Genomic DNA, 104340 nt, shown 5'->3' on the forward strand with positions numbered 1-104340 from the left:
CTCCCCTTAAAAGAATTCATGGGGCTGCCATGAATTAAAGTCTCAAGATGGAGGGGTTAGAGGTATTTTCACTTTCCCAAGTACTTTTGTCTTTTTTGAGACATGGTCTTGTGTAGCCCAAGCTGGCCTAAAGCAGTCTGTGTAACAAGTTCAGGGATGAATATGCTACTAGATATGGATTATGTAGTGCTGGGAACCATACACACCAGGCAAGTACTCCTCCAACTAAGGTACATCTGAAGTCCCATGTGCTTTAAAAAGGTCCCCAGTTCTCTGTGTCTGTCACTTTTCCAGCTGCTCTTCAACCCTATCGGTCTGATCTACAGTAGATGTTCAATATTCACAGCGTTAGGAGTGTGGTTGCAAGTAACAGAAAACTCAACGGATTGTGGTAGAAATAAGGTCCACCACCCTCTTTAAAGCAGGAAAGGAGTGGGGGGTTTATGCAGTTTCCTTAGTGTGCCATAAAGAGGCAGGTTTCTCTGTCTTGTTTTACATTTATAGTAAAGTCTTCCTCAAGGTCTCAGAATGACTGCCATATCTCCTGGCATTGTATCTTACCATAGTTCAATCAAGAAGTAGGGGAAAGTGGAAGGACACAAAAGTTTCCAGGACTTCCTTCATGTCCTAGGTCTCCCTTGGAACTTTGGCTTATACTTTATGGACTAGAACTCTGCTTCACTGGTACGCTGTCAAGCACTTTGCTTTTTAACCTCTGTAGTGTAGAAGTGGGAAGGAGAGGTGCTTGGAATAGTGACTGAATTTGCTAAAGCATTTATCAAAAACTTTGTTTAATTGAACTCTATTGTCTCATCCACACACTGTCCTGATACACTGTTACCCACCCTTTCCCCTCTTCCTTTAGCTACTTTCCTGGGGTAGGTGAGGTTGTGGTCTTGAAGAAATTCTTGTTTTATCTCTTATAAGAGGGCACCAGTTTCTTCTTCATTCCTGCTTGGTTCATGATCTCTTCTGAGTGTGACGGTCACTGTTTTTCTGCTTTCCACATGAACGTGTTCTTTGCACAACCTAACACCCTAATCCCTCCATCTCTAAATTCCAAGGTCAGTCACAAGGCCAGGCCCTCTACGAAGCCGTCTCCAGCCCTCTTTCCTCTCAGCCTGATACGTGGGGAGTATGACTCAAATGTTGTTACTTTCTTCGTGGAAGTTGAAACTAAATTATTGACAGTGGTACTATTTCCAAAACGACTGGTGCATTGCAGGTGCTCGAACTTGTAGTTCTCGCTAGTAATAGCTTATCTCCTAGATCGGATTCAATTCGTTGATGACAGGTTCTGAATCATCTTTTGAAAGCATACCAGGCCTGGCGAGGGCATTGCCCATATTAATGCTGCGCTCATGTAATACGGGGCTGGGCAAAGGAAGAGCTACAATGCTGTGATGTGAGACATTCCTTTAGCCTGAATGGTACCAACATTTCAGAGAAGCCCCTTACTCTTCTGCACTAAGAACAAACAGAAGCTAGATGGCTTCTACAGCCTGCAGCGGGATGAGGTAACTGCTCACTTTAGTCCTTCTTCTCCACTGGAGCCCGAAAGGGGGCGATGTGGGTAATCGCGCTTCGCGCGGCCCTCTGGGACGGCTGCGCACGCGCAGCTTCCGGCTCCAGGCTTCGAGATTTATTTGACGCTGTCCACTCGGTTCCATCAGAAGTCTCGGGTCAGACGCGCCGCGCAGGCGCAGTGGTCCCTTCGGCTGGGGAATTATTTGACGCCACCGCCCCTGGCAGTCGGAAGTTGCTTGAACGGAGCTCAGCCGGCCGGCCAAGCGACCGGTTTTCGTCGTCCCCTGGGCGCCCTGTGAGAGTCACTGACGGGTGGAAGGACTGACCGCCAGTGGAGGGCCGGCCGGGGCAGTGGCAGCGCGGGCCGGATGGCGCGGGTCGCGTGAGGCGGCAGGCCGAGTGCGGCCCGCGGTGCGCCCGCCCAGCGATGCGGGCCCCGCCCGTCGCCTCAGGTACGCGGCGGCCGGCGCGGTGCGGCCGGACCCTCCCCTCTCGCCGTGTTGTTTTTTTTTTTTTTTTTTTCCCTCAGCAGCCACTGAGGCGGGGGCTCTCTCCACCTCCAGTGCTCCGGGGGCCGGGCGTTGGCAGGCGCATTCCTGGGCTCTGAAGTGGACGCACCGGGCGCGGGAGCACAGTCCTGGCCCGCGGCTTCTGCCGGGTGTGAGCGAACCCAGGAGGGTCGGACTGGCGGAGCGCTCCCCTTGGCTGCCTGGGGACAGGGGCGGGTCTGGAGTGGTGACCGCAAATCCGGGGAGAATGCGGTCCACTGAAGGGGCTGGTGGAGTTGCTGCCGTCCGGTGAGGATGCTCTTGCCCGGGGCACGGTGACGCTTGGAGAGTAAACAGCCACCCTCCTTAAGCGCTTGCAGTCCGCCAGGCCCAGGCCAGATGGGGAACTTCAACACCCTGCACGGCAGGACTGTTACCCCATTCTACGGACCAGGCAACCGAGGCCCGGAGCGCTCGGGCGCCTTTGGTGCCCAAGGTCATATAGCTGGGTAATTTGAACTCAGGCAGCCTTGACAGTCCAGTCCAGGTTCTTAACAATTAGGTCATTGGATCTCCAACTTTGATGCAAAGTGAGGTAAAATCACTTGGAGTTTTGAAAAGATTCCTGGTTCCATAGCACCCCAAACTAGTTAAGCCACCATGCCTAGAGGGTAGGGGGAGACAAATCCCGGTATCTTTCTAGTATTTGCCTTTCCGGAACTCCCCTAGTGGTTCTGGGGTATAGTAAGGTTTGGCAGTTGTGAGAGCGTGTAATCTCAGAGGTCCGAGTGTGTCTCTCCAGCTATGTGTGCAGGAGGATGCTTGTTAAAAGTGCGGATACCACTGGCAGAGATTCATATTGTCACTCCCTTCCCCCCAGCGCGCTCTTGTTCTATTGCTGGAACTCTCCATTTTTCTGCCTCAGCCTCCTGAGTGCTGGGATGGTATCTGTTGTCAGGAGAGAGCTTTTCCTTAGGTCCACTGACTACCACCCCTTTGATAGGTAGGCCTCCTTGAGGGTGAGATGTAATTAGGGATACTTAGTCAGCTGAGCTTTTAAAAAATGTATACATTCCTTGCAAAAACTGTTGGTTTGCAGTTTTCCTTAATATACAGCACTCGTGGTTTCTCTAGCCTCTGGACTTTTGCATGTACTATTCTTTCTTCAAGACTGTCCTCCGTGTTTTCTCAGCACCCTACCCAAATACATACACTTTCTCATACGCATCATTTCTGTCTGCTGCCTAGCTCTCAACCTTCCCTTCAAGAACCTTTGCCACCCGTGAACCCTGCCCACCTTTGCGTTATCGTAGAGTAGCTCACATATTTTATTTTTCTGTCTTGTAGTTCTAGCTCTTCTATAATGTTTAGATGTCAGGGACCATGTTTTATTGGAGTACTTTGACACAGAGGCTGACAAACCTTTTTTTTTTTTTTTTTTTTTCTTTTTTTTGGAGCTGGGGACTGAACCCAGGGCCTTGCGCTTGCTAGGCAAGCACTCTACCGCTGAGCTAAATCCCCAACCCCTGACAAACCTTTTTTAAACACAGTGTTTAGTCCCTTTATGTCACAGACCTCATGCTGCAGAGACATCTGTTTTCTATTTTTGTAAAAGGTATTTGATGTTCTTAGCCTAAGGGTTTTTTTCCTTAGGAATACTCTGGGTAGATTTATTCATTTATTCAGCAGATGAATAAAATGTTGAATTCTTACCCGTGACAAGGTGCTGTGTGCAAGACTATGTTCTAGCAACATTGATTGGTTTAGCTGGGTGAGGTGGCACATACCTTTAATCCCTGCACTCAGGAGGTAGAAGCAGGTGGATTTCTGTGAGTTCAAAACCAGCCTGCCCTGCACAGTGAGTTAGTACCAGGATAGCCAGGGTTTCATACAGAGGCCTGTCAAAAAAACAAAACAAAACAAAAAAAAAAAAACAAACCAAAAACCCCTCCACCCAACCAGTCAACACACACAAAACAAAACAAAAACATTGATAAATTTTCATGTTAACTTCCATATCAGACAATCAGTTCTATAGTGAGAGACTTTTTACTGCCATTGGGGTTTTGCATGTAGTCTTTCCTCATTGTGTAAAAGGAGTATTGATTGTCTAAATGTTATTGCCTTGTGAGTATGTATCAACACAAGCAGATGGGATAGCTCTCATTTACAGTTCATCCCATTTGACGGGAGACAGTAAAACTTTATATCAGAGCAACTGACAAACTAGATATAGTTTATTACATAATGTCTGAGCTGCCATTGCTGCCCATGCTTACCAATTTTTTTTTTTTCTTTTTTCTTTTTTTTTTTTTTGGAGCTGGGGACCGAACCCAGGGCCTTGTGCTTGCTAGGCAAGCGCTCTACCACTGAGCTAAATCCCCAACCCCATGCTTACCAGTTTTAAAGGAAGTCAATGCAATAATTCAGACTGCTTTTGTTTTTAGTACCTCCCCTTTTTTTGTTAATTTATTTTTATGTGTATGGGCATTCTGATTGCGTGCATCTATGTGCACTCTTTGGGTGTCTGGTGCTTGCAGAGGCCAGAAGAAGGTACCACATCCTTTGGAACTGAAGTTACAGAGGGTTGTGAGCTTACATGCAGTCGCTGGAACTTAACATGGGTACTCTGCCAGAGCTGTCAATAAGTGCCCTTAACCACTGAGTCAGTTCTCTAGTTCTTTATTCTTGGTTATTCTTTTTTTTTTTTGGTTCTTTTTTTTCGGAGCTGGGGACCAAACCCAGGGCCTTGCGCTTCTTAGGTAAGCGCTCTACCACTGAGCTAAATCCCCAGCCCCTATTCTTGGTTATTCTTAAAGCCATAGTAGACTAATGAGATTAAATATTATAAGGTCATTATGAAGAAGTTTGTCGACAATGAAGATTCCCCCATTCCTGTCTTTTTATATTGGTACTGGGGGTTCAGTACAGAACCTTCTATACAAGTGTTGTACCACTGTGTCTTCATTCCCATTTTATTTGTGTGTGTGTGTGTGTGTGTGTGTGTGTGTGTGTGTGTGTGTGTGTGTTTCTTTTTTTTTTTTTCTGAATAGGGTTTCACTTTGTAGCCCTTGCTACATAACCTAGAAATGGTTATGTATCTCATGATGTCCTTGAACTCAGAAAGGTTTATATGTCTCTACCTCCTGAGGGATTAAAGGCATGTGTTACCATACATGGCTATATTTTTTATTTTGAAACAAAGTCATAAAAAGCTACCTGGGTTGACCTTGAACTTAGATTATAGCTTAAGCAGGCTTTCAACTTACGGTTCTCCTGGCTCAGCTTCCTAAGTAGATGGGATTGTAGGCCAGTACTAGCATGCCTAGATGAGTTATTTCTCCCTAGTTGAATGTCAAATATGTAGATTGAATAAGTACACATTTCATAAAGTAATTGTTACAGTATAATATTGTTAGAGGAAGATTCTCCTGTCTTATTCTTATATACGGTTTGCTTAGTTTTTAGACTAAGGCTAATAGAGAAGGTGATGGGATGAAAGGTGTTAAATTCAGCCTCTCGAGAAACTTGCCCTTGTTCTCTAATCAGATACGAACAGAGTATCCAGTTCTGGTCTTAGCATATGGAAGAAACTCAGTTTTTTTTAAGCTTGAAGGTTAAAGTTAAAGTCTTTAGTTGGCTTTAACGTCTCTAGTGTATGTGTGAAAATGTTCACATGTTCAGTTAGTGACCAAAGTCACAGTAACCTATGACTTTGGCAAGAATTCTGCCTGAATGGAGGGACCCGTCAGTATTGTTCTAGACATGTACAAAGGTCTTTTAGACAGATTGAGCGATTCTTGTGATATAAGATAAAGTTTTAAGCTGGCTGTTGTGCTCACACCTATAATCTCCGATAAGGCAGGCAGATTGGGACAAGTTTGAGGCCACCCTGAGGTGTATAGTGAGAGCCTGTCTTACCTCCTTTTCTAAAGATGTTTTAGAAGTAGTGTCTACACAGTTTAGTTTTAACTTTTTATAGATAACTCGTGCCTAAAGCTTCTAGTATACTCAGGACTGGAAAAACAGACCTTTTTCCTCTAGACTGTGTCCCTCATGTGACATTCTTTTGTTGGGAGACAATTGGGAAAGCTGAACTGTATAATCTGTATCTAAGTATGTAAGATTAGAACTGTAAGATTAGAACATTTGGTATGTGACGTCCATTTTGTTACAGAACTGGAGGTATTGAGTGTAGGATACAGCTTCTGAACTTAAGGAGTTCTGTAGCTAGGATTGTGATAAAAAGTATATAGTATCTTAAGCATCCCTGTGAAATAGAATTTTCTGTCATGTCCGATGAGTCCAGTACACTGTGTACTAGTTTTGTGTGCCTACTAAGCACTTTAAATGCAGTAAAGGAACTGAGTTCTAAATGTATAGTTAATGTATAGTTACCCATGCCAGTAGATATGACAGATACTAGGAATATCAGTTCCGAACAGTTGTGATAGTTCTGGCTGGGGGCTAGGAGTATATTTACATTTCTTTCATAGACTAGCAAAAACCATCTTTTTCTTTTCTTTTTTTTTAAATCTCTGGGAAGAAATGCAGGCAGAACTTGTCTCTCTCCTGTAATTCAAGAGCTTGATAGGACCCTTAGCAGTTACAGTCTAGTGCATAGGAGACACCATTTCCTCTCCTTTTTTTTTTTTTTTAAAGTGCCAGCTTGATGGATGTTTGCCTTGTGGAGTCATTAAGACCACAACAGAATTAAGAAATGTGGTCCTTTGGTCATAACATTATATGGATGAGTTCAGATGCACTTGTACTTTAAGATCTAATGACACTTTATTTATGTGGCACACTGCTACCCTTTACTGTTTTAACATATACCTTTGTATTTCCTGAAGTATGTTGTTAGACTGTTTATTTGAGCCTTCTCCTTCTCGAGTCACTCGAGATAAGCACTGAGGTGCTCACCTGGTTTTAGAAACAGGGAGACTGTGAAAGTAAACGTAGAGTGACTTGTCCAAGGTCATATGTGAGACACAGAGTCAGAAGCATTGGACCTTGAGGCGAGAGGTAGAGTTTCTTGTCCCAATGTTGCATTTACCTAATGTGACCCTGAACGAGTTGTAGTCTTATTTGTGTCCTTTCCTTTTTTTTTTTTTTCGAAGCTGGGGACCGAACCCAGGGCCTTGCGCTTGCTAGGCAAGTGCTCTACCACTGAGCCAAATCCCCAACCCCTTTGTGTCCTTTCTTAATGGCTAGTATGTCTTTCTAACTTAAACAGCCTAAGGTAGTTGTTGGAATAAAATGAAGTAACCTGTGAAAGTTCTTGGAAATTGGTCAGTAACAGTTACACAAAGGCACATTATTATCAAGTCAAGATCTCTGGTAGTTCTAATCTGCTGCCTTGTAGCTGATCACATCATTGATCATATTAAATGTTATTTTGTTATGATGTCTCATTGGTTTCTATCTTAATCATTATAAAACTTTCTCTTGGTCATTGTGTTCTGTTTATATCTGCATACCTAAATCCTAGGACAAACTGATAATACAGGTGTTTAATGATATTTGCTTAGTGATATAACCGATATCTAGATTTATTTCAGGAAGTTTGCAAACAATTGTTCTTATAGTGTGACTTGAAGCTCCTTGGGAATAGTTTGTTACTGTGGTACTCACTGTGTTTGCTGTATACAGTACATATGATGACTATTGTTTGAGTCAGTTGATGTGACTAATATTAGGTTGTGGCCTTTGTGGGCCACCACTGTATTGATTGTTTTGGTTATTGTTATTTAGACTGAACTTACATATGGAGTGCTTATGAGCTGTAAGCTGGTAAGCCTCACAAGGTCAAACAATGACAACCTTTAGAGAAGGTACTTGGAAAAGGGTCCATGTGGAGTAGAGAAGGAAACTAGGGATCAACTGGTGCACTTTATCTTGTTCCTCTAGTATTTACTTCTGGCACAACTCCCACAGCTGCACACTCTAATATCAGATCATGTATAGAGGTGCGGTGACAGTCTTGAACCCACATGAACCCCCGCATTATCTCTCCATTGGTATTTAGGAAGTGGATTTACTGACTTCTTCCCAGATGATTATTCAGGCCCTGTATTACACCCACTAGTTCTGACAGATAAGGTGTGTAGAATCTTCTGGAACATTGTACAGGGATGCTGGTGGTGTGATTGCATAAGGGGAGATGCATAGTACCTCTAAGTATATCTTCCTGGGAGGGTAGCTTCTGGTTTAATTTTCTGTATCCCATATCTGGGACTTTTTTTGTTGCAAAGTTTTAGTTCATGTGGACACAGTCTATTCCTAGTTTTCTGCTTTTATTTTTTAATTGTGTGAGTGTATGCTATTGTGCATGTTTGGTTAGAGGACAACTTGTAGGAGTCAGTTCTCTCCTTTCACCACGTGGATCCTGTGGGTTGAATTTAGGTCCTTAGCCTTGCTGAGTCATCTCACAGGCCTTGCCTCCAGTTTTTACTGAATTAATTATAATCCTGCCTTTCAAAGTCTTTCAAAATTGGGCATTGCTTATGTTTTAAAAATTATTTAAATTAATGGAAAAAAGTATTTTTTTCTTGAGTCAGGGTCTCACTTCAAGCCTGGAATTCACTATGTAGACCAGGCTGGCCTGAACTCACACAGATGGGCCTGCTTCCACTTTCTCAGATTAAAAGCATATACCACCATGTCTGGCCTTTTTTCAAATAAAATTCTATTACTGTCTACAATATAATCTTTTCCCCGTTCTACTCTGAGCATCTTGTTCCAGATGTGGATTTGTTTTAAAACATTAGAAAAAGTGTGTGTGCGTGCGTGCGTGCGTGCGTGCGTGCGTGTGTGTCCGTCCATCCATCCGTCTGTCTGTCTGTCTGTTTGTCAGTGGTTGTATATGCTGTAGGCTGCAGGTACCCAGGGAGGCTAGAAGAGAGTATCAATGTCAGATTCCTAGAGATTGATACAGGCAGTTGTGACCTGCTTAATATGGGTGCTTGGGTTTGAACTCAGGTCCCTTCGAAGAGTGGTAAGTGTTTTTACCCGCTGAGCCATTTCTCTAGTCCTGTTTATTTTTTTCTTATTTTTTAATTTTTTTTTTTAAATAGAAGGATCTTACTGTGTAGCCTATGGTAGCTTTGAACTCGCAGTCTTTGCCTTGGTTTTTGAAGTGTTAGAATTACAGGTGTGGGCCATTATACTCTGTTCCCTGTTCTTACTGTCTTTTTTTTTTTTTTTTTTTTTTTTTTTGGAGCTGGGGACCGAACCCAGGGCCTTGCGCTTGCTAGGCAAGCGCTCTACCGCTGAGCTAAATCCCCAACCCCTCTTACTGTCTTTTATGGTTGACTTTCATTCCTATCTACCCCCTTTTCTTGTAATCAGTATCCAATTTGTATGCTCCATATCCTTCTTGTACCCTGAACCTACCAGGCTTTCAGTTCACTCTCTTTGTATCAAAAGTAGTCTTTTCCCTGAATTTTTATGGTTGCTTATAATTTTCACATCTTGTGCCTTAATGTCCCAGTTTGCATCATAGTTATTATGTGTTAAACTACAACCTAATTGAAAACAGGATGTGGATCTCTTAGTCATCTCCTTGGTGTTAACACTGTCTATTGTATGTAATAGATGGTTAATAACTATTGAATGAGTCAGCTTGGTGATCTCTTTCTTTTGTTTGTTTGTTTTTCTCTATAGGATTTCACTGGGTAGTCCTGGCTGTCTTGGAATTCACTCTGTAGACCTGGCTTGCCTCTCAAACTCACAGGGCTCTGGCTCTGAAGGGCTGGGATTCAAGATGTGCATAATCACAACCTGACTCAATTTGGTGGTTTCTATGAGTGACTGAATTGTCACAAGTAATCAGGATGCTGACATTTTTATTAATTCTCTGTCATGGAGATTAGCATAAATTTATTGCGTTAATTATAGTAATAGTACTACTTTCTTTCATCTTTCATAGTACCTCTTACCTTTCATCTTTATAATCTGAAGTCATACATGTTCGCCTAGTTGTTATTATGATATATATTTTGCTCCAGTTAATAGCAATCATTTATTGGTTCCTTACTATTAACTAGGACAAGCCCCAAATATACTTCTTAATTCTTTAATTCTCCCAACACCAGTGAAACAGGCTATTCTCCCTCGAGGTTTTGTTTTTGTTTTTGTTTTTACAGTTTTGGGTGCTCAGACACAGGGGACAAGTAACTTTTTAGGGACAGAGATAGCTTAGGTTAAGAGCACTTGGAGCTTTTATAGAGGAACCATATTTGGTTCTTAGCACCACAGAGCTGCCAACAACCATTTGTAATTCCAGTTTCAGAGGACTTGACACCCCTTTCTATCCTCTTTGGGCATTGCATGTACAAGCTGTATAGACAGACATACATGCAGGCAAAACAAACAAGCATATAAAACAAAAATAAATCTTTAAAAAAAAATGACCTCATGTTCTAGCTTAAACCTACTGAATCAGAATTTCTAAAGTTGAGGCACAGGAAATTGCATTTTCCAGCCAAAATGTTATAGATAATTTTTATGTGTATATGAGATTTGATAGCTATTATAACTTTTTGAAATTAAAAAAATTGCCTTCTTAAAACTTTCATTCCAGCCAGGCATGGGAGTGCACACCTTTAGTCCCAGCACTCAGGAGGCAGAGGCAGGCAAATCTCTGTGAGTTCCAGACCAGCTTGGTCTACAAAGTGAGCCCAGGACAGCCAGGGCTTTTACACAGAGAAACCCAATCTAGATAAACAAAAATAACACCCCTCCCCCCAAAAAACACCTTTTGTTCCTTGTAATGATAATTTGTAATATCAATTTTAACTATTTTCTTTTAATATTTGGAGATGTAGTTTTATAATAACTTAGCTTGAAGTATATATAAAATTTGAAATATATATAATAGTATAACATTTTGGACATTCTTTAGTAAAACAGATGGGATATTTACTAAACTCTTTTTCCCTGCTGGTGCAGCAAACCTTGACATTCTCAAATATCTAATATGCAGTGTATGTAAGGAGTTGAGGTTCCCACTGAAGACTGAAATTACCTGTGGAGAACCTATGCATAACTATTGAGTAGTTGAATCTCTATAAGCAGATCAATAGAGTCTCAGAACAGGGAGGAGCTGCTTTTGGAGTCAAAATTTTAGCAAAAGGAAATATCTGGGCTGAACTCTGAAGGGTGAAACTTCATCAGATAGGTTAAAGTTACCAGTAGGAGTGGCAAAAACAGTTGTAGAGAGTTGGTGGAATTGGTAGACGAGCAGTTATCACTCGTCCTTTGAAGCTGTAACTTGGAGGCAGGGAGTCACAATGCTGTAAGCAAGTTTCAAGGCCTGGCATTGTGGCTCAGTGGTAGAGGAGTTGCCTAACATGTACAGAGCCCTGGGTTTGATCCCTAGCATAGTATGTAGACAATTTCAGTTAGATTTCTAGCAAGTTTTATTTATACATTTTTTTGAATTAGAGAAAACCCATACATTCTATATAAAAGGACAATGCCTAGAATAGCCAATAAATACTTTAAAATGAATGATGGGGAGATGTTCTTTGCAATTATAAAAGATTCTGTAAAGCTACTGGAATTGAATCATGTTATTGGCATAGTACATGACAAAATGTTACTTCAATTTAATGAGATAAGGATTTTTTAGATTGAAAATTCATACAATGTATTCTGATTATGGTTCCCCTCCCTCATCTTCCAGATCCTCCCTACCTCCTGATCCATCTAACTCCATGCCTTTATTTTCTTTCTTTCTTTCTTTTTTTTTTTTCTTTTCTATTTTTCGGAGCTGGGGACCGAACCCAGGGCCTTGCGCTTGCTAGGCAAGCGCTCTACCACTGAGCTAAATCCCCAACCCCTTTATTTTCTTTCTTTAGAAAACAAACAGACAAATAAAAAAGGGAAACACACCAGAATATAAAAGGCCAAAACAAAATGAGAAACCATAAGAAACACAGACACAAATAAAACCTATAAAACACAAAATCTTGCTTGTAATATACAAGCAGAAGACTAGTAGCATAAAAATGCCCAGTCATAGCAATGAGACAAAAACAATTCCACACAAACATCATTGGGTTGGATTTTGTTTTGGACATGGGGCCTACTGTTGAGTGTGGTTAATACACCTTGTGAGACTCCATTGGAGAACACTGGTTTTTCCATTACAAGCTGTTGATAGTTGGAGAGAGACACCCACTTCTGGTCAGTGTGCAGAGAGTGAGAATCTTTGGGGACACTCAGTTCTAAATGGGATGTCTTCATTAAATCCTCTCCTCATCATTTATAGAAGTAAATTCCAGATGAGCAAAAAGCTTGAGTGTGAAGAATGTTGAAGGAAAACCTCAGAGACTGTAGCACACATAAAGTTGCACTTAGCATCTTAGACACTCCATCTCACATTCACTTTGTCTTTGAAGGGGAAATGTCCTTATGTTGTGGGAGAGTCTGGCTCTGATTTTTCCTCTGTGTGTGTGTGTGTGTGTGTGTTGCGTGTATATTTGTGTGTGTGAGCTTTCTTTCCAGTACTGCTGTTTTAAATCTAGGGCCTTGAGCATGCTAGGCAAGTATTCTATCACTGATATATAGTCTCGGACTCTCCCTGTATTTAAAAAAATTTTTCTGAGACAGGTCTTGCTAAACTGTGTAGGCCAACCTTGAATTTACCCAGAAGCAGGGGAGCTCTGTAGTGAAGGTGCTCATACAACTACCTCTCAGGAGCTATCTTGTCACTTGATCTCACCATGAAGCCTTTAGGTAGCTCAGAACACTTAGAAATGTTTTAAAAATTACTTTTTAATTATACACTTTTGTGTGGGGTATGTATATAGGAATGCCAGTGTTGTGGAGGCCACCAGAGGGTTTACTTAGATTCCCTTGAAATGGAGTTATAAGAAGTGAGCCACCTGCTGAAAGTGTTGGTCCTCTGGAAGAGCAGCAAGCACTCCTAACCTTTGAGTCCTTCTAGTTACATCTTTTTTTTCTGAAACATGTTTTCTAGAATCAGTGTGTTGCCACCCATTTTATTATGCTGCCTAGTGTAAATCTTTTTTATTAGCAATAAACATAATTTAACATGTGTAACTGTTTTGTCTTTTCAGATGCCATTTGGATAGTACTTTAGTGGCACAATGTACTCTGAGTGGCGGTCACTACATTTGGTGATTCAGAATGATCAAGGCCATACCAGTGTGCTACACAGCTATCCAGAAAGTGTTGGACGAGAGGTGGCGAATGCAGTGGTCCGTCCTCTTGGGCAGGCATTAGGTACCTCTTCAGTGGCTGGTAGTGAGAGTTTGTTAAAAACTGACAAAGAAGTAAGTGTTTCTTCATTTCATTCTATTGTTTGAAAATATGCATTGATTACTAAAAAAACTTATTTAATGTGTACTTTTTAAAAAGTAATAAAAGTAGTTTTATTACGCTTAAGTCTGTATCTGTATATAGTTTGTGTGAGCATGTATGTATACATGGGTGCTTGTGAAAACCAGGGTTGTTGGATTCCTGTGCAGCTGGTGTTAGCAGCAGTTGTGACCCATCTGGCATGGTTGATAGGATTCAGACTTGGGTCCTCTGCGGAACACTGTGCATTGTTACAGTGTTGACTTTCTAATGATTGCTGCCCGATGTAGTAGTGAAAGTTCTGTTTTTATCTCATTTGCATTCTGTGCTGGGACTCGGGCCTATGGGAGATAAAAAGAAAGGGTTGTGCCGTTTTTGCTGCTACGGCTTCTCATTGGCCCCTTCCATGTGAGCTGACTGGTTGAGACAGAGAATCAAGTGTCAGACCCGTAAGTGCTAGGCTCAGTTTTCAGATTTCCTTTTCTGTTTCTGTTTGGAAGTCCCTGTCTTAGTTAGGTGATAAAACACCATAACCAAAAGCAGCTTGGGGAGGAAAGAGATTATTTAACTTGCATATCCAGAATCACAGTCCAAGGGAAGAACTCAAGCAGTGCAGGAACCTGGAGGCAGGAGCTGACGCAGAGGCCATAGAGGGGTGCTGCTTACTAGTATGCTCCTCATGACTTGCTCAGCCTGCTTTCTTAGACTACCAGCCTAGGGTAGCACCACCTACAATGAGTTGGGCCCTCCCCATCAGTAATTAAGAAAAAAATTTCAACTAAGGTTACCTCCTTGAAGATGACTATACCTTGTGTCAAGCTGACATAAAACTAGCTAGCATAGCCCCCTTCCCTGCTTATAGGTAGACACTGACTGAAAGCCTCACTTATGTCAGATTTTCCAAACTACACATATGTGCTGAGCTTGAGCTCTCCTGTGTCCCTTACTCTGCCTGTTATCTAGCCTAGCTTCCACGTTTAAGGGGGATACAGAACAACGATGCCCTTCTGGTTGTAAGCCAGGGTAGTTGGAATTGGGTTTGGAATTGCTGTTCCTAAATTTGCTGTTCAAAGGGTTTCTAGAATAACTTGTTTTGGAACTGGTGTTCTGTTCCTGGGGTCAGGGCAGTTAGCTGACATAAAACCTCAGTGGGAAGTTGTAAAGGAATCCTGAGAATGGCAGGATTCTGTGTAGGGTTAGAACTCTGTTTAAGAAAGGTCATGCTTTTTTTTTTTTTTTTTTTTTTTTTGTAGCAGGGTTTCACTGTATCCCTGGCAGGCCTAGAATTCACTTTGCAGGCCATATTGGGCTTGAATTTACAGAGATCCTCTTGCCTCTGCCTCCCAAGTGCTGGGATTATAGGTGTGCCTTACCCTACTATTATTGTTATTATTATCATTGTTATTACTATTAAAGATAAGGTCTTATTCTATAGATCAGATTGACCTAGAGCTCACTCTGTAACCAGAATAGTGTCAAATTTGCAGTCATTCTCCTGTCTCAGCTTCTCAAGTGTTGGGATTACAGGGGTAAGCTGCTGTGTCTCGCTCTTCTTATTTTGATCATTCATGAAGCTTCAGATGTGACTGAAACTAAAGCCTACAGCCGCAGAGGCAGTTTGTTCATCCTCCCTTGCCCAAGGATCGCTAAAGGTTGAAGTCCCTCAGTCTTGGTAGTTTTCTCATTAAAGGACTACATAAGCCCTGACACCTTCTCTGGCTTTAGTTCTGATCTTTTGCTGCCTTTTCTCTAGATGAGATGGCATATACAGAGATAGAAAGTGACCTAGTAACGCCCTTGGTTATTGTCCTTATTGCCCTCAGAAGATTATGGGAAGGTACTTTGTTTTCAAGTTTTATTTATTATTGTTTATGTTGGGGGTGGGGGACAGGGATGCATGTGTGCCATGGTGCACATTCAGAGATTAGAGGACAAATTTTGGAAATCAGGTCTTTTCTTCTACTTCTGGTCCTTAGAATCAAACTCAGGCTATCAGATACATATCAGCAATGGTTTTACCCTTTGAGTCATCAAGGGTATTTTTCCTTTAGTACAATTATAATTTAGAACAATTTAGAACAATTTAACTGCTATGACATTATCCCAAAGATAACTTGTCTTTTTTCTTTCATCTAATAATGAGGGACCTATAGCTCCTTTAAGATTTCTTTTTTGGGCCTGGGGAGATGACTGTATAACTCGGGTTGCTTTGAACTTGAGGTCTTAGTTGGTAAAGTGTTGTGCAGTCCAGCTGTAATCCACCGTGGTCTACATAGAAAGTTCTAGGCCAGACAGAGCCACATAGCGGAATGCATGCAAAAACAGAAGCAAAAAAAAAAAAAAAAAAAACAAATCAAAACAAACCAACCAACAAATAAACAAAATCCGTCAAAACAACCTAAAACAGTATAGTGGCATGTACTTCAGTCACTGTTATGCCAGCACTGGGCATAAAGAGACAGGAGGATTTCTGGGTCTCACAGCTAGCATAGCCCAATCACAAGACCCAGGTCAGTGACACACATGTCTCAACAAGCAAGGTGGTCAGTACCTGAGCAGTGAAACCTAAGGTTGACCTCTGGCATCTACACACAGGCACAGGCACACATGCATGTACCCACGTGTACATGAACACATCCACACTCTCTTTTCTTGTGTGGCTTAACATGCAACATTTCCTGCTCTGAGTATGTCACAACCTCAGTGTGGTGACAGTTACTTGTTGCAACTAACCATTCATTTTCTACCTTTAGTTTTTTGTAGGTGTTTTTGAGCTAAAGTTTTTAAGCTTTGGCAGACGTAGGCAAGAGAATCCTGAGTGTCAGGACAGCTAGGACTATCTAACAAGACACTGTCTCAATTCCACATATCTTCTACCTCCAAAATTCAATATATGTATATATTTCATCAGATTCGTATCTAGCAAACCTTTAAAGTATTTTTGAATCCTAAATTCTTTTTTTATTAGATTTTTTTAAATTTACATTTCAAATGTTCCCTTTCCCAGTTTTTCCTGTCCATCCCATTGCCTCTCCCCCTTCTTCTTCTTCTTCTTTTTCTTTTTTTTTTTTTTTTTTTCTCGGAGCTGGTGACCGAACCCAGGGCCTTGCACTTGCTAGGTAAGCGCTCTACCACTGAGCTAAATCCCCAACCCCTCTCCCCCTTCTTCTATGACGGTGTTCCCCAATAACCCCTCCCTTCCCACCTCCCTACCCTAACATTCCCCATTCCCCTAAGGCGGGGTGCAGCCTTTGCAGGACCAAGGGCTTCTCCTCCTATTGGTGTCCAACCAGGCCATCCTCTGCTACATATGCAGGTGGAGCCATGGGTCAGTCCATGTGTACTTTTTGGGTAGTGATTTAGTCCCTGGGAGCTCTGGTTGGTTTGTAAGTCCTAAATTCTGTCCAACAAACTGACTATACTTTTTGTCTTTATGTTGTTTACAGATAATTGCCCGTTGTTGTTGTTGTTGTTGTTGTTGTTGTTGTTGTTGTTATTGAGATAGGATCTTTGTGTTAGTTCAGGCCGTCTTAGGCTCATTGTGTAGCTCAGACTTTCTTGAACTTGAGATCTCCCCGCCTTAGCACTTGGGAGTGCTGGCAACATCAACCACGCCTGGCCTAAATAAAAGCTTTGGCAAGGTTGGCTGGTATATCTCAGTAGTTGAGTGCTTCCTTGTTGTGTTTAGCACTCTGGGTTTAATCCCTAGTACCACCAAATAGCAGCAGCAACAACATGAACTTGGTATGGCCTTTGGTAAGCCAGTACCCTTTCCCCAAATAATTTCAGAACCTTCATTCTGTTATTGTCTTGTGTGGTATTTGGGCCACTTATAAATCTGGCCATTCTATATCCTACAGACTGTTATGTCTTCATCTTTGTCCATTAGAATTTCTTGCCAAATTTCCTGTTAAAGATAAGATACCCTGATTCCAAAAACACCTGTTAGTGGTTTAGTGAGACATTTCAAAATTTGTGGTTGGAAAACTGGGTTCATGTTTCTCATTGAAAGACAAGGTTCATTTTCAGCTTCACTATGTATGAACCAATAGTGGACTGAATTACTGAAATATGCTAAGTTTTATTTTTCGGATGTACCCTCTCATTAGGGCTATGGTGATAGTGGCTTTTATGAAGGTACTTTTTAACCTGCAGTGACTGTACAATTGTCAGCTCTTATCATAATGAGCCTGCTAGAAAAGCTTATCTGGCTTGACTTAGTCTGTTTGAGCAGCCTGGTTCTCAGTGCTCACACAGCCCCTTTTATTATTAAATGTTTACTGATAATCTGCTTAGTATTTGCCCCAGAATTATATCTAGAATTCACATAAACATCTAGGCTTTGGTGTCTAGGCTATAGCTTCACTTTTCTTTTCCAAATTGGGAGTTTTTTTTTCCCCTTTCTCTTAGTATCTTATTTCTTGTAGCACTTCAGTAAGTGGTCAGATGAAGTGTGACTAGATGCCTGGTTAAGACCTTTTCCATTCGGTCCCTCACCTCTGTGAGTTCTCACCTGTCCATTGTAGTGTAGTGGTTTTTTGTTTTGTTTTGTTTGTTTTTTGGCAGAGAAAACAAGTTATATAATAAGTTGAATGATTCATTTTCCTGTCATTTGTTCCTGTTTCATAATCTGAGAATGGAATATAATTGAAATGATTTCTTAAATGATACACATTTATATATGTAAATTGAGTAGAATAAAAATCCTGTATTTTCTTTTTTAAAGATGTATTTATTATATAGTTTTTATGTATATGGGTCTTTTATCTGTATGCACATTTATAAACCAGAAGAGAACATTGGATTCCATAGGACCATAGTTACAGATGGTTGTGAGCCACCATGTGGATGCTGGGAATTGAATTCAGGACTTCAGGAAGAGTAACCAGTGTTCTTAACTGCTGAGCCATTCCTCCAGCTCCTGCATTTCCTATTTTTCTATTTCCAATGTCTACAAGAAATTGAAAGGATCATTTTACAGAGTGAATGGTAATGATATCAAAGAGGTAAAACATACATAGGCATAATATTTAAAAATAATAAATTTAATTTCTTCTGAAATTTGCTTGTCAAAGGCAACATTGATATGTCTACAACATAGTAAGTATGTCTATATTAAATTTGATGTATATGTTGAGATGATCGTATCTTCAATTCTGGGCACTAAAAGATGTTGAATTTTAAATTAATCTAGTGAGATACAGATAAAGATCTATAGTCTTTTCGAATGTTTTCTTTTGCTTAGGTAAAATGGACCATGGAAGTAATTTGCTATGGACTGACCCTTCCATTGGATGGAGAGACTGTAAAATATTGTGTTGATGTATATACAGATTGGATTATGGCTTTGGTGTTGCCAAAAGATTCTATTCCATTACCAGTTATTAAAGAACCTAATTTATATATTCAAAGTATATTAAAACATCTACAAAATCTTTTCGTACCAAGGTAAGTTGGAACTAACTATCTGGTCATCATCAAGATCATAAAAAATAATATTTATAGTTACTTTATTAAGTATAAAAGCCGATTTTATTGTTAGTCCTTTGAACTTTATTCATTCACTTATGGGTTCTATAAAAATGAATAAAAGAGGTAGGCTTACGAGATCATGTAACGTTTACCAAGAGGTTTTTCTTCGTTTGTTTTTGAGTTTGATGGCATCTCACTGCATAGCCCAGACTGGTTATGAACTTGCCGTGTAGCCCATGTTGATCTAGACTCATTATCTTCCTGTTTTAGTTTTTTGAGTTCTGAAATTACAGTTGTGTAATCTTGGATTTAGCACAAGTTTTAAATAGATGTGTCTTTATTTTAAATACTTTTTGGCCTTGTTTCTGAGATGTTGGATATTAAAATTTGGTGATGGTGACATATTTCTTTTCCTGTTTAAACATTTTTTGGGGGTGGGGCTGGCCAGATGGCTCAGTGGGTAAAGGTGCTTGCCACCAAACCTGGTGTATTGCTGAATGAAGTCATGGCATTTGAGGAAATCGCGCTTTGGTTTTTACTTTTCTCTCTTGAAAAGTATGATTGTAAGTTGTTTTGCTGTTTGATAGTTTTTTCCTCGGGGTGTGGGGGGAGAAAGGGAGAGTGTGTGTGTATGTGTGTGTGTGTGTGTGTGCGCGCGTGTGTGTACACAGGTCAGTGAAGTCTGAAAGGCACTAATTCAAGTATTAGAGTTCTCTCGACCAGTGATAATATATGAAGACTAGGTGAATGTTTTCAATGCTTTATATTGGAACTTCTGATTTAATCTTCTGTTACTAGAAGTTTCAGTTTACAATTTTTAGATAGTCATCAAATTGTCATTAGCGCTTTCTTAATTAGTTGTGTTTACATAAACTGATTCTCAAAGTGGAGGAAACTGCTTTTATCTTTTGTTAGAGATTGAGTTAATATGATTTTCTCTTTTGCCCATTAGTTTATTTTTTTATAATTGAATGAAAAATGTATTATCTGTTGAAACTGATTGGAGTTTTAATTGCTTAGATATATTACATTATAAGAAATGCAGTATCTATCTTTTCTGGTCCCTGTGTACATGTCTCCTAAAGCAGTGCTCTGCTTTTTTTTTGTAAAAAGCTAGCTAATAAATGTTTCTCCTTAGATCTGTGTTAGAGCAGGAAAGCAGACATTACATTCCTACTACTAAATTAAGAAATAAGAACTTTACTTACAAAGGCAGCTGGGGAGATGACTCAGCAGTTAAGAGCACTGGCTGATTTTCCCACAGGACCTGGGTTTGATTACCAGCACTTCATATGGTGGCTCACAACTATCTATATAACTCTAGTCCAAAGTATATCATGTGTTTTTCTGGAATCCATGGGCAAGGCACACACTTGGAACATAGACATACCTGCAGGCAGGATGCCAACATAAAAATTAAACAAACAAATAAACGAACAAATAGAGTGTTACTAAGGCAGGTGCTAGTCAAGTTCTCACAGGTTTACTAGTGCCCATTCTGAGGTTTTTCTGAAAACCACAGTCACTTTTGAGATGGAAGAAAATCTCATTTATTTTTTATATAAAGACTACCCTATTTCTTCTAGTTTTAGGAACTTGAATTCCGTTCTTGAATTTAGGCTTTTTGAGTGAGGCTAAGGAACCAGAGGATACCTGGAAAGAGTTGCCACTGTGGGGAGCATGCACTGTAATAGCCACCTCAAAAGAATGTCAGCTCCAGAGCTGATTTCATATATATACAGTTCTTTTTTCTTTGCTCTTCCTCGAGTAAGGCAGAACAGGCACATGCTTGAGCTGTGTGGCATTTTATGGATGGGCTTCAGCTCTAGATGGATGCAGGATGGACACCCCCCCTCCCTGTGTATGTCGTCCTGATCCATGCACACATGTAAATGTGCCCACATGCAGAGGTCAGAGGAGGAAATTGGGTGTCTTCCTCTATTGCTTTCTGCTTCACTCCCTTGAGACAGGGCTTTTTGTTGAACCAGAAGCTTGCCATTTCAGCTAAGCTGCCTGGGAGTTGAGCTTTTAGAACCCACCCAGCTCTACCCTACGATGCTGGGCTACAGGTACACACAGCCATGCCCAGCTTTTCTTTTCTTTCTTTCTTTTTTTTTTTTTTTGGTTCTTTTTTTTTTTTCGGAGTTGGGGACGAACCCAGGGCCTTGCGCTTCCTAGGCAAGCGCTCTACCACTGAGCTAAATCCCCAACCCCATGCCCAGCTTTTCATGTGAGTGCTAGGGATTTGAACTTAGGCCTTACATGTTTGTACAGCGAATGATCTAATCTATTAAGCCATTTCTCTGGCCCAGTTCTGACTTCTTGCGGGAACATTTAGTTGGTTGTGTGATTTGTCTGTAACTTTAGGGTAAGGTCCAGCTTTCTGGGTCATGACCCAGGTTTGAGGAGTGGAAATTCTAGGAGTAGATGATTTGCTGATATTACTTAAAATTCTCCAGCTTTTCATGTCAAGTCACAATTTATAGAAATTTGTCTTTATATTTTCTATCAGTATTGTGTTCGGTTTCTCATGGGAAATCTGGAGCCCATCTGACTAGTCGTTAAAACTGTCCTTTAAATTCTCAGGTTGTGCATCTTGGAAAGAGAGACAAGGGCTAGGTCCTGGATCTCTGGCTTTTTCTTCTACCCCTATTTTATTGAGTAGTCTTCTCTTAAGGAGCAAACATGTCTAAAGAGAATTTTGCAACTGTTGTTTGAGGAGTCCTTGGAGCCCTTTGGAATGCCTGTGTTTTTATTAGAGCAGTAGTAGCAGGTACTCCTCTCTGAGGAGATGTTCACATGCTCTTCCAAGTTTGGATTCACCATTGGGCCTCTAAACAGAGGATACCTTTGGGGTGACTGTGAATACTGTAAACACTTAATTCTTGTGAATGTATGTTTCAGAAAATTGAAAAAGAATATAAGGGCCTTTTCTGCTCCAGGGTGAAGAGCAGACGTGACTAGGCATGTACTCATGTATCGAGAACTGGTTGAATATCTGCTATTATATGTGGGACACATTTCAGAAAGGAAATCCAGAAGTGAAGTCTGCATTCTAGCTCTTCTGTTTCCTCACAGAAGATAATTTTTCACAGAAGAGGTGGATGGATATCTCAGGGTGCTGAACTAAGTAGTGGGGGAAATTAGCTGTAAAGTGGGTTTTGCTGTCCACTGGTGCTTAGGCAGTGTCACTGGACCACTGTTCTGCTTCAGTAAGTTTCCTGTTCTTTGGCTGTTGCTGTCTCTCTTCCAGGCCTGTCAGTGATATCTGTCTGTCTTCTTCAGACAGGAACAGGGCTCCAGTCAGATCCGACTGTGCTTACAAGTTCTGAGAGCCATTCAGAAACTGGCCCGTGAGTCATCCATCATGGCTCGAGAAACCTGGGAAGTCTTACTGTTGTTCCTTCTACAAATTAATGACATACTTCTGGCCCCACCAACTGTTCAAGGTTTGTTGATGAATTTTACCCATATATTTCTGATCTCCAAATACAGTTTACATTTAAATTTAGTGAATGATAGACTCTGGAAATTTAAAGTTCAGTAAGAATGTTGAGGGGTTGGGGATTTAGCTCAGTGGTAGAGCGCTTGCCTAGGAAGCGCAAGGCCCTGGGTTCGGTCCCCAGCTCCAAAAAAAAGAACCAAAAAAAAAAGAATGTTGAACAAACCAAAGTTAGCAAGTTTTAGGCTGGAAAGATACAATATGGGTTGGGGGCAGTGGCGCTGCCCTTTAATACCAGAGCTCAGGAGGTTCAAGACCTGCCTGTCTACAGAGTGAGTTCCAGGCCAGCTAGGGTGACATAGTAAGACTGCCTTAAAAAGAGGTTGGGGGTTGTGTATGTGTGTATGTTCGTGTGTCTTAAGTTATTTTACCTTTGGTGATTATTTTTGCTAACGTAGAAAAGTTAACTGTGAGCTTTTCCACCCATGCCCCACTTCCCAAGTAAGGACTTGGAGGCTTATTTATTTATGACTTAATCTTTAGGCCATAAGCTTTGGCTTGTTCCCCACCTAGCTTATAACCTATTAAACCATTTATATTAGTCTCTATCTGTTACAAGACTCGTTACCTCCCCCCAGTTTCATGCTCAGAGTCTGGGTGATAAATCTCCCTCGCCTGACTATCTCAGAGTTTCTCCCCCCCCCCCCCCATCTATCTATCTCTGGTTGTCTCACCTTCTAATCCTCCGCTCATTAGATTTTTATTGATAGGTGATGCTTCTGCACAGTACATAAGAGATTGTCCCTACAGAGAAGAAACTTGTAATTAAGCATGTTGGAGAAGGATAGGAACAATAGTTTGTTTTGTGCAGTAGTATAGAACCTGTCTAGGAAGCATCAAATGCTAAATTAGACTCTATGGATAGTGTTCTGAATGGCAAAGTTGTTGTCAAAGTAGAGTCTCTAAAAACTGGATAGTGATGATATCTTGCTCTTGGACGTTAAAGCAGAGTATACATGAAGTATAAGTTGATAGTTGAGTCCCGGGGTTTGTTCTTATTTTCTATGTATTCTAGCATGCTTGTGTTGTCAGATAGATGCAATGCCCAAGGAAATGCCTGGAAGGAATCATGGAATTGTAATGTGGGAAAGGACCTGTGATAGGAATACAGCCTGGTGCTGACAATAGCTTGCACAGTCAAAGCACTTGACACATTGGTTCTCTGTTATTGGTTCCCCATGCTCGTGACTGATCTCAGCAGTCTGAATCTGGCAACCTCCCCCCCACCCCCACACCCCCAGGCTCTTTATTATTGGACCTTTGATTTTGCTTATTTGATGTGCACATTTCAATTACTTTCCCTTCTAGTCCCAACTCTTATTTTCTTGAGCTGTGCATGTTCACTGCCCCTTCTGGTTTTGATTACACCAGACCAGACCAGACCAGACCAGACCAGACCAGACCAGTACTTTGACTAGAAGGATAACTTTGCCTTCTGTTTAAGGTTTGGGGCCTTACCTGGTACTAGTTCTTAGCTTTCTCTAAGTCCTTCTCCACTGAAGGGCAGCTTTAAGCACCTGAAGCATTTTGTGGCAGACTTTGGAGTCAGGAAGACCTGGGTATTTGTTCTGAGTTCTTTTTTATTAGCTAAGTAGAGTGGAAACATACTGACATTGGAAGTTCAGGGTTACCCTTTACAACTTAACTTCCAGGTTAACTTGAGTTACATGGCAGGACAGTGTCTTTAAACAAAAACCTAATAGGTATTTATGAATATCTGTTCTGCAGAAATAAATGAGGATTATGTGGCACAGAAGTTGATTTATAGTGGTCACTCATTGTTGGCCTCCATCTTTTTCTTTCTTCCTGGTTGTCCCTAGCTAGAACCTGTACTAAATCTGTACTAAAACTGAGCAGGGCAGTTTGAAAATTTTCCAAAAGTGATTCTTGATGTTCTCTATGGTTCAATAAGTGTGCCAAAGTTAATTCTTTTCATTGCCTAGGTGGCATTGCTGAGAATCTAGCGGAGAAGCTGATTGGTGTTCTCTTTGAAGTTTGGTTACTAGCTTGTACCCGGTGCTTCCCAACACCTCCTTATTGGAAGACAGCCAAGGAGATGGTGGCTAACTGGAGGCACCACCCTGCAGTGGTGGAGCAGTGGAGCAAGGTCATCTGTGCACTGACCTCCAGGTAAGTCATTGACTTCCTCATCCATCTGACAGTGGGGCACCTCTAGTCTGGTTCTGTTTTTATGGGCTTCATGGAATATATTTGAAAAGTCTGGATCCATCGTTATTGTTCTTTATGGGCTGTGCCAGTTTAAAAGAAGCAAAGTCAGGGAGATGGTTCATGGTAGAGGTACAAGTTTGGGATAGTATTATTTACCTGTGTTTTTCGTTTGATGTTCAATTCATGTATTAATTTGTAAATAATTCTTGAGGTTGCATCTTAGTAACTTTATAGTCTTAAATTATTTAATAATTTTTATTTTGATAAAATATACTTTAGAAAAAATTTTGAAGGAATACTTTCTACAGTTTTATATATATTATGATTGTTTTATTAAAATAAGATCCCTAGATACAAAGTAATTGAGTCAAATGGCTTTGAAAAGTCTCAATACATATAGAATATTACTGTTAGGTAAATAAGTTGTTGAATTCAGTTAGCTGTTATGGTACATCATAAAAATGCACTGTATTCTAAATATACATACTAAATTCTGAACTTCATGTAAAGTTGTTATAAATAAATTATACCTTAGTTTTATTGAAGGATTTACAGTGGTGCCACTTTTTTAAAAAAAATAATAGGAAGTTGGGTGTAGTGGTACACACCTTTAATTCCAGAGTTCAGGAGGAGGGAGTAGGCAGAACTCTGAGTTTGAGGCCAGCCTGGTGTATGTAGTGAGATTATTGCCAGCCTGGTTTCATACTGAGTTCCATGCCAGCCAGCCAGAGCTACATGTTAAGACTGCCTCAAAATGGGTTGGGGATTTGGCTCAGTGGTAGAGCGCCTGCCTAGCAAGCTCAAGGCCCTGGGTTCGGTCCCCAGCTCCGAAAAAAAAAAAGACTGCCTCAAAACAAACACAAAAATTAAAACCATCCAACCAAACAAAACAACAGAAAAGAAACAATGTATATGTAACAAAATACATAACTTATTACTTGCAAGATATATAAATAAGCTAACATAATTAGTTTGAATATTTTTACAAAACTTTTTTAAAAAATCTGGAAATCCCTTGCAGTTTATTGTTTTTGCAAATCAGAGTTTTCATATAGCTTCTTTTTTACTTAGGTAAGGTGTTGCAGGATGTTTGATCACACTGTGAACTCTGAGACTGTGTTGTTTACTGGAAAAACCTGTTACTAGGGCTGGAGAGATGGCTCAGTGGTTAAGAGCACTGCCTGCTCTTCCAGAGGTCCTGAGTTCAAATCCCAGCAACCACATGGTGGCTCACAACCATCTGTAATGAGATCCGATCCCCTCTTCTGGTGTGTCTGAAGACAGCAACATTATACTCATATACATTAAAAATAAATAAGAAATAAATCTTTTAAAAAAAAACAAAAAAAAAAAAAACAAAAATAAAAACCTGTTACTAGTTGTGGTGAGGCTCAGCTTTAGCACACACCTTTAATTCCTCTGACTGGAATACAGACATGTCCTTAGTATGCGCCTTTAATCCAAATAGTGAAAGTAGTTAGTGTGTAGAAAGAAGCACCCGTGTTTGCAAGTGATGTTTAATTGTGTGGCAGACAAAGTGATGAATCAGAGAAAGATTTGACAGACTAGGATATGTCCAGTTCTCATGAGAATAGAGAAAAAAGAGAGGCTACTTAAGAGAGAGCAGCGTGGAGAGAGGAGACAGTTTTACAGGGACAGTTGTTTAGAGGCAGGTAGCAGAGAGAGAGAGAGAACAAGCTAGTCACAGGTGAAGACAGAACAAGCCAGAGAGTGAGAATGAGCCAGATTAGAATATATTGCCAAGGATAGGATGATGACAAGTAGAATGATTCAGTGAGAAACAGAGAAGCCAGATTGAGCTATGTAATAGTAAATAATTAAAAAATGGTATAGGGCACCATCTCATGCTAGCGCTGGCACCAGCGGGCCACATGGCCCCAGCAGTCTCATTCAGCCAGCCAGACTCAGCAGACCCTCTGGCCCAGAGCTCTCAAATCATCTCCATCAGACTTGCTAAGTTCCCTTGGGAGGTTGCTTCCACACCAGCCCCATAGTCATAATTCCCAGTATGTTGGTAAAAACAAAACTCTAGAAGCTTGTAATTTATCAATCATATTTATATCAGTAAATTCTCACTCCACAAAATGTCCACACAATAAGCTCAGAGCCAATTGATATTGATATAAACTGCCTACTCAGAAAAGACAAATTATCCTATAATAATCCTTCCCTTATAAGCTATTTATACCTCTTATAGGATTAGGGTGGGGTCATCCTCCTCCACCTTCTCTTCCCCTCTTCCTCTTCCTCCTCTTCTTCCTCCTCTTCTCTTCTTCCTCCTCCTTCTTCCTCTCTCTCTCTCTCTCTCTCTCTCTCTCTCTCTCTCTCTCTCTCCCTCTCTTTTCCTCCCTCTCGCTTCCCCTCTCTGTCTTCCCCTCTCTCACTCTCTTCCCCTCTCTCCCCTCTCCAAAACTCTGTGCCTGCCTTACTTTGTCACTGCCCAATCACAGGCCTTGCCTTATCTTGCGCCTGCCCTCATCTGCATATAGACATCAATCCACAGAACCAGTCCAGACTGCAGGTGACTTTTAAGCCAAAACAACTGAGTTGACCATCCAGAATTCAAGAAGGAGTGACCTTATTCAGTAGTAAGTCTTGGAGGCCGAAAACATTCTAGACCTAGATAAGATTGTTCAGAAGCTGCAAGCTTCTAGGACTAGGCTTCAGTAAAAAGACTGAGTGGTATGCCTTAGAGATGATAATTAGAGCAGGAGAACGAAAGTTACTTTTCCGTTAAAGCATGTGTAATCTATTTTCTTAAATAACGCTTGAATGTATGTTTAGTTTGTTAATAATGGACTTGGTAGGTAGACCTGGTGGTAAAGACTAATCTTTATTAGTCAGGAGAAACAGAAGTTCATAGCCACCCTCTGCAACTTAGATCTTTTTTCAGAATAAAAAGTTAAAATGGACTGGGATATATCTCACTGTCTTGAATGTGTGAGGCCTAGGTGCAGCCCTCAATACCATCAAAAGAGAAGACAACCTGAAAGAAAGAAGTGAACTTAGTGGTGTGTGGTGTTTGCTTTCCAGATTGCTCCGCTTTACATACGGTCCTTCATTTCCTCCATTTAAAGTTCCCGATGAAGATGCCAACCTGATCCCTCCAGAAATGGACAATGAGTGTATTGCACAAACATGGTTTCGATTTTTACACATGCTAAGGTATTGTCATTTTATTCATGGCAAGCACCATACTCTGTTTCTGCTGGAATGCAGCATGTGTGCTAAGCACAGTCCACTGGAAGGTGCTGAATTTGAACAGCATGCGCGTCTGCATCGTGCACCTCCTGTTCTCTCCATTCCAGGATGCTCCAGTTGTCCTCAGCTGGTTTGGCCATCCTTTCTAAGAACTTGTTTTCTTGCTTGTTACTGTATCTTTGATGATGTGATCTCTCCCAGGACTTTGTCATATTCTTTGGGGATTTGAGCTCCTTTCTCTGTCATCAGTCTACTAGCCATTTCATTGGCTCAATAAAATGAAATTTTTAGAAAAGGAACCCCTACAAAATATAAGAAATGGTTCTCAGGATCTACTTTTAAAATTAAAAAGAATTATTTTTATGTATGTGTATGTGTATCTCTGGGTGTGAGTGGATGCTGTGCATTTGGGTGCCCTTAAGTGGCAAAAGAGAGCATCATATCCACGAGATTGGAATTAAAGGAGGTTGTGAATCACTGGATGTGGATGTTGGGATTCTGTATTCTGGAAGAGCAGGGTGCACTCTTAACCACTTAGTTATCTCTCCAGCTCCATTTAGACATTTTTTTTTTTTAAAGATTTATTTATTTATTATATATAAGTACACTGTAGCTGTCTTCAGATACACCAGAAGAGGGCATCGGATCTCTTTACAGATGGTTGTGAGCCACCATGTGGTTGCTGGGAATTGAACTCATGACCTCTGGAAGAGCAGTCGGGTGCTCTTAACCGCTGAGCCATCTCTCCAGCCCCATTTAGACATTTTTATTTGGTGCTAGAAAGTGCATTTGAATTTAAGCATGTAGTTTACCACTTAGACATACTCTCCTCCTTTAATGGTTTATTATTTGAGACAAAGCTTTGCCATGTAGCTCAGACTAGCCTTGAACCTACTGTCTTAGTTTCCTTAGTACTGGAATTGAGCCATTGTGCTCAGTTACCCCAAAGTCCCTCTTTTAAGAGTCTTACATAGCTGACAAATGTTTTTTTTCCACAAAATTTGCATATTTTTTATATCATTATTTGTAAGTATTGCTAAGATAGTGGGAATCTTTGTTATTCCTATATTCTTATATGAGGCGGGAAGATCACAAGTTTAAGCCCAGTATGGGCTGTGTAATAAGTTTCATGCTAGTCTATAACCTCAGTGTAAGACTTTTGTTTACAAAATTTTTTTTAAATTAAAATATTGTTGCCTAATGTTTTCATTTTTTCATTCCTAATTAATCTCTTAGGCTTTAATCTTTGTTCTTGGGATAATAATGGTGTTAGTCAGAGTTTGTTAAATTATAAATACTAGAAACCTGACTAAGCAAATGTGTGCTCTATGTGTGTGCTCTGTGTGTGTGTGTGTGTGCTCTGTGTGTGTGCTCTGTGTATGTGTGTGTGCTCTGTGTGTGTGTGTGTGCGCGCATACCAAGACCCACACACACACACCCCTGCCTCCCACCTCCCCCCACACACACTATTGCCACCAGTGTGAGGGAGGTTACAGTGAATCCATGGAGAACCCTCATTAAACTTTAAGAAGCAGTTGGGGAAAGATCAAGCCTTGAATTGTTGTTGAACCAAGAACACTTGATCTTCCCTAGCTCAGCTCCTTCCTTCTCTTGTACATACATACTATCTCTCTGGTAGACTGTTTCCTGTTTCTTATTTCCTTTCAGGACTTTCAGGACTGTGTGATTTAGTGGCATGAACAGCTGTGAACAACATTGGCTCTTTTAAGTTACTGGGGCTTTCCCTCAAAAGAGATATATTAGGCCAAATAATTTTTGTTAATTAGGCTAAAATGGTTATGGATTTTCTCACAGAAATTTGTATGGATTCTTTTTGGATAAATTTTATGTTTTTATTTAAGTGAGCTGTGGGTGGGTCAGAAGCAGGACTATGAGGATTACTCAGAAGGGGCAACTCTGTCCATTGGCAAATTTCCTGGGAAGAGAGCTGAATGTGATGTGTAATATAAACAGAATCTGGTCTAGTATGGTAGCTTCATCTTTTTTCCTGGAAAACAACAAGGCTCCCATTGATTTTTTTTTTTTTTTTTTGACTAATGGTAGTCTCAAATGTTGTCCTTGTACTTGTTGGTAAGTCTGTACATAGATAAATGTTTATATTAAAATTTTCTTCATGAAACTCTTGTTAACTTTATTTTTCTATTTTTTGGTTCCAAACATTAAAAAAATTTTTTTATTCTTTTCCTCCTCCTCCTTTTATTGGGGGTGGGGTGGGACTGGGTTTCTCTGTGTAACAGCTTTGTAAACCAGGTTGGCCTGAACTCATTGAGATTTGCCTGTCTCTTCCTCCTGAGAACTGGGATTTAAAGGCATAAGCCATGATGCTGGGTGAAAATATTCTTTAAAAATCAAACTTTTAGTCTAGCTTGATTCTCATTCTATGAGGAAAGTAGGTTTTTTTGTCTTTGTTTTTGTTTTTTTGTTTTTTGTTTTCTTTGTTTTGTTTTTCAAAGAAGAGAAGAAGAGCAGTCTGGGTATGATGGCTCCCACCTTTAACCCAGCACTTGGGAAGAGGAGGCAGGGGAGGCAGAGTCTAGGAGGCAGGCAGAATTGGATATCTATGAGTTCTAGGCCAGCATGGTCTGCATAGCCAGTTCCAGACTAGCCTGGGCTACGTAATGAGACCCTGTCTCAACAAACACAAACAAAAAAAAACATAGTATTAAATTCTCAAAAGAATTAATCAAACCATTATTAAAAAGGCAAATGAACAAATAAACATGCAGGCCTATAGAGAAACATCCATGTTTGAGTCCCTAGTTTATCAAATAAAGTCATTCTCCTCCACATTAAAGACACAGGCACAAGCAGTCCTATTCTTTTTCGTTGTTGCTTTGTTTGTTTGTTTGTTTGTTTTTGAGACAGTGTCTCTCTAGATACTCTCAGTTGTCTGGAATTAACTCACTGTGGAGACCAGACTGGCCTGAAAGTCAGAGGGATCTGCCTGCCTCTGCCCATTGAAAGATGGGACTGAAGGAAGGTGTGTGCTACCATCAGGGATAGTCCTAATTCTTAAATTGCATTTCATGAATTTTTGTATTGCTATAGACATCTCTAAGTGTATAATCAATTCTTTTTCCTTTTCAATAGTAATCCTGTGGATTTGAGTAACCCAGCCGTTATAAGCTCAACCCCCAAGTTTCAGGAACAGTTCTTGAATGTGAGCGGGATGCCACAGGAGCTCAGCCAGTATCCCTGCCTTAAACATCTGCCTCAGATATTCTTCCGTGCCATGCGTGGAATCAGCTGTTTGGTGGATGCATTCTTAGGTGAATTTTGTGTATGTTTCTTAGATGTTTGAAGAGCTGTGGGTAGATAGTCTATAGTTTAATGCTGGAGCCTCATAGGGAAGCCCAGAGAAAGGAACAAACTTGGTAGCCTATGGAAAATTATTTTCAGCAAATAGTGATAGCTAGAATGTTACTGTCTTTCTGTAAATCAAACAAAAATACCAGGAAAAAGGCAGTAACCTAGTAGATAGATGGAGACATTTTACACATAATTTGTGAAACAGATTGCAAATTGTAAAACTCATTCCAAAAGTTACCCATGAAATTAGTTTAAATTGCTCTAGCAACTGTTTTCATGGATATCATTGGTAAACTGTACCTTTTTAGTTTTTCATATGTAATATACATGAAAAGTCAAAATATTTTTAATCTCTTAAAGAAGAGTGATATTTAATAGCTGTTATTTTCTAAAATAATTGTTATGTATATGTGTTAAATGTATCACACAATTGTATGTTTTTCCTCTGTCACAAATTTGTTTTTTGGATGGTGGATAAGTACATAAAAATATATTTGATAGTGAAAATGAAAAATAGAGTGAGAGGCTGAATGGTCATTGAAATGTACAGACTTTAGTTTCTGGGTAATTCTTAGGTTTTGCTTGTTTTGTTTTGTTTTTGTTGTTTAAGTTTCTCTATGTAGCCCTGGCTGTCCTGGAACTCACTCTGTAGACCAGGCTGACCTTTAACTCACAGAGATCTGCCTGCCTCTGCCTCCTGAGTGCTAGGATTAAAAGCATGGGCCACCACCACCCCATGGTGTGTGTTGTCATAGTGTGTTTATTTGCCAGTTTTTAAATGATAAAGTTTATTAAAACGTTTAAAAAATAGGAAAACAAGTTAATAGAGTTGTTCTGATTAGATTGCTGCCACACAACTGTCTTGAGTTCTTCATGGTTAATCATTTGTTTTCACAGGCCAGACAGTTGGCTACTCCATTAATTTCCTGTCAGAGATCAAGACCCTTCTATGGCTGTCCATTTTGTTTTGCACTGCCTTATACATATATAGGGTTCTAGCAGCTTTGTCCAGGAGTCAGGAAGGACTGGGAAGCCCGCTTGTCTTTTGTAAGGTTTCTTGGGAGGTGTATCCAGTCGTAGTCTGCTTCTCTAAGCTTAGAACATGGCCACACCTTGTTACAAGGGAAGCTTGAAAACAGACATTTCTTCTGGCTTCCTATCCAACTGAAATAGGTTCTGTTACTTAGGAAGAAAGGCTAAGTGGATCATGGGGCAGCTTTGTTTTTCTTAAACAAAACTTTTGTTTTTTAAAAGGCATTTCTCGACCTCGATCAGACAGTGCTCCCCCAACACCCGTGAATAGATTAAGTATGCCCCAGAGTGCTGCTGTGAACACCACACCACCACATAACCGGAGGCACCGGGCTGTTACTGTGAACAAGGCCACAATGAAGACAAGTACAGTAAGAGCACTCAGCATTGTTGTTTTGCTTTATGGGGGTTAACTTTTAAAATCTTACAACTTTAACTTTCTCTAACTTTTCATGTCTGTGGACACTTGTATTTTTCTGGTAGGTTACTACTGCTCACACCTCTAAAGTCCAACACCAGGCATCTTCCACTTCTCCTCTGTCAAGTCCAAATCAGACTAGTTCAGAACCCAGGCCTCTGCCTGCCCCTCGAAGACCAAAGGTTAACAGCATCTTGAATCTCTTTGGATCGTGGTTATTTGACGCAGCATTTGTTCATTGTAAACTCCATAATGGAATAAACAGAGACAGCAGCATGACTGGTAAATATGCCCAGGAACATGTACTCATTACCCCTTTTCTGTTTCTTTCTTTTTAATCTTTCCTACCTGCAAGATTAATACAGATCTTGAAAAGCACCCTGTTTCTAACCAAGCAATATGTTGTGCTTAACCCCTTCCAGCTGAACTAGTAGAATTGTGTTAAGATTTCTTATCTATCCTTTCAATGTGTATTTTATGAAGCTTGGCCCTTTGTCTGGTGGTATTAGGGACACTTCAGGTTAGCCACTTTCTGTTGAATCAAATTCTGTTTTGTAGGTGACCTGGAAATTCTCTTTATGTCAGCCAGGATGATAATAGATATATGAATAATTAATGATTTTGAGTGAAAATTTACTCATTGAAATGTTTTCTTAGGTTTTTCGCAGCCATTTAATCATCGGTACATGTGAATATCAGGAATATTCTGCTTGCTTCATGGTAGACTTTAACATTTCAGGTTTTAGTTTAGAGAAAATATGATCTGCCTTGTAGCTCCGTAAGACTTGTAAAACATTAACAAGCCAACCCCAGTATCTTTATTAGAGTTTACTATAGAATGAAACTGTCTAAATGAAATTGAATTTGTCATCTTACCAGTATGCTTGTGCCAGATGGATGGTGAGGTAGTGCAGGATGTTTTGATTGGTTATCATCTGTCCTGCGCAGTTGAATGATAATAATGGCTGGCATTTATTGAGTTACTGTTAGTATGTGCCAGGTATCATGTTTTTGTATTAATGAGTGTATTAGTTGTTTTCTGAAAAGTACTATTCTACAGGCACTGGAGACAGACTGAGGTAAAAAGATGTCTGATAGTATTACTTTCTGATAGTTTTATTTTCCAGGAAGAGTGTTGAATCCAGAGATAAAGTCAACAATGTTCATAAGGAATTCTTTTTTTTCTCAGAAGCTCATTTACACCTGGGTGTATGCCTATGAATAGTTTATAAGTGTAATTATTTTGGATGTTCTTATGAATCTTTTAAATGACTTAGAAAAGATTTTTAAGTATGAAGATGTTATGGGATATGAGGCTGCATGAGTGAGTTAGAAATTCTTTTGCTTGCTTTAGTTTGTTCAAATTCAGTCACTTTATATTTTACCATTTCCTCATTATAGTTTTATACATGAGCTTGAGTAAGTGAAGATTTTAAAAACCATTCATGGGTATATTTTCACTATGTTATGTGCCATGTATTTGAGTTTTTTGAACCATGTTTATTAATTTATATGCTTTTGTCCAGAGTCAGTCAGCCATTTATTTATTTATTTTGATAAGGTATAATTCTTGCAACATAAACTAACTGTTGAGAGGCTGTTGGCCTTGACATCTTTGAATCTAGCATGGCTTAGTCTGCTGCTTTGTGGAAGGCTTGTATAATGAGAATCTAGAGCTTTCTCTCTGGAGAGTTTGTAACAGCTTGGCTCACTGCACTAGAAAACAACCAGAGTTCCAGTGACAAATGAGCAGCACAGCACTTCCTTCATTCTTACCCTTCTGCTTGCTTCCGAGATGAGAGATGTTCCTCCTGGCTGTGTCCAGAGGTGCTAAAGGCTGTTACATTACCCAGGAGATTCGAGGTGTCCGCATAGTCAAAGTGGACTTAGAGTGCTCTCGGGTGCCTCCAGAAGTCTTGGATGGGAGGTGCAGGCTGGGGTGTCACGTTTTCTAAGTACTGGCTGCCATCAAGGGATTCTGCCATGCGGTTCACCTTTAACTCAACTATTTGCTTCTTTGAATTGTTAGCTTTCAGTTTACCTCATGCACTGTGCTTTGTAAAAGTGACATTGAGCTGGGAAGGGTTAATAAACTAAAAACCTTAATGCACGTTATGGCCAGTTCAAAACCTCAATTCTTTGTAGCTGTGTAATTTTCTTTGTTCATTGTTTTGCATGATACAAAAATCATAATTTCGGACCTGAATGCACAATTTCCTATGTTTTTGAATTAGCTTGTGGTATCGTAAAGCTTTAAATCTAACTTTGAAAAAGCTAAAAAGCTTCTTAATTTATTGTAAATTTCACCATCTTTAAAGTATTTTTATAATTACTGCTGTCCTTTGATTTGTTTCCATTTATTTCTATTATCTTGCAGCATCTTTTATCCAAATTCTTCTTTCTTATAAATCTTGTAAGTAGGAACCAGAAGCTTCTCCTTAATTGCAGTCATGTTTTTATTTTTTTCCATAATTCCATTAAAATTTTTGATTGTCATTGTCTATTGTAGTTTTTGCACTTGGGAAGAAAACTATTTTTTCTGTGTTTTGAATGGGGAAGATTGTTGGCAAAAGCAAATTAATCTGCCTGAATCAATCCCATTATTTCTGTATACTAGTCTGGTCATGTCATGAATTCCAGGACTTTGCACTAACTGTGTTTTGGCTTTTTTTTTTTTTTTAATTTTTTTTTTTTAGCTTTAAGCTTATTTTTATACAGATTTAGTGTTTGATTTGTATGCATTCTGCATGGAGTGTTTTCCAAATGTATTACTGCTGGATAGCTTATTCAGGACTAAAATGGCTCATGGGAAGTTGCATAAAGATTTATGCTTGACTCTGCATCTATTAAGCCTTCTATCATTACAATACGATTTAAATATTTTATGTAGAGTAATAAAAGATTTCAGAGTAATCTGTGTGCTATGAAATCTTTTGTTAAAAGCAACTTTCGAAGGGCTTCTGTTTTGTTGACAGCGAATGACCATGATAATCCTCCTTATCAACCCAATTTTCTGATTTATCAACCTCAAGTTTGCTGCTGTCTGTGGTTGTTAAAATTCATTCTCATTTGCTTGGTCGGGCAGCTCTTTGGTGTGTGTTTTGGAGCTGGGTGGGGTGTGGGAGTGCCCTCTTTGCCTTCCTTACTCAGTTCTTATCCTACCCTGTCATGTCATAAAGTACTCAGACTGGCATGCACTTGTCCCCTTAATTACTTTGTCCATTTGGATTAATTGTATAAATTTTGATTGCTACTTTTCTTCATGGGTAAGCATCATTCTCTAGAAGGAGGAAAAAAAAACCAGAAAATAAATAATAGAAAAGGCAAATTCTGTATATATCTGTATGCAGATGTATACAATTATAGTCCTCTGACCAGAGATTCAATGAAAAAAATAATTTTTGTAGAATCTGTTGACGATGTTATTGTAAATTAATTGCTATCTATTTCAAAGAAGATATCAGAGAGCCCTTTAAAAATAAATTACGATATAGTTGCTAAACAAAAGCATTATTGGATTCTATTGAAGTAGTTATGTAATGAAACCAGTATTTGATCTTTGTGTCCAGGGTCCCATGAGCCTATTTGGCACTTTGATAAAAGTAATAAAATGCTCCTTTTTTCTCCCCAGCCATTGCAACACAAGCTAGCATGGAGTTTCGACGGAAGGGTTCCCAAATGTCAACAGACACCATGGTTTCCAATCCTGTGTTTGATGCAAGTGAATTTCCTGATAACTATGAAGCAGGAAGAGCTGAGGCTTGTGGGACATTATGTAGAATTTTTTGTAGCAAGAAGACTGGAGAAGAGATTCTGCCAGCTTATTTATCCAGGTTTTAGAATTTTGTTGTTAATTTTTGCATTTATATCAGTTGATGGTGAAATACTATTGTGGCATGGCTTGGTAAGCTAAATCAATAAGCCACTGTTGGTCTGAAATGCTTGCCAGTGTCTTTATGTGATTGAAATCTGCTTGAATTCTTTTACCTGCTTCATCAGATCTGGTAAAGACTTAAGGTTCTATTCTAGAGCTATTGTTATTCTATCATTTGTAAGTTCTGGAGAGATTTGGAAGTACCACAATAATTCGTTAATAGATTTTTGAGACAATGTTAGGTTCTGTGTGCAGTCCAGAAATAAATCAGCTGTGAATTTTACTCCCAAGGAGTTTAATGACTGTGGTGATTAGATTGACCAATATCACAGTGGTTCAATAGGAAGCGAAAGTTGGCAGGAGAGAGACATGATGGTTTTGAATGTTTGAAGGGAACAGCAGCCCGTACTTAGCCTACAGGGTTCGGGAAAGAGTTGTGGTATATTATTAGATGTGTATACTGGATTTAGAAAGATGGGTAGGTAGTGTTCAGACTGTTGGAAGGTTGGATAGGAGTATCTTTTCCAAACCTCGGGCTTCCACCATCTGTAATTGCCTCTGCCATCCATCCAGCTGCTCAGACCACAACCTAGGCATTGTTTGCCTCTCCTCTTTCATCATGGGTTGATTATTCAACTCCTGCCTTGTAGCACTTAGCTCTCCTATTTGTCTCTTCACTCTGCTCTTACCATGACATTTCAGATGTGTTATGCTTTGGAAATTTATAATTCTTGGTTCTGCTTTGCTCCTCTTCACTGCTTGCTTGCGTGGTTGCTGAGGTGGGGTTACAATCGAGTAGAACACTGAGATACCTATATTGCTAGGTGTTTTGGAAAGAGGGAGCCAAGTCTGAGACACAAGTCATAGGAAAACATGGTATATACAAGTCAGAACAGTTCTAACCATAGGCTCTTATCTTTAAATCTGGTTTAAGTCAAAGTGAATAAATGATGAGTTGCTAGTGATACTTAATAAAGTTTAAGGTCAAGCAATACAGTAAGGCATAAAAAGTAGGAATCAGGAACTGGAAAGTGTTCACGGACCAGAACAACTCTCCTGCTTCCTGGGCCTCTGTCTCCAAGAACTGCTTCATTCTTCTCTGCAGATCATTTTCCTTCTACTGCAGTGCTTCTAAGCTCCTAATTGTCATAGCCTTTGTCTAGAAGTCCAGTGGGGTAAGTTAGCATCTCTGAAATGTGAGAGTCTTGGGAAAGAAGATCTGATTAACTAGGTGTCTGCCTCCCCTCTAGCTACACATAGCTGTGAAAGAAGGTCTCTGAGGGAGACCTCGGGCTGGCGAGTTATTTCAAATTGTATCAGCAGTTGGAAGGGAAAAGGTTATGGACGTGAGCTTTCTATCTAGTTCAGAAGACTGGGGGAGGGGTCATGTGACAAGCTCACAGCTTTGTGAGAGGACAAATGATGTATTTAAGTTTCAGTCTTGCATTTCAAGGACGTGTGGGCTATTTATTGAGAACTGCGTATTACATGCCCATTTAATTAAGTTCTGGATACGGAAGATGATTGAAATGAGTTGACTAGGCACTAGTGAGTGAGGAGATTTGCAAAGAAGGAAGAAGTGTCCTGTGCTGAGAAGAGTGGAGCAGTGTGCTTGCTCTTGAGTAGCCAGGCTGCGGGATGCTTAGTGACGTGGTTATAGTTGGAGGGTGTAGGAAAGGAAGACATGTTCAGGCAGATTCCTCAAGGGAATCTTAGTGTGATCTTCATACTATGACGAGCAGAGTTGCCTGGGGCTCCTTTCTCTCTAACCACTCAGAAGCAGTGAAGGAAGGGAAAAGATACAGACTCACTCCTGTTTCTTAGGATTGTGAATGCTACAACAATTTACTACTTTAGAATTTGACTCCACCAGTTAATTCCACTAGATAAATACCCAGACTTTGTTTTGGTGTGGGTATCTCATTTGTAGGCGCCTGTAATTTGATGTACAGAGTTAAAACTTTTTTAGAGGGTATAGTGGTCATGGGTTGTATGATTTGAGTTGCTAACTCCTAGTAGTTCCTTAGAGTCTGGAAACTAGAATGCAGAGGGGACAGGGGCTTTTCAGATAACTGTGTAGCAAATGATAATAATTTGGAAACATTTGATCAGCAGTTTGTTTAAATTTTTTTTTCTTGCTTTCCTAGATTTTACATGCTTTTAATTCAAGGTTTGCAGATAAATGATTATGTATGCCATCCTGTCTTGGCCAGCGTTATTCTAAACTCCCCTCCTTTGTTCTGCTGTGACTTGAAAGGGATTGATGTTGTGGTTCCTTACTTTATTTCAGCTCTTGAAACCATTTTGCCTGACAGGTAAGTTGTCATTCTCTACTACTGTGTCAGTTGTCTAGCCCTTCCTCCAGTTTGCTAGTTTATCCTCTCTAGCTGTTTTCACAGCCCAGTGGGACCTAGGCTGCATTAAATTGAGTACAGAGCATTCACACACTCTCAGTCCCTGGGTACCTTCATCTCTCATATGCCCATGGGCTTACTGGATCCTTTCTGGCTTGGATCAGACCTGAAATCCTACTGTTATAAAGTATGCCTTAGATTTTCAGCTAATTCTAGCTTTAATTCAGTAAGTGTGTAACATAGCAGTTCTCATATATACAGTGCTTGGATTGTGGGAAAATGGTTATAGCATAGTATATGCTAAAGTAGCTAAAAATACTCTTTAGTTGAAAAATGCTAATAGTTTTTAAAAATTTTTTTTTTGGCAGAGAACTCTCAAAATTCAAAAGCTATGTAAATCCAACAGAATTGAGAAGATCATCCATTAATATCCTGCTTTCTTTGTTGCCCCTCCCTCATCATTTTGGCACAGTCAGATCTGAGGTAATGTTTCTTTAATTACTTCTTTTTCTGTCTCCTCCCCCTGACTGCCCCCCCCCCCCCCCCCTTCATGATGCATGGTCTTGCTAGGTAGCTCAGTTTGTTGCAAACTTAAAACCCTTCTGTCTCAGCATCCTGCCAGGCATCATCATTAACATTCTTTTGTATTCTGTATGCTGGTTTTGTATGTTAATTTAAGTAAAACTGCACTTTTAACAAAATGGAGCCGAGCTTTTAAAAAGTGGTTTTCTAGCCCTGCATAGTTACACAAGCCTTTAATTCCAGCACTTGAAGGCAGAGGCAGGTGGAGCCTTTGTGAGTTTGAGGCTTCCCAGGGCTATATAGTGAGACCCTGTCTCAACATTAAGTAAATAAACAAATATTTAAAAATATACAATATCAACCAACCAGACACCCCAGCGCTCCCAGGGACTAAACCACCAACCAAAGAGTACACATGTGGTTCCAGCCACATATGTAGCAGAGGATGGCTTTGTCGGTCATCAGTGGGAGGAGAGGCCCTTGGTCCTGGGAAGGCTTGATGCCCCAGTGTAGGGGAATGCCAGGGTAGGGAGGCAGGAGGGAGTGGGTGGGTAGGTGGGGGAGCAGAGGGAGGGGGGATGAGATATGGGGTTTGCAGAGGGGAAACCAGGAAAGGGTATAACATTTGAAATGTAAATAAAGAAAATATCCCCCCCAAAAAATAAAAAGACAACCCCTCCCATTTATGTCATGGCTTACTGTTCATGTGTTATAGACTAATAATGTTAAATATTCTTTCTTTTTTTTCTCCAGGTGGTCCTAGAAGGAAAGTTTAGTAATGATGACAGCTCTTCTTATGATAAACCTATAACTTTTCTGTCCCTGAAGCTGAGACTTGTGAATATACTAATAGGTGCCTTGCAAACAGAAACGGACCCTAACAACACCCAAATGATACTAGGTTTGTGTCCAGACAGTTTTGTTTTGTGTTTTGGTAAGTGAAACCCAGGTACTAATGATCCTAGGCATGCTGTGGAGACAGGTGAGAGGAGCCAAGCCCAATGCCACTGTTACTATTCTGATTCAGAAGTGGAGGTGTCTTGGTTTTGTATTTTTGCTTTTTATAGAAGAAAATCTAAGGGGATCTGGCAAGATAATTCAGTGGTTAAAGATGCCTGCCACCAAGATGACACGGACCTGAATTTGATCCACAGGTCCCACAGGGTGAGAGGAGAGAACTGGGTCTTTTTAGCTGTCCTTTGACTTCCACACACATGCCATGGCATGCATGTAGCCTTTCTCTCCCCAAAGAGGCAAGTAAGCAAACAAATGTAGTAAACCATTTTTTTTTTTTTTTTTTTTTTTTTGGTTCTTTTTTTCGGAGCTGGGGACCGAACCCAGGGCCTTGCGCTTCCTAGGCAAGCGCTCAACCACTGAGCCAAATCCCCAACCCGTAAACCATTTTTTTATTAAGAGTTAAGGCGATGAGGGTGAGCGTTTAGTCATCTTGGTTATGCTTTTTTTCCCTCCCCTGTCCCGGCGTTTTTCCCTCTCTGCCCCTTTCCTTTCAGTACTGTACTGAGTGCTTGGGAGGTATGGCATGTTAATCAGTGAGAAGGTGGACTCCGTAGTAAATAAATGGTAAGTTGTCAGTTTGACAAGGAGCTGCAGGAACAGGGGATAACACACCTTTTCACGTTACTGTTGGTATGGCTATAGAAACAGAAAAAAGGTGAGAAAAACTAGAAGCGAGAGAATTCAGTTGTTTAAATTCTGTACTTGGGAATTGCACACAGTTTTACATGTTAGAAAAATATTTTAAACCAGAGAGAAAAACCAATAATGTTCACATGGAGGGATTGTCAGAAATAAAAGAATGCAAAAAGTTTAGTCCAGTCCAGGGGTTGGAGGGGTAGGATGGGTTGGTTGTGGGAGTAGGGGAACCATGGAGGCGGGCAGCAAGAAGTTCATTGGGTTAAGAGTGCTCACTGGGCTAAAGGTGCTTGCCTTATAAAACTAATGACCCGAGTTCCATACCTGGACCCTAACTTGGAAGGAGAGAACTGATTCCTGCACATTGTCCATGTACATATGCTGTGGCATGCACTTGTGTGCAACCAACCCTATCCCTATAAATGAAAGTATAAAAACTTGGAAGGCATATCAGAATATGGGGTTTTCTAAAGCATTGTTTGTTTTAACCTATCAACATATTTATTTGTAATCTTTAGAGAATTTCAGGAATGCTTTACCAAAATTTCCCATTTCTTTCTTTTTTAGAGGGTGGGGAAGAGACACAGTATCTTGTCTATGTAACCCTGTACTTGCCTTGTAGCCAAGGTGGCTTCGGCTGATAGCAGTTCTTCTGCCTCAGGCCTCTGAATGCCAGGGTTATGAGTCTGACCAATCCTGGCTCCGAATTATACTCTCTGCCCTGTCTGAGCCATCGCACTGTAATTATATATCATGCCACTGCTTTGTTTCTTTTGCTGTTGCAGGGGCAATGTTAAATATTGTTCAAGATTCTGCACTTTTAGAAGCCCTTGGTTGCCAAATGGAAATGGTAAGAAGCTAACATAGTCTGTCATAGAATATCTGCTTCTGATTTATGTAAATTATATCCAGCAGTGCTGCAACCGAACCTAGAGCCTCAGTGCAAGCTGAACAAGCTGTCTGCCACCGAGCCGTGTCCTCAGCCCTTCGTCTTTAATTTTTGAAGCAGTGTCTCATGTAGCCCAGGCTAGTCTCAAACTGTGTATGAGGCTGAAGATAACCTTAAACTCTTGATCTTCCTGCCTCCACAGGTTTGCACTGTCACCCCTGGTTTTAAAGCCAATTTGTTTGCTTATACATTTCAGCTCATAGACTTAAAGGATCCTATTTTCAAACATCACATATATTGAGATTTTTCTTATTAGATCCTTGAGAAATCCTACATGAGAGAAACACCAGTTGGGATTATTTTGAAGTACCAGTCAACTAGTGTGAATATTCTAGGAAAGGCCTTTTTAGTTTCTGTTATTCCTAACAGATAGAGACTACCGGTAAGATGTGCTGTCCTGTTTGTTGTTCCTGTAGACTCTTTAGAAAGCTCCCAGATATGGACAGTATCCCCAAAGATACATGTTATACTTGTGGTACAGGCTGGGCTATGGGGGAAATAATAAGGTATAATGTGTTAGCTGCTCTGGATACAAGTTCTGTATATGGGGAAGCGTACAAGGGTCTTTAACCAATGGGTTTATGTGCTCCTGGGTGTGTGGGAATTTAGTAATACTAATTATAGTATTTTATTGTTTGTACTTTGTCATGCAGCTACATTTAAAAGTTGCTCTTTTATGTGTGTTTATACCCAAATGGATGTGGCTTTTCATGTGTGTATAGATACATGCGTGGGTATGCGCTTGCTCGCTCATGTGTGTGTGTGTGTGTGTGTGTGTGTGTGTGTGTGTGTGTGTGTGTGTGTGTTAGGGTATGGGTGGGTGTGAGCATGGAGGTAAGAGGATATTACTTTGCCCTATTACCTAGAGACAATATCTTTTAATGAGCATGGAGCTAGACTGGCAGCCAGCAAGCCCAGCGGTGCGTCTGTTTAGACCCTCGCTCCCAGCACTGTTGTTTTAGGCATGTGGGTGGCCATGCTCAGCTTTAAGTATGTGTTAGGGATTTGCACTGAGGTTCTACTGTTGTGTAGTAAGTGTTCTTACCCATAGCCATCGCCCTAGGTCTTGCCTCCTCCTGGCATTTTTTTTATTTAAAGTAGGTTCTGGGGATCAAACTCAGGTCCTCATTGTGAGTGGCAAATATTTGTTGAGCTCATTTCCCAGGCCCATGTAGTCTTCATTTGAAGATTATATTCCTGTTCTGAAGTCTTGCTGTGACTGCACTTTAAGGTATTTTCCTTAGTGACTCGAAGTTATTATTAGTTAGAGAACTCTCGCATATGTAAAGGGTTCTAAGGTGACTCTTTGAAAACCAGCACAGGAGACCTCAGTATGGGTATTTATTTATAGTTATCAAACCCTGTGTATTCACAGTGATTTGAATCCCTTGTCTGTGTATCTGTGTATCATCAGTGCTAGTTAGCCTGTTAACTGTTTCAGTACTGGGGATGAACCTAGGGCCTCCTGCATGTGAGGCAAGTGCTGTACTCCTGAGCCACAGCCCCAACTCTTAACAGACTTGAATAATTACTTTTGATGCCTGTAAACTGTTCATCTTGGTTCATCTGTCCAGGGTGGTGGAGAAAACAACCTGAAGAGTCACAGTCGCACCAACAGTGGCATTAGTTCAGCAAGTGGAGGAAGCACAGAGCCTACAACCCCTGATAGTGAGAGACCTGCTCAAGCTCTCCTGAGGGATTATGGTAAGCTGTGCTTAAAACAGTCTGTTAGCACTTACACGTGTGTTAATTCTCAGAGTTAGGCAGACTAAATCAGGTAGGCAAAACTAAAACTTTTCAAGAATTGAAAACAAAAATAAAAATTCTGTCTACTTAGGTTTAGGTATAATAGAAGATGTTAGTCAAAAAGAACTAAGGAAAAAGTATTTACATGATTCTTTTTTTGTAGATCCGTTTTGTAATTTGTTAGATCTTACAGATGTTTATGATGAAAGGTCTGTGTTCTGCACCAGGCAGTGGTGATCCAGGCTCACATAAGAGTGGCCTTGCTTCAGAGCTCTCAGAACACTGGCAGAGATGGTCAGTGAGCCAAGAAATTGCAGCTGTGAGGGAAGAGATGGAGGTTGACTAGAGGAGACCCAGAGGAACATGTTTTTCCATGTTAAGACTTACTCAGATACTGTGTTGTTAGGCTCTTCAGTTACGAGAATAAAGAGACACTTTTTGCCCTGCTAAATACAGTACTTGTCCCCAAAGCATCTTGTGCAACCGTGCCCTTCACACTGAGCAAGTATTTTATGGACTTGGTGTGAACACTTTATAATGTTCTTATGCACAAGTGCTAATAGTGATTAAATCTATGAGTGTTTATTCCATGAGATTAGCATATCTAATTCCCTAGATGTGAGCTTGATTTTTTTTAGTCATCTGGAGAATTTTGAGCTGTGTCCATGGGGGACGCTTTCAATTGAAGTTTATGATACAGTACCATCAGCATGTCAAATTCATAGTCATCATGTGGATATTCAATACATGTAAATTGTTACTTCTTACGTAGACTTAGGCATTTTGTAGGTTGAAGTGTTCTTTCTCATACTTTCTAAGACATTTCAGAACTAAAGATAACTCTGCATACAGCATGTGTTGTATCTAAGTGTTTGAAGTGATTGTTTGTCCCAGCATTTTCAGCTGGTGTTAGTGAGCTCTGCTTGTTATGTCATATTTTTACTGAGAAATCCAGATTTGTGTTAGTGTCGCATGACTGTCTCTCTTTAATGATCATTCCTTTTTCTGTTGTCACTGCCCTCTTTCTGATAGGATCCACAGGTATAATGCCCCTAAAGCTTCCTTTATAATTAGAATTTATCATTGTTTAATTTCTTAGAATTCACTCTTTAAGTAATAATTACTTTAAATATAAAATTGAAGTCCAAGTAAAAACACTGGCTTGGTTATTTTACCTTTATAAAGGTGTTAAAGTAGTGGTAAAGAGCGAAATGTAAACGTGTTTGAAAGGCATTGCATGTGGGTTTTACTGCCTTAAACCCTGTCATTCAACAAATGCTTTAAAGTAATTCCTAGCCTCTGAGGCGGTTCTAAGGCTGAATTTTTGCCTCTGTAAAACTCTAGGAAATACTTGGATGCCTTTTCATTCTTCTTTTTGAAGATTAAACTCTATAAGATACTTAAGAATATAAGATGTCAATTTTCTTTATAAGGATTTTACTGAAATTGCCAAGTCCATAGTGTTCTTTGTTAAAATGTAGACTGGGAGCTAGAAGCTGCCCAGCCCCATGTGTGCCTTGTGCGCGGGCCGTCAGTCAGGCCTGGGGCTCAAGATGGTGGGTGGGGAGCATAGCTCTGTGTGGGTTCCCATTGTGTTCACTGTGGCTGCTGTGGTCTGTGCCTGGTGGAATGCTGTGCTTCTGTTACTAATGCTTAGTTGTTTTCCCTCCCTGTGGATGTGGCATTGGGTTATATCCTAGCTCTTAATACAGATTCAGCTGCTGGGCTCCTGATTCGCAGCATTCATCTCGTCACTCAGCGACTCAACTCCCAGTGGCGGCAAGATATGAGTATATCCTTGGCAGCTCTAGAGCTCCTCTCTGGCCTGGCAAAGGTGAGACAGCCTTTAATTTAGCCCAGTACACTTTTGTCATTTTTTCTTTTTTTTAATTTTGACACACACTCTTTCGTGTGGGTATTTTAGTGTTATCAGTGTACCTGCATATTTTACATTCAGAGTATACAAAATCAAGCCTCCAAGTGAAATTTGCAAAATGAAAAAATAGGTCAAAAGATAGGAGTCTTTCTGTTACGGTACAGAAAATATTTCAATACTGGCGATTATTTGCACATAGTAATAGTATATAGTGTATTTTTTGCTTTTATAAAGAGTTTATTATAAAGTATTTCTGTGATTACCATTTTCTGTTATCAGTACTAAGCAAAAATTGACTATATATTTATTTTTTCCTGTTATTTGAATTTTATGGAACTTTAGAAGTATGGGATCTTTGCCCGTACCTCTCTCTCTCTCTCTCTCTCTCTCTCTCTCTCTCTCTCTCTCTCTCTTGTTCTCTTTCTCTTAAATTTATGTAACATAAAACTGACAACTTTAAAGCACGTGATTCAGTGGCCGTTAGTCATATGCTGTGTAATACAGCTCACCAACTACATTCGCAATGTGGTTTCTGTCACCTCAGAAAGCCTCAAAGCAAGTGCTCTTCTGCCCACCCTTCCAACAACCACCTCCTCTAACAGCCACTAAGCTTTTGCTTCCTTGGGTCAGGGTCGTTCACATCAAGGGTTCAGGATGAAAGTCATGTTATGAGTGTCATTTCAAGAGTGCCTGTCCCCTTGATGTAATATTTTAGTTTACACAAGAGTGTCTCCCTTGATGTAATATTTTAGTTTCAGCCCCCTTTTATGGTTGCACAGCACTGGGCTGAATGTAATTATCGCTGCTTGCTTACCTGCTCATCAGTTGAGGGGTATTTAGACAGTTTCCATCCTCAGCTCTTACTATTAGAGTTTCTGTGGATGTATGTGTATTTATTTGGAATATCAGTTTCAGTTCTTTGGGATATATACTGAGGGATAAAATTCTTGGGTTTATGATAATTCTGTTTAGCTTTTGAAGAACTACAGATTGTTGTTCCTTAGCATCCAAGGGTTCCAAAATTTCTACATCCTTGCTAGTATCAGAATACCTTTTATTTAAAAATGGAAAAGAATATTTTTCATATACCGGTTGGTGTTGTGAGGATTAGGTGAGCCGAAAGAATAAAATGCATTGTGGTCATGTAGTGATAAGTCACCACAGAGTGGTACTGTTTGAGATGATGACGCCTAGGTCTTTGTGTCAGAGCTGTTGTAGAAGCTATGAGAAACAAAATAGACAAATATATTGAGTAATATTGAGTGTGTTGTCAATACTACTTGGAACTTTACTCCAGAAATCCCCAAATATAATAGATATGTGAGGAGCAGTTACTGATATAGAATGTTAGGATAGCTCCCCAGGAGATACGGTGGACCATACAGAAAGTGAGGTGCTGCTCCCTGTGACTTGTAGTCCACTTTTGGTTTAAGATGAATTAGCTTGGGTGGAGCATTGCTTGGACCATGTCCTCATGTACAATGGGCTAATACTACCTATTTCATAACTCTCTATAAAGATAAAATGATTAAAACAGTCTGGTGTTAGAACAGGGTTGAATGAATAGACCAGTTGTCTGTAATTGAGACTTCATTACCACAGTTTTGAAAAAGGTGCAGAGATAACTCTAAGGAGGAAGGTTAGTCTTTTTGACCAGTAGTACTAGTAGAAAACTTGGTTTCATACCTGTTTGGTGTATGGTAGGTATAAATATCAGCTAAAAATTGATTATAGACTTAAATGTAAAGTGTATTAGTCACTGTCTCATGCTGTGACAAAATACCCTGACAATATCAACTTAAGGGTGGAAGGGTTTATTTTGGCTCACAGTTCAAGGGTACAGTCCATTATGGCGGGGATGTCAAGGTGGCAGGAGCTTGAAGCAGCTAGTCACGTTGAGTCTACAGTCAGGAAGAAGAGAGCAGATGAATGCTTGTGCTCAGCTGGCTTCCTCCTTTTTATGCAGTCCAGGACCTAAACCCAGGGAATAGTGCCACTCTCCTTTAAGGTGAGTTTTCCTACCTCAATATCATTAGTTGTTAGGGAAATGTAATTAGATTCACATTGAAATACTTTTACATAATCATTAGAATGGCTAACATTGAGGACTAGGAGTATAGCTCAAGGCAAGAGTGCCTGTTAATTCAAATCCCCAGCATCTACTTAAAAAGAGCAGGCATGACCACAGGGACCTCAGAGTGGCAGGTAGAGATAGGCAGTTTTCAGGAGTTTACTAGTCTGTCAGCCTAGCTGAAACAGCAAGTTTTGGTTTTATGAAAGACCCCCATCTAAAGGGAATAATGTAGAAAGCGATAAGAGTAGTGGTTCTCAATCTGTGGGTTGTAACCCCTGTGGGGTCAAATGACCCTTTACAGGGGTTGCCTCAACCATAAGAATACACAGATATTTACATTATAGTTAACAACAGTAGCAAAGTTAAAGTTATGAAATAGCAACAAAAATAATGTTATGGTTGGGGGTCACTACAACATGAGGAACTGTATTAAAGGGTAATGAGAACCACTGTGTTAGAGGAAGACAGCCAGCAGTCCTCCTATGGCCTCTGCATATAGACTTATACACATACATATACACCACATATACACACATGAAAAAACAAAGACAGACTAAATTTAAAAAGACTTGACTTGTACCAAATGTTGATGAGGAGATAAGGAAAATGTTAATGAGAATGTTTCTTGTAATAACCACTTTGGAAGAAAGTTTGGCAAATCCTAAAAATTTAATCACATGGGCTGGAGAGAAATGGCTCAGCGGTTAAGAGCACTGGCTGCCCAGTGCCCACATGACAGCTTACAATTGTCTGTAACTCCAATTCCAGAGATCTGTCACCTTCACACAGACATACACCAACGCACATGAAGTAAAAATAAATTATACAAAGAAACCCTCCAAAACAAACAAACAACAACAAAGAAAACATTTAATCACATGACCTTATGACCTTGTCATTCCAGTTCCAGTATAAGAGAACATATCCATTCAATGACATGGATGTTCATAGCAACTATATTTCCACAGGATGGAAATAACCCAGATGTCCATTAAGAAGCTACTGGTTAGACAGATTGTTCTATATTCATGTACTAATACAGCTCAGTAAGAAAGGATCATTACAAAATAGATACATCTGGAAGTAATTAATATGCTAAATAGAGCAAAGAAGCTAGCCAGATAGCCCTTTAAAGTAGATACTGTAGAAGTTACATATACTTTAGAAAATATAGTCTGATCAGTTATGGTAGCAGAGAATGATAGCAGTTCCTCACAGAGGGGGACAAGAGGAGTGGGAGGAAGCTTACAAAGGTGCATGAGGAGATTTGGGGATGATATGCGTTTGTTATCTGATTGTACTTAACAGTTCTTTGAGGTTACATGTTTTGAAAATGTGTAACTTGCTGTAACTGATAATTGAACTTCTGGGCTGTTTCATTAGACTTTGTGTAGAGCAAAACCCATCACTGTGAGGTTGGGTTAGGGACCTTAAAGTATGCACGTGTTTCTTTTCTGGCCATTCCTGCATATTTTGCAATATGAGTAAGAGCATCCAAGAACTTGGGGTTTTAAGCTATGAACAACCATGCTTTGGGTTTGAGAGTACCACTTTTTTTGTTACATATAATGGTATATCTAGAATATTCTGTTCTAATATTTAAATAATATTTTTTAAAAAGGCCTCTTGTATATCACATTATCAGATAGGCACAGTCAGGGCAAATACTTGGTGTAGTGGTTCCTGACTGATTGGTTTTATTCCTTAAATGGACATGCTTAGGTGAAGGTGATGGTTGACTTGGGAGACCGGAAGCGTGCCATCAGTTCTGTGTGCAGTTATATCGTATACCAGTGCAGTCGGCCAGCTCCTCTTCACTCCCGGGATCTGCACTCCATGATAGTGGCAGCATTTCAGTGTCTCTGTGTCTGGCTGACAGAGCACCCTGATATGCTGGATGAAAAGGTGAGCTTACTTAGTCTTGAAACATTAAGCAGGAAGCTGGATGTTGAGAAAATACCTTTGAAAAGAGAATATCCGAATTTAAATACAGAATCACATACTTTGAATTTACTTGTTTGTTTTTAATAGGACACTTAACTCTTTTGAGGAAAACTTGAAAACTGTCATCATGCTTAGATTTGCTTCCAAATAATCCCATAGAGAAATTCTTCATGAAGAGAAGACCTTGCTTAATTTATCTGAACCAGCAAGATCTCTTTTATAAAAAATAATATTTTCACTAATATTTGTAAAATTTCATACTGTGTATTTTGGACATTCTTGTCTTTTCTCCAAATTCTACCCTCTATTCTCACTTTCTTACCTACACAGTTTTGAGTGTTTTTTCCTTCTGTTGAGTCTTTGTGTTTCCTAGCTACTATTGAGAATGGGGCCTACCCTGGATTGTAGTCAACCTACCAGTGATCACGGCATTGAAGAAAGTTGATTCTACCTGTTGTCATATATGAGCACACATACCAGTAGCTCCCTAACTAGTGGTAATAGTTTTGGCCCGTTTTTACCATCTCCATGCTGGAATTTTATTTAGCTTGAGCCTTCTACACTGTGTACACTTTCACAGTTGTTATGAGCATAACTGTTGGGTCTGGAAAATTACTTTTTTTGATAGTGTGGCAGACTGGAGATAGCTATTGAAGCTATTTGGTTTCCTATTGTCAAACAAAGAAAGACACCTAACTGTGACTCTGGAATGCTAGTGGAACAGCTTGGCTATAAAGTAACTTTCATGGAAACATTGTATTCCTCACAGGTTTCTACACTTTTAGGTGGACTCAGATATCTGGTCTGTTTTCTCTGCCACTGTACCTTATAGGGAAGCAGGCGGAATGAGCTAGGAACATAACAGTAAAGCCTTTTCAGGGTCCCTGGATATTTATAGGGATCTTCATAAGTAATATTGTTGATAAAATCTGAATTAGTTTCAGTGTGGCTTTTAAAGTTATGATATCAGAAATTGTTTACGGGACTAAACTTGTAGCTAAGTTTAATAGAATGCCTACTTAGTGTTTGATCTCTAACACTCAGTTTGATCTCTAACACAACATAAACCAGCTGTGGATGGGGCTCATTCATAATTTCAGGTGCTTGGGAGGTAGAAGAAGAGGGACCATAAGTTCCAGGTCATCCCTGACTATATAATGAGTTAGAGGCGAGCCTGGGCTCCATGAAACTGTTACATAAAAACAATTTTAAAAAGAAATTATTTAAGATGTCTGTCATTGGAGTTGGGGATGGTGTCACGTGCCTATAATCCTACCATTTAAGCAGAGGCAGAGGGTTCTAGGATCAAGGCCAGCTTGGGTGGCATAGTGAGTTTGAGACTCTTCAAAAGAATAAGTAATTCTCCTTGATATATTAGGTAATCTGATGTCTCTTACACCACCTAGGTTTGACTGAATTACTTCTGAATCTGTTTTACTTAGCTTTCTAGGGTTTATGACAGTCCACGTTAATTATGTGAGCTCTGCAACTACTAAAATTAAAACCTGTCTTCAATTTCCTTTGAACATATAAATTTCTTTTAAAAGAAATTTAATGGAGGTTTAAGTTTATTATGTTATAATACAAACACATATCTGTTAACGAGCATTAGAAACTGGAGCTCCACCTCCAAAACATAACCACGGTTATGGCTTCCTTGTCTTTTGGTTTTTTTTTTTCGGAGCTGGGGACTGAACCCAGGGCCTTGCGCTTCGTAGGTAAGCGCTCTACCACTGAGCTAAATCCCCAGCCCCTCTTGTCTTCTTTTAAGTAAAACTCACCCGGGGTTGACGAGATGGCTCAGCACATACAACTTCTTGTCTAATGACTTAGGTTTGATCTCTGAATCCCAAATGGTAGGAGTTGAGAACCAGCTTCCAAAAGCTGTTCTCTGACCCTGGCTTGTACACAAACACACATATTTTTTTCTTAAATAAAATAATGTATTTGAAATATTTTTAAAAATCATTCTGTCTTTTCCTGCTTCTAGGATTGCCTTAAGGAAGTCCTAGAGATTGTAGAACTGGGTATCTCAGGAAGCAAATCCAAGAACAGCGAGCAAGAAGTCAAGTACAAAGGCGACAAGGAGCCGAACCCTGCGTCCATGAGGGTAAAGGACGCCGCAGAAGCCACGTTAACATGGTATGGAGGAGCTGCTGGAGACTGAGTTGTAACAGACAGGGCCGCAGTGGCCTCTGCTGCTTTGTCTTCCTTGTTCAGCACAAAGTAACTCAGCCCCTGAGGGGTGCTGCATCTCCAGACACAGAATGGAAAGGAATAATTCTTTTTGTACTCAGCAACAGGAAACCAGAGAGTTGGGGTGTTTGTCTTTCTACCCTGGCTGATACTCACTCAGGTCAGGTCATGTTAGCGCCAGGAGTCACTTGGAGCTAACTTCATCCCTTTCTTTGATGGCTTAGCCTAGAGCTGAGCTGTGTCACAGCGTCAGATCTGCTGCCCAGTGATTACATCTTTATACTATATTCAGTTAAGATTTTTTTTTTAACTCCGTTGTAAAAGCTTGGTAATGAATCATATAGATAAGTTAGATTCAGCTATTACCATGAATACCATTCTAGTACAGTCGGGAAGATGAACTAGAAATAAAAAGTTCTTCAGTATCAGGTGGATGGTTAGTGCCCCCCAAGAAGAGATACAAACATGTCAGAGAGCTGGGAGGAGACAGTGAGTCCTTTGAGATAAAATGAGAGCAAAGGAACATGCTTAGGGGTAACTGCCCCAGCCTGAGGACGGGGAGCGCTGCCCCAGCCTGAGGACGGGGAGCACTGCCCCAGCCTGAGGACGGGGAGCACTGCCCCAGCCTGAGGACGGGGAGCACTGCCCCAGCCTGAGGACGGGGGTCACTGCCCCAGCCTGAGGACGGGGAGCGCTGCCCCAGCCTGAGGACGGGGAGCGCTGCCCCAGCCTGAGGACGGGGAGCACTGCCCCAGCCTGAGGACAGGGAGCACTTGAACTGTGAGCAGCGCTGTGGGCAATTAAGACCGCATGTCACGTGGAAACACGAGGTTCTGTCCTTGAGAGAATGGCAGGAAGAGTTGAGGAAGTCCCTTGTGCCTGCTGGATTGGGGACCGGAAAGATTGTGTTTAGGCACATCTACAGTTTGAAAGGACTGAATAAGTAGAGATTACATAGATTCACAGAATTTGTAAAAATATGGTTGATGTGAGGAAATGGGTGAATGAGAACCTTGAGAAACAACCGCAAGAAGGAAGTGTCGGGTTACTAAGGGCTGGCTTGAAGACCTGTGTGTAAGCAGCCCAAGATCCTCATATCTGTGTGAGCGCAGTGCCCTTTGCTTTTTGGGTTGTATTCAGATTAGTTGGATTTGTTTCTGCTCTTCTTGGACTTAGGTGATGATTTTCAGAAGGATGCTTGCTTTTGTTTAGAGCTGTGCATTGTGTTAATAGCTAGACTCTCAGTACCTTCGTTGAGGTCTAGCTAGAAAACTGGTGAAGTATGTGCTTGTACAACATCTGGGCTGGTGTAGTCATAAAGTGCCACAGAACTGGACTTGCTCTGTACCAGGAAGAGGAAGAAGGGGAGATAAGCAGGGAGTTCTTCGTGCTGCAAGAAGTTTGTTTTCCTCCAGCCTGATTGTTCCTATGAGAGCTTAGTTGCTGTCGAGGACTTACTGTGTGCTGGGGTCTTTCTCCCTCAGACTGTAGCTATCCGAATGGCTTTTTCTTCATTTTCTGCTTTCTTGTCTCTGTTCACAAGTCCATCATGAAGTCTTTAGTTTACACTTTTCAGCAGAACTCATCCAGGAGGGACATGCACCCTTTATCACTGTTGCTGCTTTTTTTTTTTTTTGGTTCTTTTTTTTTTCCGGAGCTGGGGACCGAACCCAGGGCCTTGCGCTTCCTAGGTAAGCGCTCTACCACTGAGCTAAATCCCCAGCCCCTGTTGCTGCTGTTTTTAATCACATCACTAGTTTGTGTGTGTGTGTGTGTGTGTGTGTGTGTGTGTGTGTGTGTGTGTGTTTTGTTTTGTTTTTTGAGTGTTTTGGTTTTGTTTTTTTGAGGTTTTTTGTTTGTTTGTTTGTTTTGTTTTGTTTTTTGGGGAGGGTTGTTTTTTGAGGCAGGGCTTCAGTGTATAGCCCTGTCTGTCCTCTAGCTCACTAAATAGAGAAGGCCAGCCTTGGACTCACAGAGATCCACCTGCCTCTGTCTCCCGAGCACTGGGATTAAAGGCATGCACCACTGTGCCCAGCCGTCGGCTTTTTCTCTGATGTATAGCTGTCATTCCTCATGAGGCCATCAACAGAGTCCCATAGACCGTCTTTGTAAGGTCTTCCCACTATCCCCTGAAGCCCCAGGCAGTGTTCTGTAGTAGATGATCTCACTTTTTGCCTGATTTTTGTTTCCAGTCTCTTAACTCTTCCTGTTTGTTTTGTATTCTGTGGCTAAACTCATCATCCTTAAACATTATTTCATCCTACTGTTTGAGTGATGAAAAGCCTTGTTTCCTGTGAAGTCTGAGTTCCAGTGGAGGGTCAGGGAGGTGATCCGATTTCTCCCCACCATTGCTTTTGAGCCCCGCCTTGCCGAAGCTAGGCCACTTGTAGTGGTGAACTGGGCATGCTCATACTTGCTTATATAGTTCTCTTGCATCTCAGGCACCAACATAGACTCCATGCTCACAGTAAATCTAGCTACTTGTAGGTACCTCCTCTATTACTCTGTTTTTGGAAGTTTTGCACAACTCTTTTTACTATTTCTGTACTCACTGATCTGTCTCACACAGTGTGGGCGTCCATACTGTCACAGTCATACTGAGTTTATTTGGTACATGCCAGTCTGTCTTTGATAACTTTTACAATGTACATATTAACTGTTTGGGTTTTTTGACCTTAACATACAAGAATAAATCCAGAAGTCATTTCAGTGGTTCCCTCTGCTAAGGTATATTTCTTTACTAAATGCTTAGCTTTCAGTTGTGGTTTAGAGTCTAGTCCCCTAAGCTTTCCTACTTTGTTTTAATTATTAAAAGCTTGGTATTCTGTATCAAACTAAAAGTCTCTCATGTTAAACTTATTCTCCTCCACTCTTGCTCAGACTTTTTGTAGTTAAATCCGTTCTGCAGGCAGCAGCAGTACACAGGGACAGTGTGTGTGTAGCTCTGTTTCTCTAATTCCTTCATGTGGCTTTCATAGTGCATGGATTGAGTGTCTTTATTATCCTGTCACTCGATGGTTTAGCTTTGACCATGTCTCGCTCTCAGGTGTTAACCAGTGCAGTGTTCTCTGTGAGGTCTGACTGTTTCCAAACTCTGTAAAACAGTGTACTTGAGCAGCAGCTGCTGGGAGACGGCAGCAAGACTTGCAACACTGAGAGTCTCATCAAGTTAACTGGACTCTTCCAGTTTTTTTTCATGTTTTCTTTTCATGTTATTCTCACCCTATGCTTATTTGTTTGGGACTGTTTAAATTCCTTTTTGTAAGATATTCCGCATTATCTGTAGTCTGTTTAAATCCCGACCTTTACTCTGTTATATGATTTTTGCAGATTAAGTTCTATTCTGTTGTGGGTTTTTGGGTGGGTTTTTTCTTTTTCTTAATTATTTTGTCGCCCGTCTCATTATGTAGCTCTAGTTGTCCCAGAACTCACTGTGTAGAGCGAGTTATCTCAGAGATGACTTTTGAGAGTCTTTTCTCTCTCCTCCGTGTGAGCTTCAGGGAACCCAGTTTTGGTTGTTGGGACCGACAGCAGTAGTTTTGTACCTGCCGAGCCAGCTTACTGGCTCCTGTTTATTTTTGAGGCAGGGTCTCACTTTTTAGCCCAGGCTGGCCTCAGATTTATAGCAGTCCTCTTGCCTCACCTTCCTAGGTGTTGCTGTTACAGGCATGAACAAGTTTTATGAGCTTGTTCTGTATGTTCTTATCAGAATACTGCTTATAGAAAGCAGAGGTTGAACCTCAGAGCATACCAAGAGAAACTTCCAGAAGTTCACAGGATTTTTAATCTTTAGCTACAGGTTTAATTTTAAAGATGTTTGCTCACCATTCCATCTAGTCAGTTCCATGAGGAGAAGAATGTGCTGAGGCTGGTAATGACTTCACCTGAGTGACCTAATCCTTGCGGCAGCCTATGGGATAGCATTGGAGACCGTCATGGGACAGGCAAGCTCGCCTGGTCTGTGTGCTTCGTGACATCTGTGTTTGCTCTGTGGGAGAAAGCCAAGGCTGTATTTTCTCAGTACTAGGCTCTAGGATGTCTCCTGTTTCTCAGAGTCTTAGAGTGCCAAACTTACTGAGGGGTTCTCTTGTTCTTAAATTGAGGCAGTACTTCTAGGAGGAGTGGAAACTGCAAGTCAACAGTGCCTTCCATCTCAGAGACCTTAGACCACACAAGCTAGAGATTGAATGATAAAGATGGCATTGAGGCTGGAGGTGGCTCAGAGGGTAAGAACACTTGTTACACAAGCACAAGTACCTGGGTTCAGGTCTCCAGTGATAATAATAAAAATGACAATAATGATAGTACCTAATTCATATGGTTATTATGAAACTATATGAGAAATATGTATAAAGTGCCTAGCCTAGTACTTGATACTTAGTGAGAGCTAGGTGAGTTTTAATTTCTTGCATAGATGCAGAAATCTTTCTTCCCTCACTTTATGTATAAGCGTATACATACCCTCTATATACATACACACAAACATTTCTGAATGGTAAGTCTTGATCAGTAGAAGTCTGCTTTATGAAAGCATTTCGTGTTATATGTTTATTTATGATAGTTTTTTTTTGAGATTTAACTCTTAGTATCTCAAGTTCCTTACTTGAAATGAGGATATATCTTTTCCTTGGTCATTTAGGAGGAAGGCAGCAGGCTTTGGGTTTTGGCCTCTTAACAATCATTTAGCTCTTTGGTTTTAAGTTTCCTTATCTGAAAAGTGAGGAGGTCTGGCTGATTTTTATGTCCTTTTCTAGATCTAACATATTTTGGCTATTATAATCCTGAAACTTGGAGCACACAAGCACAGTTGTAAATGTGTCTTTAGGAGCTTCCTGATTTGGAACTGCAGTCAGCCGTATTCCCTGGGTAACAGAGAGGAAATTTGCTTGCAGTGGTTGTTGGGAGGAAGCAGGACTGGGCAGGTGGAGGGACAAAGATGCTGGACAGTGAAGGTAGAGTTGCAACCAGTGCTCAAGGTGACTTGACCTTAAGAGTTCTTTCTTATTGGGAGGGAATTGGGACCTAGGACCCTTGTACTAACCTGTAAATATGGCCTGTCCTAGAAAGAAGCAGTGGTCCTGGGTGAGGCATTCATGACCGAGGGCAGTTCCTAGGCCAGTTGAAAGCTGTGATTGCTGTTACCCTCCCCAGGAGAGTGGCTTTCCTTATTAGAGTGCAGGTTCTACCCAGCATCCCACAGGGAGTAAATCTGGCTGACTTATGAAGAGGAAGCATAGCTGTATCAGTAAATTCAGAGAGGCAGAAGGATACAGAGATCAAAGAGGTACAGTTAGATTTTCTGTGGGAATTAATTGTTTTTTTCCATCCTTTGTAGTATCATGCAGTTGCTTGGCGCATTTCCTTCCCCCAGCGGTCCTGCCTCTCCTTGTAGCCTGGTGAATGAGACCACTCTGATCAAATACTCCAGGCTGCCAACCATAAACAAGCATAGTTTCCGGTACTTTGTTTTGGATAACAGCGTCATCCTGGCAATGCTGGAGCAGCCGCTTGGAAACGAGCAGAGTAAGTTGTAGCACTCTTAGGTTTCTCTCCTGCTCAAACCGTGTGTTCTCCGTTCTTTCAGGGAAGCAAAGACTGTGAGTTCTAAGTAACTATTTGTCAAAAAGATTTTTTTTTTGGTTCTTTTTTTCGGAGCTGGGGACCGAACCCAGGGCCTTGCGCTTCCTAGGCAAGCACTCTACCAATGAGCTAAATCCCCAGCCCTGTCAAAAAGATTTAAAGGTATAGGATAACCACCAGAGAAACTGAGGTCAGAAAATAGAATGTGCATATGAAGTAGAACTGTTTAAAGATTCTTTATGTAGGTCTAAAATATCATAGTGTGTCAGACTTTTATATAAAGCTTACTTAGTGAGATATTTTATATTTATAATTTATAAAAATTATTATCACACTTCCTTTCCGTGTGAAGTTTGGATCCTGCCCCTCTCCTTCCTTTGCCCTGACCCATCATTGTTGTGTTTCATTACTACTCACACAGGGAGAGATTTGAGAAGTAGTCTTTGCTTCCTCCTGCTGTTACTTCCTTACATGATTAGTCTCTGTGACTCTTGAATCTTTCCTTTATCCCTCCCAGTGCATCCAGAGGGAGGGCCTTATTAATTTCTTGCACTGATTTGTTGCATTTTCTTTCTACCTGGTCTGATACCCCTTTGGTAGTGTAACATCTTGCTTGCCCTTACCACCTCCTTCCTCACCATACTGCTTGCTCCCCCTTAGCATGTAGACGTGGTCTGCTGAGAACACTTGACTGATTGTTCACTGACAAGACATACACAGAAGACATACAGTTATGAGGCTCACCAAGGGTGTGTGGTTTGCCTTCGGTAACATGAGACAAATATAACTAGAATTCAAATTCAGGTTTTCCAAACAATACTATTTTCTGTTGTTGTCCCACCACAGTAGGACTTCCTCAGTGACTAAAGACACATGCAAAAGTAACCAGAGTCTTTGAGTCCTGTACAACTTGTGTTGACTATAAGCAAGATGTCATAATTCTACAAAAGGAGAGAGCCAGCCCTGATTGCAGTACGATACCATCACATATTTCTGTCCTGTTCCTCGTAGGTTTACTGGCATTACTGTGAGATAGAATGGCACCATTCATCACTGGGCAGTTACCTTCCTTATCCCAGAGCTAAGGCTTGCCTGGCCTTTTCTTCCTGCTGCCTACTTTTCATTATCCCCACACTAAGCCATCTGTGAGCAGCCTGCAAAGTCCTAGTGCCCTTTCAGGCCTTCTGGTTCTCTTGCAAGTTTTTTGTTTTTTTGTTTTTTTTAAAAAGGATTGCCATACTCTTGTTCCAAGTAAATTTACTGCATAGATCATCTACCCCAAAAAACCAAAAAACCAAAACCAAAATGAAAACAAAGAACAAAAATAAAGCAATTTTACACAATTATAAAGATATTTTATTTATTGAGATAGTTAATAACAGAAGAAATGAGAGCATTCGAACCAGTTTTAATTCCCATACCTGAGACTAACTGGCCTTTTAAATACACCTCCATCCCTGAACATCTGCTGGGAGGACACAGTGCCTGCCTACAGTATATACACCATAGGAGCCCCATCTGAACAAGTGTCATGTCAACACTGCAGATGTCCAACCTGTTTTCTGGGTGTTTAAGAGTGTTTGCCTTGATAAATACCATCTTACCGAACTATGTATTGAGGGATGCAAGGATGTTAGAAGAGTTAGAAGAGTGCTTGGTACAGAGTGGGGTACTGGTACTCAGGCTACTTAACTGTGGCATTGCGATTCAGGAGGCACTGAGCTAGGACTTTAATCATGAGGTGCCCTGCAGGTGATAGCAGGTTGTATATTACATGGTTGTTATCTGGAGTAAAACTTTTACACATACACTTTATTCTAGATGACTTTTTCCCCTCTGTCACTGTGCTGGTCCGGGGAATGTCTGGAAGACTCGCGTGGGCTCAGCAGCTTTGCCTTTTACCCAGAGGAGCAAAAGCAAACCAGAAGGTACATGAGAAGTTACCGTGTGTGAGTGAGTACATATACATGCGGTTGTGTGTGCATCCGTGTGTGGGCGATTTAAAGTCATAATATTCTAACAGAAAGTCCCAGGTTACATGAATGTTTCCGGTCCCTAGCCGGGTCCTTTGTCACTTAATTTATTTTTGAGTCATCTTAGGAACTTAGAATTCCAGGTCTACTGAACTCCTTACAGGAACCTTTAAAGTAAGGAGAGTTGGCAAAGCTCTCCTGCTGATCCTGATGCTCAGTTGGGATAAGGACTGCTGGTCTAAACCATCCCAGACAGTCTGTGCAACTTTAAAGTCAGATGCATACTGGACATCAGAGAAGCTTGGATAGACCTTTGAGAGGTTTAACATTGTTTTGCATGATTCGTTCTGTATAATTGCTAATGTGCTATAAAATTTACTGTATTATTATTATTATTATTATTTTGGTTCTTTTTTTTCGGAGCTGGGGACCGAACCCAGGGCCTTGCGCTTCCTAGGTAAGCGCTCTACCACTGAGCTAAATCCCCAACCCCCATTTTTTTTTAACATTTAAAATTATGGGGCTATTACTTACTTGTTGGAAAATTCAGATAAAAAAGAGGAAATGTTAAATCACCTTTAGTCACTTTTCAGAGGGAACTAGACAGTTTGTTAGACTGATAATACTAATAATTTTACTCAGTTTCTTCAAATCACTTTTCTTTCTGTATAAGGTTAATAACTTAAGGAAATATGCGTTTGGTATAGTACTTTGTAAATTATTACTTTTAAAGAATTTACTTATGTTACTAAAATTATTTTTAAATATTATAATGAAATTCCTCATCATTTGGCTTCTCTCCAAATTTAACACCTGAGATGTATCTGTTCGTGAGCTGAGCAGATTGCATTCTATTAGTAGCTCTGTAAGACTCAAGGGAGGGCAGAATAAGGAAGGAACTGAATTCTTTGAAGGTTCAGTGAGTGCAGTGTACATATTAAGGTAGTGTGTTGGGGTGGTGCAGATCTGGATTTGGGGTCATACTCTTAATTAAGCCAGCTAAGGTTCTGATCAAACACACTTTCTAGACATCCATGGAGTGACTTGAGAGGAAGTTTGGGTCTTTGTTCTTTTGTTTGTTAATTTGTTTTGTACTGGGGGTAAAGCCTAGGGCAACAGGGCAGAGCCTGGTAGGGCAGGGCCTGGTAGGGCAGTGCCTGGTAGGGCAAGCCTTTAGTCCTGGAGCACTCAGGAGGCAGAGGCAGGCGTAGCTCAGTGAGTTTGAGTCAAACCTGGCGTACAGAGTTCTGGGACAGCCATGGCTACACAGAGAAACCCTGTCTCAAAAAACAGAGCAAAAATCCTAGGACAATGTAGATATTAAGAAGTTTGAGTCTTAAAACTTTAAACTGCCTTAATCATTAACTTAAGAGTTGTGTGTGGGGCTGGAGAGATGGCTCAGAGGTTAAGGACACTGACTGTGCTTCCAGAGGTCCAGAGTTCTGATTAAAGCAGACCAGGAAACGGAGAGAAGACGCATCATTAGCAGTTGTTGTTGGAGATGTGCAATGCCCATAATTTCATTTGTGCTATTTTAACAGCTCTTTGTGCCTGAACCTCGCCCAGTTCCTAAAAATGATGTTGGATTTAAATATTCTGTGAAACATCGGCCATTTCCTGAAGAGGTGGACAAGATCCCTTTTGTAAAAGCAGACTTGAGCATTCCAGATTTACACGAAATTGTCACTGAAGAAGTAAGACAAGTTACTGTTCACTCCTGCTGAAAGGATAGATGCGAACATTCTTAGGGGGTAAATGGTCAGACACTGCCTTTCGTATAGGGAGGAGGGGAAGAAGGTGTGATTACCATCAGGAGGCTGGCATGTCAAAGGATGGCTGTGTAGATTTGGGCCAGTTGTTAAGAACTAAACATCTTTTAGAGACAGGCTGCCTGGGCTGTTGACAAAAGGTGTGATAACATGATCAAAATCGGATAGTAAAGGTAGATATTCAGATAGTGTAAGAAGTGGGGTTGGGATTGGAGAGGGAAATACAACCCTTGAAAGGAGCTAACATCTGAATCTCAGAGCGTTTGCTCATGCATGGTTGTATTATTAAACCAGGTTGTTTAGAGATATCATGATGCATGGCGGGGTGAAACTGTAATGTAGAGTTGATCAGAAGGTAAGGAATCCATATGGGTAAGTACTTTAAAAAGATAGGTACTGCAGGGCGAGGATAACCATCTGGGAGTCAAGTGAGAAAACAGCTCAGAGCAGAGATAACAGGAGACAAAAAAGCAATTGATTATGTCCTGGGGAAGAATTTTGGGGTATAGGTCTGAAAGACCCTCAGACAGAGGAGACTCTCGCTCCAGTCCTGAGGACACCCACCACCCCACAAACACACGGGACTCAGTCTTGATGTAAAAACAAGAGGTTTACTTTGGGATACTAATGCATTGGAGCTCGACATGGTCCTCACGCAGGAGGGATGTGAAGAGCCTGGAACAACAGAAATGTACAGCTTAAATAGTCATTTAAGATTACACAGTTTCATTAGCTCAGCTGTTTCAGTCCCAAGGATAACTAGGCAGATGTTTTTCGTCCTGGAGTTCCTGGGACAAGGCTGTAACCATATCAACACAGCCATTTCAGTACCAAGGACACCTGATTTGATATGTTTTCCTATCCTGGGGTTCCCAGGACAAGGACCAAGGATATCTCCAGATGTTTCTCTCCTGGAGTTCCCAGGACAAGACTATAGCTATGCCAGCACAGCTATGTCAGTACCAAGGACATCTAACTTGATATAGATTTTCTCATCTTAGGGCACAATCTATAGTGGTCAGTCAGCTTCCTGGAGATGTTTCCTGTCTTGTAATTGCCCTGCAGTAAATATGATCTATACCATCTGTTCTTATGGTTGGGCAGCTTCCTAGAGAGTGGGTGGGAATGTGCTCTCTGTACTTTCTGATCTATTGTCTAACATCTAGGGGCTAAGCAAGGGCCAGCTTAAAAGATTCTCATTCTTAAGAAATGGCTGCACTAATATCAAACGGGGATCCTTCGGGTCTAACTTTGAACTGTGTTGGCTTATGCTCTATGTTTAACTAAGACAGCAGTTAATCAGCAGAACTTAAACCATTTTCTTTGTTGTGTTTTGCTTTATTTTTGTTTTAAAATTGAAAGAAACTTCATTTTGGGGAAATGCTTTAAAAGTACCTGTCTTATTTCAGTTAGAAGAGAGGCATGAAAAGTTAAGAAGTGGGATGGCACAACAGATCGCTTACGAGATGCACCTGGAACAGCAGAGCGAGGGAGAATTGCAGAAGCGAAGCTTCCCTGACCCTGTCACGGACTGTAAGCCCCCACCTCCTGCCCAGGAATTCCAGACAGCCCGCCTTTTCCTTTCTCACTTTGGATTTTTGTCCTTAGAGGCATTGAAGGTAATTTTTAGAAATCTCTATGAATAAATATATCTACAAGCTAACCATCAGTTGATGATATCTATAAACTTTTGTCAAAATGAAGAAAGGTTTAAAACTAATGAACAAACAAAAAAACCAAGCTTCTATCCTGTTATCTGCTTTCAAGTCAGTGGGATTCTGGGCTGCTTTTGTGGGTTCAGTATGGGCTCCAGGACAGTGCACCCATGAAGGGATTGCTTCCGTGGTAAGCTGAGCTTGGAATTGGTTCTTTTCATTTTTTCATTTAAAAGAATGAAGTTAATTCTGTAGTAAAATTTTTCATTTATTATGTATCTGGGCTTCGGTTTGTGGTTCTAAGAATTGAATACGCATGCTAGGCAAAGCACCCTACCAGTGAGCCACATCCTCAGCCCCAGATCTGCAGTATTCCACCCCAAGCCACACACTCTTATGTTACACAGTTGGTAAGATTAGCTGGTCATGGTGACTCGTGCTTAAGTGGAGACAAAAAAGTTCAAGACCAGCCTGGTCTACATAGTGAGATCCTGTCTTTAAAAGGGGAGGGCCCTATACCCTAGTGTTATAGGTAGGTAGGTAGATAGGTAGATAACTTGCCTGAAAAGTACCACAGACCTGGACATGTGTCATTTAATTTTTTAGGAAAGCAGAAAGATGTTGCTAATTGATTTGGATTGCAGCATATAGAGAGAATATATTTTATACTGTAGAAATTATTTTGAGATGTGGAATGTAAGCATAAAACCTCTTAAAATGGAAAATGAAAGAACCTGATACGATAGTGCACGCCTTTAGTCCTACGCTTGAGAGGCAGACACAGGAAGACAGATCTCTTGAGTTAGAAACCAGCCTGGTCTACAGCGTGGGTTCCAAGCTGGCCAGGGTTCATAGCGAGGCCCTGTCTCTAAATAAATAAATGCAGAGTGAAAGACCAGAGAATGGGAATAATAGGTGCAGAAGATAACAAGGAAGGCACAGAACAAAGATCTAGCCTACAGTGATTAATGATGTTCCTGGTAGGTAAGTTACATAGCAGACACGTAAATCGAAATATCCGGGATGAAAATTACTTCATCCTTCACTAGTCTTGTTCCTGAGACTGCAGGGTGTGTCTCTTTTTAAATTAATTTATTTGTTCACTTTACATCCCAGTCAGTTTCCCCCTCCCCTGTTAGTGCTAACCCCCTTCTCTGAGAAGGGTGACACACCCCTGGGGTACGGCCAGCCTAGTCTACATAGTTGAGTTGTGGCCTAACAAAGACTACATAATGAGATCCTATCTCAAAAATAAACAAATACATATATACACACTACCCAAGGAATGTGAAAATACCCCAGCCGCCACTGAAATAGTAACACAAATTACATTTACCCTGAAAAACTTTGTACAAGAGCTACAGAAAGAAACAAGGAAAATCACAAGTACGTGAACACTGCTCACGTGGCATCTGCAGCATGCAGCACTCACAGTTCCTCATCCACAATTCAAAGTAAAAGTAGAAAACTAGGAGGTCTGACTATATTTCAAGAAAATTCACTGAATGGCAAAAATCTGAGCATACCTTTACTCCCAGCATTTGGGAAGCCAAGATAGGTGGATCTCTTAAGTTCAAGGCAGAACTTAGGTTCAAAGCTTAAGAACAGAGAGAGTTCCAGACCAGACAAAGATCTATAATAACTCCCCATCCCTGAAAAACAAAACCAAAAAAATCCATCCTGAATTGTCATTGGGACTATTTGTAATCTTCTACTGTGACTTCCGTTTTATATCAGGAAGATAATGTCTGTGGTCAGTATTTCCCCAACTCTTAATAAATCAGATTAACATGCCAAGTTCAGAATCCCCCTGTGTGAAAAAGGGTGATTCTTAGCACCCCTGAAAGTGGCTTTCCTAAAACAACAAAAACAAATACCACTGCCAACAAAACCTTGTTTTGTTAAAATTTTGTTTGACAAGATCAAAGAAGATTAGTGATTAGAAGAAAAATGAAGCAAAAATACAATTCATTTATCTATTGTGTGTGTGTGTGTGTGTGTGTGTGTGTGTGTGTGTGTGTGTGTGTGTTCTGTTTTAATGTAACCCAGAATTGGGCATCGGATCCCATTACAGATGGTTGTGAGCCACCATGTGGTTGCTGGGAATTAAACTCAGGACCTCTGGAAGAGCAGTCAGTGCTCTTAACCGCTGAGCCATCTCTCCAGCTCCCAAAATGCATTTAAGTTAATGGATTTTTTATCTTTCAAGAGTTTATAGAGTAGCCAAGCAAGAAGCGTGGGAGGAGGGGTGGAGGGGTCCAACTACTCTGTAGACCAGGTTGGTCCAGCTTCCAGACTTTCTGTGGTAGTGACTTCCATTGACGTGGTGTGTTTACTACAGCAGATAAGCATATAGCTGTGGATTATTAACTGGAGTTTCTAATCTGCATTACAGTTCATTATTGCAACAGGCTAGTAAGTTCTGACAAATTGTATGCACCATTGCAGGATTTAAAAAATACTACGTTACTTGTGTGTGTATCCATGTATGGACACATGCATGTTCTGTGTGCAGAGTTCCCACCGCCACCACAGATCCCTGTAAACACTGGTCTTTGTGCTATTTCTGTGTTGTTGTACCTGTTCCCTAATGGTATATGTTTAGAGTCGTGTACAACACAGTCTCACACTGTTATTTTTCCACTTAGCAACAGGGAACTTAAAATTCGTGCATGTCTTTTTTTAGGACTTAATACGTCATTTATTTTTATTAATAAGCAGTTTGTTTATCCATTTACCTATTGAAATACATCTTGGGTTCCTGTACATGTTGGCAGTTATGACTGAAGCCGTTATATAAACATCCATCATTTTCTGTGGTTATGTTTTTCTTGTACTGGGAAAAATACCAAGGTATACAGTTGCTGCATTGTATTGAAGACAGTATGTTGGCAAGAAACTGTCACTTATCTTCCAAAGTAACTGTACTGTATTGTGTCTGTATTAGCAATGGATAAGTTTTTAAAATACATTTTTTTAAAAGTTCTGAAGGTCCTGGAAAGATGGCTCAGCTTTTAAGAACACCGTCTGCTCTTAGAGAGGATACAGATTAAATTCACAGCACCCTTGTGGCGCCTAACAACTATCTGTAGCTCCAGCCCCATAGGAGGATCCTATGTCCTCTTCTGGCCTCTGTGGGCACCATATATACACGCAGAGAAAACAGCCACATGTTGTTGCAGTCTACAAAGCATTATATTCTAGAGAAAAAGGTCCTCCGACTACATATACACTATTACCTCAGTTGTCTGAGGCAAATAAAGTAACTTGCAGTATGAGAGTCCCAAGTGCTGCTTTATGACTGGAGTACTGCAGTGATAACAATTGCTCCTTTGTCTTTGTGTGACAGGAACCTGCAAATAGTCGCCTACCTCCTCACCTTATTGCACTCGATTCTACCATACCTGGGTTTTTTGATGACATTGGGTATCTGGATCTCTTGCCATGCCGGCCTTTTGACACAGTTTTTATTTTCTATATGAAACCAGGTCAGAAAACAAACCAAGAGGTAAGGATTCTGAACTTTCCTCCTCCTCCTTCTTTCTCTGCTATAAACATAAAGTTGTCATGTCCGCTGTTTGTATTTGTACTTGCCGTGAGAATTTTATATGGATGCTTTGGCTTGTTTCATTTAGAAACTGAGTGCTGGTAACTCTGAGCCCAGTGTCCTGAGCCTTCCTACCACCAAGAAGCATGGCTAGAGGAGGAGTCATCATGGATTCCTTTTTCCTGAGGAATTCATACCCATGAGGCAGGCAGAGGAAACTAAACCACCTGAAGGTTAGCTACAGGGGGCCAGAACTGGGCCTCAAGCTTCAGAGTAGGACACGAGTCTTAAATGCTTGCTGCCTGTCTTCCTGGGGCTCCTGCCAGACAGACGTGAGCAGCAGGCTTCCTTACAGGTAGCCTGACAGTAAGCTATTTCAGTTGAGCTAAAGCATAAGATATGATGAAGTAAGAAAGGCACGGTTGGATGTGGGTAACAGAAAAGACAACAGGAGCATTGATGGAATGTGTGATATGAGAATGAAGAGCTGAGAGGAATGATGGGAAACGAGATTGAAACATGGACTAGACAGTGGCTGTGACTAGGAGAGGGTCAAAGGAAGGTGTTACAGTGTTGTGGCTGAGTGTGATCTTGGAATTGCCCTATCATTAATCTGTCATTAAATTAACATACCTATAGAAACTTCCTGAAGTGACAGAATGTTTCCATAAAAGCACTGTCTCAGATTGTGTATCAGTGAGCTGCTGATAAGAAAGTCCTCATTTCTGTTACTGACTCAGCACACCCTAAGTTCCTCCTTTCTGTTAGGCTCCAGGATTACAGGCAAACAGCATCTAAAAGGCAGTATCACTATCTAAAGGGAAGGCAGACTTGGAAGACAAACTGATAACAGAATGTGTTAATGGGGTATTAATTGTGCCTTAGGAGCTTGAGAGACCTAACCTGATCTTAAGGTTCTGAGACAAGGCCATTTCATCAGTGTGAGCGTACATTCCCCAGAGGTAAAAAGAGCATTATTGCATCCTCATGAAATTCATCAGGGCACCGGTATGCTTAGAGGTTTCGAGAAGGGAAGATGGTGGCAGCCAGAAATGAGACTTTGTCCTTTAGTTTGTTAGAATCCGAGTAAAATCAGATTAGTAAGATTAGGGTGTTGCTCACATGAAAGTATGGGGCAAGTTTTCTCCTAACTGTAAAAGACACAGGCCCTGAGGCACTTCCAAATCTATTCAGTTTTCTTGGGCTTCTGGGAGCTGAGCCATGAAGTTTTCTGAACACTTCTTGAGAATATTTGAAACCTCTCCCTAGCCAGTGGAGATTAATTTCTGGCTGCTTAGCAGGTGAGCTTCAAGGTAAATTCGAATCACTGCTTCGTGATTAAATTTTCAGAAGTTAACTACTACAGTTGTCTCATCTAGTCAGGCTGCAGGAAGATGGAAAGTTCAAGGAGAGCCGGGTTATAGAATGAGACCCTGTCTCCTAACTCACGTGAGATGGCGCCTCCGGTAAAGGAGCCACTGCTAGCCACATCTGGTGGTCTGAATTGGATCTCTAGAGCCACGTGAAGGAGAAAACTCACTCCCAGAGTTGTGTTCTGATCTCCACATGCTATGGCAATGTACATGCTCTCACACTCCTTTTTTGGTCTCTGGCTGTCTCTCACATGTTAGAAAGACAGCCAAATAAATAATGTTTAAAAAGAACTTGAGAGCTATGGGTGGATAAAACAAATATACTTCTAGAGACTGATAGCTGTAATTTCCTTTTTTTTTTTTTCAGGCATGCAGGGTTTTGCCATCAAATAACATCACATAAATGACTAGAGATTTATAGACTGGCTGCTTCACTCATTTGAGTGGAGCCTTTAAAATCATGATTTTTAAGATTTTGCTTTTGCTAACACTGTAGGCCTGGGGCAAGCTAAGAGAGTCTTATTTTTAGAAAGTTCTCCATATGGTTTTGGCACACTGTCCCTGTCTCCTTTTTGTTTCCATTTGGAAAGGAATTCCATATTTTCCTTCCTGTAGAACTGAGTGGTTAAGAGCAGCTGTTTCTTTTGTTGTGGGAGCTACCCGGTGTATTTCAGACCACTGAGCAGCATCTTTGATTTTGGGTCCCAGCATTGTTCTATCACTGTGTCTTAGTTTCTTTTCCAGTTACTGTGATAAGATACTCTGACAGAACCAAGGTAGGGGAAAGGGCTTATTTAGTTTATCATTCCAGATCCCTTATGTCAGAGAAACCAGGCAGGAGCTATGAGGAGCTGCTCACATCACACCCCATACTCAGGGAGAGCATGCAGGCTTGTATTCAACTCCCTTTCTTTCTTCTTTACATCATCAGTCCAGAATTGAGCCCATGAATGGAACTACCTGCATTCAAGGTGGTTCTTCCCACCTCAGTTAACTCAGTTAAGAAAATGCCTTATTGGGGGATGGTGATGCATGCACACCTTTAATCCCGGCAATCAGGAGGCAGAAGCAGACACATCACTTGTGAGTTCAAAGCTAGCCTGATCTACATAGTGAATTCCAGGATAGCCAGGGCTATATAGTGAGAAGATGGATGGACAGACAGACGGACGGGTGACAGAAGAGAAAGGGAGGGGGAGAGGGAGGGGAGGAGGTGGGGAAGGAAAGAAGGAAAAGAAAGAACCCTCACGGACATGCCCATAGATACCCTCATCTAGACAGTCCCAGATCGTGTCAAGTTGACAGTAAATACTAACCATCATACTGTGACAGCCAAAATATCTCCAGACTTACTGTTACCTGGAGGTCAAAATGGCCTCCAGGTGAGAATGATTGCTTAAAAATTTCCCATGTTTTCATATCTATTTGTATGTTTGTACTCATCCACACGCCATGGTATGTAAGTGGAGGTCAGAGGGCAACTTGTGGGAGTCGGTTTTCTCCTTCCACTGTTATATGTGGGATTCTGGGATCAAATTCACACTATCAGGTTTAGTAACAAGCTCCCTTACCACTGAGCCATTTCGCCAGCCCCCAAAACTACTGTTTAAAATGAGGGTTTGTCTTCTCTGTGGACAATTGAAGAAGAGAGAAACTTCTGGTTACTTTGTTTTTCTATACTGCCTATATTCTCTCCTTTGCACTAAGGAAAGGGTGTTTTCATGTTTATTAATTATACCTAATCTTTAATGATTTGTACTAGGCTTGTAGTTTTATACATTTGTCAAGGTTGTGAGCACACCCCTGTTTAACATCTCATCAAACAGGTTTGGCTCAATAATTGTTTGGCCAGAGGGAGAGTTTAGGATTTTGTTTAAATCATGCCCTATGGTCTTCAACCATCATTAACCCCTCTTTGCTCCAGAGGCAAGGGCCAGCCAGCCAACCAGCCAACTCTAGAACATGCATTTTTCACTATGGTGATACATCCCTAAATTCATGCTCAACTCTGGACCTTGATTTGTCAGAAGCTTCAAAATTCATCAGTCTTCATGTGTGTTTATTTTAGTATATCCTTGTATTACCTTCATAACTCATGCTTGCTGTGTATTTCAGATTTTAAAGAATGTGGAATCTTCCAGAAATGTTCAGCCACATTTCCTAGAATTTTTGCTCTCGCTGGGCTGGTCAGTAGATGTGGGGAGACACCCCGGTTGGACGGGACATGTGTCCACCAGCTGGTCAATTAATAGTTGTGATGATGGTGAAGGGTCTGAACAAGGTAAAGCTTGGAATAGCTGTTTGCTGTTTTCTTGTTTGGTCATTCTTGCCCCTCCTTCCCCTTTCCTGTGAACCTTTAGTGTTTTAAACAGATGATCTCAAGGGGAAGTCTCCTTTCCTCAATGCTAATCTTTTTGGGGTCATGTTGGGGTTTGTATATTTTCTTTCTTTTTTAATTTATGTCTTTTATGTGGGAGGTTTGAGGAAGGAGGGATATGTATGTGCCCGTGGATGTAGAGGGCAGCCTGGGGAGTGTTCACTCTTTGCTCTGTATGAGTGCAGGTGGAAACTCAGGTCCCTGGGCTTGGAGGCAAGAGCCTTTACCTACAGAACCATCTTGCCACCCCTAGTTTGTCTAGTTTTATAGATGTTTCCTGTGTGTGTGAAAGATGTAATGATAGAGTAAGCCAATACAAAATTAACTACTTAATTATTACTGTGCTGTGTTGCTCTTTGTACGTGAAGAAACAAATACAGCTTCCTGTAAAAATACTTTTAATCTATCTAATAAACAACAGTTTCTTTCTTCTTCTTTATTTATCTATTTATTTATTTTTTTCTGTTTTGGTTGGGGAGTGTGTTTCAAGACAGGGTTTCTCTGTGTAACAGCTCTGGCTGTCCTGGAACTTGTTAGGTGAAGCAGGATGGCTTTGAACTCAGAGATCACCTTGTGTATCAGGCTAACCTGTGCTCCCAGGTGCTAGAAACAAGAATCTTTGATAGTCACCCGTCTCCGGCTCCTCCCCATCTCCACACACCTGAGAATAACTAGAATAACAAAGAGCGGCACAGAATAGCGCTTGAGGCAGAGTCTTAAGTGTTCTGGGCTCCTGAGGTCTGAGGTTATTCTCAGCTCAAGACCATGCTGTCTTATAGTTCCTTCAGCACCGGTGTGACCTGACCTCTAGTTTCTAATTTTTACTCAAGTTGGAAGAAAATATTTTGGGATATACCATAATTTTAATTTCTATGTACCCATGAAACATATGCTGGATTATATGTAAACCTTAAGTTTCTATAAGCAGAATTGATAAAAGATATGCACAGTTTTCACTTTTATAAATATGCCATCGAGCATAGTGGAGTTTTTGTATATATGGGGCTGGGAATTGAACTTTATGGCCTGACATGTGCTAGGTAAACTCTACCACTGAATAGATTTTTTTCTATACCACTTTATAAATAAGTCTTTTAAGTGCTTATGGTTTTAAGAAACAGAAACTCTGAATGAAACTGACTGAGATTTTTATTAATTTTACATGTATTATTATTGGCTATGTGTGGTTGCTCATATCTTTAATCCCAGCATTTGGGAGGCAGAAACAAGTGGATTTCTGAGTTCAAGCCTAGCCCGTTGGTATAGAGAGTTAGCCAGGGATACATAGTTAAGACCTTGTCTTAAAAGAAAAAGTGTATGTATATGTACAATACATGTGTGTATGTGGCAGGTGTGTGCATAGCGCACTACACATGTAGGTACAGAGGACAATTCTCCCCTTCCACCTTCACATGGAGTCTAGGGATTAAGCTCAGTTTTTCAGGCCTTGCAAGCACTTTTACCCACTAAACCAATGCCACTGGCCCCGGCCTAAGTTTTGAAGATCATTTATTTCTCCTATGGAACAAGACATTCCAGAGTGGTTAAGTTTGTGTGTGTGTGTGTGTGTGTGTGTGTGTGTGTGTGTGCGCGTCATCAGCACCCTTACTTTTTTTGCAGTTTTCTTTTAGATCTGTTCTCTGCATTCTTGCTTTCTGCCTACTTGCCTTCTCTCACAGGAAAAAAAGGCTGGTTCTGACTTTGCACCACACTAGCCAGAAGAAGAGAAGTAGCTGGGCCGGAGTCCCTTTTCTCCCTAAACCCTGACTCTGATAAAGAGGACGTATTTAGAGTTAGTCCACCTATGCTTATCTTCAGGCCTGCCCCACAGTGGAGACAGGCACAGTAGATGTTGGAGCAGTGACCATAATAGATGCGGGTGCCTCCCTAGAGTTTCAGCTGGGGCCCATGTCTAGTTTTGTAAGTAGAATGTTACTAGAACTTAGCCATACTCCATTTATGTTGTATATAATTGCTCTGGTCCTACAGTGCTAGAAGTGGATAGTTGTAGCAGAGACATACTGCCTGCAGAGCATCAAGGATTAATATCTGGTTCTTGGCAGAAAACGTGTGTGAACCTCTGCTCTAAACTTCTTATGTACGACATCTTTACCAGCATGAAGTCATGTAATGTTAGGTAAAATGATAGGAAAGTAAGCATGTTTTTATATATTTCCTTTCCTGGAAATCTGTGCAACATCCTGTGAAGGTCCTGATCTTTTATATCACATTGGTTTTGAATGTGCATTTTAACTGAGACTTGGAGTAGTTAGGGGTGTTTTAATTCATTCTTTCTGGTGTAGAGCAGATGCTTCCCTTGTATGTTTTTACATCACTGACTGTCGGAGAAGGGAGAGCAGCTCAGCTGAGGAGCAGTAGAGAGTCCAGGTCTACTCTAGAATATTTTACAAACTGGGGAATTATGATCCAAAATTACCATAAGGACACTTAGTCAACACTCATGGTTTGTTCTTCTCACCTACAAATTGGTTCTTGTTAAAAAATGTTATTGCTTTATAAAGTGGCTAGATTTCATGAACAAGAAGATGGATGTGCCCAACTTTCTGAAGTAGTGATATGTTGTTTCTTATTTGTAGATGAAGTAACTTCCTCTGAAGATGTTGGGGCTAGCATTTTCAATGGGCAGAAGAAGGTGCTGTATTATGCTGATGCCCTAACGGAAATAGCTTTTGTGGTTCCTTCTCCTGTGGAGTCATTGAGTAAGAACATGTTTTGCACAGTGCTGTTTTACCATCTGTTCACTCCTTGGTGTGTTGTTATGCATTGGAGGAGATTTTGAAGTCCCAGAGGCATTATTTAGCTTCTAAGCAAAGCTGCTATAACTGTAAATATGCACACTGTGAAGTTCGGTCATCACTTAGCCTTCTGTAGTGTGTGAGTTACTTTTCTGGTTCTATTACTAGTTTATTCTAAAACATAGTTTCAGAAGTTTCAGGCCATCAGATGGAATAGACGTGGTGGAGTGGCATAGTCCCTGGTAGTGGGAACTTAGACAGCTTCTTACATCACTGCAAGCTAGGAAGTGGGAACCAGGGCCAGAACCAGCAGTCAGGCCTCAACCTCAAAGGTCACTTCCCAGTGACCTATTTCTGCTATCTGTACCACTTCCTAAAGCTTTTATGGTCTACGCATAGCACCAATAACTGGAAAGGAAAGAAGTACTTAAAATATGAACCTATAAGGAATTTCTCAGATACAACTTTAATACTCTGTATCTAGCCCCAGTGGCTTGAAGCTGTCTCATAATACATAATTCATCAGTCCAACTCTCAAAGAGTTGCCACAACTCTAACAGTTTCCACAGCACTCAAAGCTGCCAAGTCTCTCTCTCAGACTCAAGATAGCTGTCACCTGCAAGCCCCTGTCAAATAAAAAGAAGGTCAAAAACATCTGATACAGAATGGCACAGAGTAAAGCATTTACTTTCCAAAACCAGGGAGTAAGAAAATAGCTAAGAAAGATGGGACTGAAGCAAAACTAAAGCCCGGAAATCCAAATGTTATTCTGTAACTGTGTCTCTGGCAATCTGGGAACATTGTTATGTGATATGAACTCATAACAGACCTGAACATCCTGTCCCTGTGCCCTTTGGAGTTGTAATGCACTGTCAGGCCCATCTTGGTTTAATTCCACTCCACCTACAGCTTTCTTTGACAATAGGGCGTTAACGTCTCTGACACATTGTAATCTCCATCACAACTTTGGTTTCATCATTAACATCTTCACACACAGCCTGCTCTGAGCCTTCTTGCAAAGTTTCCACCCCATGACACACTACCTGCCTCACAGGCTTTTTTTCTTTTTGGTAGAGGGTGGGAGGAGTTTTGATATGGGTTTCTTTGTAGCTCTGGCTGTGATAGAACTCACTCTGTAGATCAGGCTGACCTCAGACTCACAGAGATCCACCTGCCTCTACATCTTGAGTGCTGGGATTAAAGACATGTACCACCATGCCCAGCTTAGTCCTTTTATTTAATGTCAGCCTCGTTGAGTTTTTTTTTTTTTTTTGGTTCTTTTTTTCGGAGCTGGGGACCGAACCCAGGGCCTTGCGCTTCCTAGGTAAGCGCTCTACCACTGAGCTAAATCCCCAGCCCCTCGTTGAGTTTTTTAAAACACAGATAAAATGTAGATAAATTCTTTTGTCAGTCCCTAGTAAAATCATTGTCTGAAACTCAATGAGTAGTCTTTACTGTCTGAATCTCTGTTGGCATGTCTGGTCCTAATAGAACTGCCCATTAAGCTCTGCTTACAGCATTCTAGAGCTTCTCTGGCCTACATCTCCACACATCCCCCTGCTGATCAGTTCTGACGGCCTATAAACACATGGTTGAGTATGGTCACAGAAGCAACTTCACTTCCTTGGTACCAGTTTTCTTTAATAGTTACTTTTGTGTTTGACCCAGTTTGCTTTCTATGGCTATGATATAACACCAAGTCCAACTTGGGATGGAAAAGGTTTAATACGCCTTAAAGATTAAAGTCTATCGTCAAGGAGAGCAAGGGCAGGCACTCAAGCAGGAGCCTGGAGTCAGAAGCTAAATTAGCAGAAACCATCAAGGGGCACTGCTTACTACTCAGTCCCAGGCTCCTGTTCAGCTACATTTATTAGAGGGCCCTGGCCTATCTGTGAAGTAGTAACATTCACAGTGGGTTGGGCTCTCCTGCATCAATTAGTAGTTAAAAAATAGCCCGAAAGACATACCCACAAGCCTTCATTTGAGGCTCCCTCTTCCCAGGTATGTCAAGTTGACAAAACTAGACAGTGTTGGTTACCAAAATATCTGACAGAAATAGGGATGAAAGGTCTGTTTTGGTTGATGGTTTTAGAAGTTTTCATCCTCATTGTAATAATGCCATGGCAGAATGCCTAGTCCATAGCTGTGGTAGCATATGGCAGTGACTTCTCACCGTGGCAGACAAGAAAGTGGATGCCAGGGTCAGAATCAATGGCTAGGTATTTACTTCACAGGACCTTTCCCAGTGCCTTGTCTCCCAGGCTCTACCCACTAAGGCTCCCCAGATCCCCAGAGTAGTGCCACCAGCTAGAGAAGAAGTATTCAAAGTAGGAGCCTGTGAAGGCAGTTTCATATTGAAAACACAGCAGGACATACTTAAAAGAGAAGTGGGGTAATGTTAATTCTGCCCTCCCTTTTTTTGGCTATCACATTTTCATGTGTATATGTTGTACTGTGTCTATATTTCTCCACTAGCCTTTTGCACACCCCTCTGTACATACATTGTTAAATTGAAATTCAGCATGAAAGAAAACATGCTCTAGCTTACCTATCATCCCCCCTGCTCCAGTTGTTCCCTTTCACGTCAGGCTTATTCCTCTCCCTTCTTCCTTCTTATCAGATATTTTATGTATATCTAGATTGCATATATGAAAAAACGAGAGGTTTGTCTTTCATGGTCATTTTATTGGGCACTGATCTCCTGTTTGATCCAATTTCCAGCATTTGACATATTTTTTTCTTTTTTTTTTCTTTTTCTTTTTTTTTTTTTTGGTTCTTTTTTTCGGAGCTGGGGACCGAACCCAGGGCCTTGCGCTTCCTAGGTAAGCGCTCTACCACTGAGCTAAATCCCCAGCCCTGACATATTTTTTTCTTTATGTGCTCATCTAATGAATCTTTGAGTAAAATCCCACTTCAACCCTAGATTTGTCTTTTCATCTAGCGTAACTGAGTACAGGCTGTGGTCAATTCTTTCACAATGGTGAGTAAAGCCTTCCTACCTTTAGATGTGAGAGTCTTTACTTGGAACCCCATATAAACCTAGAGCTAGAGGCTCTCAGGGTGCCACCATGCTCACCTGTAGACATAGGCAGAAAATCTTGAGCAGCCCAGAAAAGATGGCACTGTGTTTGCAGATTGAGTATGAATACTCTTTCTTAATCTAAACTCACGAGCGTATTTTGCTTAAAATATTGGTGTGGCCTGGAGAGTTGGTTCAGCAGTTAAGACCACTTGTTCTTCCAGAAGACCCAGCTTCAGTTCTGAGCACCCATGCTGAGTGGCTCAATCACCTATAACTCTAGTTCTAGATCCCACAGCCTTTTATAGGTGTGCACACCCCACACACACACTTAAATACATTTGAAAACTATTGGTCTTTTGCAGATTAATCTCATTTTTTGTCTGGGTAGACAGTAAGTGGAAAAATCACCTTCACAAGTGTGAGATATGATACATCACACTTGATGGCCTCATCTCCAGAGTAAATACGTTTGCTATGTATAGCTTAGCAGCTTCTCTACCTTTGTACTTGCCCCTATTACACTGTAGGTGCCTATGATTTTCACGCTCTGTATTATTTTTGTTTCTAGTAGAATGAACTTTACGTGATCAGTATCATAGTATTTATTTGCCTTCCCTTCAAAGCTGTGGTCTGCCTCCTTATTCCAGAGATTAAGGCCCAGCTGTCTCTGTAGGCCGAGTACCTGCCTGGTTTCTCTGCTTGAGTAACCTGCACTAGCAAGTCTTCGGAGACCTAGAGCCTTTGGCTCACACTGTGGTTCCCACATTGAGTCTTAGCCTACGATCATGATATATGCCTAATGCCACTTCCATTGCATGCTCTGACTCAACCTCTGTTGATATTTATTTATTCTTTTTTTTTTCTTTTTTTTTTTTCTCTTTTTTTCTGAGCTGGGGACCGAACCCAGGGCCTTGCGCTTGCTAGGCAAGTGCTCTACCACTGAGCTAAATCCCCAAGCCCCTCTGTTGATATTTATATTCTGGGGCCAGAAGGACAGCTCTGGTTTAGAGTATTTGTTACTCTTCCAGATGATCCAGGTTTGACTTCCTATACCTACATGGTAGCCTACAACCATCTGTAACTCCAGTCCCAGGAATCCAGTGCCCTTTTATGACTTTCTTGGGTACCAAGCATATATGTGATGTGTTTACACACGGGCTGCCAAACCACTTGTTTACATAAAATAAATGTTTGTATTTTTCTGGGGGTTTTGCTCATTTGTTTAGCTTTTACTGCTACCAAATTGTTCTTTAAATTCAGACTAGGTCCTTTGGGTGTCTCAATGTCTACTTAAATGGGTTTTTTGATTGAGTATATAATATAAATAATTCAAAAAATAACTGATAGCTTTGAATTTATTTCTGGTCTTACCTCAGTTATTCTGTAGAGCAGGAGATGACAAACTATAGTGCACAAGACAAATCCAGCCAATAAATTTATGGCTTTTAAAAAAATTTAAAGTGTTTCTCTTAGATGTATGAATATTTTGCTTGCAGATATGTGTGTGCATGACATGCATGCCGTTGGTGCCAATGAAGGCTAGAAGAGGGCAGGGGATTCCCTGGAACTGAAGTTACAGATGGTTATAAGCCACCATGTGTGTGGTCCCCTACAATAGCAGCCATTGCTCTAAGCTGCTGAGCTGTCTTTCCAGCCCCAACCTTTTACATTTTTTTCAAGTTATAAATAAGATGCAAAGAAGAGTATTCTGCAAAGACCTCTATGAGCAGCTAATTCTGTAATAAGGTCCCCTGCTCCTTCACAGGATGTCTGTTGGACTTGCTGTGGACACGGTGCTTTGTTTAAGTTACTTAGGGTAGTTAGACTTCTGCTCCAGAAAAGTAGCGGATTCTTATAATCTTTTTTCTTTACCTTGTAGCTGATTCATTGGAAAGTAACATCTCAGACCAAGATAGTGACTCAAATATGGATCTTATGCCGGGAATTCTGAAGCAGCCACCCCTGACGCTTGAGTTGGTCCCCAATCACACAGACAGTCTTAATTCCTCACAGAGGGTAAGTTGTTTTATTGACTTGCTGAAAACTTTGTGAAGTGACAGTAGTTGTAGAATCACATCTGAAAGTTTCTTAGTTTTTTCAAAGCAGAGGTATAAGTATAACAAGAATACTGATTCATTAACTTAAGTGTTTTAAAATGAATTACTGAATTTTTTCATTCTTCTTTTTTTTTAAAAAAAAGATTTATTTATTTATTATATATGAGTACACTGTAGCTGTCTTCCAGCACACCAGAAGAAGGCATCAGATCTCATTACAGATGGTTGAGCTGGGATTACAGATGTGGTTGCTGGGAATTGAACTCAGGACCTCTGGAAGAACAGTCAGTGCTCTTAACCACTGAGCCATCTCTCCAGCCCATTTTTCATTTTCTAATCTATATAAATAGTTGGTTCTGAGACATCGTTTTCCTTGTTTTAACATTCTGATGCCATGGTTGGTTCTCTTGCTCACTCCTGTTTAAGTGGAGGCTTTTCTTTGTCCTTAATAATATCCACTGAGCAGACTTTCCCATCATTCAGCTAAGAACTGACTGTATAATGGTGACAGATTCCGGAGGCTCTAAGGACTGCAGCTCTCCCTTGGCTGTTGCTTTGCTTTCAGCCATTTTGTGACCCAGATTCAACTCTGATCTAAAAACACTAAAAGGAAAATTGCAGACATAAGCAATAAGTAAGTTTAAAATACTGTAACATCCTAGAAAACTTGGAAAAGCTGCCTCTTCCAACCTAGAATGTTGATCGTCCTTTTGTTCAGTGTCTGTCAGTGTACTGTGTGTGCTGCCCCATACTCACTTTATTGGTCTGTGTCATGAAATGTAGAGCTGCGATGCCTACGTTGTCACAGTGCTTTACTGTGTCTTTCGTGAGGCATCGCTTCACATTACATCATCCCAGGAAGAGGAATGAATGCAGCATGGAAAGGGTTCTTGAGGGAAGAGACAAGTTTATATAGGCTTTTATTAAAGTACATTGTAAATTGTCCTGTTTTATTGCTGTCGTTAAGACATTTATTTCAAGGGTGTTTTGTTGTTTCTTTTTTTCCTTGTAGTTGTGCACTTGAAAAAGAATACTATAGGATTGGGTAGTGACTGGTTTCAAAATCTTTTGAGTGTGCCCCTGTGGGTAAGGAGGCTGCTGGGCATAGTTACATCTGTGGAGTGTGGCACGTGGCTCCTACTGCATAGGGGAGGCTTTTGCTTGTATATTTCTTATTAGTGGATGCTATTTCTTTACTGTGTTTCCCCTTTAGTCTTTATTGAAAAATGACCAAGTGATAACAAGAGTACATGAGAATACTGTAAGAATGGGAAGATTGATTTAGAACAAATAATAAAAACGACAAAGTGTAAACCCAGCCACAGTCATTCTTATATATGATTGTAATTTGGTTCCTTCTACAGTAAAAATTACTACTCCCTCTCCTCTCTGTCCCCAGTACTGGGGGAATTAAGCTTAGAGACTCACTCGTGTTAGCCAAATGTTTCCTCACTATATCAGCACTCCTCTTTATTTTTAGTTTGAGACAGGATCTCACTAAGTTGCCCTGGCTGACTAGAACACATTCTGCAGCACAGGCAAGCCTTGAGCCTCCTGTTCTCCTGCCTCAGCGGCATCCCTAGCTATAGCTATAAAGATTATTTTTAGCATAGGTAAACATGCTTAATTTGGTAAAAATACCAAGTTATATGACTCCTAAATGTGGACTGAGTTTAAACTTCATAAGGTTAAAAGGCCTCACAGAACATGATTTGAAAGGAATGCAGAGTGCAGACATTATCTTGATTCTCATAATTCTGAATGTTAACATAGTTATTCTTTTATACCCAGAGAATGACAGCTCTTAAAGCATCTTGTTTTTTTAATCACATATTCTTTTCAGACAGGGGGAAAAAAAAACCCAAAAAAACCAACCCTAAAGTTTAACACTTGCTGGTGAGGAGAAAGCCAGCAAACCCTAAACAGAAGTGAGCCTCAAACAACATAATAAAGCACACCGAGTAAAATAGTAGCCAGTGTCCTGTCTACATGCTATGCACTCTTTTGAACACTTTCCTCTAAGGTGAATGAGAGTGCCAAGATGTTTGCTCTTTCTTCTGCCTCTTCTTGGAGAAATGGGGGTCCAATTGAAAAATAAGGCAAGGAAAAAAGTAAAATACACAGAAATTGGGAAGCAAAGAATAAAGCTGTATTTGCCAGTGGCATGACTATGTATATAGGAAACGTTAAGGAATCTGTTTAAGTCCGTTGGAATCATTAAGTGAGCATAGCAGGACTGCAGGAAAGAGTGCCACCATGTTGACCAAGGTTTGAAGATGACTCCCAGTGACCCTTGCTTTTTTATTGTCTTCCTCATGCGTATGATAAGACCTGTGACTATGAAGAAGAAAGTCACTAATCCCTTACTAATGGTCTATGGTAAGAGAGAATCACGTGAAATCCTAAAGAACTCAGAAAATGACTGCAAGTATATTCAAAGATGCTGGGTATGGTGGTGCCCTCCTTAACCCTGGCACCCGGGAGGCAGAGGAGGCAGATCTCCGTGAGTTCATGCTCTGCCAGGGATGCACAGTGAGACCCTGTCTTAGAGAGGGGAAGAAAACAAACAAACAAACAAACAAATAAATATATAAGAAAGACACAAATTCCTGAATGAATTCTAAGAAAACAGGAAAACAAACAAACAGAAGAGAGCTGAATGAAATAAGAAAGCTCATACAGGAGCCAGTGACATGGCACAGTGACATGGCACAGGGTAAGAATATTTGTCATCACACCTGACAACCTGAGTTTGATTACTGCAACTTACATGGTGAAAAAAGAAAAACTGTTTCCACAAGTCGTCCTCTGTCCTCAACATACATGCTGTGTGTAGCATGTACATAAAAAATATGTAAAAACTTTAAATTAAGACAGTCAATACAGGCTATGAAAGAGCAACTCAATAATGAGAAATACTGAAGAACAAGCAAATTGAAGTTCAGGAATTGAAAGACAGTAAGTTGAATGGAAGGTTCATGGGAAACCTCATGAATGGAAGTGAGTGATCGGGGAGGAGAGCATATCAGAACTTGAAAACGAGGTAGGGAAGTTGGGACAATTGAACACGGACAAAGACTAAGTAAGAAAACAAGAGCAGTACTTTCAAGATGTTTGTGATACTGTGGAGGCCAGATCCAAGAATTCTGGGCATAGGGAAACAGAATTTTCATTCTAAAGACAGAAAGACTTGATAAATTCATCCTAAAGACTGACTTTACCATTTCAGTAAAATCAGACCATTTCCCAAAACTAGGGGGAAAGATGCCAGTTCTGATACAGGAAGCACATAGAATGTGAGAGTAGAGAAGAACCCCCACATCCCAGCACGACTAAATCACTACACCAAACAAAGAAAACAGGCTGGGCTAGGAAGGCGGCTCGGTGGACACAGTTGTGCCTAGAGCACTGAGTGCAATGAACCATCCATGTTACAGCCAGGAATGGCATGTGCTTGCAGTTCCAGCACTGGGGAGAAAGGCAGTTCTCAGGCTTCGGCATGCCTGCTAGCCTACTTTGTGAGTTCCAGGTCAATGTAAGACCCTGTCTTGGCTGGTTGAAGGTAACGAGTCAATCCCAGTTGGTGGTTCACAGTCAGTTACACATGTCCCCTTCTCACTACTGCACTTGACTTGTCTAAAAACCTGTCTTTATAATAGAGCATGGACAGCACCAGGGAACAGCACCCACGGTTGACTCTGGTCTTCACATGTGCACACAAATGAAACATGCATGTGTACACACACAAAGAAAATATTGAAAGCATCAAGAAAGAAATACCAAGTCATGTATAAAGGCAGATACATGAGAGAAAATTTCTTCAACAGAATTTTTTTTTTTACAGATTTTTGTTTTTTATTTTTGAGATTATAACATAGTTAGGTCATTTCTCCCTTTTCTTTCCTCCCTCCAAATCTTCCCATATACCCCTTCTCTTTTTCAAATTCATGGCCTCTTTTTTTCCCCCAGCTGACCCGTTTCATCCTCAACAGAAACTTTTAAAACCTTAAAACTGTGAGAGATGTGCTCGCTTCGGCAGCACATATACTAAAATTGGAACGATACAGAGAAGATTAGCATGGCCCCTGCGCAAGGATGACACGCAAATTCGTGAAGCGTTCCATATTTTTAAAAAAAAAAAAAAAAAAACTGTGAGAGATAACGTATTTTGTAAGGCCCTTGTAAATCCAGACTACTACCCTCAGCAAATCAATCATAATTGAAAAAGAAGGTTTCTGTGATATGGCTAAAAGAACTCATGACCACTAGGCTAGCTCCATAGAGATAACAAAGGGAGTCCTTTGGACTAAATAGGAATCAAAATAAATCTGTGAGGATATAGAAGCAAGCAAACCCTTTTAGTTAAGCAAGGGAGAAGTAGGAAAACACCATTCTAAGACCAACCGAAAAGAAAACAAAGAATTAAAAAAAATGAAATTCAGAAAATTATCAGGACATGCCTTAAAAATACATATTACACAGAAAATCTAGAAAACATGGACAATTTTCTGGGTATAGAGGCATATCAAAATTAAATCAAAGTGATATTTTAATATACTTATAACAAGCAACACTGTTGAGGTACTTATTTAAGGAAAGAAAAGACAAAGAATAGATAGATAGATAGATAGATAGATAGATAGATAGATAGATAGATAGATAGATAGATAGATAGAGAGATATTTCCTAAAAAATACTGAGCTTGACTGCTGAGTTCTGCTGACTTCCAAAGGGCTACCACAGGAAAAGGTTGAGGCACTTTTGGGTTTTTCTGAAACTAATGTCCAGTACCAAAACAAGATACAGACATAACAAAAAGAAGATTATAGATCAAGCTACGTAACTAAAAATTCTCAACTAAATATTTGCATGTTGAAATCAAGAGTATTGAAAAGATCACGATCAAGTTGTCTTTATTCTAGAGATTTAGCTATGTTCAAATACAGAAATCATCAGTAAGGGGCTAGAGAGACGGCTCAGCCATTAAGAGCACTGACCGCTCTTCCAGAGGTCCTGAGTTCAATTCTCAGAAACCACATGGTGGCTCACAACCATCTGTAATGGGAGCTGATGCCCTCTTCTGGTGTGTCTGAAGACACACATTGTACTCATATAAGTAAAATGAATAAATCTTAAAAAAAAAACAAACCTGAAAGAAATCATCAATAAATGTAGTAATATACCACATGTTTTCTCTAGGATAGATACCAGATGATCATCTCAATTGATTTGAAGGTTTTTTGTTTTTTTTTGTTTTTTTTTTTTTTTTTTTGGTTCTTTTTTTCGGAGCTGGGGACCGAACCCAGGGCCTTGCGCTTCCTAGGTAAGCGCTCTACCACTGAGCTAAATCCCCAGCCCCTGATTTGAAGGTTTTATGACAAGATCTGAATCCCTTCATGATAAAAGCCCTGAAGAGGGGCTAGAGAGATGGCTTAGTGGGCAAACAAAGCAATTACTGTTTGGTTCCCAACATCTCTGTTGGGTACCTCACAATTACATATCACCCCAGCTCCAGGGGATCCTGTGCCCTCTTCCGGCCCTCCTTGGGCACCCACACATGAACATACACAGATAAAATAAGACAGATAATCCTAATGGCCACTAACTGAGGAATGGTTAAACAGTGAAATTTCAAGCATAGTAAGAAGTGCACCCTTATATAAATAATGATTTAAAGACACATACCAAAAATAGTTCATTAAAAACAAGCCGGTTGAGTGGCAGAGAAGACAAGTGTGTATGAGCTTTTTCTAAAGACCAGGGAACTCTTGTCTATTTTGCAGACAGCATGAGGGCAATTAGATATAAATTACTATTGGAACACCTATCTAGAAGCTGGGAATAACTTCCCAGTGTTGCATTTTAGAGACTAAGATCTCCAGACAAAGTGGTGGTATTTCAAGCTTCTAAGCAGAGATACTGAAGAACTATTTGGCAAATTTATTTCACACTTTCTTCCCAAAGTGACTTTGGTGACATAAATACATCACTAATCATCTTGATAAATGTCCAGTCAGGTCATTTAAAACAACAATAACAACAATAAAAATCATTCTTTCTGCTCTTCTCTTCATGTAGCTCAGTCCCAGTTCCAGAATGAAGAAGCTGCCTCAGGGTCGCCCTGTGCCCCCCCTTGGACCTGAGACAAGAGTGTCTGTAGTCTGGGTGGAACGCTATGATGATATAGGTACTGTATGAGAAAAGGGTTTTTCTGAATGAAATGCTAAGGAGACAGTGACTTGCCACGGGTCTGGAAAGGGTGGATGTGGCAGTTTGATGTTCATAAGCCTGAGTTCCTATCCCAGCCTCCATTCAGTTTCATGAAGCCTGTTAACTGGGTGTACTTGTGGTCCTCATTTCTAGTTGTGAGCTGTTCTGTTGGTCTCTTGGTGTTCCCAGTACGACCCGGAGCTCTGGGCCACCTTTTCTGTGTGCACAGGTGATCTCATTTGTGTACAATAGCTTCCTTTGTCCTTAAAAGTTCTGTCATGGATAAGTTTCTTGGGGTTTTGTGTAAGCAATGTTGGAACCTCAGAAGTACATGCTTAGCCTAGAACCCTGTCCATCTCAGAGTTCATAAGAAAGTGTCATGGCTGCTTGTGACCAAGCCCTCACAGTGACAGATGAGATTCTCTAAAAGCTCCTCTGCTTTAGGCGAGCTCAGCCAAAGCAGATTGTGAAAGACATTGTCTTTGCTGGGAGTCATGGGACTCTGCACTGTGGTGTAGCACAGACTCTGTACTTCTCTGAATGTGGGGAAACGAGGTGGGTGTAACTGAACTGTTTTCTTCCAGAAAACTTTCCGCTCTCAGATCTGATGACAGAGATCAGCACTGGTGTGGAAACTACTGCAAATAGTAGCACTTCTCTGAGGTATGTTCTCTTCCTTGCATGGGGTTATCAGCATGTCTGTTTTTATCTGTTGGTTACAACTCAATGAAATATTTAGAATGAACAGTGGTTAAAGGCAAAAAGGACCTAGCAAGCGCAAGGCCCTGGGTTCGGTCCCAGCCCTGAAAAAAAGAAAAGAGGGAAAAAAAAGGCAAAAAGGAAAGGACCTGGAGCTGGAGAGACAGATAGCTCAGTGGTTAAGAACACTTATTCTTGCAGAGGATACAGGCTGTTTCCAGACCCCAACATGGTGGCTCACAACTGCCTATAACCCCAGTTCCAGAGGATCCACCACCCTCCTCTGATCTCTGAAGACACCAGGCACGCATTCCCATGTGTACATGCTGGTGAAATACTCATATAAATAAAAATAAGCAAAATAACATTTTTAAGTAAAGAGTCAAAGAAAGAGCTAGCAGGACGGCGTGCGTAAGGCCTTATTTCCATGTTCGAGCATTTGCTAGACCAGCAGATACAGCTGTTAGCTGTCCACTGCTCTCCAGTGTCCAGGCTTTCCACAGTCACGGAGAGAGGGAAAAACCAGCATGGGCTACACAGAAAGACTCTCAGAAAAAAAGTAAAAGTAAAAATTTACTTTGTTGAAGTATGATTGTTATACAGAAAGTTGAACATATTTAGTATTTAGTGTGTTAAATCTGCTAAGTTTGGAGGTATATACATATGAAACCATCGCTACAGAATATTCCATAAACATACATATCACCTTCAGAAGCCACCTGCCACCTGTATAACTATCATTTAACTACAACCACTGCCACTGCCACTGCCACTGCCACTACTACTATTTGCTCTGTCCTCAGGTTTTTAATTACAGTATAGCTTTACTCTGTACAGTGGACAGTTGACATCTAGGACTTACTCTGTACAACTGAAATTTTGTATTCTTTTAATAAAAACCTTTCCATTTTGTCTTTAAGCACTGTGTACTCTAAGACTTTATTTTCTATTCTTCAGATAAATGCTACAGTGAAGAATTTGTTTTCTTACACGTGACTTTATTCTCTTAGCATACTGTTTCCCAGATTTATCCCAACCCCTGTCTTGTGAAAAAAAATTATATAGAGAGTTCCAGAATTGGGCTTTCACTGTTCCTGACTGTACTCTGGCCTCTGCCTTGACAGTGTAACAGCCACACATCTGCTCCTGCAACAAGGGTCTGAGCAAAAGTCCCGTAGTTGGCCTCCAGATGTTTAAACCTCTGTAATTCATTTGCCTGGCTATTCTGCCCCATATCTTGGAAGTAGCTGTCTAAGAATAAATTTTCAGACTCTCTTTGTTATTTAAAAAGCCTAACCCCAGGAATAAGTGCTTGTGGCTGCAGCAGCATGGCTTCCCCTCAAGAAGAGTGTTCTGAGCAGGCTCTGCTCAGACTTTGCTGACAACAGGTTCCCAGGCACTGGTGTGTGTTCTTACACCACATAGGAAAGTCTCTTGTGTGTCTGAACTAAAAAGACTTTCTTTTCTAAGATCTACAACTCTTGAAAAAGAAGTCCCAGTAATCTTCATTCACCCTTTAAACACTGGATTGTTCCGGATAAAAATCCAAGGAGCCACTGGAAAATTTAACATGGTCATACCTCTGGTTGATGGGATGATAGTCAGCCGGCGAGCACTGGGTAAGGGCTTTGTGGGTGCTGGAGGGCTAGGTCCCTTGCTCTCTTCTTTTCCCCACACCTTTAATTTTTATTCTTTGGCAATCTCATTCATTCACATATATATTTCCTTATTTCTCTTCTTATTACTGAAGCCCTGCCCCAACTTTCTTTCATGGTGTGTGTGTGTGTGTGTGTGTGTGTGTGTGTGTGTGTGTGTGTGTGTGTGTTAAATAGGGCTCCCTGTATGGGTGTACGTTAGGAGGTCACTGGAGCATAAGATGTCAGTGAGTACACCATACCTTGCTTTCTTTCATAAAGCACAAATAAGTAAAAGTAAGGAAATGATTTTATTGCTTAATAGTACCTGCACATGCTGCTGCCCTTAGAGAAGGGGTGGGGACCATATCGTCATCTGTTTCAGCTTTAATCTAGCGATACAAATGATCCTTCACTAACTGCCAGGATTAGAAGAGGAAACCAGTTGTTCTGCTGCAGAGGACAGGGCTCTACAAGAGCAGACTTTGACTCCAGAATCCTGATAATGTCTCTAGTAATTTTGTCTTGATGTCTTGTTTGTTTCTTGTTTGTGGGAAATTAAAGGATTGCAGTGAAAGAACTAGAGCACTCAGGAAATGGGTCTCCTGAACACAGTTCACCTGGCACCTTACTGACAGTTATTCTGATCTCTGTTTCAAGGCTTTCTGGTGAGGCAGACAGTAATAAACATATGTAGAAGAAAGAGACTGGAGAGTGATTCCTACAGTCCACCTCATGTCCGTCGGAAACAGAAAATCACTGACATTGTCAACAAGTATCGGAATAAGCAGTTGGAGCCAGAGTTTTATACTGCCCTTTTCCAGGAGGTTGGACTCAAGAACTGCAGTTCTTAGAAGGCAGTTTGCCCAGGTCAGTGAACTCCAGAGTGGGCTCCAACATCAAAGCAAGACAGTCCTGTAAAAATAAAAGCTGATCACTCCCAAGAGCTCACTGTTGAATCACCAGAAGAAAGACGCTGTGAAGCGACTGGCGTGAAGCCCAGCTCTCCAGTGATGGACCCTGCACAGTCACACTCCTGCTGAAAACAGCCACAAGCATCTTAGCCATAAACTTTCTTTTAAAAGTGACAATTTTAGTAAAATACCAGCCTTTTGAGGAAAAAGGCTTTTATGCACCAGTTAAATACACGCATTGATAGTGTCAACACGTTTGCAAGTTAGAAACTGAAGATAGTTTTATACCTCGCTTTTTAGGAGGGTGTATTCAAAATTAAAATCTGTCTCAGAATCTTCCAGAACTTTTTAGGCTCAAGTTGACACTGTGGAGAAGGAAGGCTCCATCATTGTCCTCATGTGTGAATTCATTTGTCACCCTGTCACACTGACATAGGGTGAAATATAAATGAGTTTTGTTCAGATAAAAAGTCTGACATTAAAAAATTTCCTATTTTCTCTCCATATTTAAGCAAGTTGTCCCTTTCATCGCTGTGGAGACCTGTCACATGGCTCAGCTTCTTAGCAGACATGAGGAACGGAGGCACAGCCGTGTTCTCTGAGGGGTATGAGTCATGTTTGTGGTTAGAGGCTGTGAGAGAACAGCGGAGCCTCCTTCTCCGGTGCTGTTCAGTTTAATGGCATGGTGATAGGTTAGACATGGCTCCTCCATAAACACCAGAAATGTGAGTTCACAGCAGGGACTGAAAATTATTTGGCTTTATTAATCATTGACTTCAGGACCAAGTGCAAGCTGCAGTAGTTGACGAAGGGTTCTGATCTGTGGAGCAGGAAGTAGTGTCCCACTCAGCTCTTTGGAGAGCACCTAGCCCACAATCCACAGAACTTAGTGCCACCTCCTTAAGTGGCTGCTGCTCTTTGGTTTCTGGCCATAGCCAGCTGAAGGCACAAGTTGCTGCCAGGACTCTGGAACATTTCTGTCACGTCACTGCTGCTTTTCTGCCAGGGACAAAGCTTAGGAGGCAGCCAGAACCAATTTGTTTTAGATGAACCCTGTTACAGTGCTTAGTATATACCTGTTTTATGTTCTCCATCAGTAAGAGGTTTTTGTCTTAGAAAACAAGTGACATTTATAGTCCAAAGAGAAATAATCAGACTTGAAGGGGGTGTTCCTACTGGCTCTGTCTGTGTTGTCATTACATTGTAGATGAGGACTCCACTGTTTGGTTTAACGTTTATCTCTTTTCTTTGGCCGTCAGGGGCAGTGTGGGCCTGTTTTGTGCAGGTTCCTCCATTCTAGACACGTGTGCTCTGCCGTCCCAGAACAAGGACCATGGCTGTAGCAGTCCTTGGTCTGAAGTTTGCCACCACCCTTTTTTTTTCTCAGCTCAGGTACAGACACCCACCCCCATCTTCCTTGTCCCTTAGCATCCTTTCTTGTCCTCTTCCTCCCCTCTGAGTCCAGTTCCCATTTGAGGAATATAGCCTTCTGTCTTTGATTATTCCCTTTGAAGTCAGGCAATAATCTCATGTTTCCAGGTGATTTCCTGAGGTGGAGAATGGTGAAAATTAGTGAGTTTTACCCTAAAAATATTCTAGTAACTCAGCAAGAATAGGTGAAATTGAGCAACTTCGGGTCTGACACTGCATGGGGAAAGCGGGTCTTGTTCTGTCCAAGGTGAATAAAGAATTTAAATACACACATGCAACTTCTAACATTCCAGAGGGTACAAATAATTGATAAAGATGGACTTCCTTGGTGTGATTCTTCTGAAAACCTTTTGTTTGGATGTGTTTAAAATGATATCAGAAAAGTAACATTTGGGATATGTGTGTTAGGGTGGGCTTAATTGTCCTTTCCCCTTCAGTTGGCTCTAATTTCTGATAACTCTGTAATTCTGATTATTTTGATAAAAGAACAACCATAGCAGATGCAGTTTGAAATCTGGGGCATGCAGTGGTTCCCCAAGGGAAGAGGGCTGCCCCCCACTCCAAGAAGCCCTGGTGTACACAGCAAACAGAACTTGGAATGCACCCCCCTCACTGGTTACTTCTGCTCCACACACCATCTCCCCAGCAAAAGACTGGGGAAGAGCCTTGAGCCTTTGCAGAGGTGTTTGGAGTCCTGTTCACTGAGTTCACCCTCCTGCCTGCACTAAGATCACTTTGAACAGAGTCATGTCAGAGAAACATACACTTAGTACCTAATAATATTCTCAGTAGTTCACTTGATAGATTTGAACCATAGGTTCAGAAACTTTGGGGGAAAACTGGGACCAGTCTGGACGGGGCTTAAACTATTCAGTTGCTGTACTTGGATACTCAGGCACCTTCCAACAGGAAAACATTTCCCAAGGGTATTTAGGCTGGTGGCCCATTTTGTTCACTTTTGAAGCTGGGCGTAAGGGTAGACATGGGGGTGGGGCTTCTACTTTTGCCAACAACACAGGAAACGGGGCTCTTCAGTCCTCACAGCCACTTTTCCCTTTTGTGTAGGGTTTCTTCCTTAGGCCTTGAGAAGCATGATTAAATGGTAGGGCAGCCGTCCTCGGCCATCCTGAGACATGTACCATGCACATGTGTACACGAGTATCTCCCCTTCCAGCACCTCCATTTTAGGTCAGCTCCACCTGTGGACTCACATAAAAACATCCGCAGTGTAACTGGCCTTCTCCGTGTCTGACCCACAGGGAGAAGGACAGTCGGGAAGCCCATGAGCTAGGGAAGAACCAGGTTCTGTGGGCTGACATTACAGTGCTGAGGTCTCCAGGGTGTTTATTCCTATTAAAAAGTGGAACTTCCCACATATAGTCGGCCTTGGTTACGGCTGGGTAGCCAACTGCCTTGGAGGTTATGTGGCACTCTCCTGGAAGCAGTTGTCCTTTAGCATTCAAAGCCTGTTCAGGCCAGATCTTCTGTGCTGACAGTGACCATTAGCATCCGCCCATGTGTTCCTAGCACTTCCTGACAGCCCCTCTTCCTGAGGGGTCCACCTGGAGAGGGGAGACACTGATGTCACGGCTGGCAGAGCCATGCACTGCAGAAGGTTTGCTCTGAGTAGTCACCTAGTCCTTCAGACAGGCTTTTCTAATGGTGAAGGAAAAGGTAAAATTTGGGATTCCACAGTGCCTTGCATACATTAGGCGCCCAATACCTATTTGTTGAAGCAAATCAAGTTCTTTGTTCCCACAGTGACCAAGGCATCTTCCTCCTCTGAAGGGCTTGGCGGTTGTGGCTAAAAACTAAGCATCATTATTTGCTCGAGACCATATTTACAATTTGTATGAATTTCGGTATATTGCCAAGATGGGATCTTTTTCCTATTGTATTTTCTGTAAATATTTCTGCCACTGACTTGTAAAGTAAAGAGATGTAAATATGAAGGTGTGCCTGTGTCCCTTGCTGCCTCTGTTGGGTCTGTGTCAGCCTGGGAAGGAGGTGCAGAGCTGTTCCTGTTTATGCCGGTCCTTTGTCCACAAGAAACCCACAAGATATTGAATGTACTACACGCAGTCAATTAAATTTTAAGGAGCTTCTTATCTAATAACTTGGTGTGTGCTTTTGGTTACAGGCCCTGGGGCTGGCCCTGGCAGGGGCACTCAAGTCATACTCTCCAGGAGTCTGCTCAATTTTAACTGATCTAGGTTTTCACTGGTTTTTTAGTTTTCCCCAAATACTCAAAAGTAGGCTAATTTTAAGGGAAAAATATACGATCTTGTGATACCTGCAGGAACATGGAGCATTTATACACAAAAGGCCAGAGCTGTGGGATGAGTAAGTCTTGGCGGTTTTTGCCTGCAGAGAAAACTGACAGACCAGGACACTTCAAGGGATGGAAGACACAGATGTCACCCCCATGCCCCCTCGATGCTCCTTTGCACAGGTTGGCTGCAGAGGGTTTTACAGGGAACATGTTGGGGCCACGAACCTGGGGCATAAGTGATGGGGCTGGCCAGCCTTGGAATCAGGTAAAAGCTGTTGGAATGTGTGCCTCCACCCAGAGCCACCCGACCTACGCGTGCTGTCCTGCTGCATCTGAACTGCCTGGGACCCAGAGCTGCCTTCTGCATTTCCTTACACCAGCACTACTTGGAAGCCACGGGACCTCCAGCCAGGCCCATTGGCCAAAGAAGCTGACTTTGATGGCCTCATTTTGGTGTCTGAGAAGGTGCCATAGCCAAAGTAGTATTCAGGTTTTTCCGTCTGACACAGCTTCTAACCCAGCACCTAGAAATCCCAGCCTGCATCATCTACACCCTGCCTGTGTGCTGCTCTTTGATGCATGTTTGAATACTATTTGCCCAGACCCCTCCTGTGGATCCATCCCCTAGTGGGGCTGAAATTCCCCATAAACAACCAAGTCAAGTTTCAGCTCTTCTGTCCTGCCCTGGTTCTCCTTCCCCATAGATCGGTGCCTCCTCCCCCCCCCTCCAGCCCCCCCCCATCCCATCCCTAACATCCAACTTCAGCTTCCCTTTCTAGAGCTACTCTGACTTCAACCTGTGCTTTTCATCTGCGAGATGCTGTCTTCTCCCAAGTCCAGTGTGCCTCTCCTCAGTTCTGATGCCCCCTCAGGGATGTAGCCTCCTCTGTAGATGAGGATGAGCCTAGGAACTGGCATGTTTGGTACCCAAGTTCATTGTGGGTCCCAGGTTCTGCTTCTCTTCACCAATTCACAGGCAGGGCAAAGTCCAGGACAGGGATTGCATTTCCCTGAGGCATTAGCTCACAGCTGGAAGGAGAAGGGGGTCTGGAATGCTGTGGTTCCCAATTTGCTCTTTCAGGGTACCTGGGTGCCACTAGGAGAGGAAGTCAGGTGGGGTGGGAGGACATCTATAGGAGTGAGCACCACTGCACAGCCAGACCTGAAGGGGAGAGCTGCCCCATCTGAGCAGGATCTGATCCAACTGGGAGCGAGTATCACAGCTCTTAGGTGAAGGCCTTACCCGTGGAGCTATAGTGAAGCAGCCCTCTGAGACAATCTAAGCTTGTTCATGTTTTTTTTTTTTTTTTTCGGAGCTGGGGACCGAACCCAGGGCCTTGCGGTTGCTAGGCAAGTGCTCTATCACTGAGCCAAATCCCCAACCCCTGTTCATGTTTCTTTATGTGAACGAATATGCTTTATTCAGAGTGAACCAGGAATTCTATAGTTTCGGGGAAGGGTGTGAGAATATCCAGGAAGGGAAGGTCATTTGCTGAAAGCCAAGACTATTGAGATACCTCATTAGCGTGGAGAGGTATTCTAGGTGCTGCATTACGACTGACTGACTGCCTGTGGGCCTCTCAGTTGAGGGTTGTGTTCCAGAGCAGGTACTAGAGGCTGGCAGCAGACAGCTCAGAGCTCTGAGATTCCCAGTGTTTGAGCATGCTCCACGTCACCATATCACCGGTTCTTAAAGCTCGGTCCACAAGCCCTACAGGCATGTTTAATGTACCTCCCTGCCCCACCCATCTTTTGAAGCTTGTGTACCAGACCATCTATATTACAGACTCCTACTGATGATCCCCAGTGCCTACTTCCTGCCACGTGTTTTAGTAAATACTTGAGTAGATGACTAACAGGCCAGGTCAGAGGTGGACGGCGTTCATCTTGCCCACTGAGGTGAGGAGACAAGCTTTTAAAAGTCCCTCAACTAAAGCTCCTAATAAGGATAAATGGGAAACTTCAAAGTGAATTACTGTTAAAGTTTTAAATGGCTGCACAGCGAGTGGCCTGACAGATTTAGCCTGCGAAGTTGGTTTGTATGGAGCCCAAGGTGTTTCCTCCTCAGTCTCTACCTTACAAAGCGACACAGGTGCTCTTGCTGAATTTAGCTGTTTCAGCAATTCCAGCTAGCCAGCTTGGCTCTAGGGTTCCCTGCACTGCACCCTACTTTATATGGAATCTGGAGACCCCAACTCTGGGCCCCATACTTGTGGAGCAGGTGTTTTACACCTCGACCCTCCCCCCAATCTCCTGTTTTGAACTTGGGAGACTCCACACCGCCCATCTGCAAAACAGCCAGACTTGCACTGCTGTGAGGGCTGACCGTGTGACAATGCTGGACCTGTCTTTCCTGCAGTACAACTGTTGCAGGAGCTATCCAGCCTCTTACCTCCCAGCACTGAACTCCCCCCATGCCCTATAGTCCTCTGTCCCATGAGCTTGGCAACATATATATGTATGTGCTACTGGGAGGGAAGACTCAGGGACTTGGCTGGCTCCTGGCCACACTCTAACCACGAGTATGCAAGTACCTTACATGGGCTGATGTTTGTCCTGTCTGTTTTTCTGATTTTAGAATTACTCAGTTTGCTTTCATAAGAAGGTCAAAGGCTCACATGAGCCCAGTGACTGCTGGGTCAGGCCAGCCCTGGCCATCCTCCTGAGAAGCCTGGGCCTCTCCAAGCCAGAATGTCTTCCAGCCAGCCCCACTCAGCTTCCTCCCCTATAGGCTGTCTCTGCCTGAGGACACTGGGACTTCCTTGTTACATCACACACCCTGTAAGTCACAATCGGGCTGAAAGCAGAGCCTGGCCAAGCCAGGGCCTCAGGGGCAGCCCTCCCGCTGAATCCAGGAGGCCCTGCAGGGCCACAGGTACACAATGAAGTACCCTCTGGTGCCGCTGGTCAACGACCTCACACTCTCTTTCCTGGTTTTCTGGCTCTGCCTGCCCGTGAGTTTGCTGCTGTTTTTGATGATCGTCTGGTTACACTTCTTACTTAGTCAAGGTGAGCTGGTTTAGGCTGGACTCTCATTTTGGAGCTGGGCAGGGGCCTAGTCAGAATAAAGTTCCCTGTTACAATTACAGAAGGGAGGTTTACACAGCATTTTAAGCACAGTTCAACTGTCAGGAAAAGGTTATTTATTCCTTCCTCTTTCCTTCTATTTTTGTTTGCTTTTTTGAGATATTATCTTACCAGATAGCACTGACTGTCCCGGAACTCACTATGTAGGGTCTTGAACTCAGGTCCCCCTGCTTCTGCCTCCTGAGTGCTAGGAGTAAAGATATGTACCACCATGCTTACTCCCGATAGAGCCCCTTGTTTGAAGCAGTATGCTTGTGTTTGCAGCCCCTCGGGGCCCCTGCTAGTGCATAGGTAGGCTGCTGAATTTGGAAAAGGGGCCTCTTTCTGTGCAAAAGACAGAGCAGAGACTGGACTGGCTCTCAGCTTCACTCAGACCCTTCCCTGCATGCTTTTGTAAACAACTTGCCCGGCAGAGCACAGCAGCCTTTGCTGTTTTGGGGGGCACTCACATACTGTCCCGTTTGTTTGTTTTTTGTTTGTTTGGGTGTTTTTTTTGGCCAGACCAAACTCAGAGATGAGCTGGTCTTCTCTGAGATACGAGATGGTGGAAGCTTGCTGACAATGATCTGAAAAGTAGCAAGAGTAGACAAAGCACTGGTTCTCAACCTGTGGCTCGAGACCTCTTTGGAAAGTCAAACGACCCTTTTACAGGGGTCATGTATCAGATATTTACATTACGATTCACAACAGTAGCAAAATTATAGTTTCAGCATTCGGAAAATTGAGAACCACTGAGCTATAGGCCCAGACAAAACTGGCCATGAAAGAGGCTAGTGGGTAGGTAAGGTGGGATATGGTAAGGGGCATTCTGTCTCTATAAATACCTCCCCTTAACCCAGAGGCTTTTTTTTTCTCTGCTTCTTGAATCTGTGACCTTAGCCTGACTGGGCACCAGTGTACAGAGCGTGCTGCCAGCTCTGGTCACAAGTCACTGAAGCAACGTGAGCAGCACCCTGCAGTGGCCTGCCTTGATCCGCCTTGTGTGAGCCTCAAATGGTCTCCTGTTTCCTGGCAAGAGCCTCAAAGGGCCTTAGGTTTCTGAAAAACATGTTTTTAAGCTTATTCAAGTCACTTTCAGGGTGAGTGAGAGCCCTCCCTTGGGGCCCAGCCCTGGCATTAGGCCTGGCAGGGACAGGGCTCAAATGCTTGTGTGCTGACTGCGGAAGCTGTCTCCGACCTGGGGTATAAGTTGGTAGAATGCCTGAATAGCATGCAGGAAGCCATGGGCTGGAGCTTCAGCACTGCATAAACCAGCAGGGTATCACACATGTGTAATCCCAGCACTCCGGAGGGTAAAGATGAGGGGGATCAGGCCGTTCTTAGCTATGTAGCAAATTTGAAGTCTGGGATATGAAACTCTCTCAAAAACAAAACCCTATGTATCCCCCAGTATCCATCATCTTCCTTGTTTACAGTAAAGTTATACTGAATGTGTGTCCCATACCATCTTCCTCCAATCCCGAGGATAACCCTATGAAGCAATCCTAACTGTCCAGTTGGGGAAACTGAGGCTTGGAAAGGTGAAGCAACCTGCCCAAGGTCAGCCTATGAAGAGTTATCAGTGCGAACTTCAAATCCTTGTGCTACATCAATTAGCCCTGTGGCTTTAGGGCAGGGCTGCCTGAGCCTCAGTTTCCTCACAAGTGAATATAATCATAACCCGCAGTGCGCGCGCGCGCACACACACACACACACACACACACACACACACCACATCTTTCAGACAGAAGACACTTTACCAGGTCTAGAGCTCTTGTTGCAGGAACACAAGGATCTGAGCACACAGCACACAGTAGGTGCTTGTAGGCTCAGAGTCAGCTGAGTTGGTGGTGGTTTTGTCACCATGGAGGGAGGATAAGAGTGGCTTTGGGTGGCATCTCTGGAGAGGACATCTTACCTCCACCTTTGGAATGAGCCCTTTGCTCTTTGGGGACCGTTCAGAGGTGGTGGGCGGCACTCTGCCATCATTGTCTCCTAACTCCACCACACAAGCTGAAAGACAAGGACGTCAATCAGTCAGTCATTGGCTTCTGGTGTGGTCCTGAGTGTCTGGACCAGGTCTCCTGTGAAATGAAGTGCGGTGGAGTCATGCAGGCTTCTCCTGATAGATGTGTGTGCTTTCAGGAGTTCCTGCATTCACACGTGTGATCACCACCAGGCAGGAGAAAGTACAGATGTTTACTAATGAGTAGCCCAGAAGATGGTAATACCTCCAGGTGGTCCCCAGCCCTCTAGAGGCTTCACTTCCTGCAGTTTCTACAGATTTCCCACAATCCTGTGCAGGACATTTCTCATTCAGACTGCTGCAATGGGGCATCCATGCACCTCCTGGGTCCTTCTGTTTGTAGTAGGTGGATATGGCCACTGTCTCCAAGAGAATCTTATTTCTAGGTCCCTCCTTGTTCTCTATCCAAGGCCATGAAGTCTTAGAGCTAGCCCCAACCCCCAGCTTCTGGTCTCCTAAGGGGCCACATGAACCCCAGGCCTGGCGGATGTCTCTTCTGCAGCTGGGGAGCACTACAGGCTGTACCCACCCCAGAAGCTTTGTCTCTGGTCTCCACAGATTCAAAGGAAGATGATTCGGATTTATGCTTCAACTGGGAGCCTTGGAGCAAAGGACCATCTGAGTCTGGCTGTGAGGGGACATTTTCTGGCCAGGAGGACAGGCACCACTGGTGAGCCTGCTCTACCAGGTAAGGCCTTCGCTAGGGATAGGAGATATAAGAAGTCCCTGAGCAGCACAAGGCCTCGGCAGCTGCCCTTGGAGCAGGCTGCCGTGCTGTATGGACACCCTGTGCCTTGGCCTTGCTGAAGAACTCTGTCCTGCCATGATCTCTACGGTTTCAGGGAGTTGACCTGACTGGTGAAGCAAGGGTGTGAAGAAAGGACAAACACATGACATAGACAAGCTTGGATGGGATGATCTGGGCTTTCAGAGCATGTTTAGTACGGACAGTTGAATAGGGAGGCAGGGTTTATAGTGTACATCTGGACGAGGATGGTCTGTAGAATACAATTGGACGAGGAGGCAGGGCCCATGGTGTGCAGCTGGATGAGGGGGCGGGGCCATGGTGTGCAGCTGGATGAGGAGGCGGGGCCATGGTGTGCAGCTGGATGAGGAGGCGGGGCCATGGTGTGCAGCTGGATGAGAAGGCGGGGCCATGGTGTGCAGCTGGATGAGAAGGCAGGGCCATGGTGTGCAGCTGGATGAGAAGGCGGGGCCATGGTGTGCAGCTGGATGAGAAGGCGGGGCCATGGTGTACAGCTGGATGAAGGGGTGGGGCCATGGTGTACAACTGAATGAGGGGGCGGGGCCATGGTGTACAACTGAATGAGGGGGCGGGGCCATGGTGTGCAGCTGGATGAAGGGGTGGGGCCATGGTGTACAACTGGATGAGGGGGCGGGGCCATGGTGTGCAGCTGGATGAAGGGGTGGGGCCATGGTGTACAACTGGATGAGGGGGCAGGGCCATGGTGTGCAGCTGGATGAAGGGGTGGGGCCATGGTGTACAACTGGATGAGGGGGCGGGGCCATGGTGTGCAGCTGGATGAGGGGGCAGGGCCATGGTGTGCAGCTGGATGAAGGGGTGGGGCCATGGTGTACAACTGGATGAGGGGGCGGGGCCATGGTGTGCAGCTGGATGAAGGGGCGGGGCCATGGTGTACAGCTGGAGGAGGAGGCAGCAACTATGATATTCAGCTGGATGAAGAGGAAGGTTTAGCTAAACTCATAGGTGCAGTCTCTGTAATGGAGTAGTCTTCAGGCCATAAAAATCTAGGGGAAGAAAGCTATGGACATTTTCTGCCTGCTAAAGGAAGACTTTGCCATCCCTCTGAGCCCCGTCTCAGTGGGTGCACTCCCGTGGGTCTGTGGCATCAGGGTCCTTTATATGGTTGTGTTGCTGACAATGCACTGTCACAGTTTCACCAACATGGGCCCCTGATGGGCAGCTGCCTGCCTGGTGTGTGGAGGACTGTCACCTCTGCCAGGAGGAGTTTCCTTACAAAGCCACACCCCTTCTGATCTCACCTCAGGGCCTTTAGCTGTGACCTCCAGTTCTCTCTGCTAGATGCTTCCTTCCTCACACAGCTGTTGGATACCCCTTCTTACCTCCCAAGACTTGTTCAAATGTCGCTTGGTCAGGGGTTTCCCCCAGTATTAAATATTACAGTGCCTCTGCCCAGGCCCCTGACTGCACCACTTTCCTTTGGTGGCTATTAACCACCTTCCAGAAACCTAGATAATGGGGGATCCAAACACCCAAACCCCTAGCTGTCACACAGTGGGGGAGTTGCACGCACATTGGCTGAAGCCCAGGACACCAGTCATCATCCTTGGTTGGTCCTGGGATGTGCAGAGCGTCCTTCCCACACGCTCACCGTGAAAGCTGTGGCAAGATGTTCTCACCTTCACATATATGTGGGAACTTGAGGCAGCACCCACAGGAGCAGTCTTGGAACCCATTCCATTGGGTTACTGCCATCTCCAGCCAGTGACCTCCCCCACAAATGTGTGTCGTCACTCTCATCTTTCTCTGAGCTCTGTCATCTGCCCGTTTAAGCTCCCCGTGTCCAGAGTGAAGGAAATTCTCCATTTCCACTGCCGCCCCACAAAGCAAAGCCCAATGGCCCCGTTTCCTCCTCCCCCCTCCTCCTCCAGCCACCACTTTAGGGCTCAGCCTCCAGGTTCCTTCACATCCAGTCATGGCAGCAGGTCCTGGTGACCGTGTCTCCAACCTCTGCTGGGCCCACATCTCTGCGAAGTGTGGGCAAGCACCATACTTTCAGTCTCCCCGGAGGGAGGGGATAGGCCTGAGAAATGGGGCCCCTTACTGAGCCCTCACTGAGCCTCACGATCCTTGCTCAACCTTTCGGGGTCACAGCCTCACCAAGTGAGAGGCATTCCCCTGGGAAAAATTCACATGTAAATGTGTGCTCGAAATCACACAAGGCCTCACCGTCAGAAGCCTCTGTGTTTGATATGACTCCTTGCTACGGCTGTATTCATTCATTCATTCAGTTTTGTGTCTTAGTAGTGCTAGGGTTTGAACCCAGAGTCTCAGGCATACTAGGCAAGCTCTGTACCACCAAGTCACATCCCAATCCAAAGGATCCTGTCCGTCTACAGAGAGCCCTTCCCAAACCACCATTGCTCTGCCTCTTATCCTTCACCCTGACATCATTTCTAGCCCAAGCCCCACGTGTTTATGGCTTGTTTATCTAGGTGTCATCTGGGCCTAAGTGGATGGAGGGAAGAGAACACTGGCGACCAAGGAGCCTTCCTGGGACCTCCAGTTGTCAGACCTGCCAAGCCTCTTGCGAAACCATCCATTCTCCATCATCACAGATGACCTGGGCCTGGAAGAGCCAGGCCCAAGCAGCCTTTGGGGGCCAGCTGGCAAGTTCAACACACAGGAGGTATTGCGTACCTATTAAAGAAATGGGGGTGCTCTTGTGCCCTGACAAAGCTTCCGATGTCCGTTCATTCACCGTGACTCTGCCAGCCCTGTGTCCGCTGGCAAGGACAAGCACTCTGAGCTTTGAGCGTCACACTTAGCTTAGACTACAGTGTGAACGTCCACAGTGCATCTTGTGGCCCCCTTACCACAGGAGCATTTATGAGTAGTAACGAGGTGAACCACACTCTCCTCAGTGCTTCATCTGGGACTGTTGTTAGTAAGAACTCTATGAGGTTATCTTGGTTAACTTATCTCTGAGTTACAAAGAGGGAAATGGAGGCATAGCAGCTGAGTAACTTTGCCAAGTCACGATGGAGGAGCAGGGAGTCAAACCCACCCCCAGTAGTCAAGTGCTGACCCACCGTGTTCTTCCTCTCCAGGTGGGGATGTGGGGACAGTGGTGAGAGATTAATACACACACACACACACACACACACACACACACACACACACACACACACACACACACAGACTGATGTCTCTAAGTAGCTCTGGCCTGGAGCTCACTCTGTAGACCATATTGGCCTCCAACTCACAGAGATCCGCCTGCCTCTGACTCCAGAGTCCTGGGATTAAAGGCCTGTGTCACTGGGCCTGGCTGCATTTTAAGGTCCTGGGCCTTGGAAAACTACCCAAGTGTCCTGCAGCCCTTCTGGTTACCCCAAGGCAACCAGAAGATGGTCGGTGGGAGGGGACAGACCTAGGTACCATCTGATAACACTTTGCCCCTCCTTAGCATCCTGCTGGTCACCCCAAAGACCGAAGTTCTCCCAGGGAGAAGACAGAGCCTGACTTGCTAACCCGAGGCTATTCGCTATTGCTCCTGCTGTCCTGTCAGAGCGACTCACCCACAGCACCCATCAGAACACCCTCCCCATCTCCCTAACAAGCGATCTGTGGCTCCCTGTGCTCCTGGCTGAAGTCTCAGCTCTTCATCCAGTGTAGCCCTGAGCTTTGGGATCTGAGCCCAGCTGATGCTGCTGAGTGGGAGCTTTTCTCCTCCCAGTGGATGTGACGGCTATGGCTGTACTTCCCCCTCAAGCCTGCCTGTGTGGAAATGTTCCAGAAGGTTCAGAGCACGGTATAGTGTGCATGATACAACCCCACTGTGCACCTTGCAGAAGTTCCCAAGCTTTCCACGGAGGGTGGCGCGAACTGTGTGTGAGAAGGCTGTGTTTCTCTAGCCTCTGTGCATCCCCCAACACACAGGCACACATAGACTCAAACACACACCCCACGTTCTCACATGTACACACTCACAGGCACTCTTCATGTTCTCACATGCACACACACTCATATGCACACACACAAAGCATGATGGGGCTGGGCTTCCTTTGGTAATGATTCCCGTTCAGCTGGAGCTGCCCCTTGGCTTTGCCTGCAGTCTTCTCCATAAACCCTGGTACAAGCAACCCCAGCAGCAGCTCAGGGGTCAAAGCCCAGCTTCCTGCAGTCCAGCCCCCAGATCATTGCCCCAACCTGACTGGAAGCACATGGGCTGGACCCTGAGGGAAATCGGGAGCAGGCAGATCCTCCTGCCCCTCCTTGGACTGGTGGGAGAAGACATGGTTATCTGAACCTCTGATGCAGCCTATGTCCCAGTCAGATGTTGAAGATGGTCACCATCATAACGTGGGTCCCTGGGTCCTTCTGACAGCATCTAGGTCCCATGCTCCTTGTCACACCGACAGTCATACCCTCTGACTTTCCACTCTGAACTTCAGGTTACAGACCAGGTTTCCTGCCCCTCAGCACCCCCCCCATCTCCCCCTACCATTGCTTTGAACCTTATGTCCTCATCTTCAGAGCCAACACAGTCCCCTCTAGGGACCCATCGTGCAGGGAACAAGCAGGCAGTATCTCTGAGTGGCAGAAGGTGCCAGTGTGAGGAGAGTGCTCTGCAGGCTGACCCTACTGAAGGCTATGTGTCACAGTCCCCCCGTGGACTCCCCAACATCTGGTGGCTGTGACTGGCTTCCTCGGCCTGAGGCAATGCCATCAAACCTGTCTTCACACAGTCTCCTTGGATATCTGTTTGCCACAGATTTGCCATCTGTGTCAGGACCCCGCTCACGTTGACCTGGGCCTGCTCTGATGGCTGGTTTTTGTTTGATTTCCTTTGTCAGAAACACCCTGTGTCCACATACAGTCACATTCTCGTGTCCTGGGGGTTAGGACTTTAATATCTGCATGGGAGGATACCCAAGCAAGCTCTGAGGGCAGAGCTTGGCTTTGCAAGTGGCCTGTACATTTTCATTTAAAAAAAAAAAAAGTCAGGGGTTTTGAGAGATGGCTCAGTGGTTAAGAGCACTGGCTGTCCTTCCAAAGGTCCTAAGTTCAATTCCCAGCAACCACATAGTGACTTACAACCATCTCTAATGGGATCTGTTGCCCTCTTCTGGCACATACCATATATTCACACAGAACACTCACATAGAAATAAATTAAATTTAAAAACAGGCCCCTGGAAATGAGGGGTGCTGTGTCTCATGGGGCAATTAAAGCGTTTGCTGTGGGTTTCTCTGAGTCCTTACCATCAGCTCTCAGAACCTTCGATGCTTAATTTAAATGAGAAAGCCGTGAACCAGAGCCATTAAGGCATTGGCCAGAAGTCACAGAGCTTAGTGGGAAAGCTGAGGGTGCCCTCAGGATGAGGCATCAGTATACTGTACAGGGTGGGACAGCATTGTCTTAACTAATGTGCTGTATGGTGGGCACAGAGATATGGAACAGATTCTGAGTCTGGAACATGGTCTCTGGGGCCTCCTGGTGTGAGACACACAGGAGTTCAGTGGGAAGAAGGTTGTCCAGATCTCAGGTTGCCGAGGGAGGTGTTGGCAGGCTGCCAGGTGTGGGGCCCACGGGTCTGAGTCACCACTGTGACCTAGCCGGCCTGGCCGATACTCCCGTGACAGGGACATGGGGCTGAGGAATGTTGCCAGGGGTGCTGAGGTGGGGCACACTCCCACCTCCAGGCTTCATTCTGAAGACACACAATTCTCCAGGAAGCTGGGAGGTGGCACTTCCTGCCAAAGGATCAAAGTCTCTCGAGGAGGGAGATCCTCACAGGAGGATCAGGGCTGATTGGTCACTCTTGCTTTCTCCCGGCAGCTGCCTCTGTGGCTAATCATTTAGTCGGGCCCTGGCTTCCTCACCTGCCTCTCATTTCTGCATCCATTCGCTATTCCCCAGTGGCTCGATGATTTATCACTTCACCCAGGCCTGCTGTCTCCCTTCCCCCACAGTGATACTCTTCCCTCACCCGTCCATCTATCCGTCCATCAGCCACCTGTCCTATCCTCTCTCTTAATGGTTCTCCTGAGTATCCCTCCCAGCCATTTTCTTAAGACGTGTGTGTGTGTGTGTGTGTGTGTGTGTGTGTGTGTGTGTGTACATATGTACACCATGTGTGGGCAGGTGCTCAAACTGGCCAGAAGAGGGCATTGGATTCCCTGGGACTGGAATTGAAGGTGTTTGTGGGCCAATCAATGTGAACGTTGGAACTACAAATCTAACCCACAGAAGAGCAGAAGTTCTCTTAACCAATGCACATCTCCCCAACCCCTTATTCAGTCATTTTCTCGTCTGTCCATCCATCTGTCCGTCTGTTCACACGTGTGTCCTGCCCACCCGCCGATGCACCCATTCTTCATTAAGCACCTACTGTGTTCCTCACACAAAGCTCCAAGCGCCAGCCTCATGCCTGTCCTCCACGCAGATTCACTTTATAGACAGGAGCTTCCGACCCAACCTCCTCCCGCTTCCTGGGATGTGTGGTTCTTTTTTTTTTTTTTTTTTTTTGGTTCTTTTTTTTTTCGGAGCTGGGGACCGAACCCTGGGCCTTGCGCTTCCTAGGTAAGCGCTCTACCACTGAGCTAAATCCCCAGCCCCGATGTGTGGTTCTTTTGTCTCCTTCTGAGGAAGGAGTGCTGGGAAGGTGGTTAGTTGTTCCTTTGCGTGGTGTGACTGAACCAGCGAGGGCCGCCTTTAAATTCGAGCTCCCGTGGTCCCCTTTTTCATGATGTAGGACCATGCATAGTTCTAGGTCTGGGGCTCCTATAGGACCATATTTCCAGTTTCTTTGACTCCATTTCTTGATTCCTTGTGTATTTGGTTTCCCGACTGGGCAGTGCCTGGGACCTCTCTCTTTGAAGGTAAATATGCTTCGGAGGAGGTCACTGGCCGAGAGAGCCAGGTCTCCGTGTGAGGAGGCTGTGTGGTCTGGTCAGAGAGGAGGGGCTCATGATCCTCAGAAGACCCAGAGGTGCACATCTACACCCCCTGCAGGAACTCCTTTCCACCCCTGCCCACATGCCCAGAAGCTCTCCTGTGGCTGTTCCTAGCCAGCTAGGCAGGGAGTTAAGTCCCCAGTTCCTCCCCTTCAGCCTTTTTGTCCAGTTGTTGTTTCACCTTTCAGTTCTATTGCTGGTTCCCAGGAGGCCCCGGGGAACCTCTGGTTCTGCCGCTCCTGGGTGCTGCTTCCTCTGCTCCCTCGGTCCCACCGCCCTTGGTACAGTCCGCCTGCTTGTTTTCTGTATCTTGGCAACTGCCACCTCCATTTCCCAGAGGAGGAAGCCACAGCTCCCAGAGGCTTATGGGAAGGGACTAAGCCAAGGAGAAGCCTCAGGCCACCACCAGTCACTAGCTTTATTCGTTCCGTTTGGTTTGGTTTTGAAATTGGGAAAGTTGCGGGAGCTGAGACCGCCCACACCAATAGAATGTTTTATGTCTGGTGCAAATGTGTTTGAGCTGTCGATCGTTTTGTTTTTGTTTTTGTTTCGGAGCTGAGGACCGAACCCAGGGCCTTGCGCTTGCTAGGCAAGCGCTCTACCACTGAGCTAAATCCCCA

At 42.3% G+C, this 104340-nt stretch overlaps 2 protein-coding genes and 1 non-coding gene across 14 annotated transcripts; all 3 read left to right on the forward strand.

The window, feature by feature from the left end:
- Positions 1–1750: 1750 nt before the first annotated feature.
- Ralgapb (Ral GTPase activating protein non-catalytic subunit beta) lies at positions 1751–90789 on the forward strand. 12 transcript variants are annotated; one of them, XM_087653435.1, is made up of 31 exons: positions 1751–1979; positions 13103–13318; positions 18589–18791; positions 22069–22264; positions 24261–24447; positions 27541–27672; positions 30820–30998; positions 32293–32441; positions 32554–32770; positions 34866–34901; positions 36120–36321; positions 38510–38677; positions 39085–39199; positions 39992–40139; positions 41677–41741; positions 43415–43544; positions 45287–45420; positions 49259–49441; positions 51471–51622; positions 57012–57199; positions 59078–59184; positions 60771–60923; positions 62408–62617; positions 66003–66161; positions 69689–69854; positions 72548–72670; positions 77608–77744; positions 83864–83972; positions 84580–84658; positions 86165–86313; positions 86989–90625. In XM_087653435.1, exons 4-31 carry the CDS (start codon positions 22183–22185, stop codon positions 87180–87182), a joined length of 4053 nt encoding a protein of 1350 aa, XP_087509561.1. In that variant the 5' UTR covers positions 1751–1979; positions 13103–13318; positions 18589–18791; positions 22069–22182; the 3' UTR covers positions 87183–90625.
- LOC148006581 (U6 spliceosomal RNA) lies at positions 81809–81915 on the forward strand. The gene has a single exon (XR_015685146.1). It is a non-coding gene; the product is annotated as a U6 spliceosomal RNA (small nuclear RNA).
- Positions 90790–93773: 2984 nt separating the features above from the next.
- Adig (adipogenin) lies at positions 93774–99500 on the forward strand. Its single transcript, NM_001402283.1, has 3 exons — positions 93774–93954; positions 96596–96725; positions 99257–99500. Exons 1-2 carry the CDS (start codon positions 93828–93830, stop codon positions 96709–96711), a joined length of 243 nt encoding a protein of 80 aa, NP_001389212.1. The 5' UTR covers positions 93774–93827; the 3' UTR covers positions 96712–96725; positions 99257–99500.
- Positions 99501–104340: the final 4840 nt, after the last annotated feature.

This window comes from Rattus norvegicus, chromosome 3 (genome assembly GCF_021556685.1).
Source record: "Rattus norvegicus strain SHRSP/BbbUtx chromosome 3, alternate assembly SHRSP_T2T, whole genome shotgun sequence".
In the NCBI taxonomy this organism is placed as follows: Eukaryota; Metazoa; Chordata; class Mammalia; order Rodentia; family Muridae; genus Rattus; species Rattus norvegicus.

Coding starts and splice junctions, on each gene's coding strand:
- Ralgapb (XM_087653427.1), top strand. CDS start 13,133: ATGTACTCTGAGTGGCGGTCACTACATTTGGTGATTCAGAATGATCAA. Junction 59,185..60,770: donor GAGCAAAAGCAAACCAGAAG/GTACATGAGAAG, acceptor CTATTTTAACAG/CTCTTTGTGCCTGAACCTCG. Junction 72,671..77,607: donor TTCTCCTGTGGAGTCATTGA/GTAAGAACATGT, acceptor TTTACCTTGTAG/CTGATTCATTGGAAAGTAAC.
- Adig (NM_001402283.1), top strand. CDS start 93,828: ATGAAGTACCCTCTGGTGCCGCTGGTCAACGACCTCACACTCTCTTTC. Junction 93,955..96,595: donor ACACTTCTTACTTAGTCAAG/GTGAGCTGGTTT, acceptor TGGTCTCCACAG/ATTCAAAGGAAGATGATTCG.